A 144,179-nucleotide genomic window follows, 5' to 3' on the forward strand; every position below is an offset into this window, starting at 1 on the left:
TTCGATGATGTCAATGCCTTTATTCGTTACGTAATTAAAACGCCCAGTCAGATGTATTTCACACTTACCTAACACAACTCACCCAATTTCGCAAACTGGACGTTGAATGTACACTCTCATGAATATTGATTGGCAACATTTTCCAATATGTCAGCGCTCTAATCGGAAACAATAGAACAATATACCCTGCAGAGCGTTGGCTCAGAGCAATACAGCCAGTCGTATTTGCATATCAATACGCTGGCGAAGTTACGTAATAATCGGATTAACTACCATAGCAATAGGTGAAAACAATTTTTGAATATACCGCGCTGCACTGATACTTTCACGCGGTACCTCTGCATTGAACCATATCATGCTGATCACTTGCACCTGTAAGATTAGTATCATTGAAAAGACCAGTATTGTGTTCAATCTATAACTGCAGACATACACAGGCGATTAGTTCAACCTGCTTGTAGTGCAGCGCGATATGTTCAAAATTGTTTTCACCTATTGCTATGGTAGTTAATCCGATTTATTACGTAACTTCGCCAGCGTATAGGGCCTACCGAGGAAAGTGGGTTTGATGAGAGAAGATAATCTTCTCTGGTTCGATGCACCCAAGGTGAATCAATGTGTGCTCGCTATATCTTTAGATATATTTGTCTCAGCATAGCGCCACCATGAGCTTTTACATGTAGTCTTGGTTCAGACTCTATATATTAGACTTTATTTCAACACGGAAAGCCCAATTCAACAAAAGTTGTTCTTCCTTGGGGCCGTGCATAAACAAACATACATGTACAAAATAACAAATAATTACAAAAGCTTATTATCTAGACTTAAACATATTACAAACTCAAAAGTATTAATTGTCAAGTCAAACTGATACTTATGGTTACATACATACCATGCTTACAGACATGGCTTTATGATTTTTTAAGATTATTCTTGAAAGTATACAATGTTGGAGAGTTTTGGATATTATTTTCTAGTTCATTCCAGCTTACAGCACCTCTATATGACAGACTGCGCTTTTTGTACTCTGTTCTTGGCAGGGGAATAGTTACATTGCTTTGGCTTTAACGAAAATTATAGGTATTGTTTACGTGACTGAAAATATGACTCAAATAAGGAGGTGCAAGATGATTTAAGATTTTGTAGGTTAAAATTAAACAATTTGAGTTTTGTCTGTCAATTAATGGTTTCCAATTAAGTTCAGCACGGACATCTATGCTAGGTGTGTCCCATTGTGCACCACAGATAGTTCTTGCAGCCCTGTTTTGAATAACTTGAAGTTTCTTTGAAACAGTAACACCACAATTTCCCCATACAACATTACAATAATCTAAGTGTGGCAGAACAATAGCATTATACACAGTACATAAAATATCCTTAGGGAGACTATTTGCCCTGCATTGTTTGAGCATGAACATACCTTTTAGACTTTTTTTACGTACATTATTGATTTGCTCATTCCAAGTTAATGTGTCATCAATAATTACACCCAGATGTTTACATTTATTAACTTTCTTTATAGTTACACCATTTATGTTGATAGATAATTCATTAACACTGTTCTTAATTGTATTGAGTCTTTGTCTAGATCCTATTAGCATAAATTCAGTTTTATCAGTATTCAGACTAAGTTTATTACTTTGTAATCAATTATTTATAATTTTTAAATCATTATTAATACATTCCGTGATATCATTTGACGAGTTAGAGGCATAGTACAACACAGTATCATCTGCATATTAACTTTACAATGAGAAACATAATGTGGTAAATCATTTATATAAATGAGAAAAGCAAGTGGTCCGTCAATTGAGCCCTGGGGCATTCCACATACAGTTTCTTTAAAGTCTGAGAGAGCCCCATTTACAGATGTACATTGGGTGCGACCAGAAAGATAACTAGTAAAAACCACTTAATACAATATTCACCTACTTTATACATTTTAAGCTTACTCAAGAAGATATTATGGTCTACGGTGTCAAATGCTTTCTTCAGGTCCAGCAGACATAATCCAATTAAATTACCTTTATCAATTTCATTATACCAGTCCTCCGTGATGTTTATAAGAGAAGAAGAAGTGGCGTGAGATGGCCGGAAACCAGATTGGTTTATATTAATTAAACAATTTACATTTACGTACTCGTACAGTTGATCAAACACGGCCCTTTCAATAATTTTAGAGATAACAACTAGAATTGAGATAGGTCTATAATTGCTAGGATCATTGGGATCACCAGCTTTAAATACTGGAATCACCTTTGCACGTTTCCAGCATGTAGGAAAAGTACATGATGCAAAAGAATTATTTATTAAATAAGTTACAATTGGTGTGATTAATGGTGATGCTATTTTCAGTAGTCGAGCTGGAATGTTATCTAAACCAGTAGCTTTATCATTTGCTAACTTATTGAGTTGATTGAATACATAGTCATTTGATACATTTACAAATTCAAAATGTGACTGATCAGTTTGCTGCTTTTCATTGACTTCATAATTACAAAAGTTATTTTTAGCAATCTTACTTGCAAGTTTAGGGCCTATATTGGCAAAAAAATTGTTCAATTCATTTGCTTTATCCTTAGGTTCAGTTAGTGCCAGGCCATTTTCAGAGTTAATAACAGATATGTTTGTATTTTTACCTTTAGATGGAACAATATGCCGTAGATGTTCCCAGCTTTTTTTAATATTATTCTTGTGTGCATCAAAACCTTGTTTAAGAAACTCTTTCTTTTTATCTTTTATAAGTTTATTAGTTTTGTTTCTAATTTTACGGAAATTTTCCCAGCATTTGTTATCATTACTTGATTTAATAGCAATTTGTTTAAGTTTGTCACGTTTACGCATCATATTTAGCACATCATCGGTGATCCATGGAGAACACTTTTTACGAATTCTATGCTTTTTAAAAGGTGCATGCCTGTCAATTACTTCAAGAAATAATTTTTCAAATAGTTCAGCTGAAGTGTTAACATTACCAGTATTAAATACACTATCCCAGTTTGTTTGACACAAATCATTTAAGAAGTCAGTTTCATTGAATTTCTTGTAAGAACGAGATGTTCTGAAGTTATGTTTATCTGCATGCATTTTATCATCACCATCATTTTCATTTGTTGGTTCATTACATATCCTGTGTTTTTTACCCCATATTGCATATGATATTGAATGGTCACTTAAACCAACATGAATTACTCCAGAATCACATATCTTAGAAGGATTTGTACAATATATAACATCAATGAGTGTTTCACTATTCTTGGTTATCCTGGTTGGTTCCTTAATTAGCTGTACAAGGTTCATATTACTACAAATTTCTTTGAGTCTATTTGTATAACAATGAGGAGTGCTTGTTAATAGATCACAATTTAGATCACCCATAAGTATAATCTTTACCTTCTGACTCAACTACTTGAAGAAGATGATTAAGATGATTGAATAGATCAATAGCTGACCCAGGCACTCTATACCATATTCTATTACCCCCACGACCCATTATTCAAAATCGCGCACTGTGATTTGTTGAAACGCGTCACGTGACAGACCATTAATTAGCGATAAAGTGTCAAGGGCAACGAACTTGATGTTCTTCTATCATCACAGCGCACAGCAGAGCGCACAGCACACCTGCTTATGTAGGGGAGAATGGAATGTCAGGGGTGTGTTATTGTATGTGCATACCTGCTTATAGGGGAGAATGGAATGTTAGGTTGTGTTATTGGAATGTGCATACGCTTTGGCTACGCGTATGTGCTCCACCTTGAGGTAAACAACTTGAAATATTTGGGCAAAAAATTTGATATTTTCTTTTTAATTCACACTATTTTGTGGTAATAGAATAGAAATAAAGGGTGCAGCATTATCCTTTACACGCAAATAATGTGTCCTCGGCAGTAAAACGTTTAAATAATGGGTTCGGCTGCGCCTCACCCATTATTTACGTTTTACTGCCTCGACACATTATTTTCGTGTAAAGGATCATGCATTACCCTTTATTTCTTAAATATAACTATAATGGGTTTCCTTTTAAGAGGCATCAGTTCAAGTTGATTTGAAACTAAATCATCTCTTACTTTGTGAATACAGTTTTTGTTTACATAAAAAGCTACACCACCACGCCTATTATTAACATAATTTCAATTTAGTACTCTATCATGTCTATACAAAAAATAATTATCAATATCTATAATGTTATCTGATATATGTTCATTTAAGAAAGTTTCACCAAGTCCCATTACATCAATGGGATTATCATTAAGTATATGCTTTAGCTCATCAATATTACCAGTAAGACTGCAATGTTTAGGTTTGCTAAAACAATATTTTTTTCATGTGTATTAAGAACTTTGTAGGGATTCAAATTATTCAAGTGATTAATATCATTACTGTTGTTGTCTTTACTGATTTGGTTTGAATTGTCACTTGATATATTCAAACTATTGTTGCTTTCAATACCCATACAAGCTTCACTAATATCATTTAAAACATAATCAGTATAACTGTCATTGCTATTTTCAACACTATTTTCATTTAAAAGGTGGATGCTATTTGTTAATTCATTGATCACTTTGTCATCATTATCATTAGGATCAACATCATTGTCATTCTTTACGTTAACATGAACATTATTTCTCACAATCGTATTTTAATTTTTGACTCTACTAATTTCTTCTTTACTGATTTGGTTTGAATTTTCACTTGATATATTCAAACTATTGTTGCTTTCAATTCTAATACAAGCTTCACTAATATCATTTATGGTATGATTTATATTTTCATTATTAATATCATTAACATTATGTATGCTTTCATCCAAGACAGGCAAGTTATTTTTAACATGAATATTTTCGTGTGAAGTAGAACAATCAATGTTTTCATCGATACTAGAATTAATTACGCTTACAATTACAGTATCTTTATCTTTTTCCTTACAATACTTGTTTCTATAGTCACATGTTGTAGTTCTAGAAAGCACAGTTTTGGAAAAGGAGTCATCTTGATCAATATCATATTCCTTATTAAAAGTTAACTCCTTGAAATTCCTTTTGACAAAGCAAGTGTCACTACAATCAATACATTTCACATAACAATAGGGGCATATAATGCCTTGGTCATCATCAAGATGAGTAGAAATATTTAAAGACCTTATTACTTGACTCCCTGTATGTCTTGTTTGTGAGGGAAAACATTTGTAGAAATAGCTATGCGAAGGTTACGAACAAGTCCATAATTGTTCAGGTGTACATTGTCCCAATACAGATCGTCTCTTAGGATTTTTCCATCTAAGACAGTTGGCGGATTGTCCACAAACGATACCCGTCTGCTTGATTGGGCATTTCTATAGAAGATTCTGTTCAGTTGTTGAGATGTTTTATTTATGCGGCTATCACAAACATACTACGAACGACGAGCGTTAGGACCGACACAAACTGGCTGTGTAGGAGGCTAGTTTGATGTGAACGGCATTATCACGTTCTATCGCATAATGCCGTAATCCGTATCCCGTATGGCGTTTGCAGTGAACGCCTCTTCGCAATCTCTCTACTATGCGAATTCCTGTGAAATGTGAAATAACAGCCATAGAGTATCAACTGTATTTAACTGGAATAGGGAGTAGTGCCTCCGTGGTTTTACAAGGCTCACTCAGTCATTTAATTACGCGCTGCAACAGATCGAGTTTGGTGTAGCTTGGTGTTGATCGACACCTTTTCAATTTAAATGTCGGTATAAAACATTCCCTTCAGTAATTTTTGGTATCAGAATTTTACCTTCCCTTATTATTAATAGAAATCGTAGTAAATTTACCAGTTGCTGAAGTATCTTGGTTTTCTCACTGATACTAATGCCGGTATACAAAAGACTCTCCCGTATTAGGTATTGGTAAATCGTTTGCTGAATCATACGCTGTTTGTTAGTATTTTGGCTGATTATCTAATACCCTTATACAAGTGTCTACCCCTTGTAAAGATGCAAGATTTAAGATAAATAGCGCCCTCATTGCGCAACTTTTCTTTAAAATGACTCAGTTTTATATGCCATCAAACAACCGTGATTTCCGTGTCTGTTTTTATGTTTTTCGTTATGTGTACGTAATTCTAATATTATTGTTTGCTTTCTTATTATAGATGTGCAATAATTTTATATCAGTCAATATTTATTCGTGTATATATAAAGGCATTTTCCACCAGTAAAATATTAACAAATGGAACTGCAGCACATCTTTTGGATCATTGCGTTGATCTGCAGAGTGCAGAGTGAGACTGAAAAGCAGCTATGTGAGGCAGCTTGTGAAGATTGCTTCGCTAATCGTGATTCATTAAAGCGGATGGGGTGCTTGGAGAAGTGTATTCGACAAGATGTACAACAGTTTACCTGTCCGGGTAATATTTTTTGTTATAATAAGAAAAGTATCTCTTAGGGTAGGGTAAGGTTTTGGTTCAACATGGTTGAAGGGTTTATAGTCCCCCCCCCACACAAAGAGTCTCTAATCTGGGCCAAATGTCGTTTAATATAAGACGGAAAAGGGTAGAGGTCACTCATTGAAATATATAGTTTAGAGCAAAATTATTAGTACTGACCTGTCAATACCAATTATTTTCCATTTTTGTTTAACTACGACTCGTATGAATATTATTAATATTGAATGTTCAGAACCAGAAAGCCGTAAGTCACTATGACCAGCTCTCACAAAATGAGCATAAAGTTGAGTATAAAATTGTGTTACGCTTAATGGACTGTATCTTTTATAGTACCCTAGCGACTTTATGCTCATTTTGTGGGAGCAGGTGATTGTGAGTTGATGCTTTCTGGTTCCCAACCCTCGATATAATCATATTGCTTTTAGACCTAACAATGTATGTACCTTCAACTTTCATAGGCATTTTAGATCTTATGAATGGGATATATCTTATTGAAAGTAGACATTGCAAAAACGACTGTTTTAGAGAGATTTAATTTTGTTTAAAGAATATTTTTTATTGTTTCTTTAGTTTTTGTTTTGTCATAAACTGATGTATCTCCAAAAACATCGAAATGCCAGTTACAATGTAGAACCTTGTTCTACTGTAACGACATAACCTGCCCAACATTCTTAGTTTGTCATGACCACTGTTGCCCACCTCTTTTTTCTTTTCTATTTTTGCACAATGTCGCACATCTCCAGTCTGCGCTTTATTGTCTTAATAATTCAATTTTTTTCGTTTGTGTTTCATTGATCTAAGGGAGCCAATCTTTCCTTAATGTTGTAAACACACCTTCTCCAGCTCTTGAAAGAGATATTGAGGATTTCTTCACAAGTAGATCGGATATGTTCTCGGCAAAAGATGTCGCAGGTTTAGCGGCTACCTTTACTGCAAAGTCATTGATTGTCATTAACGGTCAGATACCTGTCATTGGACGAGCTGGTAAATACAACCAAAATCTGATGCAGAATTAAAAAGTTTAAAAGTTTTAATCTGACGTCGCTGTCAATCAAACTCCCTACGACCCTTGATTGGATAGTAATACGTAAAAGGGAGTTGCAGTGATTCATCGGAGAAAAGGAATTGCAGTAAATGCGAAAAGTTAGGTACTTTTACAAAGCAAAAAATAACTGTTCTAGGCATCGTTGAAATGGTGCCTTCAGGAAAGAAAGTTTCCTATTTCTAAAACTTAACGTTTTAGACAGTTTGTATGCTTGAAAATTCAAGATTAACCATGAGGCACCCTAAGCACGCTGTTTAACCGCCGCTTTCAGAAACTTATTTATCACGGCAACTCGCAAACAAATCGTTTCCGAGTTTGATTGGTGACGTCAGACGCAAACTAGTATTTTTAATTCTGTCTCAGATTATAAGCGACTGATTAGTCTGAATGAATCTAACTAACTATAACTATTAAACTAACTTACTAACTTACTATTTCATCACTTAAACATAAAAGATTCTTGGTATCGGGCTTTTGTTATTCAGTAAGTGTGCTTCCGGTAATATTTTGCTTACCGCCTGGCACATTAACTTGACACGGCGACAAAAACTACTATTTGCCAAGAGTTAGTAAAAGCAGGGAAAGATCTAGGTTTTAAAGAGGGAGGACCGCTCATCGCTTATATGCACAAATTGTACAAATGTGAATCAACTGGCCATTGTCAGGGAGCCCGAGTGCGGGGGCCATGGAAATCGGTAAATTGTGCAAAAATTGGAGAGTGAGGCTGAATTTACAACAAAAAAAATTTCAGAGGAGGTGGTCGCCCTTGAGTGTAAATGCAATTTTGAGAAATAGAGTAATGAAGATTTATTAAATACTGGTGTTATTACTTTGTAAATTAAGCATGTGGACTAGTTCGTGTAAAATGGATTTGGTTGCAATCCCAGCAAACACAAAAACGTTTTAAAAACGTTTTAAATAAGTTATATTTTGGGTTTTGGTTTAGGTAAAGACGTTTTAATAACATTAAAATGTCGGGTTATATAAAGATCATGAAATCGTTTTAAAACGTTTTGTATGAAAACACACTACAACAATATTTTTAAAATGTTTTCGAAATGTCATTGTAAACTATTTTTGCAAACATTTTGGCCATATATTTTGTCAACACTAAAAATAACATTATGTTAAAATATTTGCACCCAGCAAACACAGAAATGCTCTTAAAATGTTTTTTTTACAAAACGTTTTTATAACATTTAAATGTCGGGCTATATAAAGGTCGTGAAAACATTTGAAAAACGTTATTGTAAATATTTTGGGCAAACCTTTTTTGCAAAATATTTTTTCAACCCCAAAATAACATTCTGTTTAGATTGATTTGTACCAAGTTTTCAAAAATGTTTTGGGAATGTTATTAAAACGTTTTTATACCCTTTATATAAAACATAATTTAAATGTTTTCTGTAAAACATTTGTGTTTGCTGTGCAGTAAATTACCAACAAATGTTATTTAATGTTATGAAAACGTTTTATAACATTAATGTACCCTTTATATAACCCGACATTTAAACGTTTTCTGACAACCTTTTATAACCTTTTGCGAATGATGTCGAAAACGTTTTGTGTTTGCTGGGATAATTAGTTTTAAATTAACCCACGACTTTCCATAACTTGACTATTGGTTTATGAGAAAACTTCGGATTTTATTTCAGATATTGTGATGGGGTTAAGGGCTGGGGTATGAACGTTTGGACAGTATTTATTTTGGGACATTAGAGCATATCAGACATATCAAATTGCATTCTGAATACGAAGAATGTCATTCTGATATCAAATAATTTTGATTCTTTGAAATTCGCAATTTAATACACATTTTATGGCAAATCATTAAAATTGATATTTTTGATATTTAACAGTACTTGAAGTAAACTTTATAAATCTGATGATTTATACTTAAAGTGTATGTAGGTGGGATGAAAAGCCGACGATTCAATTGAAAATTTTGACCTTTCGTATTGAAGATATTGGATTTTTTCCCAAAACACCCAAAAAAAATAGGTCTTTTGGGAAAAAAATCCATATCTTCAATATGAAAGGTCAAAATTTTCAATTGACCGTCGGCTTTTCCTCCCTGCTACATACACTTTAAGAATATATCATTAGATTTATATAATTTACTTCGAGGACTGTTATATATCAAAATTTGAAAAATATCAAATTTTTATAATTTGTCATAAAATTTGTATTATATTGTGATTTTAAAAATGAAAATTATTTGATATCAGAAAGACATGCTTCGTATTCAGAATGCAATTCGATAGGTCTGAGGTGCTCTCATGTCCCATAAAAAATACTGTCGAAACGCAATAAACGCTAATTTTGGATCCCTTAAGTGTGGTAAGAGGCTGTTAATCGGGCCACCTATTTAATATGATGTGTATACTCAGTGTACAGTGTATTCGTTCCTTGTGTTTCAGACAGAGCAAAAAAACTGGCTGATTTCTTTGATGCAAATCCCGATGTCGACCATGTGCACTATACTCCCGTTGCATTCAGTGAAGAAAACGGAATCATCTGGGTCAACGGTATGCAGTCTAACTTTGATAAGCAAGGAAATAGGATCTGTTCATACGGGTGAGTTGATGAAGGGGAAAGTGTTCTTAATGGATCCTTTGGCATCTAGTGCAATTGGTTTTTCTTCTCTTGCAATCAGCTGCAGGCGTGAATGGCAACATTTCGGTGTCATAAGTATAACATGGTTTTAATCACGTGATTGACATGACAGCTTCACGTGGAAATATTATAAACATCCTCGTCCAAATTGTTTGTATTTCCTTTTTTTCATTGGCACATCGATTGTATGGTCAGTTGTTTATCCAAGATCCATGTTTTTATAAAGTGACCTTCAGCTTCTCCATACTCATGCAGCTAGCTGCGTATGAATGGCCAAATGGACCAAAAAACGTGTAAGATTATACGTGTAACCTTACACGTGTAAGATGCATCTTTTGCGTTATGTAAGATAGCATGTTATACGTATTAGAATCTAGCGGGTTGCTTAAATTGACGAATCATATAATAACCCATAATAACCCCAAACAACCTTTCATCTTACGCGTATTCATCTTCGACCAATGAAATCTCACCATAGCATTTCTTTTTACGCGTAAGAATTGCCTATTGGGGATGGACGGTATTCCGATTTGACTGGTATGACGAGTGTCGAATAATCTCTGCCTCGATATCGATCTGCACCGTGGTAGTTTATGCAAACGTGGTTATTTTACTATCACATTTTGAAATTTAACTGATATGAGTATTAATTGACTCCAGATAACTGAAAAAAGTAGCCAAAAAGTGAGATGAATCGGGATGTGACCATGACGGACCAACAGTCGGAACAATTCCAGACAGAGATTCGTCATCAGGACATTGTAGCACTAATTAAGAAAATGCCTCGCTTACGATTTTGGTGACGAGCTCTCATTATCCTCGGTACGCCGCCAATAATATCATGTATAGTCCATCACTAAAATCCAAATCTTACACGTATAAGAAGTCGTGGGTTTTACAAATCACAAAACGTCTTTACATATTATTGGTTGAAGTTTGTTACGCGTGAGATGATTGGTTGTTTGTGATTTCTTACTCTGTTATTCGTCAATCCGCATCATTCTTACACGTATAAGATGCAATCTTACGCGTTTTTTGGACCACTTGGCCATTCATATCTGCGCGATATAACACCGTTAGCTTGCCATGTGCGTGAATCCGGGGGGCAGAGAGGCTTAAGCGAGATAGAGATCGTTGTTACTGAAGCTAATGGTGGAAGGGGGTTACGATCGTATGTAGGCATACATATCCCTATCCCTACTCCCTGACTCGATCCCCACAAATCTTCCCAGAATTCTCCGAAAGTTTCCACCTTATAGTGTGCAGTGGACACTGACGCACCACAAAATTTACCCACTCCTGGCTAAATCGGCATTTTTTAGGACAGGGAAGAGAAGCATGGAGGTGGAGGGGAAAACGAGAAAACAGGAAAAGATTGAAGAAGCAGTGGGCAGAAGTGAAAGTTGAATTTTCTGGGTCCGAACCATCGGCATTATTGATTCCGTACGACACCAACCAATAGTGAGTCCTGGTGAAGTTAGAGCTACATCTGACGAAAGCTTGACCATTTTCACACAGTTACTGGCTGCACCAGTACTAGTTTTCACACATTGATCGGCTGCACCGGTAATGTAATCCCGTCGTGAAATCTACTTACCTGATCAGCCATTAATTTAGCACTGAAATATTTGATACTCGTCTTAATCTTGATACAATATCTTATATCTTTGTACAAGTTCAATATAATATGAAACTGACCGTACTTTTGCTCTGTATTTTAACAGGTTTATGAGTCTCCTTACACGCACCGGTGGAAAGCTTCAAGAATTCACCTTAGTCTTCTTTCAATAAGTATGTTAAGGGATTTGGAACTAAAGGTGTTGATTCCCCTCCCGATTTTCAGATAAAATTATTTAGGTCATAAAATAAATAACGGTTAGAATGAAAGCCCCTCGTGTCTTAAAGATTTTGATACAATATCATATACCTTTATTCAAATACAATATAATGTGAAACTGACCATACTTGTGCTCTTTATTTTAACAGGTTTATGAGTCTCCTTACACGCGTTGGTGGAAAGCTTCAAGAATTCACCTTAGCCTTCTTTCATAAAATTCAATAAGTATGTTAAGGGATGTGGAACTTAGGTGACGATCTCGCTCCTAATTTTCTGATCAAATCAGTTAGTTTTTAAAATGTAAACATCTCAACAAATAAGGGTTAGAAAGCCACTTTTATGGACAGAATATTTATTACTCTATTATTATAATATAGGACTGATATAATTCCAACATTTGCTGTGATGGTCCAAGTTCATACCCATATTAGGCTCGAGCTCTTTTTCACATTTCCTCTAATTGGATATTTAGATTTCGACGATTGCCTGTAAAAAGGTGACATGTTTCTGAAACTCGTTTTGCTTGTAATGTTAATACCTATTGAGGCTATTGTGCATGATTTTAATTCATAAGCTCTTTTACCTGACCAATTTCAGCATCTTTTACTCACCATAAAGGTTGCTTGCGTAAATCTCGATATTTTTAACAGTGTCGGTCAAAACGATTTTAAAAAATCTAGTGATGCTCTTAAATAAAATTTATCTTTAAAATATCTATTGCAAAAACAAGTTTAACTCCATTCGAAGAGAATAATTATTACATTACAAGTTGACACTCGTTGCAATTTTTTATTCGTGAAGAACCTTATTATCACTGCGAGAACCCCATTGAGACTTCAAAGGTTCTTCAAGCGCACATGGTTCGTGAACCAACCCTATATCATTTTGAAGAACTCTTTTTCTAAGAGTGTATCTGTAATGTTTGAATTCTTCTACACACTCGCTATGAAGTGATCAATGCAATTTTGGCCAAAGCTCACTGCCATTCGCAAGATGCTGTGAACTACCAAATCGCAATAGTTTAAAATAGTTGCTACCTTAAGTCTTTCGTATTGGGTAACAACAGTTTTTGTACGGATGTTTTAACTCCAAATTGTGAGTTCCAGACTTCATGGACTTGCTAGACAGGGAACATTGAAGTACCCGAAAACGTGACACATCACGTGTTATATTTGTGACCCCTTCCTACAAAACTCGGTACATATCCAAATTGTACTGTTTTTAAAATATTCAAGCTTTGAAATGGTCACAATTTTTGTTTTTGTTTTTGACCATGTACATTGGTCAAGTGTCCTTTCGATATTTAGTATTAAATGAAATTATGAGATATACACATGATACTAAAATAATCATCTTCTTCTGAAATAAACTGACCTAATTTTATAGTACACATCATTTAGAGGTCTTTACCTCAATATTAGGTCTGCCGAAATGTTCCAGGTCACTACTTTTGACAAGATTCCGATTTTAATTAACATATATATATTGTGGACTCGGATATGCTTGCTATTGTGGAAACAATAATGTGGAGTAATTTCGGACGACGCTGTATTTCATTACTAAAGACTTGAACCGGACCAGTATAATTATGTCTTTTTTTCAGAATATAATTGGCTTCAATAAACTGACAAATGCACTACTGTATTAGATTGGAAATGGAATGTGTGAAGTCATTGTGTGTAGGCCCTATATAGTTAAAAATGTGTTCACAACAAACGAATACAATATAGGTAAAATATATGAAATAATGAACTATCACTATATTGAAAATTAAGAAGATAAAAAGCCGCTTTGCGGCTGGTTACTTACATTACACAAACCCTCCTTTAATGCACAATATGTTTTTTGACGTAGCCTTAAAGGGGGTCTCCGGTAATCACAACATTATGCCTTATTTGTAAGAAAAATATTTATCAAGCATGAATCACGTGGTTTGATTTAAAACAAACTCATAGTGACCATAAAAACGAATAAAAACATCCGTATCTCAACAAGCGATATTCAAAATTCCCGGGCGCTGAAATTGTCGAGTGCAATGACGTCCCAGTAATACAATGAAGGCTGACGACAATTGAGCACAAACAATCATTACGTCATTGCACTTAGACAATTTCGGGGCGGGAATTTTGAATATTGCGTGTTGAGAGGCGACTGTTTTTATTCGTTTTTATGGTCAATATGAGTTTGTTTAAAATAATACCACGTGATTGATGCTTGATAATTATTTTTCTAACATATGAGGCATAATGTTATGATTGCCGGAGACCCCCTTTAAACCTAGGTTGTAGCACGGTATGTTATATAGTTGATTCAAGTACGATACAATCGCGTAAACATCAGAATTTTGAAAACAATTGAGGGTGTCCTCCTCGCAAATGTTACAATATGGCTTGAAGCCTAATAACAAAAAGTCATGGTGTTGATATAACCAATCGGCACTCAAATCGTCACCCAAAGTCGACACGTGGCATTCGGGTGCACAATTGATATTTTCTAGATAATTCCGCTGATTCCACTGTAGCATTCGTTGTCAATTGATCAGTATAGTGATTTCAAGTTACTAAATATATATATATCTGTCAAGTTGAACTTTGAAGAAGATGAACATATAAAGAATATGACAATGGAATTTGACGTTTCTGTTGTTTTCATCATCACCATAACATTAATAGGTGAGTGTACTTTTTTATTCAAGTTTTTTTTTATGGACAACTTAAATGTGCTATATCTATGATAACATTCTTCTTAACCATTATTACTCATGTTACCTAGTATTGTTTGGTTATACGCTACACTATCTCCGACTGCACTTATTTACATACCTCAAATGCTATATTGGTACCAATGGATAGCCACAGAAAAACTCTGCCCAGTGATACCAAAAAAAGACCAACATTATCCAAAAGACGTCACTATCACAGTATAGTTCCCCAAGCAAGGGAAATATTCGCTATATGCACAAAATAATGAAATATGGGCCAAAAACAATTGATTTGGGCTAAAAAACAAACGTTTTACCAGATATTTAGCTAAAAATGAAAGAAGATCACTAAACTCATAATTTTTTTGTAAGAGCAGAACTAAATATTAGTGCATTTCCTCTGTCCCCGAATTTTGATCATCAATATGGTTTCGCATTGTCCTAAGATTAGCAAAAGTCACTTTGGTCGCATATTTGAGCATTTTAACGCATTGTCCTAAGATTAGCAAAAGTCACTTTGGTCGCATATTTGAGCATTTTAACGCATTGTCCTAAGATCAGCAAAAGTCACTTTGATCGCATATTTGTTCATTTTAACGCATTGTCCTAAGATTAGCAAAAGTCACTTTGGTCGCATATTTGAGCATTTTGACGCATTGTCCTAAGATTAGCAAAAGTCACCTTGGTCGCATATTTGATCATTTTAACGCATTTACCTAAGATTAGCAAAAGTCACTTTGGTCGTATATTTGAGCATTTTAACGCATTGTCCTAAGATAGGAAAAGTCACTTTGGTCGCATATTTGATCATTTTAACGGATTTACCTAAGATTAGCAAAAGTCACTTTGGTCGCATATTTGAGCATTTTAACGCATTGTCCTAAGATTAGCAAAAGTCACTTTGGTCGCATATTTGAGCATTTTAACGCATTGTCCTAAGATTAGCAAAAGTCACTTTGGTCGCATATTTGAGCATTTTAACGCATTGTCCTAAGATTAGCAAAAGTCACTTTGGTCGCATATTTGAGCATTTTAACGCATTGTCCTAAGATTAGCAAAAGTCACTTTGTTCGCATATTTGAGCATTTTAACGCATTGTCCTAAGATTAGCAAAAGTCACTTTGGTCGCATAGTTGAGCATTTTAACGCATTGTCTTAAGATTGTGTATGTGTTATTAAAATGTAACTATTATACACCACAAGTGTCTGATCTCCAATGTCACCAATGTCAGAGTGCAATAAAAGTAACGCAGCTGTTATAAATGCACCTACGTATAGCTTCAAAACTAATCATTGTTTTCGCAATATTTCAGTATAGAAAGAAGGAGGATTTATTCACGCGCATTTTAACACTCCATTTGTAAAATGTTGTTCAAGATCAACAACACATTAGTGCATTTCAAGTAAAATAGCTGCAACCTTTAAATTCGGGTATTGTTCTTTCAAAACAATGCTGTGTTGTTAATATTGAACAAAATTGGACAAGTAGGGTATTAAAATGCGCGTAAATAAATCATTAGTTCTGAAGCTATAGGCGTATTTATAACAGCTGCGTTACTTCTTGTGTGGACTTTATAATGTATTCAACCGTCAAAGGAAAATGGCTGAGCTCAATATGTGGAGTAAAGCCTACCGCAGAACAGGGTAAGTTCAAAATCTATCGGAAACGTTTTTTCCCAAAAAGCACATAGATTTATATACAGTTAAAAATATTTTCGTTACCAATGGCAAGTGTGCGGTCATCTATGAAAAGAAACTTTAGTGTACGTTTATAGGACCTCGTAGAAATTTTGTTGGTTGCCTTTAAAAGTTGGGTTATAAAACATTTTTAGAAACATTTTTTATCAAAAATACAATGGCTATATTTGCAATGTTGAGATTTTGTTGCAAAATATTTTTTTTTTTTACATTTGGCAAGAAAATCAACGTTTTAAGAAGTTTGGGCAAATTGCAAAAACAATCAATTACAAACGTCATATGGCAATATTTTAAGAAGTCTTAAATTTATTAAGTGTATTTAGCTTTTATAAAACTCTTTGTAGGCAATCTTGGCGTGTCCTTTTGAAAATATTGCAAAAAGCTTTGTTTGTGTGTGTTTTTGACGGGATGGTCGACAGTGCAGAACCGGCTTTGGCGTAGAATGTATTAGTTCGTACTTTGTTAATTACCTCGACACATGAAGAAATAAATGAACGCCCTTAATGGTATTTTTAATGACAGAATTTTGCGCTGGTAACACTTAAAGTAGATGTAGCGTAAATTTTGATAGCACCGCCAAGTGTTAAGTATCCATTAATATTATTAACATGATAAACAGGTTTAATTAATTAACATGGTCATGAATAGAATAGTTTCATTATCTTCCTCTGTGTTGAAAATATAGAGCTTGAATGCTTTCGATGGATTATTAACTGTCATACTTATAATGAGGTACAAGTTAAATCTGTCGGCGACGAGATGCCTAATTTCTTTCTGAAACCATAATGGACCGCAATATATTACTCAACCGCATAGTCCTAGGCAAGGTTCATTATTGTTAGGGTTAGGGTCTTAGGATTTTGGTCTTAGAGGTAACGTTATGGTAATGGTAATGGTTAGGGTTAGGGTTAGGGTTAGGGTTAGGGTTAGGGTTAGGATTAGGGTTAGGGTTATGGTTAAGGTTAGGGTAAGGGTTAGGGTTAGGGTTAGGGTTAGGGGTAAGGGTTAGGGTTGGGGTTAAGGTTCAGGGTCAGGGTTAGGGGTTAGGATTAGGGTAGGGTGAGGCAAGGTTCATTATTGATCGTTCATCAGTGGCGTAGCCAGGATTTTGGAACCACAGGGGCACAACTTGTAAATGTACCGACGAAAATATTTTTGGCCGACGGAAGTTGTGATTTGTTGACACAATTTTTTTTTGCATGGTTTGGAAAAGTGAAGAGCAAAAAACAAAAGAAAAAAAAGGATATTAGGCGGTACCAACATAAAAACACACACATTTTTATGTATAATTCACAATTTTTCATCATTTTCTTACAATTCTCCCCTTTTTTCTGTCACCCTGGGTAAAAAATAGTCTATTGTTAACCCAATTTATTGTTCACCAACGCCTTCCGTCTACCGACGCCCTTACATGAACCGACGGCCATGACATGGGGCACCGGCCCCCTGCCACCACCCCCACTGGCTACGCCACTGTCGTTCATTGAATATACAACTGTAAGAGACAAAACAGGCGAAAATAGTAACTTTTCGCACAGGATTTGCAATTTAAAGAGAATTGACCATTGCTCATTGAAATGAATGTAGTATATGAACAATGTAAGTGTGCTCTTACATTTAATGACATAAAAATTGAAAAATATGGTAAGTATCACTTGAGGTTTTGACTTTTAAAACCTACATTTTAGTCAAAAATTGTGCGTGAATAGGTTGTTTTCAACAGATTTACCACATTTGCCTTGCTATAAACATTGAATTGCGTCATCTGTTGACGTAATGAAAAAAAGTAGAGGGACGTGTTAGCTTTCGTCCGATAAAAAAATTCTGATTGGATGAAGGGAACACTTTTAAGTGTTCCCTTCATCCTTAAAAGGTTTTTGACAAAAACCAATCATAGATGCCTATTTTCCACTAGTCTCCAGCTAGAAGTCCACACAGCTCTTATGATGCTATGTACTCAACCGTGTAGAGTAAACACAGACTGTGTTCTCTACAAGGTGCTGCTGCTTGGACGAAATTGTGTGCTCAGGTGTATCGAGGTGGAAACTGTGCATAGATGTGTTTATAAGAGAATCGTTTTGTAGGCAAACCTTTCCATATGAGACATATTGGACATTCTACTAAAACAGACTCTATACTTAAAACTGAGTTGACTCTGTCTGTCTGTCTGTCTTTTTATTCGTGTTACCTGGTATAAGAATACCAACAGCTGTATGATGACCACGTATTATTCCGATGTCACAGCCTCCGTCCTACTTTCACGTCTGGATAAGAAGAGGCAGGAACGGTGGCTAGAGACAACGGAATCCACATACTTTACACAAGTTGGAAAGCATGGACCAGCAAACTCAATTGCTGCACAGATTGTACCAAATGGTCGTTTTTGGAATCCAGACTGCGGCTTCTCATGTCAGGTTAACAAAGATGTTTTAGAGCTATGGAAATTCAGCATAGGTAGGACATGAACACCACAACTGCCTTCGCCATTGAAGAGATGACAGAGGAACTCATGAAAATGGGCCAGGCAGCATCCAATCAGAGTTCCTCTTATAGACGAATCCAACGAGCCAAGTCATGGTCAGAATTTGGTCGGCCATCTTTGGGTAGCCGCTAGCACCAACCTGGTGTTTTGAGCGCCCCATTGTGCAAATAAAAGCCGCCTAACACCTAGAGAAGATGCAAGGACGAGGAGGGTTAATAGAATAATATACACAATATAGAGATAATTCCGCAGGTAATCCAGTCGCATCTATTCATACATAGTCCTTTTGTTCGCAAGTACATCCATTTGTAGCGTTTGATATGGTGTAGTTAATCCGATTATTATGTCACTTCAACAGCGAATAGACCATGTAGAAGCTGTGTGTTTTGCCGAAGGGAACTATTGGGCCTATTGTGTTGTAAACTTTAATAATTCTTTTGTATACATGTGTTTTCGCGGAAGGTGTAAAACGGGTGATGGAATGCAGTTTAAAATGTCCGCCAAGGCCGAATCATTTCACATTTTGGGTGCATTGTAGCCGACGGCTACCCAACTTAAGGCTGCTAGTCAGGTGTAGGAATGCGTGGATTTGGATTCGTCTATACACATGTGAAATTGCTACTGAATGAATCATCCAATGGTTTATATAAATTTCACATATCTGGCTTAGAGCAAAGGTTATCTCCCAGTAACAAACTTCTTCAATTCGCCATGTGGCCGGGGAATGTTCTCCTCAATTATATCAGCCATGGTCTTGCCAATCATCAATTATTGCTCCCTGTCTGGATGCCCACACGAACGAAAAAAAAATGCCCTTGTACGCGTTCAGAGGACATCCACATGGGGGGTATTCTCCACTAGAACCTTCGCGAGGAGGAGTGCAATGTTTATATGTAGCTTCTAGACCTCAGTTATTGGTCTCCAAGGTGCCAAAAATAATATAGTCCATTGCGCTTGTGTCACATTAAAATGTCTCCTTAAAGTTGACTGATGCAATTCTACTGTACGCCTGCTTTAAATAAAACCATTTCGATTCATAGGCATCCTGATCACTTTATTTTCACCATCTCAAAATCTCATACGTTCAGTCCATTCACTGTAATCCTTGTTCCCTATATTTTATTTTGTCGTGGAGATAAGGTCGAGAGGAAGGCATTATCTTAAATATATGGGGTGTGTTTATCCTGCTTGTTATTTTTCTGCCTCCGCAGGAGGTAGTTTGCTTTGAAATTGACACCTAAAATGCCGCACATTGCGCGGCATGTAGGCCGATTGTACAAATTTATATCCTGACAAGTACTCTAATTTCCGCCCAATATTGATAGCCCAATATATATCCCCACCTCTCTGCGCCATACATAAATTCGCCTATCGCCATTTCCGAATGTTCAAAAAGGTAATCACGCTTCCTCAGCATGTGCAATAAATTAGCATTAAAATTAATCTTATTCTATAGGGATTCTAGAAACACCTAGCACGTGGCGCCAATGGCGCTCTTGCGTGGGTCTATCAAGTTAATGAATTATGCATTAGAATATTTTCAAACTCATATGTTGTATAATTGAAGACCGATTTAAAAAAGACTAGCTTGCGTATGCCGTTCTGTAAACCAGACCAGAAATGCCATACTGCGCAGGTCAGCAACCAATCACGGCGCGCCTTTGTCATGACGTCAGACGCAAACTAGTCTTTTTTTAATTCGGTCTTTAATTATAGGTTTTAGCCTCAGCGCTCATCAGCAGCTTTATCGTAGTTGGAAAACCGTTATGCTGTGGCAATGGGAATACACATCAAACAAGGTTTAATTTCATGATTACATGAAACCTGATTATCAATGCAAAAACTTTGGCTGGAGAAGTTGAAGCTGACGTTCACGGCGACACTTTGGATGTGATAATTTGACATCATGGATTGTTTTGTGCAAAATTAGAGGTATTTTTGTGCCGCGTCGAGTCAGCAGACCGACTGGTATGCATGCTAGGCTCGACTAGGCCACAATCATGATCATGATGCATTTGAACTGCAATGTATGGTATGATACGCCTAGCCGCGCCTATGGCCGGCTTCATTGCTATTCAAATACATGTACTAAAGTATTGCAATTTTATTGCGTTGATATAATTCGGAATAATTCGTTTTAAAGTATTTGCTTCCACAATTCCCATGCGTGGTTGGTCATGTATCAGTTTTTTATGTTCTACTGAGTACTGTTGCAATATTTTTGCATGCATACCCATGACCGTTTCAAGACTTTGACTGAGAAATTTGCTTTTTGTTTGTTAAGATAAAAATAAAAATAAAATGCAAGAATCATCTTTCCCCACACAATACTTCTTACAAACAAGGTGTTGATATTGGCCCTTTCGATGCAAGACAAAGCACAAATGAAGGAAACACAACAAAACAATAATGTTTTTGATTTTTTATTCAATTACACATACAAAAGAGTAATGGCCTATAAAAAGACCCCCCTAAATATAATAATATTAATATTATTTTAGTCCTGAATACAAAATATAATAAACAAGCATAAAAAATCTGATACGCAAATTTGTTACTCTGAAACGTTACAATCGTAATTTTCAGTCAAAAAAAATCCACGAGAAATGACTCTTGATACAACTTGGGCATATATTAAAAAAAACCGAAACGGCTGCCTGCATCTGGAACTCTTCATATCTGAAAGTTTGAAGGTCTTATTTCATACATCAGAATTATCTGCAAGATTACAAGATGTCTTTAGGTGACCGTGGCCCTATTGGCTAATGCACAAATTTAGATTTGCTTTCTATTTAAATAATATGTTAAAGCTTTATGCCCTGTAGATTACATTCGGTTCTTGAGATATGGCCTGTCAAAATGGCGCGAAACCAAAATAAAAATTGGCAACAACTTTATTTTTATTTTCTATATTTTGACAAGTCCAGTTGCCAAATGATTTTCTAATTACATGCATGAATTTGCAAAGTAAAGATTTCAGATACAATTAAAAGAGCTATAGTACTGAGGCATGGTACATGAGTAGAACACACACTGTACTACAAAATTACGGTTGCGTTTTGGCAAATTTCAATTTGCATAATTAATTAGGGCCACTTATTAGAAAAGTTGATTAGGGCACTAATTAATTATGCAAATGGAAATTTGCATGGAAAAAGGCATCCATGGGTTTTATATCTTATTTTGTAGCCGATCTGAACATTTTACTTTGTACAATTCTTGCATATATAATTAGAAAATAAGGCCTACCTGACAACATTGCATAACAAAAATAAAAGAAATTTGTTGCCAACTTCTTGGTTTCGCGCCATTTTGACAGGCCATATATTTTGGTAACCGAATATCCGATTAAAATAAAATTTTCAGTCTTGTAATCAGGAGAGAATGGATTAGGGCCACTTATTAGTGGACTCACATATTTCAATCAGACAAAAATCTATATCCAATAGCGTTACCTTAAAGCTAGCATTATAAGTGTCTCCTAATAACAAAAGGTGCCCACTGGTATCTTGGAGGCATTGTCTTTTTTAAAGACATTTCTTGTTAATCTTTGTAATTGTTATGTGTATTTATAGCGCAATACTTTTTACGTTTTATGACGTTTTCTGTTGGCCTTGGCAGCCTTTGCTTGCAGGTCTAATTTTACTGGGTTTTTTTAATTGAAATAAACAAATACATATGTCACTGACCTGACGAGATAGCTGCGCGCAGGGGTTTCTGAGGCGATGTTTTATTTTCCCTTGCTAAAGATACTACTGCATGGTACTCACCTTTTATACAATAATTGGTTCACTATTTTGTCAAAATATATTAACAGCTCATCTACCTGTGGTGCAGACTACCGTTTGTATTCTTGAAAAAAGACCAGATCCTTCTAGAGGCGGTGTCTTGAGATGGTCTCTTCCGTATAAGGAACTATGTTTTTGCCAAGGTGTGGTAGCACCTAAACATGCAAAAACGTGTCTAAGAAGGCAAGAGGAATATGAAGATGGTGTCTTGTGGTTTGTAGATGACCCATACTTGTTAATTATGAGACAACATTGGGAGAAGGACATGCTTGATGAACTTATGAACCGCACAACATATTGTGGTAAGATACTATTCTTTGTTATTGTTATTAGTATAATAATAATTGTTATTATTATCCTCGTCATCATTATCATCATCATCATCATCATCATCATCATCATCATCATCATCATCATCATCATCATCATCATCATCATCATCATCATCATCATCATCATCATCATCACCATCATTGAAATCATCATTACGTTTACTTTGTGTGGCATGCAACAGTAAAGATCCATTGTATCATCGTATTTATCCAGACATACGCCAAGCACAAGTAACGGTTTCATGTCCGGCAAACCAAAATATGGACACAGATCTCGGGAAAGCCACCGCCATGGTTGTGTACCAGAATCCCACTGCTGCAGATCAATCTGGTGCTGAAGTGAGCGTAGTGTGCTACCCACCATCTGAATCAGAGTTTCCTATTGGACAAACAACAGTCACGTGCGTAGCAGGAGACCACAGCGAAAACAGCGTAACATGCGACTTTCAAGTTGATATAAAAGGCAAGTCGGTCTAACAAAGTTATTTTAAATAATGTGAGTGATAAGATGGAAGGGACATTTTCCTTAAAGGTGCAACCTAGGACATTATAATGAATGTTTGTTTGCAGATTCGGTCGTTGACAAAAGTATCGTCAAGTTTGCATTCTCGGGCGACCTGTCGGCAGCCCGAAATTACTGTCAAAAACCTCTCAAAACTGTCAAACGTTTTTTGACAGGCTGCGTCAAAAACCTGAATTGTCGGAATTCTGGAATTTTGATCAATCCAAGTTATTTACAGGCTGTTTCAGAAACATAGAATTGTCAAAATTCCAGAATTTCGACAACTCCAAGATTCTTATGCAACAAGGCTCTGACAGGAGCTTGAACAACCAAGCAAATTCATCAAAACTGCTTTGGCGGATCGTGAAGAGGTAGAACCGTGTATTTTTGTTAAGCATGGAATTTATCTTGTCATCATCATCATCATCATCATCATCATCATCATCATCATCATCATCATCATCATCATCATCATTATTATTATTATTATTATTATTATTATTATTATTATTATTATTATTATTATTATTATTATTATTATTATTATTATTATTATTATTATTATTATTATTTTCATGGGCTCTTCGTTGATCATAGTAAATTTAAATTTTTTTACTGCTTATTTTTAATCAAAAATGCATTTGATAAATAAAATAAGTGAATAACAAATATAAAATGTCCTTGATAGTGTCCAAATTTAAGGTTTCTTCTAAAAAAGTGATTGAACCAAGCAAACCCAGTCGGTCGCTGAGGGCAACCAAACATAATTTTTTGGCCTTATTCAACGTTACAACTTACAGGTGCCTCAACTATTGAGCCTACTACAACCGAAGATGCTGGAAGTTCCACTAACAATGGAGCAAGTACCCCAGATCAACCGCCAATGGATCAACCACACCTGGACCGATCACCCCTGGGCCGACCACACCTGGATCAACCACCCCTGTATTGACCACCCCTGAATCGACCACCCCGGTGCCGACCAGTCCTGTACCGACCAGTCCTGGAACGACCACCCCTGGACCGACTACCCCTGGACCGACCACTCCTGGATCAACCAATGGTATGTTGACCTTTTAAGTCACCAGTAACGGCCCTCGTGTGATATAGTGTTCAATAACTGGTTCAAATTGCTACAAACCCCAATATGCAACTGGAAACAGTCAGATGTGATGCACACCGACATCGCCTGGCTAATAATATTATTACTTGGTACACAAGAGATACTAAAATCAATACCCGGGATCCATACACGTGAATGTCCTATGCACGATTTTGATATTCAGACAAAAAACTTTGGATACCGGGTAGAAAATGATGAATATTTCCCGTAAATGTTTTCGTATAAAGAAACCAGATGTGGCTCCTTGCACTTGAACATACGTGTTGAACAGATATGATAGTCGTTAGCTCACGTATTGAAATAGAAGCTTGCGCCTTGAACTCAAAAATTGACAATAATTCCGAGATTTCATGTGCCGAACACCAAGCACTACTATATAGCGCACTGTATAGGTCAATCGTAGGTAGTCTAAAAGCAGTGACCTATGGCGGCCATGCTATAACACACACACAGCGAAGTCAGCCACCTTGCTATTGTCAGTAGCCTTAGTCAGATGTCCTTCGGCCCATTATACTATTAAACAGGTCGGAATAAAATGGTCATGCGTGGCGGTGGATTCACCCTACCATGGCGATTTCTGCCATGAAGATATCGGGGCGATGACACTGTGTGATGGGTTAAAGCCATTATTATAACATTTGCTGAGGAGAACTCCCTCAAATTTTTTTTTTAATTCTGCTTTTTACACGATTGTAATGTACTTTAGTCAATAAAGACTTAAGGTGATGTAGTTTTGTCAAAATCCGAGATTTTGAATAAAACGATGGAACCGGCGTTTTATTATTACGATGGAAATATTAGTCGAACACGTATGCACAGTACGTACACCGCGTGCGGGATACACATACATACACCCCGAGGATCGTACCGTATTACAACCGCGGGAGTAACATGCATGGGCGCTAGTAGTAAATTCCAATTTTCTATGCTTTGCCTCACTTGTTCGGCTCAAAACTAAAAGGGGACATATCTGACAGTAAAAGCTAACATTTTATGGAAAATAAATACTAATCTATTTTTACAGAAATGTTATAATATGGCTTTAATTGCCAGTCAAATGAAACCACTAGTGTAGGGGTGAAACGACACCAGAAATGCTTTTTTTTTTAATTGTGCAAAAAGCAGAATGAACTAATTTCACAGTCGAAAGAGGGTGTCTATGAACTTCAATAACTTTAAAACTTGACGGGAAGCATCATAATTCGGAAGAAAGTGTAGAAAATGCAAAACCAGTTAAAACGATAACAATATAATAATCGGTCAAGTGCAAGAGCTGATATTCAGTACAGTGATATTTGATGCAAATCACTTATACGCATGCGTAGGTGGAATTACTGGAACAATATGCTGGAAATTTATGAAGATTACGGAATGAGAAATTTAATATTTTTTAATGGCTAATCTCTCTGCGTACTACTACATTTTGTAAGGTGTAAATATGATAATAGCGGATTAATGTTAATCATGGTTTAGGTATTTTCTAGGGAAATTCGCTTTTTAATGTTTTCGCTTAGGAATACACTATAAATAGACTAAAATGTCCATCTCTCAAAAGGGTGTTGTATGAGCTGCAAGTTGTGTCCCAGACGGCAACACTCTGCATACTTTAAATCCTAGATTAGTTCTATTTTGGAAATTATGTGCTTATTTAAGCATCAAGCAGCAAGTTCGCGCAAAAGCTGGCAACCAAATTAATTTATTTAATTAGGGTATGCTGAATTCAAAACTTTTGTCTGCCAAGCTATATTGGAACCCCATTACCCAAAAAGACACCTAAACCCCCTACATGATCATACAGGTGGTAAAAATTAAACATGCTCCAAATTCACTAACAAAACATGTCAAATTATTTGTCTGGGTCTAAGGGTCACAAAAATGTAACATATATATTTGTGCGTAGGACATATAGTTATCAAGTTAAGAGGCTCAACAGGTCCAAGGTCAATTACATGTTATACAGGGGTGGAAACTAAAGTTGCTCCAATTTTTGTAAAAAGGATGCAAACTGTTCATCGAGTCTAAGGGATTCAGGAAAAGTTATAGAATAGTTTTTACTATCTGCGATGTCAAGTTCAGAATATAGATGATTGATAATACAATTTCCATTGAATCCTATGGAATTCTACATATCTTTTAACTCTTTGCTGTGTAGCTTGCTAACTAGACATCTCAGATAGTGCAAACTATTCTGTTCCTGATACCTCTACGCTAGGCGAACAATTTGCTTCAACTTGACTTTTGACCCATACACAACAAGCAAATCGACCTTTTGTGCCCCATGACATCTTAACGATAGGTCGTACCACGCACAAAAATAACATTTCTGGGATCCAGTCCGCGGGGCCAGACGCGTAAATTGACATATTTGAAAGTGCTTTTGGAATAGAATTAATTTTACCCCCAATTTGGGGGTCTTTTTCAATATATTTCAATATATTCCTTGGCAGACAAGTTCCACATTAATAAAAATAAGCTTGTTGCCAACTTTTACGCAAACTTGCCGCTAGGAACGTGATTTTTCAAAAATATAACCAGTCTAACCGAGAACATAACAAGGCAAGGCCTGCTTCCATGCATCATGCCACACATGCAGTGTATGTAGGTTCTCCACTATACTCCCAAAAACGACACCAATGCCCGCCAATAAAACACTTTTTAATACATAAGCTTGCGTTGTGTTGGTATTTATTTGCACCGGCCACAGCGAATCGTGAGCTCAATGAGAGCAGGCACAATTATTATAAATAATTGTGAATCTTTTTTTTCTTACTCTCCTTGTACAAACAAATGCAGTGGGATCCTAGACTAATACAATGGGGAAGCCTAAAGCCTAAAAGAAAACAATCGCGGTAGGAGCGGGCTACGAAAACTCTTAAAAAAACTCCTTTTTAATTTTTTTGGAGAAAAATTGAGAACGTACGATGACCCCTGGCTTTCTACCTCATGTCAACCTGATGATTGAATTCTTTCCTCCCCGAACAATCAGTCAAATACCCACCCTGGATAACCGACAGAGGCAAAACATTTTAAAATACACATTAAAAAAAGCGTGTGTGCTGCGTGTTGCTACCAACCAGTACGACAGCAAGTTCGTGTATACGGGTTGGTGACCACGGGTTACGTAACACAATGTTAAAATTTTAGCCGGCAAACGCTTTTTATCAAAATAGCTCCAGAAATGGAAGACACGGGTCGTATATTGCTCCATCTATGTACCCTGACTACATATAAGATATCAAACATTTGTGTAAAACAACAAATAACGTGTAAAAGTTGAATTAAATGGAAAAAAAGAAGCTTGAACATGTCCAAAGTAACTCGGAAAATGAGAAAAATTGCATGTCACGAACACAAAAATGTTCATATCATCAAGCAAGAAAAAGCGCCGGAATCAAAATGGGTGTCATGTTATAGAATAACTAAAGTTAGCTTGCCTGAAAATTTCGTGATTTTTGGTTGGGGTATATTTCTAGTCGTATATTGAACATGTTGAAATGTTTATCTTTGTGCGTGACTACTGTCACGCCATATATTGTACGGCCGATGTTTTTCCTGCAAAGAAACTTTCATTGTCAATTGTCCATTGTTGGTTATTTAACTTGAAAATAATACTACCAACGTTCAAACAATTTTAAAAGTCAGCATAAAGGTTTGTGTTACATTATTTGGACGGTGTTAATTCATTCCAGAAATAGAATCACGAGTGAGCCACTGAGTGGGTATAACATTGCTATTATTGTCACCGAATTAATCATGTCTCTGGTATGGCTTAGTGGTAAATACATGTGTTTGGAAGTTCGATCTTGGTTTGAAGCCCGCAAGCACCTCTCTTTGATTTCTGATTTGATTTTAACTCATATTTTAAAATCCTAGTTCTCATATTTTTATTAAAGCCATAATATACGATTTCTGGCAAATTTGAAGTGTTGTTATTCCAAAAATTATAACAATATTTATAATATTAGTAAATAACTGTCATGTCAGGAAGGTTTCACGTTACATTTGAAGCAGAAGTAGTGAGATAAAAATGAAAGAAAACACTTAATATCTTGACCGCTTAACTGTGGTGTTCTATGGGGGATTAGTCTCAAGAAATCAAAGTTAGTTGCTCTATCTAGACAACGAACTTGGCTGATTCCAATTAGGTGTAATCCGAGGTGTAAGTTGGACATTGTGTAAAAATGACAAATATGCCAAAATATTAGGTTTGAAATTCGTGCATCTCATGATTTGATATGTATGCATAAAAGCTCATAAAATATGTTGCCGATAGGGCAGGGGTCTAGTCCAATTAAAAAATCGTGAAAATCGGTGTTTTACAAAAACTTTTAAAAATTACTCAAGTTATTTGATTATTTCATATTGAAAGCTACTGAACTTAAATGCATTTTTTTAAAAAGATATGAACTCGAATGTAGGATAAGCCTTAAACATGAACAAGAAATAAATCGTGAAAAAAGTGGGCCTTCAAGCTGACATTCATTTAGGCCTATATTATTAAAGACAAAGGGAGAGGAAAAAGAAAAGAAAAACGAACTGAAATTCCACATCATCGATAAGATAACATGGGAATCGAACTCTCAACCTTCCGCACTGCGTACCTTCGCTCTGTCCACTAAGCCATCACAACTTGTTCGGGCAAAGGGTATTCTTTTGCTATCTTATTTCTCGTTCAACATGTTCAAGGATCTCACTCAACAACAATCCTTTCAAAACTGCTTGTACTTCAGTTAAATGAGATGATACTACCTTCTTTGACGACTATAATATTTTTAATTGCTATATTAATCAATATAACATGTATATATAGACAGCGCCGGCTGGGATCCATTTCGTGAAGCATCGTGACACTTGCAACGTGCGCTTACGACACGAAGACTCAAAGAACGCAACTTTTCAACCTACGACTAGGTTGTTCCACCGCTCATTTTCGCTGAAATTTTAATACAAGCTGTGGTTAATTAATGTTTATCATAACAGAAAAGCATTAGACCGGCGTTTCCTCAAAGCTGTAGATATAAGCAATTTAGTGATCGTGACATGCATTTTCTCTCATTTTTTAGGCTACTTCGCGCACAAAAAGCATTCATTTTTTCCACAATAATTAAACTTTTACACGTTATTCTCTGCCTTATACGCATGTTTCATATCTTATCTATGGGCTCAATATAGAAATGAAGGAAGAAACGACTCGTGTATTACATTTTTTTGATGTTTTCTGAAAAACCGTATTTGCCACCTGATTTTCAACATTGCGTTACGTAACAGCAGAGGTCACGCCGGTAAAAATTACCGGAAGTGAGCTAAGTTGCTGTCGTACTGCAACCTGAAGTGACTACCAAGCAATAACACGCCCCGGCGCACACCCAAGCCATTCATTATGACGTAACGTGAAGAAAATAAATATATGCTAATTCGCCGAGGGCGCTCAAACGCACATTTATTGAGCTAACCAACGCACTGAATGGTCTATTGTTCTATTGTGTCCGATTTGAGCGCTGACATATTGGAAAATGTTGCCAATCAATATTCATGAGAGTGTACATTCAACGTCCAATTTTCGAAATTGGGTGACTTGTGCTTGGCAGGTGTAAAATACATCTGACTGGGCGTTTTAAATACGTAACGCATGAAAGGCATTGGCATCATCGAATGGCTGCCTATAGTGCTATTAGTGTTAGGCCTATGTGTGTGTGTGGGGGAGGGGCTGTGTTTAGTTTCTATAATAATTATTATAAGGCCTACATTTATTTGTCATTCATTTCTTTTCCTTTCTCTGTACTTGCTAAAGTATCACTCCCTCTTCTTATCTCCCTTCCCTTCTCCATCCCTCTTACGTTTTGTCCACTCTCATTCCTATCATTTTCCTTACCTTTCTATTTATTTTCGTCTATTTATTTATTTCTCTTTATTTCTTCCTCTTTCTCTCTTCCTCCAGTCCCTCTCATTCTTCATATCCCTCCTCCAACCTCCCCCTCCCAAGACCTCTCACAGAAGAGCTGCCCCCCCTTCAGTACGCCATTGATTATGACATTCTCCTTCTTAAAATAAAATAAAATAAAATCTCAATTTGTAAAACAACTTTTATATAGGCCTATACCGGTATACTTATTATATGTTACATGCATACGTAGCTCCCGGGAACGTAGCTATTTAATACCATTATTGTACTATGGCAGCCTTGATGTGTAATCATTCAGCAGGCGCATTCAATTTATTTAAATGAAGCACCTAATGTCAGTTGGGTGACAACGAACTATGCATTAGCGGCTAATGTGTGCCTTTTGTGCTTACGGCTACTCAATCACACCCTTGGGTTTATGTATAACAATAGGTACTTTTCGTTCCATTAAGCGCTTTCACGCGACTTGCATTTGATCACTTATTGACAGTATAGCCTGCTAGGTAAAGCGTTAATACACTGTCGGGTCAGCTTACGGATTTAATGGCGGAAGCCCTTTGTCCCAAACAAAAGGTACCTTTCGATGAATAGCTTGTCAGATTTCAAATCGGCACAAGGTTTCAATGCGTTACGTAATCTATTACTTTTCCTTTCTATATAAGCTCCTTGGAGCTAACGCTGTTACGTAATGAAGTGTGTGAAAGACAAAGAGCGTAGGATAGTCGCTGATTGAAACCACTGACTATGGCTGTTTGCCCTCACCAAGATGTAGTCCGACGTGTAGGACCTTTTTTTCTTATTTCCCAGACAATATTCACCTCAGACTATGACCACTATCTCATATCTATGGCGCAAGAAAGACGAATCGCGAAAGTCCAGTGACCACGCCGCCCTTTTTTTCGGGCGGCGTGGTCACTGGACTTTCGCGGTCAATACTTCTTGAGCAATCAGAGCCTGAGCAGTGATAGTTGGTAACTGAGAAAAAAACCAGGTCCTATTCGTCGGACTACCAAGATGGTAGAAGGTCAGTGAGTACATTACCATTCACCTATTCGTGGTATTGATTCTTTGCACTCCATGCATTTGCATGTCTTCTGGAGGAAGATTTGAACTAATTTTTTTACGCCGCCTTCGGAAGCGATTTTTTTTTTCAATTTTAATTCTAATTTTTGTTTTTTTCCCCTCACCAATATGGCGGCCAAGTAGGTTCACTTTTTCGGTCGCCGCCCGCTATCCATGTATTGATCTTTTTCCCTCTATCCCACAATGCACTATTCCAGGGGGGTATGACGTAGTTCATCAACCTCATAGATCGTGTGGATCCGATGGTCTTTGCCAGGCCTTTGCAATTATTTTGTCTTAATATGGGCATACTGATTCCATATAAGCGGATTATCGTAAAGGCCATCGATGTTACTAATTATGCAATTATTAAATACACAAGTGATGCAGTTACGGAGCGATGCAGAACATCTGTGTAAGAGATTCTGTTTACGTCTTATTTTCATCTCCGAAAAAAAAGTGAAACGGACGCCGACAAAATATCAGTGCGTGTCCCGTCATTAGTTTTTCACCATTAGGTCTATAAAATGTATAGAAAGTTAGGTTTCAATAGCAGGAAACTTTTTTTTTTGGCGACGACACCATGTTCATAAGGCATAGAAATGTTGTTAGTGATAAAAGGTATTAGTGATCGCGCGCCATTATCGTGATGATTGGGGATTCCTTTTTTGTGATGAAGGCACCAGCCGAAATGTCCGTATTCCAGAATGTAATGAACATAACTCTGTACTCCCCCGGGGAGATGATGTATTTCGCGACACTCATATCCCCTGGAATAGTGCATGATGGGAAAGAGTTAAAAAGGTCTATAGAGGTCAGTGCCCCTCCTATATATTTGAGATTCAATTAATCGACTTTACCGATAATGCCAATATTGGATTTGAAATACTATTCTATTTCTATTTTGCTCATAATAGATGCATCCTGTTCTTTACCACTTGGAATGGAGAATGGTCAAATTCCTAACTCACGAATCAGTAGCGCGAAAATGGGAGACTGGGATCTCCACAAGGCTCTTGAGGGCAGACTAAACAACGGCGATTATTGGGATACCGATACAACTTACAGCTCCTGGATGCAGGTGTACCTTGGGTTGACAGCGAAAGCTGTTGGTCTCATAACACAAGGAAATGGTCAGAACTGGGTGATTAGCTATTATGTGCAGACACAAAGTTTTGGAGGGGAACTACTGTATATTACGCATGATTCCAACGACTCCAGGAAGGTACTTAGTATTATGTAATTCATTATTATAAATATAACGTTATTTACGGGAGTACCTTTAATGCTGATACACTCAAAATGTAATTAGTTGAACTTACATAAATTCAATTCAAGTAATTCAATTCTATTGATTAATCTGAACAAGCGTTGCATACAAATCCCTGCATTTATGTTGAAGGTCACACACAAAAACCAGAACTTGTAAGAATATTGTAGGTACTTTCCAGATGGACTAGGAAAATTGGGCTAGCCGAAGTTATGTATGTGCAAGTAATTTGTAGGAATTGTAGGATTTTGAGTTGAAATAACCCTTTTGACCCCTACGTGACCTTTGACCGCATGAGTTTCACGTGACATGTATGGTCATGGTCAGTGATGGTTGTGACCAAGTTAAGAAGGCGCAACACTAATTCAGCGTCCCATAGAAACACGTGTGAATTCGGCCTACTTCAAGCGCCATTTTTGGCGTCCCTGCAATACTTGCCAAAATCAATTTGGTATCAAATTAAAGCTCTGTTTCTGGAAATTCCAAAACTTTTGTCGGCATATATCGATGACCGTTGACTTTTTTCGCTATTTCGTGATGCAAAAAATAAGGGCAAAAAATATACTAAACTCACCACTCACATTTCAAAATTGGAAGTTGTCCTAATCCGCCATAAAACATTGCTTTTAAGATAAAATATCCGTTTCTTCTGCATGTTATCATTGAAGACACTTGTCGAATTCATATGAGCTAATATTAAATGATTTAAAGTAAACATGTCGGTAGATATGGTCGCTACAATTTTATATTCGTAATGGACTATATTAGCCGAATTTCGTTCATACAGAAAATGCGTATTGGTTTAGTGTTGTGCCCCCTTAAGGGTGGTCTTAACCTTGGAATTATGGAATTTTTTGGGCCTCATAAGTGGTAAATTGTTAGTCTAAATGATATAATATTTTTAGAATGGCAAAGACTTGACAAATTCATCTGTGAGGTCAAATTTCGGCAAAGAATGCTAATTTTCTCAGAAAATAAAAAAAAAAGCCATTTTTGGCCCAAATTTTTTCGGACAACGTTACAAAAAAATTGTTGGGAAGAACATTTGTATTTAATTTTCAAAAACTAGATAAAAATATCTAGGACCCGTTTCTTATTTTCTTTGGGAAATTTGTACAATGGTCAAAAAATGCTCGATTTTCAACAACAAAATCATAAAAAAGCCTAATTTTCACCCAAATTTCAAATATTTTTGGTTTTGGTTCAAATTCAAAAAAAAAATGTTTAAAAAAATCCTAGATTTTTCTATCTAGTTTTTAAAAATTGATAACAATTCTAGAAAGGGGGTCAAAATGTCCAATATTTTTTTAAACAAAAGATGTAATAAAATATATACGAAGTTTAAAAAATTCAAATAAACACATAATTCTGGTTCACTATGACGATACCTAAATCCTCAAGCAATATCAACAAAAGCAACCAAACTAAAATTGCCATATCAGAAAAAGGTGTTTTTCTCAGAATTGTACTTTATACTTTATATTTTGTGGATTTACCCTTAGGGGGGCGCCAAATTGACCAATTCAGCATCGATTCTGCGCCCCTCCAAGCGATGAAAGTCAAAATTTTCAAGCGCTTCTCGCGCATTTCAGCACAAAATCAATTTAGAGAACATTTTAAGACCGATATTCAACTTCTAGTAACCAAAATTAATTAGTGGTAGGCCTTATTTGTCCAAAATTTCGCGCAGGGCGCTACAAACCCTAGTTACGCCACTGCGTATGCTATAATGACCCACCATGGTCGAAAGTGGTGTGGCATCTTTGGTGATGCGGTTATGCAATGCAGACTGGTCTGAATATATAATTAGCAACATGTGCAGTCCTTTACAAGCGCACAACACTTTCATTAGCTTAGATTCTTGTAAAAGATTGTGGTCAAAGTCATCATAGAAAAGTGTTATCAAAGCCTTAGACCCAGCATGATTTATACTTTTCAAATTCCAAAGTTCAATTTGAAACCCCATTTCTTTTCAATTTTGGTCTTTTCCCGCGATATTTTTCATAAAAAGCCGTAGAACGTCGGGTACCATAAACTTTTTTGAATCAATCCATTTAGTGCAATGGGGATGAATGTCATAATAATTAGATGCGCTGTGATAGTATTTATTCGACAATCTTCATCAGGAGGTATTGTCCAGCAAAATAGGTATATTTGCCAGTAATTCGTGTTAAAACCCCATTGTTGAAACATTACGTTATTATAAAAATGTGAAGCTGAACTAAGGTTTTCAGAATGTATAGGCCCAGCTTATGTACATACATTCCTTGCATATTTATTTATTTATTTATTTAAATCCAAGTAAGGTACATCATCCACAGTAAAGTGCTCAACCAAGAAGGCAGCTGGATATTAGCATATTCTGACGAGTGTAGGTCGGCTTCGGCTGGCCTGCATGAAACAATTTATTTATTTTATTTATTAAGGTATAAAACAATCCAGAAGGCAGGTCACAGACCTGATACGCCTGGGTAACAATTAAAAACATGTATAAAAACAACATACAAAGCAACAACAAAATGCATACAGTTTAGCATAACATTCAAAGGCAAAAATCACAGATTATTAAGACGCTGAACAACTTGAGGAATGGTAGATTGCATGTACCTGGTTCGCTTACAGCGAGGAGGATCAATCTGCTGGGCATACCTAAGATTCCTACCGTGCCGATCACCTTTGGATTTAGGCAGCATTTGAGAATGTTTAGCAGACGCTTGCCAACCTTGGCCAAATCGCACCAACAGCTGATCTCTCCTCTCACATAAGGAAACCAAACCTAGTTTCTCCAAAGCAGCCCGATAAGATGTGTAGCTCTGGCCCAGGATGATACGACACGCCCGCTTCTGGACGAGCTCCATCTGCTCAGACTGTGCTCTGGAGATAGTAGTATGCCATAAAGGGCTGGCATATTCCATGATAGGAATTTGATAAACGGAAGATAAATCATCCCACGAAGCATTGAAGCGTCTCAAAACATAAAGCATATACATTCGTCTAGAGGCGCGAGATATCATTGAATTGACTTGAGTAGTCCAACTAAGATCACTTTCTAAGGTGATACCAAGAAGTTTCATATTCTGAGTGACATCTAAAACAGATCTATTGAGAGTCAAAGGATTGAAGGAATCCTCCCTTTTCAAAAAACTGATGTGCATAATATGACATTTGGAAGGTTTTGGTAGTAAATAATGTTGGAAGGTTTTTTAATAAATCACCAAGTCTATTTTAAATGTATTTATTTATTTATTTATTTATTTATTTATTTATTTATTTATTTATTTATTTATTTATTTATTTATTTATTTATTTATTTAATTTATTTATTTATTTATTTATTTATTTATTTATTTATTAGAAAGAAAAAGAAGATCCTGTCATGGCTGTGTAAGAAGAAGAAGAAATTGTTAAAATACAATACTCCAGCTGAAGTTCGGCTGAACTAATACATTTTTCTTTTAAAGAAAATGGAGCTCAGACAAACTGGCATTATAATGAAGGAGAGAAAAAATCAGAACCGTTCGGATTCGAACCAGCGTGCACTAACGATTACATGTCGTTGGCTCACCACCACACGCCATAACAGCTCATGGCGGATCAGCCGGCGAATTGAACATGTAACGATTTTATTCTCTCGTAAATATCGCACGGCCAATGTAAATTAATTATAATTAGAGAGGGCGGCCTATCTGCTGTGTCATAGCATGACATCAGTCAATATGAGACATTAAATATTAAATGCGAGGATTCAGAGGATACATGCCTGAGAAAATATATATTTACGAGAGAATAAAATCGTTACATGTTCAATTCGCCGGCTGATCCGCCATGAGCTGTTATGGCGTGTGGTGGTACGTGAGCCAACGACATGTAATCGTTAGTGCAAGCTGGTTCGAATCCGAACGGTTCTGATTTTTTCTCTCCTTCATTATAATGCCAGTTTGTCTGAGCTCCATTTTCTTTAATTATTATATATTTTCTCAGGCATGTATCCTCTGGATCCTCGCATTTAATATTTAATGTCTCATATTGACTGATGTCATGCTATGACACAGCAGATAGGCCGCCCTCTCTAATTACATTTTTCTTTTCATAGCTTTTTCCAGGCAACACCGACGGGAACGGATCTTTTACAAACATATTTGACAGCCCAATTGAGACTATTCTGATTCGTGTAGAGCCTTATGAGTGTAATGGTGTATGCCAGTTACGTTTGGAAATATTGGGTTGTAACAGTTCTCTAGCGCTATCAAAAGGTATTTCTAAAGATGAAGGTATTGTGGTAGTATCAAATATAATATTCTAACAAAATTGAACTTGTCAAGCGTTGCCAAAAATCAAACTAAAGGCCCGGTCACACTATGACGGGACAATAACCAACGAAAGGTGACGAACGTGAAACTCACAAAATGTTGACGGCAAAGCGACGACAAAAAGAGGAAAAACAAGATTCGCCGACGAGTGGGAACGACCTTCAGCGACAACACGACGGCAAGGGACGAAGGCTGCGACAGGAAACGGAGACTAGCGACCAAAACCGGACGTTGTCTGGGCGGCGAGTGACGATGTCTCGATGGAGCCCGACAACAAGCAACGAGGTCAGACGGCTGGCAGCGGATTTGCTTGCGGCAAGGAACGGCAGCTGACAGCGGCCGACATCAAAGCCTGTGTGTGTGCGGGTCGTATAGTGCATTTAAGCGTTCCCACTCTTCACAGCGTTCTGGTTATCCACTCAAAAATATCAATATCAATAATAACCAAAAATAATTATTAGCATCAATATCAACAATAATCAAAAATATTAAAATCAATATCAATAATAATAAAATATCAATATCAATAATAATCAAAAATATTAAAATCAACATATCAATAATGATCAAAATATAATCATCAATATCAAAAATAATAAAATATCAATATCAATAATAATCAAAATATTAACATCAATATCAATAACAATAAAAATATTAATATCTTTTATTAATATTGATATTTCTTTTATATGAAATTCAAAATTGCATCGTGCCGGACAGTCTATTGAAATCGAACTGACGTCAAAAAATGTAAAAAAATGGCACAAAAAGTTTTAAATCGTGGACCATCGTTTAAAAATCGTAACCCATCGCAGACCACCGTTTCAATGCCGCAGGTACTCGCAAAAGACCCGCCATCAACGGTCAACATCCGTCACCCTCCGGACAAAATTCGCAAGTCACTGCCGCACCAAGATCGTTACAATTTCGTTACTTGCCACAATGTGTCGTCAGGGTTCGAGATGTGAAGTCACTTGCCGTTGTTTTTTCGTCAATGGTCGTTGACAACGACTACCAACGAAATTGTGACGACCTCAAAACGACTAAAGACGGCTTCGCATGGTATGGAGACGTCAAAGAAATGAAGGTTGCGGTCTCCAACGAATCTGAACGGAATCACAACTACTTATTTTGCCGTCACAAAATTTTCAACATGTTGAAAATTTGCCGACGAACGCGACGAATAATTTCGGCCGTCTGCGGTCGCTAAAGGCCTGGTCACACTGTGACGAATAGGGGTGAACGGCAAGCGACATAAGCTGCGAATTGCAATTTTGAATTTACCGCCACTCACCGTGTGCTGCCGTTAGTTGTCGCTGACGAATCCGTTAGCGACCGCAGTCGGCCACAATTATTCGTCGCGTTCGTCGGCAAATTTTCAACATGTTGAAAATTTTGTGACGGCAAAAGAACAGTTGTGATTCCGTTCAGATTTCGTTGGAGACCGCAACCCTCATTTCTTTGACGTTTCCATACCGTGCGAAGCCGTGTCTAGTCGTTTTGAGGTCGTCACAATTTCGTTGGTAGTCGTTGGTAAACGTCACTTCGATTTCAATAGACTACCCGGCACGATGCAATTTTAAAGTTCATATAAGACAATAATATCAATAATAATCAAAAATATTAATATTTCTGATTATTATTGATATTATTATTGATATTGATGTTTATTTTTTTTTGGATTATTATTGATTTTCATATTTTGATTCCTATTGATATTTATATTAATTTTTTTGATTATTTTTGATATGTGTAATATTTTTATTATTATTGATATTGATATTAACATCTTTGATTATAATAGGCCTAATTGATATTGATATTAATATCTTTGATTATAATAATTGATATTGATGTTAATATTTTTGATTATTATTGATATAAATATTAAAAGTTTAGATTATTATTTATATTGATTTTACTATTTTTGATTATTATTGATATTTATATTGGTTTTTTATATTATTATTGATATGTGTAATATTTTTGATTATTATTGATAAAGATATTAATAGCTTTGATTATTATTGATATGTGTAATATTTTTGATTATTATTGATATCGATATTAATAGTTTTGATTATTATTGATATAGATATTAATAGTTTAGATTATTATTGATATTGCTTTTACTATTTTTGATTATTATTGATATTTATATAATTTTTTATTATTATTATTGATATGTGTAATATTTTTGATTACTATTGATATTGATGTTTATACTTTTGATTATTATTGAAATAGATATTAATAGTTTGGATTATTATTGATATTGATTTTACTCTTTTTGATTATTGTTGAGATTGATGTTAATATTTTTGATTATTATTGATATTGATATTTTTGAATGATATTTTTGGATGATCAGAACGTTGTGAAGAGTGGGAACGCCAAAGGGGACTATACGACCCGCACACACACGTACATTGATGTCGGCTGCTGAGTCACGTCAACATCACCGCAATCCACCGTCAGCTGTCGTTTCTTGCCGCAAGCAAATCCGCTGCCAGCCGTCTGACCTCGTTGCTTGTTGTCGGGCTCCGTCGAGACTTCGTCACTCATCGCTCAGACAACGTCCGGATTTGGTCGCTAGTCTCCGTTTCCTGCCGCAGCCTTTCGTCCCTTGCCGTCGAGTTGTCGCTAAATGCCGTCAACATTTTGTGATTTTCACGTTCGTCACCTTTCGTTGCTTATCGTCCGTCATAGTGTGACCGGGCCTTAAAGTCCCGGTCACACTATGACGAATAGGGGTGAACGGCAAGCGACGTTAAGCTGCGAATTGCAATTTTGAATTTACCGTCACTCACCGTGTGCTGCCGTTAGTTGTCGCTGACGAATCCGTTAGCGACCGCAGAAGGCCGCAATTATTCGTCGCGTTCGTCGGCAAGTTTTCAACATGTTGAAAATTTTGTGACGGCAAAAGAATCAGTTGTGATTCCGTTCAGATTTCGTTGGAGACCGCAACCCTCATTTCTTTGACGTTTCCATACCGTGCGAAGCCGTGTCTAGTCGTTTTGAGGTCGTCGTTGGTAGTCGTTGGTAAACGTCAATTCGATTTCAATAGACTACCCGGCACGATGCAATATTTTAAAGTAATAATCAAAAATATTAATATTTCTGATTATTATTGATATTGTTATTGATATTGATGTTAATATTTTTGATTATTATTGATACTGATATTAACATTTTTTATTATTATTAATATTGATGATAATATTTTTGATCATTATTGGTATATTGATATTGATATAATAGTTTGGATTATTATTAATATTGATTTTCATATTTTGATTCCTATTGATATTTATATTAATTTTTTGATTATTTTTGATATGTGTAATATTTCTTAATATTATTGATATATATATTTTTTTGGATTATAATAGGCCTAATTGATATTGATATTAATATCTTTAATTATAATAATTGATATTGATGTTAATATTTTTGATTATTATTGATATAGATATTAATAGTTTAGATTATTATTGATATTGCTTTTACTATTTTTGATTATTATTGATATTTATATAATTTTTTATTATTATTATTGATATGTGTAATATTTTTGATTACTATTGATATTGATGTTGATATTTTGATTATTATTGAAATAGATATTAATAGTTTGGATTATTATTGATATTGATTTTACTATTTTTGATTATTGTTGATATTGATGTTAATATTTTGGATTATTATTGATATTGATATTTTTGAGTGGATGATCAGAACGTTGTGAAGAGTGGGAACGCCAAAGGGGACTATACGACCCGCACACACACAGGCTTTGATGTCGGCTGCTGAGTCACGTCATCATCACCGCAATACACCGTCAGCTGCCGTTCCTTGCCGCAAGCAAATCCGCTGCCAGCCGTCTGACCTCGTTGCTTGTTGTCGGGCTCCGTCGAGACTTCGTCACTCATCGCCCAGACAACGTCCGGATTTGGTCACTAGTCTCCGTTTCCTGCCGCAGCCTTTCGTCCCTTGTCGTCGTGTTGTCGCTAAAGATTGTTCCCACTCGTCACCGAATCTCGTTTTTCCTCTTTTTGTCGTCGCTTTGCCGTCAACATTTTGTGATTTTCACGTTCGTCACCTTTCGTTGCTTATCGTCCGTCATAGTGTGACCAGGCCTTAACGGATTCGTCAGCGACAACTAACGGCAACACACGATGAGTGATGGTAAATTCAAAATTCGCAGCTTAACGTCGCTTGCCGTTCACCCCTATTCGTCACAATGTGACCGGTCCTTAACTGCATTGTATTCATTCTCGCATTTTTCGTTATAGCGACACAACGAGCAATAATTTGATCAGCGAACCACCATTGTCTTAAATTTATATAGTTATAATAAATATTGAAAAATTTAAGGGAATGATGGCTCCCATTAAGGCCTATTGACCTAGGTTACGCAGCATACTAGATAGTGAAAAATATTCTGTATTCGAATTGTTATATCGACACAAAATTGTTAACACCTCTATTGTCTAAATCGGAGCACTTTATGTTTTGGCCCTCATAGAGCAACAAACTGTGACCTTTTTGGTAACTCAAGAACGGTGCATCGTAGATAGGTCAAACTCTATTTATTTATTTGCCTTATATATTTAGTTATATTTATTGTTAACTTATCTTTTGTTAAAGGGGTGATCCAATACAACATGGGGACGAATAGCTTTAGCCCAGTCTCTCTACTATAGTGCTAACCTGCTAATAGTAAGCACTGATCAACATGTCTGAAAGGGCAAACAAACCTTTTATTTTTTTAGCCTATCTATATTTAATTTTTTCCCATTAGATTGCGTGATACCTTCTGGAATGGAGCATGTAACGGGTGAAATAGACCGCCATGTCACAGACCATTATGGCGGACGACTAAACGGAGTGGGTGCGTGGGAATTATACAAAATACCTATATCCACGGAGTTGATGCAGGTCAGTGAGTGGGGGAAAATCAACCTTTGAGCTTCTAACTTACAGGAATACCCTCCGCATAATTGTAACGTATACGTACAAATCCTAGCCTTAACCGTAGACTTAATGTAGCCCTACCCGTAGGGCTATTTGTAGAGGTCACGCGTCAATGGGAAAGAGCACTGTGTATTGTGTATAGGAAAACGGACAGTAACTGCAGTATGTGCCGGTCGGGAATTGTGTTTATTTGTTGTCATGTTTAATTGTAACACTTTGGGTTGGTAAACTGTTCACTCTTTCTTATTAAATATATTCAGTTTCCTCTTGTAGCGAGCAATCGTTCCCCATTGTGTTTATTTGTTCTTGTGCAGGATGCGTATCCCCATTACCTACTTTACTTATATTATACTGGGGAAACGATTAAGCATCAGTAATGATCTCCTTCACTTGTGTACTTGCGTAATATTTGTTTGTGTGTATTGTATACCACGACTGCTAACATTAGACCCAGTTTTAACCACCGTTTATCAGTGGGAGCTGGTAGCCAAATGGATAAGGCGTCCGTCTAGAGATCGGAAGGTCGTGGGTTCGATTCCCATGCCGGCAAATTCCCTTGGTTTTTTTTTCAAGTTGGGTTGTATGCCGGTCGGGAATTGTGTTTATTTGTTGTCATGTTTAATTGTAACACTTTGGGTTGGTAAACTGTTCACTCTTTCTTATTAAATATATTCAGTTTCCTCTTGTAGCGAGCAATCGTTCCCCATTGTGTTTATTTGTTCTTGTGCAGGATGCGTATCCCCATTACCTACTTTACTTATATTATACTGGGGAAACGATTAAGCATCAGTAATGATCTCCTTCACTTGTGTACTTGCGTAATATTTGTTTGTGTGTATTGTATACCACGACTGCTAACATTAGACCCAGTTTTAACCACCGTTTATCAGTGGGAGCTGGTAGCCTAATGGATAAGGCGTCCGTCTAGAGATCGGAAGGTCGTGGGTTCGATTCCCATGCCGGCAAATTCCCTTGCTTTTTTTTCAAGTTGGGTTGTATGCCGGTCGGGAATTGTGTTTATTTGTTGTCATGTTTAATTGTAACACTTTGGGTTGGTAAACTGTTCACTCTTTCTTATTAAATATATTCAGTTTCCTCTTGTAGCGAGCAATCGTTCCCCATTGTGTTTATTTGTTCTTGTGCAGGATGCGTATCCCCATTACCTACTTTACTTATATTATACTGGAGAAACGATTAAGCATCAGTAATGATCTCCTTCACTTGTGTACTTGCGTAATATTTGTTTGTGTGTATTGTATACCACGACTGCTAACATTAGACCCAGTTTTAACCACCGTTTATCAGTGGGAGCTGGTAGCCTAATGGATAAGGCGTCCGTCTAGAGATCGGAAGGTCGTGGGTTTGATTCCCATGCCGGCAAATTCCCTTGCTTTTTTTTCAAGTTGGGTTGTATGCCGGTCGGAAATTGTGTTTATTTGTTGTCATGTTTAATTGTAACACTTTGGGTTGGTAAACTGTTCACTCTTTCTTACTAAATATATTCAGTTTCCTCTTGTAGCGAGCAATCGTTCCCCATTGTGTTTATTTGTTCTTGTGCAGGATGCGTATCCCCATTACCTACTTTACTTATATTACACTGGGGAAACGATTAAGCATCAGTAATGATCTCCTTCACTTGTGTACTTGCGTAATATTTGTTTGTGTGTATTGTATACCACGACTGCTAACATTAGACCCAGTTTTAACCACCGTTTATCAGTGGGAGCTGGTAGCCTAATGGATAAGGCGTCCGTCTAGAGATCGGAAGGTCGTGGGTTCGATTCCCATGCCGGCAAATTCCCTTGCTTTTTTTTTCAAGTTGGGTTGTATGCCGGTCGGGAATTTTTTTTATTTGTTGTCATGTTTAATTGTAACACTTTGGGTTGGTAAACTGTTCACTATTTCTTATTAAATATATTCAGTTTCCTCTTGTAGCGAGCAATCGTTCCCCAATGTGTTTATTTGTTCTTGTGCAGGATGCGTATGCCCATTACCTACTTAACTAAGATTTGTAGCCCTTTTTATACCTTTTAGCCCATTTTTGACCATTTTTGTCAAAGTTCCTTGAATTGCCCCACCCTTTTGTCCACCCGCTGAAAAAGTGCTGGCTACGCCACTGCCCGTACTTAGGTACCACCAGGGCCGCCGAAAGCCATTACGGGCCCGGGGTATAACAAAGACACCCTTTGATTAACAATGACGTTTAGGATATCATAAGTTGGAGACAGCAGTCATTACACTTTGTGCGGACACCAGTTCAAAACTAGTCTGTAGATTATTTTCTACAAATCAACACTTTTCTGCACGAATCTACAGTTAAGGGTACATTCCGTACAGAGAAGTGTGGATTCGTACAAAACATATCACCTGCAGTTTATTGAACAGAATTACGGCTATATTTTGAATTAAGTGTTATGAAAAAAAACCATCATCACGAACAAAATGAACAGCATTTAGTCAATCATGAAAAAACTAAAAACTATAAAAAACATTAATCAATCAAAAACACATTGAATCCGATATTTTATTTGTATTAAGCCCTTAACTTAAAGTTTTCCATAATAATACAATACTCCGCAAACAAAATTATATTCTTTTTACTAAAGTATTTTTATGTAAAATAACAACGCTCCCGGCATTAACACTAACCCAATTCAGTACGACGGCAACTTCATGACCTCTTTTGTTCGATAGAAATTTGTTACGCGTTGGTGAGCACGGTTTTACGTAACACAATGTTGAAAATTTGCCAGATAACGTGTTTTATCAAAACGTTTACTGATTAAATTACATACCTTGACCACGGATAAGATACCAAACATTTTGTGTAAAGCAACGTGTAAATAACGTGTAAAAGTTGAATTATATGGAAAATAAAGAAGCTTGAACATGCCCAAAGTAGCCAGGAAAATGAGTATTGCATGTCACGATCACCAAAATGGTTATATCTACAATTAATGATCAAACTCCGGTCGTATGCTTTTCTGTAAGGCTGCGTTCGCATAGAAGTATACTATTCGGGTATACGGTGCACGTTTTGCAGGTGCACGCGTATAGCTTAAAATCGAGCAGGGCAATTTCATTGTACCGGGTCACATAAGGCTACGATCGCATAGAAGTATACCATTCGGGTATACGATGCACGTTTTGCAGATGCACGCGTATAGCTTAAATCGAGCAAGGTAATTTCATAGTACCGGGTCACATAAGAGCTATTCGAAAAGGCCGTATACCTGCGTATAGTATAGTATAGTGGGAATCGTGCGTGTTCGATTTTAGTGCAACGTATACCGTCCTAATTTTAAAACCTAAACCATATGTGGGCAAATTAATTTTTTTAATAGATGCACTATCTAATTCTGCACATTATGACACCTCATTGAATGCAATGTGACCTCAAGAAGTAAAGTTACAAGCACTTGATAAGACGAAGAAAATGGGTAAACTGACATACTCGCCATTCGCTATACGAAATACGCTCATTCGATCAGGCTGAGTTCACATTATTATACTCCTATATGAACTCAGCCTGATCGAATGAGCGTATTTCGTATAGCGAATACCGTATACAGTATACTTCTATGTGAACTCAGCCTAATGATAAACATTAGACACCGGGGTTTGCTCACAGTTGTAGATTATAACCATTTTGGTGATCGTAACATGCAGTTTTCCTCATTTTTTGGCTACTACGTACATTCATTTTGACCACAATAGTTCAACTTTTACACGTTACTGTTTGTTTAAACTCATGTTTCATATCTTATCTATGGGCTCCATACGAAAATTAAAAAGCGAGAAATAACTCGTGTATTCCATTTGTTTGAGTATTTTCCAAAATACCGTCTTTGCCGTCTTATTTTTAACATTTTGTTACGTAATAGCAGAGGTCACGCCGGTAAAAATTACCGGAAGTGAGGGACGTTGCCGTCGTACTGAACCAGGTCTCATCTTTAAACCCCTTCACGTGCATGCATTCCACGTGATACGATGACGCAATCAGCCTAAGTCATATACCCAGGGAATCGCTGGCCGGGCCAGCGTAACCACCGCGGCTACAGGTCGGTGATCTTCTGCGTGGCATGCGAGGGGTCCGAGGTTCGAATCCCGGGGATTCCAAGTGACTTCTTTGTTCATCATGTCTCATTTTTCGTTTCTTTTTTTCCCTCCGATAGCTAAAGACCATAGGTACTGTTAGGGAAACAGTTTTCTGTATCTCTTAGATTTTAACTTGTTCGTGCCAAATTTTGAATTTTAAGGCCAACTGCACCATTATACTTTCATTTGTGTCATAATCTATTATTCTCGGCCATGATCTGGAACGTGTTGGAAGGTTGACCAATGATGACATGTTCAACACCAGCCTAATGACCGTTGAGAAGTAAATCTTCCTTTTCCCCTCTTTGGCCCATGATGAAAATGAAAAATTGGCGCCATTGAGATAGGCTACTCCAATATAAAGAGAATCACTACCGTCCTTGACCCCTTAGAATACTCAAGAAAATGAAGATGGTGCTTGATGTTCATGGCAAGAGACATTGGAACTAAACTAGCCCTACCAGAGTTTGCGTTTTTATGCGAATTCCCGTCGTTCCCTACTAGTGACATGGGCCTCTAAGCTTAGATGAGCGACAGTCTACTATTGACTCCATGAGTAACCTGCGGGATCCCGGCACACCAACACGAACTGTTGGGCCTCCTTATTGTCGCCTCTCTACTTTAAAACCTCTCGTAATATCTACCTATAATGTCCGTACTGTTAACCAACAAGGTGAAATCCATCAGCTATTCATGAGCTGCACTGATGCAGGTATTGACATCTACCCCCAACCTAGCCCAACTGATGAATTTCGATGAGACGATAGGAACTAGGTTTTAATATTCAGTTCTGCTACAAAGAAAATGCACGGAGGAATGGGGCTGGTCGTGTCTAAGCACATTCACAGATGTCTTCAGAGTGTTGAAGCTGTTTCCAAAAGGTTACTAATCCATTGTAACCCTCAGCTAAGCATATCACTGTTGTACAGGGTGAGTCAAAAAAAAGTGCAATAGAGAAAAGAATCCATTTTTATTTAAGAACCAAGTTGAATCTTTTAGGTTTTAAAACATTTTTCAAATAACATGTTCATCATTGATTTTGATTTAGCGATACTCAATTTTAGTGTTTGTCCAAGAGACATCTAAAATTTGAATGTCAGCCCACTCTGTGTAATGTAGATTTGGAACAACTGCCATTTTCTTAACCTCATTGGCATTGAAATAAAATGGAGCACCCAAAGTGTTATTGTCCTTGGTCTTGTTTAAATAGAAGAAACATTATTTGTTGTTATTTTGATTTTCCCTTTACTTTAAAGATGTATCAAAACATTTAAATTTGTAGGCGGGTTTTTCAAATGTCGAAATGAAATGCGCGCAGATTGAAGTGGAGTGAATTACACAATTTCCAGTAAGTTTTAGTAAGACATATTGGGGATAAAAAACTGGAGTTGGAGTCGAGTGAGGTATATGAAGCACTTAAAGCAATGTTAAAAAGTTTGTTTGAACAGAAAAAAAGAAAGAAATTAAAGTAACGCAAAAATCAACCTTATTTAAATTAAAGTCAGTTTCAGAGCTGGTGCCTTTGTCGTGCATTGTATGCTCTCATTCAAAATACATGGTACCTCGTGGACAAATAATGAAATTGGGTATCGCAGCAAAAGGACCCATAAAAATTAAACGGTAGTAGCGAGTCACTTCATTTTTTTCACAGAAGGTGACTATTGGGTGTGGCATTTATAACACGTTTCAATAATGGGAAAGTTCAACTTGGTTCTTACATAAATATCGATTCTTTGCTCTATTGCAATTTTTTTTACTCACCCTGTATTTGCACCAATTGAGTGTTCAACATCTCCTGACAAGGAGGAGTTCTATTCATCTCTATCTGACTACCTGGACGGTATAAAAGGCACTACATTCATATCATCCTAGTATCCTTGGGTCATTGTCCCATACTACTACCATGATTCAACCAATGAAAATGGTGAGCGTCTGGTTAACACTTGCCAGGAATACAATCTCAGACCGGCCCAAATGAAATTCCCCCAACCCAGGAACCGTCTCTAGACTTGGAGGCATCCAGCTGGATCAGACCATGCACAGTTCGATCACATTCTAATAAACAGTAAGTGGGTAAATTCTCTCCGCAACTGCAGACCATACAACTCAGTAGAAGTGGGCTCCGATCATCGTATACCAGTCTGCGAACAAGCAAAGAAAAACCTTGCAAGATACTAAAATTCAACTAGAAGAAATTGCAAGACCCTGATACAAAGGAGGAGTTTTAGCTGGAAAGCAAAAGACATGCGAACTGCCAGGTTGGGTATCAGACAGAGCAATTAGACATAAACGGTGGAAGAGATGAGGGCTAAAAACAGTACTCCATTTCCAAGTCTTGTCATGGAAAGAAAGATGGAGGAACTTGAACACCAGCCTTAAAAACTCTTTTAAATCTGATGAAGCTGGCCGATGAGATGGGGAATTACACCACCGCCTGAAAAATCATTCACTCGCTTTCTTGAATTGCCCGAGGAATGGAAGGAATATTTTAGTTCACTTTTTATAAACAACGACAGTGACAGTAGACGACGCACTAGCAGCCATGAAGACCAACAATGGACTGTGCTATAACTTTCGAAGCACTTCAGGGAGAAGGGGATAGCATGATTGATATGATTCTTCTGTATGGAAGTATTCTAAACGCTGACACCACCGCGTCAATGGGTTACAAATGTATTCATTCCTCTACCAAAGAATGTCGATTTTTCTTTCATGCCGTGGTATTTCACTTATGTCTATTGCTGCAAAGTGTACATCAAGATTCTTCTGAACAGGATTCGACCTCACATCGATCCTTACTAAGAGAAACCCATGCTGGCTTTAGATCAGGACGCAGTTACGCTAACTATTACACATATTGAGGTGAGTCATAGAAGGTTTCAAGGAGTACACCTTATAATCCCTTGACAGTCACTTTTGTGACTCCATCGAGTCGACTCCATCAACTGGTCAGTCATGTTTTCAGTGCTGCGGCAATACGGAATACCAAAGGTTGTGGTCATTGCCATTAAGGTGCTCTACAAGGACTCCAACAGCGCCGTCATGGTAGATGGAAGTATTTTCGGGCCTTTCCAAGTAATAACTGGAGTGCTTTAGAGTAATGTGTTCGCGCCATTCCTGTTCATTGTCCTGGTAGACTACCTTCTGAAGAAATCCACTTCTGGATTGTTACGTACCCCCGTCGGACAAGGAGGTATACTGCTAGGATGCTAAATTACCTGGTTTTGCTGATGATATTGCCCTGATGGAATCCTACATAGCCCGGGCCCAGTTACAGCTTACTACTAGGACTGCTACTGCAACAGCAGCTACTAGGTCTTGTCATTAGTGCACATACAAGACAGAAAATATGACTGCAAACTGTAGCACTCAGCCAACACTTAAAGTCTATGGTATGTAGTACCATCAACCATGTCACATAATTCAAGTGGGTTCCAAGGTGGGCTCTAGTGTTTGAGACCCAAAAATAATAAATAAATAAAAGGTATCAGCGTGCGAGTCATGGGTAATCAATAAGGATGTGTTGTCTTTGAAAAATATTCCTATAGAATCATGTTAAGGGGGTACTACATCCATTGCATTTTTTTTGCGTTTTTTTTTACATTTTGTGAAGAAATGAGAAAAAAATTGGACAAAGTGGTATGCAAAATGAAGGGGCAAATCTTCTCGTTCTATTGGTGGCATCGGTATCAATGTAGCTTACATGCTTTTAAAGGTAGAACCAAAAGGTGGTACATCACTGATGTAGTAAATTCACTTCATTTTGGAAAGCTTACTATCAACGGATTTCGTTAAAATTTTGGATATGTGTTGCTAACACATTAGAGAAATAATGTTGATATGTAAAATGGGAATAAGTGGTTCCTGATTTCTTTTATGACTTCATGAACTTGGTGCTCCACACCTATCAAAAACGAACTGTTTAAAATGCTTCTATTTTCAATGTTGAGCTCTATTTTGTATTTTTAACTTGCGACATTATTTCACTGAAACTTAATTAAACCATAGGTAACAGGTTACCACAACCATACTACAGCAATGTTGAACAAAATTGTATTTCCTGTCACCTATACCACCATATTAGGTAGTTTTTCGTAAGCTACATTTTTGTGATTTTGGTAACTATTTTATATTTATTTGTCCAATCCATTTCAACTAGGCAATCTATATTGTACTCACCATTTACATCCCAAGGTATTTAAATATATCCACCTCACACCTTTTCAATATATATCCAGTAAAAGACAAAATATCAAAATTGATGCCTCATTATGATATCACATGTATTCAAAATGGATGCCTGAATTTGACCTGAACCAAGTGACCTATAACCTGACCTATGATGACCTATAGCATTTTTAAATCTCTTTTCCTAACAACACATTATAGAAGGTATATAGTATTAAATTGGCTATTTCATCCATTGTGGCAGAGCTTATTTAATTTATTCAGTGTTATTTAGCATGCATCGCTGAATAAATTTTCTATAGATAGTATAACAAAGGATTTAATGTATTATATTCATGTACTCTACTTGAATAGAATAAATTATGGTTTGTTATGAAACACACATCTGAGTTACTAAGATACAGTAAACAAAAAATATATAGGGCCAAAATGATTTACTAAAATGGTTTAAAAGCACTTTGTATGCAGAGATATTTTATAAGTTCAGGACATGAGGTGATGAACTTATTTATGTACTTCATAAATTTGCAACAAAAATAGAAGAGGGGTACTGATGAAAATCATATGCTATATATATATTATACCCCCTTAAACATCAAGCGTGCGGATCGGATTCCAAATGAAGCACTTTACAATCTGACCAACACTAACCCACTGGTTGCCAGAGTCAAGATTCATCAACTCAAATTTCTTGGCCATATACTTACAGACGACGTGCCTATGAAAGATGCTCTTTATATTCCACCAAATGGGAAGAAGAAACCGGGACGGCAGCGCACACTGTACTTGCAGTAAGTCCATCACCTCCTGGGAGATACTGAAGGGATGCTGCAGCCAAATAAAATTGTTTCGGTAGCCCAAGCCCGCAACAGTTGGACTCCCAGACCAACTGATGATAATGATGAAGTAAAGTATAAGTAAAGTAGTACTTTAATTTTTGCTACTTTGTATTTCGTTCGCAGGTGACCTTTACCAACCCAATGTTTATATCAGGTATCATTTTGCAATGTAGACCACAGGGAACTCTTGAGATAAACTGTCTCACCAGTATTTTGATTAAACTTGGCAACGACACCAAGTCAATGCAATATATTAATGATAATGACACGCCTAGGGTAAGTAACTCAACCGTATTTACTTATTAGGTATCTGCACCTTATGGCATATAATAGCAAATTAAGCAACTCAACCGTATTTAACTATTAAAAGTATTAGGTATCTGCACCGCACATACATTAGAGAGATTGCGAAATTTACGTGAAACGTGACACGGGAACGCGAACGGCAAGCTACATTAGTCGAAAATCGGTTATTATGCCCTCTAGAGGGTGAAATCTATTGTGAATTGGTCAATCATGGAATTACCGTATGGCGATTACGTTGCGGTTGGTAGCAAAAAATGACGTTCCAATATGACAAAAAAATGCATTATAAAATGCAGAAAAATGTTATATTTATCATGTTATGAAGCGAATCAAAGTATCCTAATAGAACAAGTAGAGTCCGACATGTAATAAAATCCATTTTGGGGGTTAAAATTTGATCTCGTATAGACAAGAAGAAGTGAACAAATTTCGATTTTTTTTCGACGCGAATTCGAACGGGCAGATTGCCTATTCATTTGTGTGTGGAAAATGCCGTCCAAAAATCAGCTTGCGAAGAGGCGTTTTAGGCAGGATTGTGTCGTGTTACGGCATAAATGCGGTATATTTGTCTGTTTGGGACGGGGAACAGAAGTTCGTGCAACGCTATTTTTCGCCTTGCTTTTTCGTTGTGCATTAAACAGCTGTCAAAGTGTTTTGCTTATGGATACTATTCAGCAAACTCCAAAATGTTTTTAAAACATGATAATGCATGTCTTTTTGGTTTTAGTTAAAACATTTTGATAACATATCGATGTATGTTTATATAAAAATCATGAAAACTCGTGTTATACTGAAAAAATAATACAACAACATTTTAAGCCAAAATTCGAAATGCTATAGTAAAATATCATTTGGCAAACATATTTAAGTGTCTATTGTGTTAGAACGTTTATCAGCAAGTTTTGAACAAAAGGTTTTTGGAATGTTATTAAAACTTTTAATGCCCTTGACCTTCACATACCCTTTAACCCGACATTTAACGTTTTCTGTAATATATTTGTGTTTGCTGGGTAGTAATCGAACTAGGCATATTAGATTATCTATTTTCATTTTGCTTTAGAAAGTAAACAGGGTATTATTTATATGATAATGGAATTTGTTTCTTGTTATTCGAATAATATACACCAAGACTTCCTAGGCATCCAACACCAAACTCTGTTTAGATTATTTAGACAAATAGCATACACGTGTGAACATAGGCCTATACTCATTTTCCAATAGCCCGCAAAACTCAAATATCGCTTATCTGGACTGAATGCTTAGAGCATTATAGATACAGCCAGTCGTATTTGCATATCAATACCGAGGAAAGTAGTGCGATGAAAGAAGATAATCTTCTCTGGTTCGATGCACCCAAAGTGAATGAATGGGTGCTTCCTATTTCCTTTAGATTATTTGTCTCAGCATAGCGCCATCATGATTGCAATTGCGTTTACACGTAGTCTTGGTTCAGACTCTATGCGGCTATCACGAACAAACTAGGAACGACGAGCGTTAGGACCGACACAAACTGGTTGTGTAGGAGGCTAGTTTGGATGTGAACGGGACTATGACGTTCTACCGCAAAATGCAGAAACCCGTAACCCGTATGGCGTTTGCAGTGAACGCCTCTTCGCAATCTCTCTAATAGCGAATTTTCAGCGACGCACAGTTAAGACAGTGCAATCAGAACACTAGCCAGCGACTTCGCCGTTCAATAAAGCTTGGAGACCTCTCAATTAGTGAGCCCGTAAAATCGTTCACTTAGTGAAGAAGTCACACAAAATGTATTATCAACTTTTCCAAGAAATAATCGTGTTTTTTATCTTAAAAGTAAGCTACAGACTTGATAATTTTAGAAAAGTAGAACAAACGTACACGTACACTTTATACTGTCTTAAATCCTATCATCCTCTTTTATGACATTTTTCAGTACATATCCAAGAAAAAAGCTTATTCCCAAAAAAAACAGTTGAATCCGTTTTTGCGTTTGCGAGTTATGCATGATTATGCGTATTGCACTGCTCCATAGGCCACTGTTGTAATTTCGTTCTGGCAGGTGTACCAGAACGAAATTCAAATTTGACGATATTTTTGCTAAACGAATTAATCTTCAAGAAATATTTGGTACATAAACATTATGTAGCCAGAGGTTTCCAGTGGTATAAAAATTTCAACTTTTTTGGAAATAAGTGGGGGATGAGGCTGTGGATCACGAAATGCCCTTTTAACATTTAAAAATTACATTAAGCTTTCGATACCGGTATATGATGTATATATTACTACATTTTTCGATTTTTACAGTCACGACTTTCAAATCGAGCAAAATACGGACACAGTCATATTAAACCTTTCCGTTATGATTCCGATTCAGATTACATGGCCAAATTACATGAAATATTACATTTGCATTGTTTGCATTAAGGGCTGGGGTATGAACGTTTGGACAGTATTTATTTTGGGACATCAGAGCACATCAGACATATCGAATTGCATTCTGAATACGAAGAATGTCATTCTGATATCAAATAATTTTGATTTTTGAAAGTCGCAATTTAATACACATTTTATGGCAAATCATAAAAATATTGATATAGCAAAAATTGATATTTTTGATATTTAACAGTACTTGAAGTAAACTTTATAAATCTGATGATTTATACTTAAAGTGTATGTAGGTGGGATAAAAAGCCGACGATCAATTGAAAATTTTGACCTTTCGTATTGAAGATATAAATTTTTTTCCCAAAACAAAAAAAAAATTAGGTCTTTTTGGGAAAAAAATCAATATCTTCAATATGAAAGGTCAAAATTTTCAATTGACCGTCGGCTTTTCCTCTCTGCTACATACACTTTAAGAATATATCATTAGATTTACATAATTTACTTCGAGGACTGTTATATATCAAAAATTTGAAAAATATCAAATTTGTATAATTTGTCATAAAATTTGTATTATATTGTGATTTTAAAAAATGAAAATTATTTGATATCAGAAAGACATGCTTCGTATTCAGAATGCAATTCGATAGGTCCGAGGTGCTCTCATGTCCCATAAAAAATACTGTCGAAACGCAATAAACGCTCATTTTAGATCCCTTAAAAGACATAAAAAAAACATACAAAATATACATAAAATAACAATAAAATTGCTCAAAGAATTTAATTGCACTTGTTGAGGCAAAATCTCACACTCGCACTCATATAGCTCACACCCACCTACATCTCCACACGCACCAAATATACACCCCTAACCACACAGTGTCATCGCCCCGATATCTTCATGGCAGAAATCGCCATGGTAGGTTGAATCCACCGCCACGCATAGCCATTTTGTATCGATCTGTTTAATAGTTTTGAGTCGCATGGGCCGAAGGACATCTGACTAAGGCTACTGACAATAGCCCCGATTAGCCCGGTTACTGACCTCGCTGTGTGTTAGTCTATCATGGTACACCATAGGTCATATGCTTTTAGCCTACCTGCACGATTGGCCTGTACACTTGACTCAAGACGCACGGTTGTTTTTCAAGACGCAAGCTAACGACTATCATATCTGTTCAAAATATATATTCAAGTGCAAGGAACCGCATCTGGTTTCTTTATACGATATCATTTACGGGAGATATTCATCATTTTCAACCCGGTATCCAAAGATTTATCGTCTGAATATCAATCGTGCATAGCACATCCACGTGTATCGATCCCGTGTATTTATTTCAGTGTCTTGCTGTCTAGTGTAATTATTAACCGGGCGATGTCGGTGTGAACCAGACTATCAGCCCTCAACAAACACACCCCCACACACATCACAGATAAGAGGCACTAAAATAATTTATTGGACCAAATTTCTGTTCGATCGAGACAATTTGACCAACCTATACATGCAAAATCATTTACGTGAGAAATGGATGTTTTCGTAACACGCCATTTCACTTCCGGTAGTTTTATTTCTGCACATCCCACCATAGATTGATCAAAGGTCAATTAACACGTTTATGCACAAGGGCGCATTAACGTTAAGCGCAGCATGCCATAGGCGGGGGAAGCGCGGGGGGGGGGAGGTCGTGGGTCATTACAGTGCCGCCGAAAGCCATTACGGGCACGTGGGTAAAATGAACGCACGGGCCCCTTTGATCCGAGCGATGATGGTGATAGTGTAGGACTTCATAGGTGTGTCAGTATGTGTGGGGAAGGAGGAAACAGCAGTGGCGTAAATTTCTTTGTGACATGGGGGAGGGAGGTTGGTGTAAAATGATTGAACACATGTTCAAAGTAGCGTGTTTAGCTGCCAATAATCCAATATGAACATTGAAGGAGACAAATGCGCGCGAAGCTCGCACAAATTTGAAATTTGAAAGTGACATGTTGTTCCCAGATTAAGTTTCTCTCAACAACTTCCGTGCAAAGTGCAGAAAATGTGCCGATTTCAATGCCAAGTTGAAGCTAAAATGATCATGTATGAGCCATTGAATTGGACAAATGCGCGCAAAGCAATTGCAATTCGAAAGTAACGGCTTTTGCTCCAAGATTGAAGTTATTGGAACAATTGCCAATTTTTAGCTAAATGATCAAATAATAATGAACATTGGAGGGCAAAATGCGCGCAAAGCGAGCAAAAATTTGCAATTGTTGTTCCCACGATTAAGCTGCTTTCCCCTGATTTCTCGAAGTCTTCATTATATCGAGGATGATCATTGTGGCAAAAGCAGACAGTAACATAATTCATGTAAAATATTTATTAGAAAGTGTGTGTCAAAGGCTATCTGCTATTGTTAATGCACGTCGAGCCGTACGGGCCGTAAAAGAGCAAAGAAAACAGACTCTGTATTAAACCAGTAAAGGCAAACAAAACCGTAACCGAAAGAGACCGTAGTGGGCCCGTAAAAAACTAAAGAAAAGATACCACGGGCCCGTAAAGGAAGAAAAGAGACCTTAGTGAGCATGTATAAGAAAAGCCTAATAAGCACAAAAAGGACCTCGGATCAAGGAGGGCCCGTAAAAAGAAGAGATACCTAATGGACAAGAAAAGATACCTTAGTTGGCCCGTATAATAAAGCAAAGAAAAGATGCCAAAGTATATTATCTTTACTTTTACGGGCCCCTGAGGTCCTTTTTTTTTTTGCTTTACAGGCCCGTAGTAAAGTATGTTTTGTTAACTTTTTACGGGCCCCTAGGACCCCGAGCCCGGGGGTAACGCACCCCCTTTACCCCCCTTGTCGGCGGCACTGGGTCATTAGGTAAGAAGAGAATATGGGAAGAAAAAATAAGGCAATAATTAATTGCCTTCTGCATCTTCCTTTTTAGCATGAAAAACATCAGGTTTTTAGCCCAAATAGGGACAAATTGTGCGCACTTGCCATAAAATAGCAAAACACACCTTCATTTGGTGCTTAAATAGTCGCGAGCGCAAATGAACAAAGTATGCTCGTCCCAGCCCCACCCCACCCCAACCTAAATTGTAATGCTTCCGCCGCAACTGCCATTTTCAAAATCCTATAAATGAGACAAATGAACAAACGGTGAATCATATTTCAGAACCTCTAAATAGTTTGAGACATAAGAATCGTGTTACTATTACTAATAAGTGACTTAGTCAGTCTGTTTTCTATATTTTGTCCATCAATTTAATCATTTCAGAGGCCATTTTGAGAGAAAATCGATTTATCCATCTTTCGCTGATGTTGATTTAGGCCTAATAGTAGGCATATCACCTCAAAAATAATCGCAGCAGAAACACGTTATTTAATGTTCCTACATTATTGAGCTTTATTAAAGCATCAAAAATCAAAAAACAGAATTGAAATCGGTCAATGCATTGTGATGTAGTGTCGATTTAAAGATGCTCGTAGATGGAATGAAATCCTGCCACAAATGGCTGTAATGACAAAATTGCTTATTTCGAGATTTTGAAGGTATATTTGGACGCTTGCTTGAAAAAGCAGCGTTAATTTAAATATCACATGTTAAATGCCTATCTTTCCTGACTTCGTTACAGAAAACAAAATCTATCATTGAATAATCATAATAAATTAACCAAATATACTATTTTAGCAATTTCGGCCGATCTGCAGACAAATTAAATCTCAAAAATGACTAAGTTCAGCTAATTAATATGCAAAATTGATGCCAATAGAAAACCGTACATGATATAAAGGTGCGGGTTTTTTGCACACATATGTATACAACGTTCTTTCAATTGATAACAAAAAATACACAAAAAGTAATTAATTATGCAAATTAGGTAATTACAGCTAATTATGTATTTATGATATTATTATGCAAATTAGGCATGAGTAATTTTAGGTTTTTTCAATATTTAATGAACGTCTGTTCATTCATCATAATTTTTTAAGTATGATCCTGTTATGAGGTTGAATAAATGAACTGCAGTTAAATATTTAAAAACAATACAAAAAAAATAAAAAGTTTGACATTTTGACGGTGTCTAGAATATAATTTTCATTTTACTGTAAACATGGTATGTGTCACCATTACTCAAAGCCAAGTCCGAAAAGTAAAAATTAAAATTCAGTTGCAATGAGACTTTAAATTAACATTTTGTCATCTGGATTAACATGGGGGGACAATCGGTAAAGTGAACAGCAATTTTACTGTACCGCGTATACAAAAATAGTATGGTTTTGGACACACACAATGGCTTAGAGCTATTGTGGTTTGGAAAATTACTCCCTAAAAAAACATTGATTAATGTTTTGCTTCAACTGGTTTTAGGGAAGTGTTTCATTTGTTGTCGACGGAATTAGTTTACATGCTAAGAAAGATTAGTATTTGAGCTAAATGGTGGTAGTTCCTTTACTTCAATAGGCCTATATTTACTGATTTATGAGCGATCTTCAAAAATCCTTAAAAACAGGCAGTAGCTCTTAAACAAAACAATTTTAATTTTTGAGGACCCGATGTTAGCCTCGGAAAGGCTTCACACATCACATATTAAACATTTAAACAATTTGGATAAATCGTCGGCCGCATCACATACTGACGTATTCGACATTTTTAACATTTTTGAGAAAATTGGTAAATTAGTTTGTTATGTTCTACTCTATATATTCACCAAAAACCATGCCTCAAAGTGGCTTAATTACTAAGATATTAATTAATTTAATTTTGACGTATTTACAAAACCTTGAAATGTCTGTATCACATAACGACGTATTTGCCGATCACCTACACTGCGCAAGCCCAGTATATCGTATCTGCAATTTGAAGAATTTGCCGTTTCACATACTGACGTATTTGCGCGACGTATTTGCGCGACTTTGTCACAACACGATAAAATCGCTGTTTTGTCCTTTTCACATACTGACGTATTTGCGCAACTGTTTCACATACTGACGTATTTGCGCGACGTATTTGTCATTTGAACAGCGAAATTGTCATTAGTCCTTTTCACATAGTGACGTATTTTATTTAATATTGTTTTTTTGCAGAATAAGTTATGCTCTGATAGTAATAAGTGAATTATATTGAAAATATAGTATATTCGCGTTACTGCTAATCTGGTTTTAATCGCCAATAATGTTTTAATCAAGATTATGAAGCAAATGAAAATCTCTAAATTTTCAAGTTCAATTTTCTCGAAATGCGTATTTTGCAAATACGTCAGTATGTGATGCGGCCGACGAAATGAAGCATAATGAAATTCATTTATCGACATGGATGTTTTCTAAAATTGGCCAAATTTGAAGCGCGCCCTTTTCAATTCACTGTTATGCTTGCATGCACAGTGTAGCAGAATTATTGTGCAGCCACTGTGACATACCTACTAATAGGAATGTTTGCCGCAAAAATATCCACGTTGCATTTTTTTTAACTTTTCAGCTGATTTGATTGCCTACATACACAGAGTTTTGGAAATAGATCTGAAATCACCAGCAGGTCAGTTGCTGAAGAAGTCTGGTGGTTCCAGACACACCGTAGCAAAGTTAAATTATGTTCCAGCATTAGATCTATTTCCAAAACAACTACCATGGCTACTTGATGACTAAGAACATTCACTCATTAATCTATAACACAGCCACAAGGATAATGTATAAGGAAATTAATAAGATTCATGTATATATCCACCGTGACAATATATCTAAAAATTAGTTATTGATCTAGCATCGAAACTATTTAAACCTTTGTACTTATCTCAATGTCATGTTTGCAATGAGGTCCATGAGCAAAAAAATGGAAAACCACTGGTATGGTATAGAGTGGATAAGAGTGGGGCTGTGGGTTTGAAGACTCAAGTCATTTTCAAATATTATAGAGATTGCGATTTCCAAACGTAGGTATCGGACGTACGTTGATCTATTCACAACCACTCTCTTGTACCGAAGCGAGGTCACGTATATAGACAGTATTGAAGATTTTCCACGTGCGAAATAAACGTAGATACATCGTTGAAAATTCACAAAATTTGTCCATTTTACAATATGTTAAAGACAGTCAATGATAATAAACATACGAAGGAAAGTCTAATTACTATTATGATCCTTTTTGTTTGTAACAAATCATTATAATAAAGGTACAGCGATGTGTTGAAAATCGACTAAATTTATACGCGATGTCCATACGCAGAGATTGACCATTGAAATGTGTGTGATACTTTGCGTATAAAAGCTGACATTTCCCATTTTGGATTCCAACGTAGTGTAAAACGCAGATGCTACGTTGAAATATGCTGATTTTACCTCATGTCGAAGTTATATATCACATCATTTATTGAGCGCTATATCAAAAATTACCACAGCGCTGTACAATAGCAAATAACATGGTTAAAAACACAATAATATAAAATTATACAGCAAAAATAAATATCACTTACATGTAAAACAATAATTATTAAAAAGCAACACGATAAATCATCAAAAGACCCTATTAACATGATTAAAATACAAGAAGTACAATTTTTAAAACCCCAAAGCAAATATATTTATATAATGATAAAATAAATGCAACGCGCCCAATTTTCAGGACGAAAAAGTCTCATTTTGAAAGCAAAGTCATGATATATGGATGTAGTGATCTTTAATGTACCAAAATATATACAATTAAGTTTAAGCAGCATGTTAAGTCAAAATGTTAGTCAAAATCAAAAGCGAGCTGTTTTAATTAGGCAGAGACTCAGTAGCCTGCCCTTACTATTATTTTTTTCAATCACTATGCCCTCTATCGACCTAGATTAGATTAGATCAGATATTATAGTCTTTATTCCAGTCGACTTGTTCTCCTTCGTAACGAATGAGCACAATCCAGTTTGGAACTTAGACTAGCAATATTTAACACCGTATTAACGTACGTAAAAACCTACGTGAAAACGTACGGTCCACGTGCTGCGTTTGGAACATCGCAATCTCTCTAGTGAAACTATGACCCCTTCCAAAGAAGCCGCCCGATCTCGGAAATTTGGAAAACGATGATTGAAGATCAAAGACCGAAGGTGGAAGATCGAAAGTCGACATCGTCATTTTTGTCATTCCTTACATTAAACACAATACCTATATCATTGTAGAACTATATAGTATAAAACACCCCTTTCTCCTTACTCTGTTTCAGATATTTCACGTTAACCACCAGGCGATATATGCATACGACATTATATCATTTGAAAGCGTCATAGCAGCTAAATTGATTGGAATACAACCTCTCACCAGTTCGTTACACACGGGAATTAGAATGAGATTTGAAATATTGACTTGCGAAGACGCTGACGGCACTTTAACATTACCTAATTTCAGTAAGTTGCATGTTATTAAATGATTCGTACTATTGATACCTGTTTTAGCTACAGTGACAACTGCATATTATCTTTGGTATGTTTTTTACCAGTATATGATCAGTTTAATTGCTATATTGCGTCTCTTCCCATTTTGAGAGTGCCATAAGTGCATGTCATGTGAAAAATCAGAAACATTTCAGCCATCGCCCTTCATCAGGTGACAGTTATCAGTCTTGTATCTTGTTATACCTGATGGAAACCATTAGATGTATTTTTCATTTTCATCTCTCTCGATCTGTCTCTCCTTCCTCCCTCTCCTCTTTGGAATTTTTTTAAAGGGGGGACAATTTTGTGAGAAGTGGACATTCTTCCCAAAATTTGGACCTCTGCGACCAAAAAAGCATGAAAAAACCCGATTTTTTGAAAGACTTATGGTGAGGTGACTTTTTTATACTTTTGCAGGTTTGCAGTTTTGGGTACGGCTCCCCCCCCCCCCTTGCGTACGGGCCTGCCTATCCCTATCTCTCCACCTCTATCCTCTCTCTCTCTCTAGACTAGTTTGCGTCTCATGTCAGGGCAAAGGCACGGCGTGACTGGTTGCTGACCTGCGCAGTACGGCATTTTGATCTACTTGACAGGACGTCAGACGCAAATTAGTCTTTTTAATTCGGTCTTTATAGCAACATTAGAGAGCTTGCGATTTCGAAACGTACGTTTCAAACGCCCGTGCATCTATTCAAAATACCGTCATGAGAGTGATTTTTAATATACTGCGCCAAAAAAGTACCCTTACAGTTTGAAAAATAATCACAATTTCCAAACTGAACAATATTGGGGTAAATTTGTTTTTTTTTAATAGATGCACTATCTAATTCCGCACATTATGACACCACATTGAATCCAATGTGACTTCAAGAAGCAAAGTTACAAGCATTTGATTAGACATCTGGTTTGAGAGTGGTGAATGGCTAATTTATGCGTTTGCCTTTAATTTAAAACAAAAGCAACGAAAGAAAACTGAAACAAAAGAACTAACAAATAAAGTGAAAGTTATGAAAAGTACAGAGAAGCAAAAACTGAAATAAAAACTGCTTTAAATAACGCTTCAATTAAGAAACCGCGTTGTCTCTTTGTTTGGCTTGTTGGATTCTTTTTTTGCGCCTTGTATAGGCCAGTTTGTCACTTTTAAAACTGGACCTTCGTCTATTCAATTGCTTGTAACTTTACTTCTTGAGATCACATTGGATTCAATGTGGTGTCATAATGTGCAGGATTAAATAGTGCATCTATTAAAAAAACAAATTTACCCCAATATTGTTCAGTTTTAAAATTGTGATTATTTTTCCAACTGTAAGGATACTTTATTGGCGCAGTATAGATGCATGGGCGTTTGAAACGTACGTTTCGAAATCGCAAGCTCTCTATTAACTTTATCACCGCCTGCTTTTATCGCCGTAACCATGATTTGCACGGAAGTAACTAAGAGCCATGCGATTCGCTTTGTAACTCACGAAGTCAAGATTTTGTGATCACGAATCGCGACTTCTTGTGTTCGTGACTTAGCCGGTTTTATATAAAAATAAAAAAATAGTTAAGACAATACAGGATCTCAAGAACTCATGAAATCTGTCTAATTTTCACGGGGTCAGTACTTTAATTGTAAGTCCATCCACTTTTGTCATCTCGAGTCAGTCGAGAGATCCTATTTTCGTGACTTAAAGTCAGGAACTCGCGAACTCACTAACTCAAGCTCTCGCGCACGAGTTCTTGAGTCATGAACTCGCGCGCGAGATCCTGAGTTCTTAAAAATAAGAAAACAAGATCCTTGTTGGTGACTTAGCGCTTGTGTTACAAGCGGTATAATGATAACCATGCTTTACGGGATCTCTCAGTTGGTAAGCGACACCGTACCAGACTTATTAGTATCGAGTATCACCCAACCCTAAAAATGATGTATCAAACAGGTTTACCAGATGAATGTTGATAACACAGTTATGAATACACTCTTGTAATCCTTATTACTAACAATTAATACTTTCTGGGTTGAGTTTATGTCCCCGGTATATATCTACGCCTCTGGAAATGAGGGAACGGGAAATGCGACAGATTCGGGTTGCATTTTCAGCCATTTAGTGTAGACTCGGGGTACATTTTCAGCCATATTTGGTTTAAGAAATTGCGTTTCAAAACAAGTCGAAGAAGTGACAATTTTTTATCGTCTTTTAGCAAAATTTGCGAAAATTTTCCAAAAATTGGTACAGTTTTGAGTCAGTTTTTTTGGGTCAAATTTAGGTAGTTTTTTGGAGTCCCAGGCGCACATCTAAACGCAAAGTCAAACCAAAGTTGAGAACCCCTCCCCGGGAAGCTAGACTCAATGGCTAAAGCATTATTTATTCCCTGAACAGACGCAAAACCGTTTTCCATCGTTGCGCCCGCTGGAGGATATGTAACTCGTGAAACAGACGGCACTATTGCCATCACTATAAGAAGGACTTGTTTACCGGACTGTACAAGCGCAGGAATAGTTGGTGAGTTTAAAATAATATAACAATAATTTATAGTATTATAAAACTTGCCTTCAAATAATTCGTCGCTACTAACAGCTTGTTTAAATTGTCGTCATCGGTAGGCTAAATATTCAATGTGTTTGGCCGAATTCGTAAGAAGCAGTGAGCACATTAAAATAGTAACTCACCATTTTGAAAGACACAACATTTCACGCTATAAAATTAGATAAAAAATAACGATAGATATTTTTGTGATCACGAACCCAACAATGGCTTTCAGCGAGCCATTTGCTACACTGATAAAAGTTTTAACAGCGGTGATTAACGGATGAAGCAAGTTGCTTAAAAATAATCAAGCCACTTATTTATAATTCTTAAACAATATTCTCAGTAACTGGCTGTACAGTTCACACGTTGATCAGCCTTAATTAAACTTTAAAACATCGTTTTGACAATGTGAGCTCTTCTGACTCCAAAGTAATTTTCATGTAAATATACGTAAATAGTTACAATGCTTTACAATACGTAAATAGTCAAACCATTACATTTCCAGGGAATGATGAGTAAAAATAATTATTTCCCCGCTCAATAGGCAGGAAAAACTACTGTTTTTTCCTACCAAAACCATACTTGACATGTATGTTACTTTGGATGAAAGAAGTAAAATAAGCACAGGGGCCACCTCAATATTTTCCTTAAATCCAAGATGGCGGCCAAAATCCCAACAATCCACTAAATTCCTAAAAACGCATGTTTACAGTCTTAGTATGTTATGGAACTTATATTCAGATATCAGTTAACATATGTGCACAACAAACAAATAGGTAATTCTCTAAATGGTCTCACCGTTAACCCAATGACCCAACTCAATATGACTAGATGTTAAATATATTAAATGACACACTGATTCCATGTGTCGTTATGGTCATAGAATACAACTACTAAATCTTCAAAGCTGCGTGCATGTTCATTGAACCATGACGATCAAAATAAATCCGGAGGTCTCAACAAAAGTGTACTTGAGTCCAAGATGGCGCCCAAATTCGCGAACGGGTCTTTCCATGCGAAGTTTAAAACAGAATGGGTGTACACCCGTCCTCTGGGATGTTGTTCTACCATTGGTCCTGGGTATCTTTTGTGACCCCCTTGGCGAAGTCATAAGAAAAAGTCAAATCCCCCTTATTGCTGCAACTTTCGTGACCTTGAGCATGTTGAACTGAATTTGGTCAATAGCAGGCCACTTTACAAAGTACCCTTTTTAAAGGGCAAAATCTCAGCAACTAAATCAGCTACGACCTTTTTATTACACATGGTTAATAACCAGCTAGTCATAAATGAGCAACAGCAAATTATTTACTTAATATGCTAATATTTCCATGCTATTCAAGGGTCTATTAATGCTCAAAATGTGTTAACTACCTGACAAAGTTTACGATTCAGTCAAAAAACTAAACATCTGTAGCCTCCCTATAAAATGCCAATTTGATCCGGCCACAGAAGTCTTTGACGGACCGGTACATGAGGTACACAAAACATATAGAATTGTGTTTTTTCTCATCTAACATTGACCCTCTATAAAATTGAAACTAAATGTAAATATCCATTTTATGACTAGCTGGTTATTAACCCTGTGTAATAAGAAGGTCCTGGCTGATTTAGTTGCTGAGAATTTGCCCTTTAAAAAGGGTACTTTGTAAAGTGCCCTGCTGTTGACCAAATTCAGTTCAACATGCTCAAAGTCACGAAATTTGTGCAAAAAATGGTATTTGACTGTTCTCATGACCTTACCGGGGGGCTCAAAAGGTACCCACGACTAATGGTAGTACAACATCCTAGAGGTGGGGGTACATTCATTCCGTTTTAAATTAGCAGGGAATGACTCGTTGGCGAATTTGGGTGCCACCAGATACTGTTTTCCTGGTCCCTGACAGTCTAGGCCTTCTTACAGTACAAGGCTCCAGACCCTTGAGATTCCCACCATTCTTTATCGCTTTCTGACTTTCTGACTATATCAAGCTGAATACTCTTTCCTCCAGACAAGCAGTCAACGCAGATTTCCGGCATTTCCATCGCAGCCGAACTGACGCTTTCCATAATTCCCCAGGTTATGGTCCACCGTACCAAATGATGTCTCCAGTGAAATTGTCTTTAGTTTGTTTTCTTTTTCGCGCAAAATGCGTAGTTGTATGTACCTTTATCAGTAATTTGTTGTATGTGCGGTTTTTTAATCGCTTTTTTACATAATGTCTTTCTTTTTCGTTAACGGGGTTATCGGAGACCCACTTCAAAGTGATTTAGTTCGCTATTAGGGAATCCACCAGGGACCCCGTTGACTATTTGTATTTGTATTTATTTTATTTTTTTGGCTTTTTTCTGCTATTGTATATATGTTTGCCTGGAATATCAATAAATCAAATCAAATCAAATCAAATCTTTGACTCAAGTACACTTTTCTTGTGGCCTCTGAATTATTTTGATCATCATGCTTTAATAAACATACAAACAGCCTGGAAGTTTTAGTACTTGTATACTATGACCATAACGACGCATGGACTCAGTGTGTTTTTTATCATATTTTTCACATCTAGCCACATTGAGTCAACTATGAGTCCATTTATTGAATTACCTTTTGTTTGTTGTGCGCATATGTTAACCGATATCTAGCTAATGCCAATGCATGTGTGCAAGTGGCATCACCCATCTATGTTGTTTGTGGTAGAAAAAGCATTTTGAAGGTATTTCGTCTTGGGCCGGAAGTGACTACTTAATGACCTTTGACCCCAAATCTGTGAAAACGCTAGAGACACTGGCTAATGGCAATGCATGTGAGCACCTTGCGTCACCCTGCCTTCGTCAATAGATGTCTGTATACACATCTCAAAAAAAGTAACTACCCCCCCCTAAATATTTGCCATTATTCAATTACAAATTTGTAAAATGCGCTGGAAGCAGAATTTATTTCTGCGCATTTTGACACCTCATTTTGTAGCAATTGTCTAAATATTGACGTCACCGCGTACATTTAAATCAATGTAACCCAAGATTTGAAAGTTGCAGTAAATCCTATTGATTTGTATTCAGTATAATGGAAGGAAATCTGTGTAATGATATCTGAGTGTTTTTGTATTGTTGTATTCTAAAGTGCAACTTTCAATTCTGGCCCTAACGACATGTTTTATTGTTTTCTGGGCTATCGTATCAAATGAGGTGTCAAAAAGCGCAGAAATAAATTCTGCTTCCAACGCATTTTACAGATTTGTAATACAATAGCCCTTTTTTGAATAAGGGGGTTAGGTACTTTTTTTAGATGTTTAGTTCCATAACATAATAGTATAAGAATTAAAAAAGGATAGAATAAAATAAAATAGAAACATTATTAATATTAGATTATACGTATTATTATTTCATACTAGTTGTGAACACAGCAGATTATACAGCGACAGCTCCTGGTGACTACACTCCTCTTCAGGGCGAAGCCGTAAATTTTGCAACTGCCGATACTGATGCTACGGTTAGCCTGAGTATCGTTGACGACTATGATATAGATCCGGACGAGCGTCTGGTGGTGTACCTTGCAATTAGTGTAACTGGAGAAACCTATCATGTCTCGTTTACATACATCACTATAATAGACGATGATAATCTAATTTAAGCATGTCTCAGTCATGTGGCCGTACATTATTTCTACGCACTATTCACACAAGCATTATACTTTGATCAGCTCGTAATCGGCGGGCCTTATAACATCGCGGATTAATATCAATTATTTTATTTCGAGAATTTTCTTGTGACATCTGGCCAGAAGTATCAGAAATTATTAATTCAAGCTCTATACTTTGTCTACTTTATTTAACATGCTGCACAATATACACCAGACAGGTCAACTATATCACTCTAAACGTGGGTCTACTTTTTGGCGTAGTGGTAAAAGCCTCACAATTCCCGCCGATTATGAGCTGATCAAAGTATAGAATTCAAAACACCACACATCGAAAATTGAGCCTTTTCCTTTATTTGTTCATTAGTCAGAATGATTTGACCCGTCCGTAATGTATTGTTATTGCGATGCATTGGAATTGGAACTGAATTTAAATTGATTTAGGTTATTTTTGCATTGAATTGGAATTAAATTAAAGTTATTTTAGTTGATCAATAATTGAATTGAAATTGAATCAAAATTACTTTGAGTGTTGACAAATGGAATTGGAATCGCATCGAAATGATTTTGAGAAACAGAGAATCGAATCAAATCAAATGGAAACAGTATTTTAGTTTATTTCGATTCCAATTTAATTCAGTAGGTTACATAGTTGCAACTTGCAGACTTGTCACATTTTTTACCAAGGTCACGCACTAAAATATGACTGAAATGAATGTGTAATCATGTAATTACAAAAGTATTATTAATATGTGTAACCATAGCCAACATTGTCTGTCCTATGTGTCATGTCTGCACTTTGTCTGCACATTAAATATGTCCTGATACATCTTTAAATTGTCTTTCGTCCTGATTGTTTAACTTATTGTAAAGGGTGGCCAAAAAATATGTTCGAGCCCTGCTCTGCAGACTTGTCACACTAAAATATGACTGCACATTAAATATGTCCTGATACATCTTTTGATTGTCTTTCGTCCTGATTGTTTAACTTCTTGTAAAGGGTGGCCAAAAAATTGTTCGAGCCCTGCTCTGTTTAAGTCTCCTACCATATAATGTTGCTTTACTTAATGTATAAGTTATTTAATGGTGAAATAAACTAAATTGAACTGAACTGATTATTTGATTTTGTACACGAGTAAACTTGAATAAGTTTTACTTTGCACACAGTTCAACAGGAATTGTCTCAATCGCAAAAAAGCGAAGTACATTAACATCACAATGGTGGATTAATTGTAACTTAGGCAAAGTATAAGGTATTGAAGTTAACATGTGTAAAAACATAGTTCTTCAATTTTTCTTTAGAATATTAATCAATGTCGTGTAAACATGCAATAAGTTTCAATTGGACATTAGAGTTCACTTTATTGATATAGTGACAAAGGTCAATGCTGTTAAAGAAGCTTGAAACTGAAATGTTGTTTTTATTTATTTGTCTGTGTAGTATTTCTAATTGCAACCCACTAGTCTCCACTGCATTAGATTTCACAACAATTAAAAATAAGCACTGAATTGGAATTGGAATTTAATTAAACTAAAATGCTTGCTGAATCGAACAAAATAGATTAAAATTTAATTTTGATGCACTGAATTGGAATTGAATCGAAATGATTTGAAACAAAAATATTGAATTTGAATCGAATCAATAAAAATATAGGAAGAGAGAATCTAATTGGAATTGAGTAAAAAACAGTATGAAGTGGAGAATTGATTACCTAGCTGGGGGGTTTACACCCCCAGCTAGTAATGTCAGTAATGTCAGTAATGAAAGGATCTATGCACTTAGCCTCTTATCAACTATGTCAAGTCACGACAACTGTGATTCCTGGGACATATCCTGAGGATGAAGGAAGATGAACTATGTAGAAGATATGCCCTCTACACCCCAATACACGGTAAGAGAAGATCTGGAAGGCAAAAAACATCCTACTTGTCTTATGTTGAGGGACATCGACAACTTTGTACTGCCAAATGCTATCACGGCTTTAGCTTCATATCGTAATACATTGAGAAACTTTGCAGTCGCCTCGCCTGCTTCGCAGCCGAATGAAATTTTTTTTAAATGAATGAAAATGAATACATAGATTTAGAGATATTATCTCATATACTGGCATATACAGGCAAAAGGCTTGGACGAAGCATTACTAAAAATATTGTTGAAGTCTACATTCGATTCAAATTCAACACATGGTCATAATACATACATCTGTTAACTCTATTGCATGCATCTCTTTTTATATCTTATTAAATTAAACACAGTAGCTGTTTATTACCTTTCATATGATTATGTCGAACTTATATTTGCATTGACAATTAATATTAATTACATTTGCTTTTTAATTAATCTTAATTCTTAAAATTGGATATTAATCAGTTATATTGTCATTTCATTGCCTGTGATGCTTTGAATTTCAGGATCTGTTTTAACCAACTAGTTATTATTGTATAGTAAGTAAATATTTCCTAGGTACTATAAATGATAAACATTAATTTTCACCAGGTTCGCCGTCGCAAATAATAAAGGAGACAAGGAGGAAAAGTGATCCCGCCCGGGAATCGAACCCAGGACCTCATTATTTGCGACGGCGAACCTGGTGAAAATTAATGTTTATTTATATAATTCCCGTCGATCATGCCACTGTTTTTCCGTACTATAAATGATGTTCGATATATTCTGCTTCCCTCTTTTTTCAATCATATTCTTTTTTCATTTCTTCTTTTACTTCCTCTCCTTCAACCACGTGTCAAGGTAAATCGCAATGTCATTGATCTCACATGCATTTCAATGGACAATCATTACGAATGAACAGCGCGTACGCATGAAGTAAAATTTGCGAACCTCCCTGTTGCTTTATTGTAATGATTTCTTACAAACAAAAAGAATCATAAGAATGGTCAGACTTTCCTTCGTACTACGTTCATTATCCAATATCCTTGACTGGACTACCGTCTGCTTGCATCAAAGTCTTTCATCGGATTGATAGATCGAGACTGGAAAATATGGCTTGGTATCGATACCTTCATGAATATCGGTCACGTATGTTGTGTGAGGCATATAGACCTTTTTCCCTCTTTCCCATCATGCACTATTCCAGGGGGGTATGAGTGTCGCAAAATACATCATCTCCCCGGGGAGTACAGAGTTATGTTCATCACATTCTGGAATACGGACATTTCGACTGGTGCCTTCATCACAAAAAAGGAATCCCCGATAATGATGATAATGGCGCCACGGTCACTAATACCTTTCGGGGGCAAAAAACAACATTTCTATGCCTTATGGACATGGTGTATTCACCAAAAAAAGTTTCCTGTTATTGAAACCTAACTTTGCATACATTTTATAGACCTAATGGTGAAAAACTGATGACGGGACACGCAGTGATATTTTACCGGCGTCCGTTTCACTTTTTTTCGGAGTTGAAAATAAAACGAACACAAAATCTCTTACACAGATGTTCTGCATCGCTCCGTAACTGCATCACTCGTGTATTCAATAATTGCATAATTAGTAACATCGATGGCCTTTACGATAATCCGCATATATGGAATCAGTATGCCCATATTAAGACAAAATAATTGCAAAGGCCTGGCAAAGACCATCGGATGCACACGCTCTATGAGGTTGATGAACTACGTCATACCCCCCTGGAATAGTGCATTGTGGGATAGAGGGAAAAAGGTCTATACCATAGACTGCGATGTAATGATATTGGTAGACTGACTGATGATTCTCCAGTGTTTCTAGATGTCAACAACATCTAGAAACACTGGAGAATCATCGGTCAGTATACCAACCACACCACTCTTCGCCATACATACATTCTCCAAGCCACATTTCCCTAACATGATATGAAATTTAAAAAATTAAAAAAAATTAAATTTATTTTTGCATATTGACATAACACCAGCGCCTTAGACCGCTCGTCCGTAAAGGCTTGATGGTGTCATGATGAAAATTTAAAAATATAATCGCAACTTCATTACTTCAACATACCACGTGACAACCAAAGACAGAAAACGTACCATATTTTGGAATTTGATTTGTTTAAAAACATTAATGTGTATTAATAGCGCTCAATTGTTGATAACTGCGTGTTCTATATACAATAAATGAGCCTACGCACAATAGTTTTTTCATACATTATATCGATTTTGACTCGCACGTGCTCGCCGTATACTAAAAGTATGTCGGTGTGGCGTGGCCTACCATTTTCTTGTAGCTTCTTGTATACACGTCGATGTTTTCATCATTTATACAATAAATCAAACAGTAATCATTGGTTGGGTCTAATGTCATTCTTACATGGAATTTTCAAGGTTTTTTCTATCGTCATTCTCGCTAAATTAAAAAAATATTTTGGCGTATATAAAATTGAAATAAAATTCTCTGCCTCATAAACGACATCAAATGTGCCATAATTGAGTATCACGAATCGTTATATATGATGTGCAGTTAATATTCATATTTTCTTTTATACAGAGGATGCTTCAGTTTTGACAGGAAAACTATTTTCTTGAAAACCCGCTCACTCGGTTATTTCAAAACGGTAACCACGCTTCCCTAGAATGTGCAATAAATTAGCATTAAATTTTTCTTATTCTAACAGCAAGCGTTTCTAAAATGCAGTATGGCGAAATGTGGTGTATATACCAACAGAATTACACCGCTGATGACGGAGAATGGTTTCTCATCTCTGAAATATTCGGTTCAAAAAGTGAGTGTTGTTGACCAGTTTTAAAACATACATTTGAAGTGTCAAATAATTGTTCACCGCATTCTATGGCAATAGATCTCCATTTTACACAGATATTCTCTAACTACGGCAGACATTTCAGTTTTCAGCAAATGCGCATCGAACGTTCAGCCAATGAGCGCGCTCTTTAATTCCTGGCAAGCTGTCTGTCTTTTAGGAATTACACGTATTGTTTGTGGTACGTTCCGGGACTCCATATCTCATGGGAGTTGACTGTTGCACTTGAAATCTAGCTCTTGCAAATATCAGGTAGGTTAATTTTTAATTTACTACCAGTACTATTAAAAGTTTTTACGGTACGGTAGATATTCGTTAATTTCATGCCAAAGGGTCATGACCACATATGCATGTTTGGTATCATAACATTTCTAAAGGAATTATCTTCATACTGTGCAATTTTTGTAACAACACTATTAACCAAACGCAAGTTATAGCAAATTCACAATGTTAAGTTATTTTTGGGACACCCTGTTGTACGAACGATCAGTACACCCGAATGTGATTAATTAAAATGATGGTACTGTTACTTTTGTATTATATTGTTTTCAGCAACTATCATACAACAATGAGAACCATATGCCCAAATTTGATGGGTATATTATTCACAAATTATACAGTGATTTTGATAGATGTGTCGGTATACAATATTCCCTCCAGTTTTTTTTATTATTTTTATTTTTTATCAGAATTTCGTAGTGAATTTAGCAGCATTAGCAGCTACACTAATGTTTTCTCACTGATACTAATGCCGGTGTACAAACAGTGCCGCCGACAACAGGTTGGGGGTAAGGGGGTCCATTACCCCCAGGCCCGTAAAGAGTAAAGAAAACATACTTTACTACGGGCCTGTAAAGCAAAGAAAAGGGGTCCGTAAAAAAGTAAAGAAAAGATATTTTAAATAATTGTAATTAAGTTGATAGTGTACATAACAGATGCCTTATTTTACATAAGTCACCAGCAAGAAGCTCACACAGCTCTTTTGATGCTATGTACTCAACCGTGTAGTGTAAACACAGACTGTGTAGAGACAAGGCATTGCTAGGCTAACTGTGCTTGGACAAATGTGTGTGCTCAGGTGTTTTGAGGTGGAAACTGTGCGTAGATGCGTTTATAAGATAATCGTTTTGTAGCCAAACGTTTCGATATGCGTTTAGACGAGAGTCTGAATTTTCCCCTATGTGTCTTGACCCTTACTGGTCTTCAAACCACTTCCTAATTTTGGGGCTTCGCTATTTGTCAATAGCAGCAAAGATGCTTCCCTACTTAAATGCAGCAGGTCATTACAAATATGGCCCGCAATTATTGACATTATACTGGAACAGAGCTACAATAAGAATGTCAAGAAAACAAGAGGTTTAGATGAAATAACAACGAATATTGCTGCTTGAACCAGATGGATATACCCCAAGGCCACGAATACAGCTGTCTCTTTGTAGGTAAAGAGTACGGTGCATCTAGAGGACACACATCAAGAAGGAGGTCACGCTAGCGTTGAAAGAAATTCTGATGAAGTTTTGAAGGTGATCGTTGTGATTCAAACAAGCCCTTTTCAAATCAAATCTCATCAACACAGCAAAGCTAGCCTGACAGAACCAGAACGTCTAAGTGAATCAAGACAAAATCAGCACAACCTATGACATTCAGGAACAGATCTGTGCACCAGGGCCACTTGGGTTTTTTCGGTGTCTTCAAATATGTGTCATACAAAGCCGGCTTGCAATAGTTTCTTTGTGACTTGTGTTCTGCGGAGGAGTTAGCAGTATCAAATTTGTATCTAGGAGACAGCTTTAAGGCAGAAACCACAACTGTCATGATCAACAAGGAGTCTGTCACTCCGATACCTGGACTCAGGACGATCGAGGCAGATACTATACTCATCCTGCATGCCGCATATAAAGTGTACATGAAGATAAGCGTTTTGTTATCCATGCCAATGACACAGGTGTATTTGTTCTCTTCATCCTTTATGACTCCTCGGTGTCACAAAATATAGATAAGAACAGACAGAGATATATAGATACTTTTCATGACAAAGCTACTGCATGGCCATTTCGATGCCAATCTCTACCTTTCCTCTAGTTTGTTCTACTAACCAGTAAGAAGGTACGGTTCTCCACCAGCAAGGCTCTCGATATAAAATCCCTACAATAATTTTCTGAAACTGCTACCTCTTCTGATATTGAAGTTCATCTTAGCAAACAAGGCAGCTGTGTATGTCAAAAAGACCGAAGTAGATGTTTTCAGAGGTCACAAGTTTCTGAATAACCGGTCCACTCTCTTGAAACTTCTTTTGCCTTCAAGCTCCATCTGAAACACGCAGCATTGGCAACCATCATATGTAGACATGTCGACTCATATTCACAAGCCAACAATAAAACTTCTGACCTAGTGCAGCTATAATGGTTCGATCTGTACCTGTACCTAAGGATGTTGCTGTGTCAAGAAAAACGTACCGTGCTTTTGCACGACTCTTGGCACAGCCTGATGATCTGAGTAGTAATGGGAGAGATATAGTGATGGCGAGAACTAATTATAAGAATTCAACATTACATTAAGGCTATTATGCTATGTTTGCCGGAGTTCAGCAGCACTGTTATGAACAATAATATTCTGACATTATTATACATCTGTAAAGCTAATAATGCATAATATAGGTACACCAAAATATATGCCTTAAGTTCGGTATATGCCAAATATACAAGTACAATGTATTACAATTTCTGTACTTATATCCACCATTTTGGAGGCGATATGGCAGTCATATTTGTGGCCATTTTGGATTGTTGGTAAAGCCAACCACGCTATGTAATATCTGATTACTCCAATCGATTCTTTGACCCCAGAAACCTGGGCATAACCACCAAAATCTCAACTATTTGTACATTGTGGGCTGAGATATGGTAAAAATAGATTTGAATGGCTGACCGCTACGAATACAGTAAAGATAATCGAGGACTTGGGAAACCTCTTCGCAGAAGATGGTACTGATCTGTTTACCTTAGACACCAATGCCATAATGTCAGATGAAGTTGTGCACGCTGTACAGACAGTCAAGGAACTTCGTGATACCCAACACCATGATTTTGTACAGGAACGTCTTGCAGACACAACCAAACCCTTCCATGACTCGGGCCCACAGGTCGAGCAAAAAGGCATCCTCCAAGTCCATATATAAAATGGGACAGATACAAGCCTGACAACCTCAAATCAAATCAACGCAAGGCAATGTCGTGGTAATGGCCAAGCCCTTTGTGTTCCTGACAACACAAGAATCCCAAGAAACTGGAAAAGCTTTCTTCGTGTGGATACCATTAAGCATGTTAAGACTTTTCCGGTTTCTCGCTTCTGCTATAGCAACAGTCTTGGTACCAGAAGGTAAATTGCTCCTGACAGCCAAACCCACCATCAGAAGTACCTGAACTTCAACAATGCAATCATGAAGAGGCCGACTACAGGATGATGATGCATGCTATGCATGCCCTTCATGGAGACTTCGAGAAAGCAATGATACTTGCCTTAGATACAAATGTCCTTGTATTAGTCATAGTAACAGCTAGGGCACACGGTATTGCCAATCAGCCAGGCACATAGTCATCGGGCCTTTTATTCGTGCATGGTGTTTCTGGATGTGATACCATCACATTGTCTAGCGAGATTGGTAAGAAGACTACCTGAAAAGTATAGAAATCGTTGCCACAACTAAAGCAGTCTTCAAACGCATATACCACGCGCCTATGCTATTCACTGAGACTACGAGAAGCAACGATACTTGCCTCAGATACAGATGTCCTTGTATTAGCCATAGAAACAGCAATTATTTGTCCCGGATGTGAACTGTGGCTGGCATTTGGACATGGATCCAACTTCAGGTACATATCGGTACACGGTATTGCCGATCTGCTAGGCACATATTGGTCATGGGGGCGCTCGCCGGCCTTCTATTCATGCATGCTCTTCTTCTGGATGTGATACCATATCATTGTTTAGCGGGATTGGTAAGAAGACTGCCCTTAAAAATACAGAGACCGTTGCCACAACTAAAACCAGTCTTTAAACTCCTATCTGAAGCTCCACAAACAATACCGATATGGATGAGCTAGAAATGTATGCTGTTCTCCTATATAAGAGAACATCCTCCCTGACTTAAGTGAACGAGCAAGAAGCTTAATGGAACGTCAGGTTGAGAACATTCCTCCAACTAGGTCTGCACTTGTCCAGCATGTCAAGCGAGCTGTATTCCATGCTTGTTTCATTTGGGACAACCACTAACTTCAAATCCAGTAATTCACTCTCTTTCAAACTGGGGCTGGGTAAATGAAGACAACACAACACAATGGGCTCCCATTTGGACAACACTTCCAGAAGCATCCAAAGCATGTAGTGAACTGGTCAAATGTGACTGCACGAGGAACTATCATGGAAGATGTAAATACTATAATGCAAATCTGAAATCTTCTGCGCTGGTCAGTGAGAACAATAATTACGTTATAACTCTAATACAATAACAATACCAGCTAATTCCAACCGTCTTATAACAGAAAATTTCAGTATTAAGGTTGTAATGAAAATGGAAATGTACATAATTATAATTGAATCATTTCAACATATTTCAATGCACAGATTTTGATAACATACTAACAATTTCAAACACATACCAAACTAGTTTGGAAAGGCAACCAATTTGAAATTCAAGAGTACAAGTTCACTGAAATAGCTCTACTATACTACTTAATAGTGGTATTTGGTACCCTTGATAGGACTACCGACGGTTACCAAGCACCATTTTACTTGTGATTCTCACAGATAACAAAGGATACTATTGTATTCAAATGGCGGCCATTTTGAAATCAGATATGTCTGCAATCGAATTATAAGATCGCATTTATCATGATTATAATAATATCAATAATTTATATGGGACCCACGGATATTACCACCAATCTTAGCATCCTGTGATCTTCACAGGCCAAGATATTCAACATACTATGTTGAAATGGCGGCCATTTTGAAATCCAAGCTGGTCCCTTAAGGTAACAGTTTTCATATTTAAAAATACTTTTAATGGGAACCTTGGCATTACAAATATAGGTATAACCACCAATTTTAGCATCATGTGACCTTCACAGGCTGAGATATTGAATATTCTATATCTTTCAAGGGCGGCCATTTTGAAATCCAAGATGGCGGCCAAACGGATACTCGTATCATTTGTATCCGTAGATTTTTGAAATCAGCATACTTCAGAACCCCGAAGTACCAATTTCTGTGATTTCTGCCAGAAGTGAACATCTATTTCACATATCCGCCTCACTACATGTCAAATCTGGTAATAGATAAACTTAGCCCATAGGTGTCATTAAATCAAAGAGGGGTGTTAAGTAGGCCCTCTTACATCCACATATATTGCGACCAATATGTGACCCGGCAGCACAAATGAGCCGTAAATTCCCTAAATTGTATTCTGAGTTACGGTGTAAAATGTGTACGAAGGTCGTATTCATCGGTAACTTAAGCTGGCCCGACATCTGTCTCATTTTGATAGTCAAAAACTAATCAATAATCCTATTGTTGAAGTGGATAATAAGCTTCTACCTTAGATGGCTATAGAACTTTTAATAGCTCTGGTCTTTGGTTGCTTTGGCTAAATCCTGTTCAAGTGGTGGGTTACCAGGCATTTTATTTTGTACAGGTATGCATAACCAACAATTAACAATGAGAGAACTGTCTTAAACCTCATTGACTTGGGGATGATTTGAAATGACCGCCAATTATGACTGTTTGATATTTATTGCCAGCAATGTGGAAAAAGAGACACAAGTAAAAACGTAAAAAGCTATAATTTTGTTGAAGGAGCAAAGTTTAACAAACCATAACCCCGCTTCTGGATATCGTTTGAAGTCAAATTATATACCATTTTTAAGTTTATGATGTTTATTTTTTAAACACGAAATAAAACAAAATTGACCGGGGGAAATTTACGGCTCATTCGCCGTGGACGGTCACATATTATATTTTGATTGACTCTGAAGCACAAATCTTTTAATAATAAGGTTGTCATATAATTGTTCACCTCAATCATTTAATATTCTATGGAAATCTCCATTTTACACTGAAACTAGGGCAAACATAATCGGCAAATGCGCATCGAAAGTTCACCCAATGAGCGCGCTATTTAATTCTTGGCAAGCTGCCTGTCGTTTAGGTATAACATGTGGGGTTTGCGGTACGTTCAGAGACTCGCTATCTCACACTCACAGTAGTTGACTGTTGCACTTGAAATCTAGCTCTTGCAAATATCAGGTAGGTTAATTTTTAATGTCCTACTATTAAATTTTGGCTTGTTTTTCACTTTATTGGAGAACGTGATTCACCATGAAGACTCTGTATGCTGGTCTCATAGACATAGAACTGTATTTTACTGAATATTGAGTGGTGCCTCCGTGGTTATACAAGGCTCACTCAGTCATTTTATTACGCGCTACAACCGATCGGTTGATATGATAATGCAACTGTTAAAAATCTTGGAATGACATTTGATTTTAGATATGTCGATCGCATGTCAATATTAGACTTACTTTTCATATCCGTAACTTAAAAGTGGATATTAAACGTCGTTCACAGCTGGGCATTAGGTAGACTGAAAAATACCAGCTGGTCTGACCATGACATCACCAGATATCTTAAAGTAAGGTTCTCCCCTATGGGTCAGAATCCTGGAGTTATATGAAATCATATCGTCACGGACTTGATGATTTTGAAATGAGATGCCTTCGGGCATGCTGAAGTTTCATTCCTTGACAAAATCTGCAACAACTCCGTCAGTCAGAGCCTCAACATTACAAGCCCTGTCAATAGTGTTATGTATGCCGGAGAAAGTTTGATATAGGTTGGGCTTGTATTCAGAATGCCTCCACGTCGGCCCCACTAAGCTCATACACAAACAATTTTAGCAAAAATGACCACCAGGTCGTCCATCAATCAGATGGGAGTAACCACGCCGGAAGCAAAGATGCAAATAACGGACAGGGACAGAACTGAATAGAGGAGGCTTACTCGACACGACGTCCTGCCCGTCTAAATCAAAGTCAAGATACTTCTTAAGGGAAGGGGTATGAACGTTTGGACAGTATTTATTGTGGGACATTAGAGGACATCAGACATATCGAATTGCATTCTGAATACGAAGAATGGCCTTCTGATATCAAATAATTTTGATTTTTGAAATTCGCAATGTAATACACATTTTATGGCAAATCATTAAAATTGATATATTTGATATTTAACAGTACTCGAAGTAAACTTTATAAATCTGATGATTTCTACCTAAAGTGTATGTAGGTGGGATGAAAAGCCGACGATCAATTGAAAATTTTGACCTTTCGTATTGAAGATATGGACTTTTTTCCTAAAACACGAACAAAAATTAGGTCTTTTGGGGAAAAAATCCATATCTTCAATATGAAAGGTCAAAATTTTCAATTTATCGTCGGCTTTTCCTCCCAGCTACATACACTTTAAGAATATATCATTAGATTTATATAATTTACTTCGAGGACTGTTATATATCAAAAATTTGAAAAATATCACATTTTAATAATTTGTCATAAAATTTGTATTATATCGTGAATTTCATAAAATGAAAATTATTTGATATCAGAAAGACATTCTTCGTATTCAGAATGCAATTCGATAGGTCTGATGTGCTCTCATGTCCCACAAAAAAAATGCTGTCGAAACGCTCATTCCAGTTCCCTTAATTAACTTAAATTAATCGCATGAGTGCATATAGATCAGGATCTATTCCAACTTACTTTTCACTGGGAGAACAAATTCTTCACGGGTGTACTTTATATTGATATTACCATACATGTTTTTATTGTTTATAAAGTATTAAAATCTTTCTGATACACTGCATAATGAGGCGTATATTCTACAATAACGTTTCCAATAAACGATTTGATTGTGTTTGTAATACAAATGCATATTTTGTTACAGAAAACAAAACTCTGAATATTTAATTTGTGATTAGTACAACCCAGGCTCAGTCGTTAATGATTACTTGAAAGTGCTTTAAACGTACATATTGTTTGAAAACATGCAGCAATTTATTCTGAATTTGGTAAATTCGCAATATAATACAAGTTGTTATTAAAATTTTAACAGCCTTCGAAGTCCAAAAACTAATTTGCTTTGGCAAACGAGTATACGCACACGATTGGGAAGAATTCGCGTGCACCTTGTTTTACTACAAAAGATCAGTATGGTTGTTTTTGTCTGTTTGGTTTACCATTAATCTGAGGGACAAAATACTACCAGCTACCTTCGCCTAGTATAAATACATATTTATAAATACGCACGTGATCAAATCCTCATTCTATTGAAAAGGATATGAATTCTTTAGATAAGCATCATCATATTTTTAAATATAAAGTATATCATCAATTGAATAGCAAAATTATTACACATGGAGGATTCCACATTTGTTATCAAAAACAACATTTTGAAAGTATTAGCCAACGGAAAAAAATATTTATCGACGAAAACGTTTACAATACAATCACAAAGTTGAATAAAAATATACAATTTGCTGCACAGTCGCGAAGGTGGTCACGTGGGTATGTAGAAGTACGTATTTATAAATATAGTCGAAGCATACTGTCTACTGTATTTACATCCATGTTATAAAACGGTATTAGTATGTGTACAGTAATACAACGTATGTACAATTAAAACCACAACAAAGGGAAAACTATTTACCCATTTGCACGGGTAAATGTACTAAATCATAATTATGTTCGCATATCTATATTGTTATCTATTTGGTTCTTGGATAGCTATAATTAATATGGGCATCATGTACTATTTTGCTCTCCTATCTTTATTGTTGTCTATTTTATTCTTGGATAGCTATAAATTATTAATGTAGATTCACCGCCTGACGTTGTTAGATGTAATACATCCCAATGTAATCCGAATTTACAGTTGGGCTCGATGCAGTGAGCTTTTTTGAGCTTCTATATTAGGTTGCATTTATCATTGAGGTATAGGACGTTTTTGGTGAAGAGCAGATAAGGGAACTATTTAATTATAGCTCTATATGTTCATATTGCAAAATGTGAAAAATATTTTTTTTAAATAGCACCGGTAGTTTTAAAGAAAAACTTTATTAGTCTTTTATTATCACAAATGGAGGTTATAGCGCCCACAACTGTCACACTCTCTATAGATAGAACTCGATGTAAACACCAAAAAAACGATACTATTATAAGAACTTTTGTTTCTTTTTCGATTAATTATTTGATGTAGAGCCAACATCTGGAATGCTCCCCTCCCTGACCAACGTGGAAGAGAAAGATGAGGGAGGGGGGTAATGAATTAGATTAAATCTTATATTTTTAAGGGGGTACTACACCCCTGGCCAATTTGTGTGCCTATTTTTGCATTTTTCTCAAAAATTATAGCGCATTGGTGACAAGTAAGATATGTATATTATAGGGGCAAGGACTACAACTACTGCACTGAAAATTCAGCAACTCGAAGGCAAGTAGTTATTGATTTATTGATCAAATATTGGTTTTCCCTCATTTTTGACTGTAACTCCACAACTGCTGTCTCTGTTGAAATAGAAAATGTCTTTTTCCCCACCACAAGTATGGCCATTAGTAGGTCATAGTAGCATTATTTTGATTTATCTCCGTAGATGCCATGTTGATTTTTAAACTAAAGACAACTCTCCCTCCTTTTATAAAGACAACTTCAATGTCATCGCCGTTTCTTTTCCAGAGAAATTAAGACACAACACTGCGCAAGGAACGAAAATAAGCGAATTGCAGAACCAACCTTAAATCAAGACAAAATTGTAGCGTTGCTTGTAGGATCAACGAGAGGTACGTATCAAATTCAAGAATAAAGGAATCATAATGACAGCGGCGTAGCACGCGGGTGGATTGGGTGGACGTCTGGACGAAGTCCATGTGCCCCGAAGGATCAGGGCGCCGAGCATAAGTGAACCAGGGCTGATAAAGGAGATGTTAAAAGGGCGCACTGCTCCTTGTTCATGGGCCCCCGATGCTAATTGCTACTCCCCTGCATGATTATGAAAGGAAATGCCCGGAAAGGTGTACTCGAATCTTGTTATGATTCAAACGGATAATACGTCCAAATTTGAAAATTTGATGCTAGCATAAACAGCATATCGTTTGCAACTTCGTCACTTGATAAAATAAATATAAGGCAGCCCAATGCTCCCCTTCCACCGGGCCTTCACGTAACCACCACCCGGTCCATAATCTTCTCATTCGTGATAAAAGTCAACCTACTCCGTCATCTTCCATATCGCAGTAGCGGCATGGGTATCAATCCCTGGGGGACATGTCCCCTCCATATTTTGTGATGGGAGGACACAATACCCCTCCCCCCCCACACACACACACGTTTCGGCAAATACTTTCTTGGTCTACGTAGGCTTTCTGTAAAAATACAGGCAATATTCGTATTATGCCTTTATTTTGGCTCAAATAATATGAAATTTAAATTTGTTTCACGCTCCGCTTGCACTACATCATCTATGCATTCACACTCACATTGATGGGTGCTAAAATAGCCTGATGCAATCATGTCTACAGTAGAATTCACCACGACCTTTGAAGGACTTAAACCCATTAAAAGCTATTAAACCAAGATAACACTCATTGAAAACAGCTCAACTATGTTACATCAGATCTTCTCTGGTTAAATCCACACTATACATGTTTATGTTTTACCTGTGCAATGAGCAATGAGCTGGTATTATAGTTTCAGTTGGGTGAACGATTATAAAGCAATCGAAAGGTAACAATATATGTGGGCCTTTGTTCACGAAATGAGAGAATAGTGTGCATATGTGACTGGACACCTCGAATCAGCCGTAAAGTCGGCCCCCGGTCAATTTTGTTTTATTTAATGTTTAGAAAATATATATATATTAAAATGGTATATCATTTGACTTCAAACGAAGCGGAGTTATGGTTTGTTGAACTCTGTTCCTTCAACAAATTTGTACTTTTTATCGGTTCTACATGTGTCTCTTTTTCCACATTTCTGGTAATAAATATCAAACAGTCATAATTGGCGGTCATTTCAAATCATCCCCAAGTCAACGAGGTTCAGGAATATCCTCTCATTGATAATTGTTGATTATACATACCTAGACAAAATACAATGCTTTGTTATCCACCACTTGAACAGGATTTAGCCAAAGCAAACAAAGACAAGAACTATTCTATAGAAATAGGTAGAAGCTTATTATCCTCTTCAGCAACAGGATTATTGATTGGTTTAAACAGTGTTTGATAAGACCGAATTGAAATAGCTATGAATACGACCTGCACGCACATTTTACACTGTAACTCAGAATACAATTTGCCCAGTTTACGGCTCATTCGTAGTGTCCATTCACATATTGTTAACCAGCATTCTTGAAAATGAGAAACATATTGGCTGTGGACCGTAACAGGATTTGGAAATAATTTCTTCATATTTTTGGTGTTATCTGTCGTTTACATATCCTTCCTAAAACACCAAAGTGCGAATATTTCCAAACACCTAAATTAGCTAAAAATTTAGGACATGTTACAAAACTATATTTTCTAGAATTTCCGAAGAGTACTTTAAATATTGGCCGGTTATATTTCACACAGTGACGTTAACTAGGCAATGTACTATTACCTATAACATACTAAAACACCAAAGTGCGAATATTTCCAAACATCTAAATTAGCTAAAAATTTAGGACATGTTACAAAACTATATTTTCTAGAATTTCAGAAGAGTACAGTGACGTTAACGAGGCAATTGCCTATACTTCTAACATACACTATTTGTAGAGGTCACGCGTCAATGGTGAGAGCACTGTATATTGTGTATAGGAAAACGGACTGTAAATGCAGTATGGTCTAACAAGTTTTGTGTGAAATATACGTGTAGTTGTGCCTGGAAGTAGGATTGAAGAAAGCGAACAAGACGCAGATACCCGTTGAGAAGCTGACTAAAATATTAAATCAGCAGGTACTAAATAGTTCCTTCTTAAAGTTCTTTCTTTAACCACCACCCCCCCACCTCACACACACACACCCCACACACCCACCACCACCAACTCAAAGGAAAGAATAAGTTCTGTTTGAATATCTACGCATTTGGTAAACACCTTAATTTCGGTATAAAATAGTGTAAAAATGCACATTTTGCATTGCATTAACGCATTGCTAATGCCGATATATAAAATACTCTCCAGTAAAAGTATTAGCTAAAATTGTCAATTGATATCGTTTGCAAAATCACCCGCAGTTGATACCAATGTCGATAAGTAACCCGCCCGCCCGTCATGTTTGGTATAATTTGACGAAATATGTTATCATTAGTAGAAGTCATTGTAAGATTATACCACTTGATTCAGAACAGATAATCATTGATATTTGTTGATAATGTACATAATACCAGGCAACGCACTGAAGGGTCTATTGTTCTATTGTTTCCGATTTGAGCGCTGACATATTGGAAAAAGTTGCCAATCAATCTTCATTAAGTCGTGCGATCAACACCTACAGCTGTTCAATTGGGCGACTTTATTGTCAGGTGCTTTTATTAATACATTGGGCGTATCGAGCTGCATCGGTTGATCCGCAATTATATTTAATATAGTATTATAGGCCTACAAGTATGATTTGCTTTGCTTTGTTGATTGATTCAGAAATAGTATGGCTATATGCTTCAGCAAATATATCTATATAGATTTGAGGTCCAGGGTAGACTCCTATATACGCGATGCTCATGTAAAATACTATGGTAGGCCTATACATAATAAAACACGATGTGGACCGCGGCTAATGTCTTTAAAAATACTACAGTGGGAGTGATATCATAATTACTTCAAATCCTTATATGTAGACCTATTGGCAAACAATGTAGACAACTTACTTGTGTAGATTCTTATATCCGCCATACAGAGCGCACACTTTGCCTATGCTGCTGAACTGTCCGTAGCGAAATGGTAGCGCAAAGCGTGTTCACTGAATATAATCAAATGAGCGCCCAAACCAATTTGGGCGCTGCAATAGGTTTTTATTGTAGGTGAACCTCTGTTTTGTGTGCATGCGACAACTCACGCACACCCTTGGGATGGACTAGTACAAAAGGTACCTCTCGTACGTATAGGCGCTTTTACGTGACTTTCGTTTCATCACTTATTGACAGTAGCCTGCCTATTATACCGTTAATACGCTGGTCAGGTCAGTTACCGATTTAATGGCGGAAGCCCTTTATCTCGAACAAAAGGTACCTCTCGATGAATAGCGTGTCGGGAACTCCAATTGGCACAAAGGAACAATAAGCGTTACATAATCTATTTCTTCTCCTTCCTATATAAACTCCTTGATACCAGGGACCTTGTATGGAGGGACTGGAAACGCCTTCATTCCATAGTACCATACGAGTTGCTGGTTTACAAATTATCCTCAGTTGAGCAAGCATGAATAATACGTTGATCAATAGACCCTAGTACGTATCCAAGGACAGTTACAACACTGCTCTTGGCTTGTCTTGTACATTGCGAAATGAGCCTACATGTTTGCTAGTATAATGACAGACTCTAGAAATGCCAACATAAATCTTCAAAGAACATCATCTTAAGAATTATTTCAGTATCGAAATCAGTAGGAATACCAAGCGTACGGTGTACACATTCCAGAAAAAATATAATTTTGTTTGTTCTTGCATTCTGTATCTCCAGAAAATTATCACATTTTGTCTCTAAAATCCTATGTAAATGATTCTCGATGCTACACAGAAATTATTTTCGACAAAGGATAGACATTTTACACAATTTGTCATAACTTAAAAAGATATTGGAATACTTTGATGTGTTTTTGATATTTTGTAGAGCAACATGAGTAAATAATTAAATTCAAACATCGCGCCCTCGGCGCAACTCGCATACAATCGAAGGTCGTGAAAGATAATCTGATAACAATAGCTTGACAATAGCTATCAATAATCCCGTTTCCAGTCCCTTTATACACGGTCCCTGATAATACCAATGCCGATCATATGAAAATGTTTGACAACAAAAACGATTCTATTATAAATGCATCTACGCATAGTTCCCACCTCTATACACCCGAGTGCGTATACAGATATTTCCAAACACAGCGAGTCTATCCTCTACGCAGTCTGTGGTTACACTACATGGTTGAGAGCATAGCATCATAAGAGATGTGTGAGATCTAGTGGAAAATAGGCATCTGTGATTGGTTTTTGTCAAAACCTCAAGTATTCCCTTCATCCAATCAGAAATGTTTTTATACCCTAAAAACTCTTTTTTTTTCATTAGTCAACAGATAACACAATTCAATGATTATAGCAAGGCGAATGTGGTAAATCTGTTGAAAACAACCTATCCCAGCACAATATTTGACCAAAATGTAGGTTTTAAAAGTCCTAATCAATGGAAAACGCGGCGCTAGTTCTCTTGTTCGAGAACGCTGGTGTACAAATCAATTCAATAGGGCGTCCAATGGAGCAATCTGCAAATTTTCAATTTGCATCTTGCTTGATATTTTGGATAATTGTGTCTTTACTTCTTGACCGATGTCAGCCAATGAGGTCATAAATCCGAGCTAAAAGATAGAGCTATAATGGGCTGCTAATATGTCTAATATGTCAGTCTATGTCCAAATGGGTCTAATATGTCATTGTTTAGGATTCACAGGAGTGATAATAACCGGTACCTTAATTCATTTAATACTTAATTTGACGAATTTGTAAATGTGTTTTTCAAACTCGTTTCATGTGAAATTTAAATACATTATCATGAGCATTATTACTTTCAGAAAAATTACTACTTGTTGAAGAACTTTCAGTTTGTAAGCTTCATTAAGTTTTCAACGCTACACACCAGGTGATGATCATTATGATTTGTGAATATATTTTTCAAATTATTGTTTCATGTGAAATTAAAATACATTATTATGATTATTACTTTCAAAGAAATATAACTTGTTGGCGAACTTTCTCTATTAAGGTGGTACGAAAGGCAAAATCAAGTTGCTCTGATTGAGATTAAAATAGACTTGTTGCAGAGAGATATGCAAAATAATCTTAATTCCAAAATTTGAGCCAAATCGGACAAACGGTTTTTGAGATATTGCTGTTGAAAGATTCTTTGTATTCTATTGTTTTTGCCAATATATTGATGAAGTTAATGAGGAAAATTGGCAAAATGTGCTCATTAATATTAATTTTGCCAATATTTTCCCAATATTTTATGAATAAACCTTCATACCTGAAACTTTGCCAATGTGTCTCTATGACCTAAACCTTTAACATGTGATTTTCCCGCCCATCTAATTTGCATATTTGCATAATTAATTAGCTTTAAGTATAATGCTAATTAATTATGCAAATATGCAAATTAGATGGGCGGGAAAATCACATGTTAATGTTTTAGGCCATAGAAACACATTGGCAAAGTTTCATGTCAAAATCATATAAAATAAAAGTAGTATGAAGGTTTATTCATAAGATATTGGTATAATATTGGCAAACATGAATATTCATGAGCACAATAGAATACAAAGAAACTAAAAACATGTATATCTTGACAACCATATGTCCGATTTCCTTCAAACAAAAACTATTTTGCTCAGTGTATTTAGCTTAACTTATTCAATCTATTCAAATGGTTCTAAATTCAGTTTCTGTTTTCCAGAAACATCGTTTCGAACCCCCTTAACATACAATAACGAGCCATCTCTGTTTGATCATGTCGACCACCACCTGACTCCAACACAGAAATATCGAAATTTCGAACCACACAGCGGTAACATCGGACGATATTGATAGATTGATAGATCTTTTATTGAGACTTTCATTCAATAGCAGGTGATAATCGTTATGATTTGCTATTACTGTGTTTTTCAAACCATTATTTCACATTCTATTACCCCCACGACCCATTATTCAAAATCGCGTACTGTGATTTGTTGAAACGCGTCACGTAAAAGACCATTAATTAGCAATAAAGTGGCCAGGGCAACGAACTTTATGTTCTTCTCGCATTAAATAATGGGTTCGACTGCGGCTCACCCATTATTTACGTTTTTACTGCCTCGGCCATATTATTTGCGTGTAAAGGATAATGCATTACCCTTTATTTCTTAATTACATGACAAACTAAGTCTGATGTAAAATAATGATGCTTGAACTTAGTGCTACCTCAGATGAGGTTGTACCACAGCAATATACGCCATAATGAAAAGGTTCTAAAAGTGTTGTAAGAATGAAATAAAACTATGCTACTTTATGCATAGGCTAGGAAAGCCTGACTACATTTTAGAAATAGCCGAGTAGGGGTATTATAATCAAATATTTTTACGAAAATAATGTAGTATCGGATGTATAAAGAATTATATGAATATTAACTTACATCATATACAACGATTGGCGATACCCAATCGCGTAACAATTGATCTGGTTTAGAATTTTTGGAATTTAGTGAAAATGAAGCCTAAAAAGAATACTGAATATCTATAAAAGAAATGTCCATAGGTCCCCACTAAAGATTACTGTTTCGTTTTTATGGGTATATAATCTTTTAATTTCTGAAATAAACTTTGGGGCCTTATGCATACTTTTTGCGTAAAGATGGAAAAACCCATATGGCATCTCCAAATGATTCATCAACAAAAATGCGAGCTTAGATAAAGAGATAATCTTTGGTCCCAGAGGTGGATTTAAGGAAATGTGTCCGTTCAGTCCGTGCTTTCAATAGTGTAGCCCGGTGCCCTTCCAGCGAATTTTGAAAAATATTGAGGGCGTCCTTCTCAGCAAATGTTACAATATAGCTTTAATAATTGCTTACGTTACAAGAAGAAAGTTCATCAACATATGAAATTTTTCGGAAAGTGTTAATCATAATAATGCAATTAATTTTCAATTCCACATGAATTCATATATCAAAACTATCATCTCCTAGTGGTATATTCTGACACGAAGTTAACGAGGCTTCCAAAAAGAAAGTAATAATCATGATAATGTATTTTCAATTCCACGTGAAATTATAATTTAAAATTCATAAATCACAACGATCATCACCTGCTATGTTGCAACACAAAGTTAATGGGCTTATAAAAAGAAAGTTTCAATTAATGTACTGCTGTATTTCAATTTTACACGGAACGATGCAATTTGAGAAAGACTGTTGCAATCATACTAATTGCTGCACGTGCACAAATTGATCCGCACACCACTACGTTTCGAATTCTTTTCTCGCTTCGTTCTTTGTGTTTCTAATGGTAAAAACTACATGGTTAATGTTAAACCTGGAAAACACGATTGGAAAATGCTAGCAGATATCTGAGCTTTGTGGAAAATTCCTTGTTTCTTCGTGTTACAATTATGAGAATACCACAAGCCGGAAATTTGCTCAAATCGTGCTCTGTCTACGGACACATAACGTTTTGACCTCAATTTTTCCTTAGGGTTAAAGGTTAAGGATCATAATTATGTTAGAATTATATGGTTGAGGCTTAGGTTTATAATTTAGAGTTTCGGATTAGTGTTTATAGGCAGTTCCATAGGCTTATAACTTACCATTAAGAGTTTCTGGGATCAGTAAACCCGGCGGTGCGTAGCGTTATAGGGGCATGGACCCCAATCGAAGTTGATATTTTTAAAATTGCCGCAAAAGAGGCGGTGCCCCCACCCATTTAATGGAATGACTCGCACAATACCACTATGATATTTACCTCAGTGCTGTCAATGTTTCTTTTAGATTTGGGTTCTTATTACCTGAGGACAAGATATTATCTTTGGGGCCCTGAAAATGTTAGTTATATTTGGGTTATTGGGCCCCTGTAAATCTTATCTACATAAGGGTTCCTAGGGTCATATAATTTACCTTTGGACCTCTGGGGCTCAAGTGTTTCACTGCACAAAGACCTAGAGAGTAAGGCCCTGTCGGCCACTTTCTGTTCTACTTTTTCGTTCACCAGAAACAAATTTGTTGGATCTTTGGATCAACCGTCGATGCTGTTTCGATGCTTGTCATTGATGAACTATGAACTATCAATAATCAGAATTAATGCTAAATCTATATTGGTCAATATCCTTACAGGCACAAATTACTATTTTATCACAATTAAAAGTAGTAAATTAGTTGGTCGATCGAAAGTTCGCACAAATTTGTTTCTATATGTAAATCTGATACTTTTGTTTGTTTTCTTATTATAGATGTACAATAAGTTTATATCATTTAATATTTATTCGTGCAGTTGTGTACCTTTCATGACTATTGGCGACGGATCTTCTCATTCAAACAGAGCACAGTAAAATATTAACAAATGGAACTCCAGCACATCTTTTGGATCATTGCGTTGATCTGCAGAGTGCAGAGTGAGACTGAAAAGCAGCTATGTGAGGCAGCTTGTGATGATTGCTTCGCTAATCAGGATTCGTTAAAACGGATGGGGTGCATGGAGAAGTGTATTCGACAAGGTGTACAACAGTTTACCTGTCCAGGTAATCCTTGTTTTTTGGTTATAATAATAAAAACATCTTTCAGGTTAAGGTTTTGGTTTAATACGGTTGCCGAGCTAACAGGTTCCCAACAATTCACGAGTCCCTAATCTGGATCTAATATCGTTTGCTATATAGCCGTAAAAGTGGTGGAAGTCACTCACTGAAATATATAGTTCAGTGCGTCCTAGAATGATTAGTACCGACTTGTCAATACCCATTATTTTCCATTTATTTAAAATTATGAATATAATTAATGTGTTGTTCATATTCCTTTTAGATCCAACTTGTACGTACCTTCAACTTTCATAGGAATTGCAGATAATAAGGATAAGGCATCTCTTATTGACAGTAGACCATGTTGCAAAAACGACTTGTTTAGAAGACTTTAATTTTGTTTTTTGTACACTTATATATATCTGCAAAAACATCGAACCTTAATACTCTAACAACGACACAATCTGCCGAACATTCTTTATCACAACTATTGTTGCACACCTCATTTGTCACATAAAATCTAAGATCCCTAATCTACACTTGAGTGTCTTAATAATTATTATTCTTGTTTTGTGTTATTCATTGATTCCTATCAAAGGGAGCCAGTCTTTCCTTAATGTTGTAAACACGCCTTCTCCAGCACTTGAAAGAGATGTTGAGGATTTCTTCACAAGTAGATCGGATATGTTCTCGGCCAAAGATGTCGCAGGTGTAGCGGCTACTTTTACTGCAAAGTCCTTGCTAGTCATTAACGATCAGATACCTGTCATTGGACGAGCTGGTAAATACAACTACAGGGAGGTCAAAAAAGAACTTTACCCAATTTGAAAGGTTAATTTCTCGAAGTTTAGAGCAGCTATTCTCAAAAGTGTTATATAGTCTAAATATATCTTTCTAAGAACATGTGGTGAAAAAAAGCAGAGGAAAAGAAGATTAAGTAAGAAAATGGCAGCAGTTTTACGTAAGAGGGTCCAAAATTACTTTGTCCACACGTGATATAATGGGATTACCAACAATAGTGCGTTAGGTATGCATTATTGGTAAACACCCTTGGCTCAAAATTATTTTACATGCATGAAAGCGCATGAATGAATACAATCTAAGATCTTAATCCTCACTAGTCATACGCTAAAACCGCACCTTACACACCTAAATCAGACTCCATTCGGGGGAACTAAACAACCTGCTGGGCATTGTTGACATGGTGCTATCAGGAAAGAAAGTTTCCTTGGCCTATTATAAGACCTAACTTTTGAGACGGTTTGTATGTTTGCCGCGAACAGAAACTCAATCATCGAAACAACTCGTTTCTGAGTTTGTTTGTTAACCGTCAGACGCAAAAACTAGTATTCGCTATAACAATAACTATTAAAGTAACCTAATAACTTATCAGTAAACAATTAAGTTTCTTGGTATCGGACTTTAGTTAGTGTAAGCAGAGGAGGATCCCGATCCCGCTTCAATCGCCCAAATTTTAGAGCAAATGTGCCATTTTGAGGGAACACGTATGAAATAGGGCGTTGAATAGATTGATTAAATATTGGTATAATTATTTTTTTAATTAAATAGACTAATTCCTGTTACATGGATTCGGTTGCAATTAGTGTTGGATTACCCCAGGATATTTCCATAAATATTAACGATTGGGTTGTGAGAAAACTATGGATTTTCTTCAGATGCCGAAATCTTCATTTTGATAGGGTAAAGTGGGGGCATGAGGCTGTTAATCGGGCCACTTACTTTTAATATCATGTGTATACTCAGTGTACTCATTCCTTGTGTCTCAGACAGAGCAAAAAAACTGAGTGACTTCTTTGATGCAAATCCCGATGTCGACCATGTGCACTATACTCCCGTTGCATACAGTGAGGGAAACGGTATCATCTGGGTCAATGGTGTTCAGGCTAACTATAATAGGCAAGGCAATGAGATCTCTTCATTCGGGTGAGTAGGGCTAAAATTGTCAGCTCATTGATAAAGGGAAAATGGTGCTTCCTTAATGATTCCTTTTTTATATCTAGTGCAATTTGTTTTTTTCATCTGCAATCGCCTGAAGGCTTGAATGGCATCCTTTCGGTGTCATAACGTGGTTTTGATCTGTCGGTCGCAACACATAATATTGGCGTACGTAGGGTCTACATGACAAATGCAAAATACCTTTCCGAGAAAAATGCGTTTGAAGGATATGCTATTAATGACAGGAACTGCAATCCTTTCCCTAAGTGGACCAATTCGAAGTTGAAATTGAAGTTTATGGTTTAAACTAGTAAGTTTAAAAGGAATAACTATAGGAAACCTTTACGTCACTATATGAAACGGAGCATATCGGATATAGGACAATATTAGATTGTGACGGAATTGTTAACATAGGTCAATGTATTAATTTAATGTACTTGATGCGCTTGATATTTAAAAGCGTTGGGACAAAAGTGACCAAAATCACCCTACGTCACTGCGTATTGTGACTGACGAATCATGTAACTGACTTGCCATCTACACGTGGAGATGCTATAAATATCTTCGATCAAAGATCCTAATTGTACCGAGTGAGATTCAGCTTCATTTGGTTGATGGGTTAATGATGTGATTCAAACACGCGTCGTTTCACTGTGTTAACTTGACATATGCAGCTAGACTACCTTGTTAGTACTTAAATCCATTATCATAACATTTCCATAAGAAATAGAATTGTATTTATTTGGTATAAATTGTTAGTGTTTTCTGTCATATATGTCCTCTTTTGATTTGAGCTCAAACAGACGAGACAATAGAAATAGAATAGCTAAATACCAGCGCATATGTCGCCAGTGCGAGCCATTCATTCGAACGTGAGTCTTGTCGGTTCTTTTGATATGTCACGACTGCCCGTACGCCATGTACGTACTGTGTTATGCACATCGTGTACGCGTTCGACTAATATTCCAAAACGACGGTTCCTGTGTTTTATTCAAAATCTCGAATTTTGACAAAACTACAGCACCTCAATTGTCTTGATTTTTGCAGGCTATGCTAGTTTACTAAAGTACATAACATTCGTGCAAAAACAGATTTTTGACAAATTTGGAGGCGTCCTCGGGAGGGGTCACTACCGTATGTGTGCCTAGCCCGTCCCTACTCCCACAAATCCTCCCATAATTCAATCACCACCCTATAGTGTGCAGCGAGCAGCGACTCGCCAAAAAATCCACACACCCCGGCGAAATCGGCGGATTTCAGGAAAGGAAGAGAAGCATGGAGGTGAGGAAAAACAGGAAAATAGGAGAAGATGAAAGGTGCAGAATAAATTGGGACAAATAAAGTGAAGGGGAAAAAAGTGCAGAAGTTGAATTTCCGGGATCCGCACCATCAGCATTAATTACAAAAATCTAGTATATTACTATACAAGTACAATAATAAACACAGCCAAATTAAAAAGTCGCCACCCGTTCCATCCCCATTTAATCAGAGTCTAATGAGTTTATGGGAAAATAATCTCTATAATTATTTTCTATACACTTTCGAAGGTTGATACCAAATATTTTGATAATCATCATTTTAATCATCGTGAGCATAGACCACTTGGCATGTGATGTCATTGCCCGGCAGTATGCGCGCGCATTATGGCAATTTCCATTGTTCTTTGCCCTGCAGTGTGCGTACGCATCGTAGTTTGCTAAGGGCACATGCATTTTAAATCGCCCGCCACATTTCATATAGTACAAGAAAGCTATTGAACAGTGTAGCGGCTCGTTCAAGCATATCGACAGACGAGTCCCTCGCCTTTGTTGATAAACACTGATGTCAAGTGGTCTATAGGAACCGTTGTTTGGAAATTCGTGCAATTTTAGAAATGACAAATTACGAATTGACCACACAAAAGGCAATGCATGGTATCAGCTTATTATGTGGCCGGAAGCAACCCGTACAGGAATCATTGTACACTTGCATGCGCACATTAAAAGGGCGAGGTATTTGATTTGCATTTTAACATGCATGGGTAAACCTTTAATGACAATGGAATTATACCTCTCAGACACGTGTAGATGTTGAGAAGAGGTGGTTTATAGTCGATTAACCTGCCGACCTATTCAGACGACGTAATTCTTGGCACTCACGGTTCCTATTGATATCAACATTTTGGTATCAACCTTCGAAGGAAAGTGTATAGAAATTATTATGAATTATTTTGCCATAAACTCATCAGACTCTGATTAAATGGGGATGGAACTAGTGGCGACTTTTTAATTTGTCTGTGTTTATATGAAACTGACCGTATTTATTCACTTTATTTTAACAGGTTTATGAGTCTTCTTACACGCACCGGTGGGAAGCTTCAAGAATTCACCTTAGTCTTCTTTCAATAAGTATGTTAACGGATTTGGAACTAAAGGTGTCGATTCCCCTCTCAATTTTCAGATAAAATAATTTAGTTCTTAAACAACTCAACAAATAAGGGTTAGAAAGCCACTTTTATGGACAGAATGATTATTACTATACTATATCATTATAATATACTGATACAAACATTTGTTGTGAAGGACTAACTTCATATCCATTTTAGGCTCGCGCTCTGTTTTACTGAGCGCGTCGAAATGGATATTTAGGTTTCGTCAATTGCCTGTAAAAACTGTGTTTCTGAAAATCGATTTCGCTTGTAATGTAGATACTTATTGTGGATCTTGCTAATTGTGATTCTAACTTATAAGCTTTTTAAAGGGTTAAAATGGAATCCACTTTTTAAGGGCATAATAGTTATTACTAGTACTTGATCATTATAATAGGTCTGCCACAATTTAAACCATTGTTGTGATGTTCCCAGTTTATATCCATTTAGGCCTCCGCTTTGTTTTACAGATGGCCTACTCGAATTGTATATTGTCCTGTGTCATAACCTGGGTACCTTTGAGTTACATAGTAAAAAAATGAAATGTTTGAAACATTTTACCTACACGTCTCATTTGAAGTGGTTCATCTTCCTGAGCATTTTGACACTTTTTTTTTTATGGAAATCGGTTAAAAAATGAGAGAGTGCGGGCAAAAACAATCACAAAGTAGGTGGGATTTAACCCCACCTCTTTTTTCCACATTTACAATCATTCTGAGCAAGTGAGTATTAGTTATTTAAATGACCTTCTGTATTTATTTACTTGGTTTAGATGTCTGGGAGTTCATTTAGACATTTTTTTACTAGATTCGAATTTTTAATGGGGGTTTTAGATCAAATTTACGATACGAATCCCTCCTAATCCTCCTCCTCCTAATCCTCAACCACCCTTGGCACATTTCATGCCAAACGTCATAAGAAAATAATTAGAAATTATTTTAAAACAGGATAAAAACATGAGTAATATAGAATAAATTAGCCTCAATTTAAGACCTAATTGAATCTTCTAAGAGAAGGAATACTCAAGCGACACTGTTTTGAAGTCCAAGCTGCACATTAAAATGTAACAAACCCACCTTTTTGGGTACCCCAGTATATGACACAGGATCATATATAGGTTTCGATGATTGCGTGTAAAAAGCTTGTTTTTGAAAAATTACGTTTCTGAAAGTTAATTTCGTTTTTAATGTAGATACGTATTGCGGATCTTGATGTTATTTTAATTTATATGTTATTTTTTTCAACGTCTTTATGCCCTATCATTTGTTATAATGCACCAACTGTGACATCTTTTGAGTTATAGAGGTTGTGCATGAAATTATTGATTGGCTCCAAACAAAGGATTTGAACCGGTGTCCTTCACCGAAATCATGGCAGTCCATTCAATCAAATATTGTCATCAACCTATTTGATCGTAGTGTATTTGTTATGCGTGTGAGACGACCTCTCGCGGTAGATTTCAAACATGCTTTTGTTGAATGCATTTGAGTAGACCGCCATTATTGTGAATTAGTAAAAGGATCAAAGACAAATGGTGGCATCACTGATCAATATGCATGATTACAATGTTCAAACATTAGGAAGTCATGGTCAGGATTTGGTCGGACATCTTTGGGTAGCCGCTAGCAACAACCTGGTGTTTTGAGCGTCCAATTGTGCAAATAAAAGCCGCCTAACACCTAGAGAAGATGCAAGGACGAGGATGGTTAATAGAATAATAGCTAATAATATATATAATGGAGATAATTCCGCAGGTAATCCCGTCGCATCTATTCATACATAGTCCTTTTGTTAGCAAGTACATCAATGCATAGATACCGCGTGTAGTTAATCCGATTATTATGTCACTTCAACAGCGAATAGACCACGTAGAAGCTTGTAAACTTTAATCATTCTTTTGTCTACCTGTATTTTCGCGGAGGTGTAAAACGGGTGATGGAATGCAGTTTAAAATTTCCGCCAAGGCCGAATCATTTCACATTTTGGGTGCATTGTAGCCGACGGCTACCCAACTAAAGGCTGCTAGACAGGTGTAGGAATGCGTGGATTTGGATTCCTCTATAGTGTGCCGTAAATTATGATGAAAATATGTCCTAATTTAGAACAATAGTTTACATATTTCCTCATAGACTACATAATTACCACTTATGTATTATCTAGTTCATAGACCAATTATTGAAAATCTAATTTGGTTTGGGTAAAAAACATGCTACATGTTGCTGAAAATTATTGATTGAATTACGTAATGTTACTATGTCAACGGGTCACGCGCTTGAGTAATGATCCACGATCGAAACAATCGCCACACAAAGTATATGGCGCTCGAAGGCATACAAATTTGCGTGATCCGGTAACCAAGAGAATTACGTAAGCACTTCGATGCTGAATTTTCTTGCACTATAATAAGCACTCCTTTAGAATCTTAATTACTACAATGTCCAGATGATTTTACTTATTCGGGTCACAAATATTATCCAGTTACACTTTTGTAGACTTGAACACGTGGCAATATATTCTTTGGTTGATGACACACTCAACTTCACCATTCACTCCTATCTTCACTGGAAAGTGAAACAGTTTCCTTGTCTGAATGACTTGCGACAGATCTGCTTTATCCAATGAACACACACGAATGGCATGATGGTATGATAAACTTTTTGGATTATCTTGGTGAGTTAGTAACGTCAACGCGTGTGTAGGGGTTGTACACCAGCTCTTTGAAGCGAACACTCTCGATTTGAAGTTGAATTACATTTCCACTGACGTCACAAATTTGCCATGATGAAAAAGATTATAGTTCTTTGTTAGAACCGTTCCTGACTCGTATAAGCCCTAGTTTGCCAAAAAAGTTTTCATAGTGGCTCAATATTTTTCAATTTGTGTGCTTACCGAAATTATCCAAATGCACGGTTGTTTTTGTTCTTATTACTTAAAAGGCTCATTCAGTGATCCCAGTGAAAGTGTAGAAAATTAAAATTGTTGGTAAATTACCTAAAATTAAAGGATAGGTCATTAGGTATTTTAGGGAAAACATTGGTATTAACAAAGTTAAAGTCCCATTCAAATACATATACTAATTATCATATTACATGTTAAATGACTTATTTTTGTCTTTAATACACGGCTTTTGGCTTAACCACTAGCACACGTCTATTACACTAACAAAGGTACCTAAATTTGAATTTTAATGATTCTGATGATCCTCTGGATGAGAAAATCACTGAATAAGCCTGTAATATTTAAACATTACGGATTTTATTATGGTGCTGCATTATACAATTAGGTGTCTAGAAAGTTTTAACATTCATCAAGTCATTACTATTACAATATATGTGTGTGATTACATTGTGATTCATCGCTCAAGAAATTGTTTGTAACTCTTCTTAAATTGTTTTATATAATTATATTATCGTGTTAACAAAATTGCTATTTCATTAATTATTTTGCGGACATTAAAGATTACATGAGTTCCGTTTTGTTTTAAATATACTGTGACTGTCCTATTCAAAAATTGTTTTCCCCTATTATTACAACTCTACTTCTACAGCAAATAGTTTGATCAGCTCCTAATCGGCGGGCCTTGTGGCATCGCGGGTTAATATCAATATAATTTATTTCGAGAACTGTCTTGTGACATATCACAAGAAGCATCTTAATTTATTAAGGTGGCTGTGTACTCTCAGACATGCATGTAGTAAAAGTGCAATAACTTTGTAATTATTCGCGCAAAACATATAAAAGTATACATTTTTATGAAGGCAAGACATCAATAAATATTAATATAAATACAGATTTGGGGTAAAACAACAATTTTGAAGAAAATCACAAAAAGTGAGTTTTTGGCAATATTTGTTAGGTACATCATAACAAAAAACACTCTTTCCAAAATATTTTATTTTGTTTTTAGCTCAATCTTGAGGCTCCATTCCAAAAACGTTTTTTTATTTTTTTGATATTGGCCTTATTTTTTTTTTTTTTTACCATATAAGGCATCAAAATGAACTTTTTAAAATTCAAAAACGCCTATTTGCACAAAATGATGCCCAAAATCGGAAATAGACCAAAATATAAAAAAATGAGAAAACCGTTTCTTGAGTCGATCATGCTTTTTACGATGATCATATTTGCTTACCTATAGATGCTGTATTTATTGAGTTATCGTGTACCTAAATCGTCATTTTACCGAGAAAATGAACATTGAAATAATGGCCGTTGAAGTTTAAAGTGGTCACATTTTGCACTTTCATCGAATCTCACAGGAGAATGCGACAGTTTCGTTTTTGTAACTTATATTACGTGAACATCGGGTAAATCCACAGCCCCTTGAGAAGTTTGAGCGAAATCCATTCATAACTTGATATTTAAATCGGGGGAAAGAACTTGAAAAAACCCACATTTTATCAGCTAAAACGGAGCCATTTGACCACTAGGTTTTTGTGAAATCAGTGCTTCCGTGGTGTTTCCATAAGATGCGCCGCGCATGCAGATAAGCGTCGCGTATGCGTCGCGTATTTGTGCGTTAACAAATTTCGCGATACGCAACGCGATGAGTTGTTGCGCGCGTGTACCTTGCTGGTACAACAAAGATTTTCTTTCCTTTTCAATTTCAAACACGAGTGGAATAGTGAAATAAAATCCTTAAAATATTGCAGTTGGAGTTTACAAATCTGGATTTTCATTCCTTGTATTTATAAAAAACATAACAAGGTACAAACATATCATAAAAACTCAATTTTGAGAAAGAAACAATGGCTAGAGTACACAGCCGCGTTAATTAAAGTCCTATATTGTGCTTACTTTCTTTAAAAAGCAGAATATAAACCACCACTATATCAATCTTAATGTGGGTCTACCTTTTGGCGTAATGGTAAAAGTCTGACTATTCCCACCGAATTGATCATACTGTAACCATTAAAAAGCAAAATGTAGACCAGGAAAGTTAACTATAGCAATCTTAATGTGGGTCTACCTTTTGGCGTAATGGTAAAAGTCTGACTATTCCCACCGAATTGATCATACTGTAACCATTAAAAAGCAAAATGTAGACCAGGAAAGTTAACTATAGCAATCTTAATGTGGGTCTACCTTTTGGCGTAATGGTAAAAGTCTGACTATTCCCACCGAATTGATCATACTGTAACCATTAAAAAGCAAAATGTAGACCAGGAAAGTTAACTATAGCAATCTTAATGTGGGTCTACCTTTTGGCGTAGTGGTAAAAGTCTGACTATTCCCACCGAATTGATCATACTGTAACCATTAAAAAGCAAAATGTAGACCAGGAAAGTTAACTATAGCAATCTTAATGTGGGTCTACCTTTTGGCGTAGTGGTAAAAGTCTGACTATTCCCACCGAATTGATCATACTGTAACCATTAAAAAGCAAAATGTAGACCAGGAAAGTTAACTATAGCAATCTTAATTTGGGTCTACCTTTTGGCGTAGTGGTAAAAGTCTGACTATTCCCACCGAATTGATCATACTGTAACCATGAAGGCTGTTTGTAAGAGGAAATATTACCATCTTTCAAAAACAAAAGCAAGTAGACATAGCTGTGGTATAAGACCACAAACACAGCCGTGTTGTGACCCCTTAATGACCTTTAACCCCAAAATATATGAAAACCCAGTAGACATTGGCTAATGTAAATGCATGTGTGCACGTGGCATCACTCTGCTATGTTATTTGTGGCAGAAGGGGCTTTTTGACGGTTTTTCGTCTCAGACCGGAACTGACCCCATAATGACCTTCAACCCCAAATAAACAGGTGAATGAACATGAAAAGAGAGTATCTGTATCGCATGGCTATAACGTGCGGAGCAAACATCACATTAGTATACTCGAGGAATGTAATATGACAAATATGTTTAGTTCTTAATCAATGACAGATATGTTTAGTTTTTAATCATGTTCACAAATCAACCATGTTTTAAGAAAGTGTTTAATTCCTAAAGGAATTTTTCCAATGAATATAATAAGTAAGGAGTGGAGCACTCATGTGTAAAAGTTGTAAGCATAGGTATTAATGAAAATGTAGATTAAGGGTTTGTGTGTTTGTCTGCAACTCGGGCCTGTGCATTAATCGCCAATATTTGCAGATAAGGGTATCTTTTCAGCTTAATCCGCGCTAACGTTAGTTTCAGTTGATCTGGTTAAAAGTAGAATCAATAATGATAAAAGAAGAGCAATAATCCATCAATGAAACTGTGTAATCAAGCCCTACAGCAGTTTTAAATCTGAACATAGAATTTCTCAAAATAAAGGAAAATATGCTTTATTGGAATGCCAATATATTGTAATGTCTTATAATCAGGGACAAGTGATTTGCGCGGCAAAAATAGCCAATTGCGCGGAGATTGCGCGGAACCCTTTTTCAGTGCAAATCATGTATCCCTGCCCATAGGAAAAAAATAGCCAATTGCGCGGAGATTGCGCGGAAAAAAGTTCCGCGCAAATCACTTGTCCCTGCTTATAATACATTATTGTACAACCACCGCTCAAACTCTAGGTAATTGTTTTGTGGATAGTGTCTGCCTTTCGTCTATTTCGTTCAAAACATTCATTTAGAGGCATACCTTGCTACAGTTTCACGCAGCATTTCATTAGAAAATCTTGTTTTCTATTTCTTTCCTGAAGTTGCTAATGTTGGAGGAGCTAGACAGACCTTCTCAACTGGCGGCGCGCGCGCCACTTGTGGCGCTTGAAGTCAGTTGAAGTGGCGCACGAAGTGGCGCGCGGTAATTTTAATAATTTTTGCACATAAATCTTGAACAAAAAAGGTGTGAAAATACCCAATCTGGGCCTTTAAAAAACCTTAAAATCAATGAGCTAAAGCATCACTGCCCCTTAACTGCTGTGCATACGCGCTACATTGCTTGACATGTTGGCACTTCATGATCATTTAATTTTCCAGTTGGTACTTCAAATAAACTAGTTGAGAAGGCCTCAGCTAGAAGGTGCTCGCATATATTAAGGAAAGTGACAGTAGTGATTGATAAAGATCAGTATAATGCTTAGTGAAATAAAGACACATTGCTGTTTTAACTTAACTAATGAAATTCCACCTCGCACATTATTGTACTCCAAAGATTTACCAAAAGGGCCCGCCTTTAAACCCTATTGTACATCATTCAGGCTCCACTATGTACGCAACGTCTAGGAAGTTATTTAGCATCCTTGCAGGAGTAGGAGGAGGTAGGAGGAGGAGGAGGAGAAGGAGGAGGAGGAGGAGAAGGCGGAAGAGGAGGAGGAGGGTAGGAGGAGAGGTGAAGGAAGAGGAGGAGAAGGAGGATGAATTTATCTTAAATGATGAAGTCCGTTCTTCACTAATTGATATGACACTGGACTTTAATAAAAACACCAGTCCAGTGTCATATCAATTAGTGAAGAACGGGACTTCATCATTTAAGATAAATTCATCCTTACGAATCCCTCCTAATCCTCCTCCTCCTAATCCTCAACCACCCTTGGCACATTTCATGCCAAACGTCATAAGAAAATAATTAGAAATTATTTTAAAACAGGATCAAAACATGAGTAATATAGAATAAATTAGCCTCAATTTAAGACCTAATTGAATCTTCTAAGAGAAGGAATACTCAAGCGACACTGTTTTGAAGTCCAAGCTGCACATCAAAATGTAACAAACCCACCTTTTTGGGTACCCCAGTATATGACACAGGATCATATATAGGTTTCGATGATTGCGTGTAAAAAGCTTGTTTTTGAAAAATTACGTTTCTGAAAGTTAATTTCGTTTTTAATGTAGATACGTATTGCGGATCTTGATGTTCGTTATTTTAATTTATATGTTATTTTTTTCAACGTCTTTATGCCCTATCATTTGTTATAATGCACCAACTGTGACATCTTTTGAGTTATAGCGGTTGTGCATGAAATTATTGATTGGCTCCAAACAAAGGATTTGAACCGGTGTCCTTCACCGAAATCATGGCAGTCCATTCAATCAAATATTGTCATCAACCTATTTGATCGTAGTGTATTTGTTATGCGTGTGAGACGACCTCTCGCGGTAGATTTCAAACATGCTTTTGTTGAATGCATTTGAGTAGACCGCCATTATTGTGAATTAGTAAAAGGATCAAAGACAAATGGTGGCATCACTGATCAATATGCATGATTACAATGTTCAAACACCCCTTACTGTAAATAGATTATCCCATCAAAAGTTTCAAGTCATTAGGAAGTCATGGTCAGGATTTGGTCGGACATCTTTGGGTAGCCGCTAGCAGCAACCTGGTGTTTTGAGCGTCCAATTGTGCAAATAAAAGCCGCCTAACACCTAGAGAAGATGCAAGGACGAGGAGGGTTAATAGAATAATAGCTAATAATATATATAATGGAGATAATTCCGCAGGTAATCCCGTCGCATCTATTCATACATAGTCCTTTTGTTAGCAAGTACATCAATGCATAGATACCGCGTGTAGTTAATCCGATTATTATGTCACTTCAACAGCGAATAGACCACGTAGAAGCTTGTAAACTTTAATCATTCTTTTGTCTACCTGTATTTTCGCGGAGGTGTAAAACGGGTGATGGAATGCAGTTTAAAATTTCCGCCAAGGCCGAATCATTTCACATTTTGGGTGCATTGTAGCCGACGGCTACCCAACTAAAGGTTGCTAGTCAGGTGTAGGAATGCGTGGATTTGGATTCCTCTATAGTGTGCCGTAAAGTATGATGAAAATATGTCCTAATTTAGAACAATAGTTTACATATTTAATCTAATTTGGTTTGGGTAAAAAACATGCTACATGTTGCTGAAAATTATTGATTGAATTACGTAATGTTACTATGTCAACGGGTCACGCGCTTGAGTAATGATCCACGATCGAAACAATCGCCACACAAAGTATATGGCGCTCGACGGCATACAAATTAGCGTGATCCGGTAACCAAGAGAATTACGTAAGCACTTCGATGCTGAATTTTCTTGCACTACAAGGTGTCCCAGAATGATTTATACCGTGTTTGAACAAAATATCAAAAATATATAGTCAACAGTGTATCTAATCTTAATACGTGCAATACAATGCCACACATGTCTCCTACTTATTCTGTGACTTTCATGGAAATAGCTTGATTCGTTTTTGCATGACATTGCTATTACTGAAAATGGACGAAAACCGTATGTGTGTAATTTACTGTGCATTGGCATCATAACACACCCTTCATTAGTTAACGTAATAAGCTAGGCGTCCAAGATATTACAGAAGTTCTAAAATTAGTTTTGACAACCACATATTTCAGCTTCCGGGATAGACCATGTACGAAGGATTGTCAGGATTATCATTCTTTTTTGAATCCTAGGTAACGGTAGGTTTTTAGATCACACACATGCTTACAACTTTTATAGGTGAGTGCCCAAGGGTGATGGGCAAATACCATGACAATGCCATGACTTAAGTCAAATAATTTTAAAGAATATAATTATAATATATTGGTTTTAAACGTTTTGAAATCGACAGCAAAAACATTGTCAAGAAAGTGTCAGCGTGATGAAAACCATTTATCATTTTTAATGAAAGAGTTCTTCCACATTTGACGGACTTTAGCGTTGAATCCGAACGAGATGAAGATATGAACACCTTGAAGTGAGTTGATAATCACGGCAAACCACCACAGGATCTCATTATTGACGCCACTAGCAACAAACATTAGTATCCATACAAGTCCAAGCACAGAGGTTACCTACAAAATCCAACAATTGGAAGAATACATTCAGGTTTAAACAAATATTGCTTAATCCTTTAAACAGTGCTTTTTAACCTATGTTAGAAGGGAGACCTATTTAACCAACACAGAGTTAAGAAAGTTTAAATAGTTTAAATATTCTTTAATCGGCGAATTAGAGTAATGTCAGGCTCACGAAAATATTCTCTCGCGAGTTTGGTTGTGCGCCATGGTGCGACTGACATTGTGATAAGATCGCGCTCTGAAGTTCGGAAAATAACAAACTCGGTCAAAAGGTATAAGTGTAATAAGTATAATTTGGGCATAAGTGCGCAGTCTCGGTGCAACCGGAATCTAGTTGGAAGCTGTAACACCTTTTCCCACTTAGTCTTCTTCATCGTCAACCCAGACAGTTGCCGATTGAGGGCAACAGTCTAGTTCATATATGAATTCAGCTTTGGGCTTACCTTGAATAGCAGAAGCACATCCTGCCATTTTCCGTCGCCCTTCTTTTTGGACTGCATAACATTCGAACGTTGTCGTCTTCGATGTAAACTGATCACAGCAATGGATGCAATGACGGCATTGGTTAAGATTACGAAAGCAATGGGTAAACCAAAGGTAAGCAGATTAATGGTTCCATCTTGAATCCAACACACAGTATTACCGCCATATATCACAATACTTGTACAATTGCACAAATGTAAAGCAACCGTGACCAAAACAATCACCATCGGAACGCCCCAGGCTAACATGTTACCTACTACGCTAAACAAAAGACGTTCAACGGAGCTTCCAGTTGTGTCAATGACGAATTGTTGTAATAAGATTACAGCCAAAACTGTTGACCAGGCAAAGGATACTAGCCAAAAATAATGGGTAACAATGGCAATACAAACACAGGGGGTATCGGACCAAGCAATTTTATCCAAAAGAAATGTGAGTACCTGAGCCACAAACAAAGTAGCGGAAAGACACATAATTCCTTTTCCGTACGTATTCCGAAGTTTCTTGAATCTGATGTACGTCAAGAAGGTACCCCAAAGACATAACAGTGAAAGACAAGTGGTCGACAAACTAACTGCATCCAACACATTGGCAAAAAAACCGCCTTTCCTACTCCATTTAATTTTCTCTTTGATGATAACTTCACTACACACCAACGCTTGACCATCTGGTTGAATCACGAAATCCTTGCTGGTAATTGTTTGATTTCGGTACATTAAGGCCGATTCGTTGGCGATTGCATATTCGTACGGTGATAAAGCTACCAATTGACAGTCCGGTGTGTGAATTTCAAATGTACGGTCGCATAACATCAACATATCCATCCTTTGAATTGTGCTAGTTTTGCCGTCCCGTTTATAATTTGTGTGATACATGACAATATCTGGCACTATGTAAGTGTTACCTTTCAGATAAATGTTCTTGTATATTGGATGAGTTATCCTAATAAAATTCGAAGGAGGACCAGTGTGCCAGCGATCACTACAGTTGTAGTTGTACATTTCCTGATAACAAGAAATTAGGATCTCGACGTCTGATATTTCGCAAATCCTGCTTGAGTTTTTTGCCAATGAATCTAATGCTTCAAAGAGGACCCGGCTTTGATTGGTGCCAAATCGTAGAGCTATCCACAACATTTCTCCATCGTTGGATGTTTGATGCATGTATTCTACGTACGTTTTTACGATCAAGTTGTTTTGAAGTATTTCATCAACACACTTTAGAGAATGCTTAAAACCTTTGAAGAAAAAAAAGCTATCGTGTATATCACATATCCAATTGCTGAAAATATCCTCGCCCGATGTGGCGTTGTTAAGGACGCATTTATCATTCTGAATGGCATATCCTGGAATGCAGGTTAGTGGTCGGCATGTGAGAGAAACAAGATCTTGAATTTCTCCTACTGCGCATGGCTGTAGGTAAATATCCTGCTGCTTTGCTTCCAAGGAGCCCCGGAATTGGAATAAACCACCTATTCCACTAACGGAACCAGTCAACCTGTTTTCCCACCCTTCACAAAATATGCTATATTTATTATAGCCATTGCATGTAGCACAGAATGGGTTTTTGAACCAGACTGTATCATCACCATACAGACCATCTATACCGACACAAAAGAAAAAGTCGTATCTCGCACAAAGAGCTAATACCGTTTCATTTGCGTAATCTTTTGGACATTCATGTACACGTTGACTGCAAAATCGAAGTTGTCTACCAACGGAAATACTTCCCAACGGCAATTTTTCCAAAGAACGTTTTGTGCAAATAAAATCATCATTACGCGTCAATGTAGTCCAGGGGTTGATATCTGTCGATGTGTGGTCATGACAAAGAGCACAAAATATATTGAAGAAGTTGATTCCAGTTTCTTCATAAACATGCATACTGAATCGGGCATCATCGCATCGTGATCTTATGAACTCGTCTTCCCAATATGGAGGGCAGCGAGTGACCAAATAAACACTACTCTCCACAGAGGGCGCAGAAACACATTGATACTCGTCAATAGACTCTTCTGTGTTAGTCATGTTGCTGGGGTAACTTGAGGTATTTCTGATTACACAAGCAAATTCGTAATCTATGCAGCAATCGCCAAAATATGGACACATTTTGTCACATCGACAAGAAAACATTTCTTCGTGATCGCATCTCTCGACGCATGATTCTAAATATTCTATAGATTCTCTACCTGCGATCCTAGCCCCGTATTGGTCCACAAATTGTTCATTCAGAGAACCTATATCTGAAAATTAAATTAAGACAGTAGTTGGATATATTTTGCCTTTCAGCTCATTAATTAGCAGGGTGTAATGTTACCAGTATATAATACCGAATTTTTTAATTAGTTTTAAATAATTCATTGGTACCAGCACTGGTGGCATCCATGACTGCTTGTAGACCGGAAGTCTGGAAAGGTGACCTCCACGCTGTATGTGATCTTCCTGTACGTACTTTTGAATAGAACGACAATAAGTGTGGCCGCTTTTTAGACCAAAATGATTTGAGTAAGTTCTTCCAAGTTTGTAAGAGCAGAAAAATCCTTTCCGTCGAAAGATTTTTGCCGTCGGTAAATATTTTTTTTAATTAAGTTATTCATAGCATATTTAAAAAAGACCCCAACTGTATGATAAACTAGCTAGGTAAGTTGTAAGTAACTTTCATGAATATTCTCAAAAAAGTGCCTATACCATCCCAGCAAACACAAACGTTTTCGACATCATACGCAAAAGATTATAAAAGGTTGTCAGAAAACGTTTAAATGTCGGGTTATATAAAGGGTACATTAATGGTATATGATGTTTTCATAACATTAAAAAACATTTGTTGATAATCTACTGCCCAGCAAACACAAATGTTTTACAGAAAACGTTTAAATAACGGGTTATATAAAGGGCATAAAAACGTTTTAATAACATTCCAAAACATTTTTGCAAAACTTGATACAAAACATTCTGTACAGAATGTTATTTTGGGGTTGAAAAATTATTTTCCCCAAAATATTTGCAATAACGTTTTAAAAACGTTTTCATTACCTTTATATAACCCGACATTTAAATGTTATTAAAACATTTTGAAAAAAATATTTTAAGAACATTTCTGTGTTTGCTGGGTGCAAACATTTTAACATAATACAATAACAATTTGAAAACATTTTAAAAATATTGCTGTAGTGTGTTTTCATACAAAACGTTTTAAAACGTTTTCATGACCTTTATATAACCCGACATTTTAATGTTATTAAAACGTTTTACCTAAACCAAAACCCAAAATATAACTTATTTAAAACGTTTTAAAAATGTTTTTTGTGTTTGCTGGGATAGTCTGTGTATGGTCCATCACCAATCACATGGTAGGCTTTTTAATGATGCCGCCCGTGGCCAGGCAGCGATCAGAATCTTGGTCAAAAATCAAGTTACCTCCAACACGGAATAAAGCAATTCCTATCGAAGTAACTTCCGGGGTAACTTGATGCTGCCCAAGATTCAGCTTTCTGCCGTGGCCAGTTGATTCGAATTAATTCGAATGTTACTACATCTCATCCACACAGCATTCAAATCGTCATCTGATAGCCTATTGATGGCTTTAACTGCCAAAATTCTGTGAGAAAATCCTTCAAGAAATGTTTCCACTTAAAAATGTATAGTTGAGAATTTGTATAATATTTGGCCTACAATTGTGCAGGAAAAGACACTTTACTAACTTTTTCAGTGTACGAGGGTCATTCAAAAAGTTCTACCTCCATCCTCATATCTCAGCTTCTGCCTATAGTAGTCCTCTCAAATTTTCCATGATTATAACCTTGTTTTTCTTTGTTTTTGACGTAGTAAGAATTAGATCTGTGTTACTTGGTAAATGAACACCATGAAACTAATTTGAAAGGAGTAAGTGGTTGTGTTTTATTTTTACGTTTCAGCTATAAGACCGAAATCAAAATTCATTTCATACAGATGTTTCTAAAGGAGATTCTCGTGTTCTAAAAGACCACCAGGCAGAAATCTGAAAAAGGTATCAATATACATGTTGCTTTTATTTCTAGGTGACATTCCAATGTATAAACATCCCGAGTTTGAAGAAGCTACCATTTACAGAACCAAAGTAATTAGAGCGGAGGTAGAACTTATTGAATGACCCTCGTATTAATCAGATTACATGAAATAAATACTGTACCTTTTTTGCAATAAACATGCAGCTCGACCAATCCAAGTGAAGAACAATTAGTAACATTAAGCACGGAGTTGATTTCTACTGGGGGCCCATATCGACGTCCTTGAACTGTGCCAAATACTACCTCTGTTGTACTTGTAGTATTTGGTTCGGCATCATAACTGCGCTGTCTGTTACAACCTTCAATATCCAATCCTTCGATTTTATGATCGTCATAATCATAAACAGCATTGTTATCGTGATCCTTCGTGACGCATACACTCCGCCACTTGTCTTCACGTATACGAACTTCGATCACGAAAATAAAAAATGTTTTGCCTACTATACGCCAATCAGTGATTTCACTTTGAAGTACAGGTACGTTTTCTGCAATACAATACCACAAAAACATACAAATTACATCATACAGTTCGATCAAACTTTGAAGTGCAGGTACATTTGCAGCAAAAAAATGCTACAAAACATACAAATCTCATCATATACACTTCGATCAAACAAAAAAATTAAAGACACAATCAATTCCTCCGGTTCGTCTTCTTCTTACGTATGTGCAACATACACCAAAGTGCAAAGTACTGGGTTGCAGAATTGTACAGATAAAACAATCTCTCAGGTATAGCTATGTGGACGCTTTAGCAATGACCTCTAAGGTATGTCAGTGCTGGAGGACTCGGGAGTCGGATTCGAGTCCAGACTCGGACTCGAAAGCTAAGGACTCGGACTCGGACCCCAAGGACTCGAGGACTCGGCTTCGAGTACTCCTCGAGTCCGGCAAATTTGGGTCTTTTTAAGTCTTTTATTTTCGTCCATTTTAATCATCTTTGAATAGTGAAAAATACAAAGTATATCCTGGCCTTTGTCTGAAATCATTTATTAGCAATTACAATAAACTTATTCTTTAATGATCACATTACATGATTAATTTAAAGTACTTTTGCATGCAAGTAAATTCAAGTTGAATAAAAAATAGTAAGAAAATATGATCGTCCCTCGACCCATATAAATTTGAATGCTTCTGCAGCCACTGCATACAGTCAGAACCAAGATCCAGTGACGTCCGTAGGTTTTCAATAGAGGGGTGGGGACACAGGCTTCGATTCTCCCGACTGCTCAAAAACTTTAGACTCGCTTTGCTCGCCGTAATTAGTAACCCCGTGATTTCCCCCGACTGCACTTTAATTTCGTATCGTATTATTTTACAATAGAATCCATACCTGTTTATTTCCTATAGACCACTTGACATCACTGTTTATCAACAAAGGCGAGGGACTCGTCTATCGATATGCTCGAATGAGCCGCTACACTGTTCAATGGCTTTCCTGTACTATATGAAATGTGGCGGGCGATTTAAAATGCACGTGCCCTTAGCAGACTACGATGCGTACGCACACTGCAGGGCAACGAACAATGGAAATTGCCATAATGCGCGCGCATACTGCCGGGCAATGACGTCACATGCCAAGTGGTCTATAAACTATTCGTTTTGATGATATATATACTATTCATTTTGATTAGCTATGCCATTCATTTTGATTAGGTATTCTTATCAAAATGAATAGTTTTCGTTTTATTTTAACAAGTAACTATTATAATTGACAAGATCTCCAACTCATATTTGACAAGAATACCCACTTCATTTAAGCTACTCAAATTTAATAAGTTTGGTCATTTTTTGACAAGAACCTATTCATTTTCTTTTTAAATGACAAGGCAATTTTATCAAATTTGATGAGTTTCTTGTCAATTTGATGAGACAATCCAATTAATTTTGAAGAGAAATCTGTTATGTTCCCATCTGAATAGTTTACCTTGTTAAATTTCTATTCAAAAACGAGTCTGCTTTAAGAGTACGGGTCATTTCCCCGGCTTACTGACAAAAATGGGGGCTGTGCCCTCCCCCTTTGTATGAGGCTAGATACACGAGTTTATTACCATTATTATTTCCTCTTACTTAATAAAATAAAAAGAAATTTACTAGAATTAAAATTCTACAACGGTTTAGCTGGGGTTCGAAACCAAAATCTATGGATTCATAGTCCACTGTTAACACCACTGTGCTATGAGTCGTTGTGCCAGAAAGGTGTTTGTTTATCATACTTATTGATAACGGAATATAAAAGTGCATACACACAATATACTATTACTAGTATATTAGTACTAATAAATACGTATATAATCTCCTAATCCTAACCTTAACCCTAGTGCAATGACGTCCCAGTAAAACAATGAAGGCTGACGACAATTGAGCACAAATAACCATGACGTCATTGCACTTAGACAATTTCGGTCCGAGAATTTTGAATATCGCGAGTTGAGAGCCGGCTGTTTTAATTCGTTTTTATGGTCAATATGAGTTTGTTTTAAATAAAACCATGTGATTCGTGCTGATAATTATTTTTCTAACATATAAGGCATAATGTTATGGTTGCCGGAGAAATGACATTTCAGACCTTTACCTACAATTTTGGTGGCACATGAGTCGAAATAATTGGGAACCCCTGAACATGGACAGGTGTTTATATTTTTAAGCGTTCGTATTGTTGAAGATATGTATAATTTAGCTAGACACAACTAATTAACGGAAAATGTTGATGACACGATGGTGTTTACAGGTTTGGTTATAATTTGTGACCCAACCTCTCTGCCCGACTTTTCTCTTTCCCGACTTCCTAATATTGTGAGAATCTAATATATCTTATAAAATAAGTCGGTTAGTTGGTTAAGGGCTGGGGTATGAACGTTTGGACAGTATTTATTGCATTCTGAATACGAAGAATGTCATTCTGATATCAAATAATTTTGATTTTTGAAATTCGCAATTTAATACACATTTTATGGCAAATTATTAAAATTGATATTTTGATATTTAACAGTACTTGAAGTAAACTTTATAAATCTGATGATTTATACTTAAAGTGTATGTAGGTGGGATGAAAAGCCGACGATCAATTGAAAATTTTGACCTTTTGTATTGAAGATATGGATTTTTTCCCCAAAACACCAAAAAATTAGGTCTTTTGGGAAAAAAATCCATATCTTCAATATGAAAGGTCAAAATTATCAATTGACCGTCGGCTTTTCCTCCCTGCTACATACACTTTAGGAATATGTCATTAGATTTATATAATTTACTTCGAGGACTGTTATATATCAAAAATTTGAAAAATATCAAATTTTTATAATTTGTCATAAAATTTGTATTATATTGTGATTTTCAAAAATTAAAATTATTTGATATCAGAAAGACATGCTTCGTATTCAGAATGCAATTCGATAGGTCTGAGGTGCTCTCATGTCCCACAAAAATACTGTCGAAACGCAATAAACGCTCATTTTAGATCCCTTAATGGAAGCAGATTTGTCTGTAATGTTTCGTGAATATTTCTTATGTCAGCGAAGCTGTATTTGAACCTCGTGACCCTACAAATGGACCCTCAAAAACCAAACAGGATCATACAGGGGTAAAAATTAAACATGCTCCAAATTCACTAAAAAGCATATCAAATTATTTGCCCAGGTCTAAGGATCACAAAAATGTAACATACACTCATAGAAATGACTTGTTCGCCTTGTTGGACAACTCAAAAATAGTGGAAAAGTTGCCAAAACAAAATTCATTTTAGTTAAAAAATGCTGAAAAAGCTCAAAAAGTTTCGTCAACTAATCAACTTTGTTGGCATTACTTAAAAAGTTGATGTAAGTCGTTGCGTCAACCTTTTTAAGTAATACCAACTTCTGAATTCAAGTTCAGGGAACTTAGAAAAATAAACACGGTTCAAAGAACCAATTAGTTGAGTTATTGTAACTCAACATGTAAGTTGATGTAACTCGTTCATATTAAGTTACTGGTACTTTGAGTTATTCCAATTTGGTACTTTGTTACTTAATTCACGTAATTGGATCATTTTCTGCACAATTAGCAGTATTCAAATATTTATTTTTGTAATCAGTGCAAAATTTTGTATACTATAGCACACCTCTAGAAAATTATGCTAACCTAGGCTAGTTTCATTTTCTGAGTTGTAACAACTCAATAAAGTAAGTGCAAATGAGTGATATCGAGTCAGCGTTACTCAAAATTGTACGCGTTGGCATTACTCGGAAAGTTGACGCAACGACTTACATCAACTTACTGAGTAATGCCAACGAACAATAAGTGTATGTGCGTGTATGATATATAATTGCCAAATTGTGAGGTTCAGCAGGCCCAAGGTCAATTTACAGGGTGTACAGGGTGTACAATTAAAGTTGCTCCGATTTTCGTAAACTTAGGAGGCAAACTCTTCCAGCAGAAGATAGATGATAAGTAAATACAAAGGCCATTTCATCCTTTTTATCCTATTGAATCCTACATACCTTTTAACTCTTTGCTGTGCAGCATACTAACTAGACATCGCAAATAGTGCAAACTATTATTTTTCTGAAAACTCTACACTAGACGAACAATTTTCCCCTTACGAAAGAGCAACTTTGACTTTTGACCCGTTCACAACAACCAAATCGACCTTCGACCTTGTATGTGTCCCATAGCAAGTATTTATGACATAATTATGTTACTTGTACAAAACTTCTTTTTAAAGAGCTACTCAGATACCATGTCATTCGTCGGGCCCCCTTTTTACGATACCCTCTATGCACGCACACCTGAATAATTGCTTTATGATTCTCACACGCTGTTGTACCTTTTGCGCAAACAACTCCCGCATGAAGTGTGTTGCATTCGCACTCTTTCGGCATCTCCTGAGTGCACTGAACAAAGTTCCAGGTGTTAGAGATGCATTTCCGTAGTCGAATTATGTTTCTGGTACTAGTAGCGGATATATTTCCGATTGTATCATTTGAAGAAACGCTAGCGACAGCCAAGGCCGTAGCGTATCCAAAATACTTGCAAATAATCTTGGCTTCGTACTTCAGGCTAAATGACGTAGGACAGATTCTTCCCCAGTCAGAAACACCGTCGTAAACTTCAACTATAGCTTGTTTGGTTGGATCGCCAATAAGTCTCATCACTACATTATCAACTGTAGAGAATACAAATTACTTTACAATTTTAATAAATAACTCCTTTTTAAATATGCAAATTTATCCACTCACTATCTAGACCTACAAAATTAATTTGTATTTAAAGAGATCGAAGTTGTAATATAATGCATTCTGCAGCTATTTAAGGGCAGTGTAAGGCGGCACATTCGTCACGCCCGAGTTTGCGATTGCCTGATACTTATAAAACACTACTTTTTTACTTGAAACTGATCAAATGTAACTTTTAATATTTTTCTATTTTTCTTATTTTACAAATCAATTATATCAAGTTTCACTAAAGCAACTTGGAGAAAAAAATTAGTCCAGAATCCGAGAATGATTACGCTCGCGCGATTGACATCGCGTGACTTTTTGTTGGCGAAACTTGCGTTTAAGTCCATTGCAGTCAATTCACTTTCGTTGTACTGTTTTAACGCCAGCAAATGTGTAAATACAACAACGATATGCTACTAATTTGCATTTTGGCGCACTAAAAGCAGCAATTAATACCATGCACCATAAAATACGGTTACGCAAGCGTGAAAGTCTTTTAAACGTTTTAAAATATAAGGACGTTTTTTGCATAATTTTGACACTTTTGAATTTTGAAAACTACGATTTTCTCAGAGTTGTGACAGATAACTGGAAAATATGCAAGCAAATGGTAAACCTAACTAAACTAAAAAGTTTTATGATGCTTTCACCAAAACATGGGGTAAAGAAGTTTACTTTTGTGACTGAACGTTACTGTAAGAACGTTAACTGAACGTTACTGTAAGAACGGTCCCAAAAATACATATAATGAAAGAGAGAGATAAAAGACTAGTTTGCGTGTGACGTCATCTGTCAATCAAACTCAAGTGTCGTGATGATATGAGTTGCTGAACACGGCGATAAAACCGGACGCCTTATTGTTAATTTTGCACCTTCAAACATGCAAACCATCTCAAAAGTTAGGTCTTAGTGGGAAACTTTCTTTCGCGAAGGCACCATGTCAACAATGCCTAGAAAAGTTGCTTTTTGCCTTAAAGTACGTATTTTTACGCCATTTACTGCTATTCCTTTTCTCCGATCGGCACTAGATAAATCGATCTTCCTTTTACGCGCTATTAACCAATCAAGGATCGTAGAGAATTTGATTGACAGTGACGTCAGATGCAAACTAGTCTTTTTATCTCTGTCTTTAATTACAGTTTCATATACTTAGTACGTTGGACATAAACTTACGCAAAAATTAACTCGAAAAAGGTCCATGTTCGGCAAAATGTATCATTTTACAAAGTATGAAGTGAACACAAATTACAATTGTTTTTGGAAATAAAATTTTGTTGAAAATCACCACAAATGATCCTTGGCTCTACGTCCAATAATTCTCCAGATCCGTCGACAAAATGGAATTCCGATTAAAATAGTAAAAGTGGTAACTCTATTATCTCCGAGTATTCAGAAATGTTACCCTCCCCAACACAATAATTTTCCCTCTAAATCTACCCTTGTTAAATTTTGATCACGCATTTTGGTATAGCTCATGATGTTAAATATCTCTGATAGCAGTGGTAATTCCCCCCCATCCCTTCCACCTTCCCACATGGTACCACAACCAACTAGTGCACCAATGACATGCATACCTGGTAAACAGCGAAGACTGATAATGCTCTTTTGATTACAGGTCCGTCTTGGCGCTATAGATTTCGGCTGATTAGTTCCGATTATATATATTAGTCCATCGCCACCACCAAATATCTTAGTTTCATGCAGGTACCAGGTTAGCATTGTTTTATATCCAAGTTCTTTACAAATTTCTATGGCCATGAGTCGATCAAAACTATCACTGCACACAGATCCCCACTCTCCATCAGGGAACTTGAATTCAAGACGACCTTCAGCCTCCGTAGCACCATTAACCAAACGCCATATATGGACGATTTCATTTGCTAGGTGGAACAAAAAAAACCGGTTAATTTAAAGGTGGTACACTGAGGCATGTCACTAAAATAGTTTGATTTGAACTAATGCTCCAGTGGTATTATATTATAATAAAAAAGGAAAACCAGGTATCAAAATTATTCTTTCAGATGCCAAATTGTTTAATTTGATAATTACCGCATAAAAATCGAAATTATGAGGGATTGGGTAGGCTGAATCCACTAGTTCTTCAACAGCCACGCATAGCCATTTTGTTCCGACCTGTTTAATAGTTTTGAGACCATTGGCCGAGGGACTAAGGCTATTGACAATAGCCTGGGTCACTGACCTGGTACGTTATCTGCTTTATAGACTACCTCTTTTGTTGTTCTGCACATATAAAATCCGATTTTTTTTTGTCAGTTTTTGATTTCAAAACGCACGGTTGTTTGTCAATACGAACGCTTACGACTATCATGTTCTTTCAACACATATATTCAATTGCAGGCCGTACAATTGGCTTCTTTAGAAACCAAAAGTGACGGGAGATATTCATCATTTTCTACCCCGGTGTCCAAAGATTTATCGTCTGAAAATCAATACACGTGTATCGGCGTGCATAGCAGAATACACGTGTATTGATTTAGTTTCCCTGCCTGTACAATATAATTATTTACCAGGCGTTATCGCTGTGCTCTACACCCCCCCCACCTTCCTGGTGCTGACACCTAACTCCATTACCTGGTTGGCAAGCAATGCTCAATGCCCCATGGGAACAATCTGGAAAAGACTGTTGGTATGTAAATGATTCAAATGAAAAAATCGAATCCCAAAGAATAGGAGCTTAATAATTTACGGTCAAGTACGCATACAGGTAAGGATGTGGTCCTTGGAATCCCAGGTGCCTGCATAATCCATCAACCTCAATGTAGGAAAGTTGTTGGGGTCCACAGATTGATCCCCATTGCCTGTCGTTGCGTCTTTGTTCCAACACACCCCGAAAATTATTGGTGGTCGTTCCGTTGCTTGTAAGTCTTAAGTGCCAGTTATCATTTCCTAAAACGTTAACATCAAATAATTTTCATTTTTTCAGTAAATATCAGAAGAAAACCATAATTTTTTAAATCCCGGTGTTAGGCGTGAAATGTAGTCTTCCAGTGTAAGATTTTCGATTTTAACAGACCTGAACTTGGCCCGTGAGCATTGTTGCCGGTCAACTTATTTAGCTTTTCAAAGTAATGCCGTTCGCTACTGAAAGATATTTCCCAGCTATCTAAATCTCCGCATACGGGGTCATATGGTTATATCAGAATTTTCATTTTGATTGCATCATTTTCTTCACTCCGATTTTGCAAAATCAACTCGTGAATATACTTTCCCGTGGATTGAGGATTCTGTATCCCACAATAGACAGGTACTAGCAACTGAAAAAATTAAATAGATTGCTAAACAATGTGGTTAAAAGCTGGATATAGGTTTAGATACAGTATACAGGTGTACAGGAATTATTACTTGTCTGGATCACAACGATTTGAGACTAGTTTCGGGCAAATCGGAGCATTTTTTTAATTTGAATACTATGCAAAAGGTCATTGACCTTTGATCTATTTGATGTCATAATCCCTGAACAGCATGATGGAAGCAACTTTAACATTTTACATCTGTATGACCTTTGACATAAGCATTTCTATACACTTATACAGTGTATGTAAACCTATAAACAGCTTTTAACCACAATGTTTAGCAATTTTCTATAGGGACAGGCTATGGAGTCGGCTACCTGTCTACAATAGAGATATCGATTTATTTCTGCTGGCTGTATTCGAAATAAAGTACTCAGCGGCCATTTTGGCAGTCGGAAGTGAATTCGGAGAAAACTATAATATATAGACTTGTACGATATATCTAGAGTTATGAAAAATCTTTCTTTAGCAAACTAGATTAGTTTGAAACGTGAAAATGATAAACCCAAAAAAGCTCACGGGCCATGTCCAGGTCAGTAAAAATCAAAAATCTTATACTTAAACACACAATTTCATGCCTTTTTTAAAGTACATCCAAGCACTATGGTTTTATCTAACATTACTAAAAAATTACAATTGTTTGTTATTTGACCAAGAAAATTAATTTCGAAGCAAAAAGGTGTATCTCAGAATTATGTTTCAACATGTATCGATCGACGTCCAGCGCGACTATGCATAACAACAAAGGGCGGTCAGTAGCGTTCTGAGTGTATTAGCATGTGTCCTATGACCCATTGTGTTATTCTTTCATATTCATATGGTATATGTAGCACTTTACACCACCATGTATGGTAGTTCATGAATATTGATATTGTGTGTGAGCACTTTGTGGGGAGAAATACTTTTCTTTGGAACTATATACGTCGTAAATCAGTTATAAAAGCTTATAAAAGAAGTAATTTTTTATTTAGGGCTCAAATTGGGAATACCAGAGATCAAAAAATTAATGATTCTACATGTAGTGGCACTTTCTTAAAGGAAGTCTCCGGCAATCACAACATTATTCCTTATATGTTAGAAAAATAATTATCAAGCATGAATCACATGGTTTTATTTAAAACAAACTCATAGTGACCATAAAAACGAATAAAAACATCCGTTTCTCAACACGCGATATTCAAAATTCCCAGGCGCCGAGTGCAATTACTGTAAAACGTTTTGTGTTTGCTGGGAAGTCTAACTAGGATTTTGCCCTGTTTTTGCCCTCATACAATGAAGGCTGACGACAATTGAACACAAATAACCATTACGTCATTGCACTTAGACAATTTCGGCGCGGGAATTTTGAATATCGCGTGTTGAGAGCCGACTGTTTTTATTCGTTTTATGGTCAATATGAATTTGTTTTAAATAAAACAATGTGATTCGTGCTTGATAATTATTTTTCTAACATATAAAGCATAATGTTATGATTGCCGGAGTCCCCCTTTAAGTCTTACCTGAACTACACTCTAAACCAACATCTCTTTTGTGATCGCAAAATGTGGATTCACCCCAATCACTGACAACACAATCGAGTATTGAATTCAACGATTCACTAACACAGTTGAATAGCTCTAGATTTATCGGGTAAGGTGAATCAATCGGAGGTAACTCAATTAATCGCACAACGGTCTTGAATCCCAGTAGTTGGCACACTTTCTCAGCTGTTTGGAATTCAAGGTCATGTGAACAGATGGTTCCCCATGTTCCCTCATTGTGTTCGTGAAATCGGACTTCTAGTCTTCCCGAGCTATTGTCATATCCCTCACCTATGTTGACACCATTGTTCAATCGGAGCTCTATCATTTCAGTATGGAAAAATTATATTATGATATTGACGCATCATGTTAGTGCATCAGAATAGCAGCGTAATAAATGATGAAAACAATTAAAGGGTGGGATGGGATGTGGCGTAGAAAATCCGCATCGTAAGCTAAAATAGTTGTTTATTTTAGTAAAGTTTCACAAGTACACTAGTGGTTTCATCAGATTGGCAACTCATCACATTAGACTGTTTCCATTAAAGGGCAACATGAACCATATATAGAGGGTGTGATAAGTTGGTCAAAGATGTAGTTGAATGCGTAGGCCCCTTCGACCTTGTTTAGAGTGTCATGTTCTTTTCTGCGGATCCAAATGGCTGTTTGAGCCACACGATCAATGACTTAAAGACTCCCTCCCCCCATTGATGTAGTGATATGTAGAGGCCATATTATGATGGCAGATTTGTGATTGTCTGTTCCTTTAGCCCATAAAAGTAAACAATCTAATGTGATATCATAGTTGTCAGTCAGATGAGACCACTAGTGTATTGGTGAAACGTCATAATGTGAGTGTAACATCTGTATTTTATGTTGCAATTAATCAAAAATAAGCAAGTTTTAACATAGATTTTTGTTTCTATATCAAATTATTAATCTTTTTCTGCTTTTTTGTGGTAATTTTAATTCTATAAAATGTACATTTGTGTGCAAATTGAGGCGCTATTTACGTATATTTTAAATTCAAATCAGCCAAATAATATGAGTTATAACTTACACTTCATAATAAAAAAAACCTTTTTTGACAATTCCCTTGTCATTTGTTAATCTGTTTGCTGATGTTCTAATACCATTTTACAAGTGTCTAACCCTCGTAAAGATGCAACAAGATTTTAGATAAATAGCGCCATCACTGTTCAACTTTTCTTTAAAATAACTCAGTTTTACATGCCATCAAACAATCATGAGCAGCTATTGCTGATATGACACTCTTATATTCAACCCTCGATTATCTTGATTATGTATATTTTGATTGACAATCTTGATGAATTTACTGTTATACATGTGCGACTACTTAACATGGATTACCTGGTTTCTCTTGGCATTCTACTGAAGCTGTACCATTGGAGCAATTATATTGCAGTTCAATTGGGCACTCATATATGTTTCCTTCTAACCCTTGGCAATTAATCCGGTACGGCAACATCCTCGGTATGTCATCTTTAAAAGATTGTATTTTGGAGCGACCTGTCAAAAACCCTAACTGTCGGCAGGCAACATCGGCATTTATGTCATTCCAGAAGTCTCCACAGATTGGCATCCATCTTTTTTGGTTCCAAAATTGGATTTGTTCCTTCGTTTTATTCACAAATCGTAAGGCATTGGGTTCTTTTCAAAGTAACGTAAAATTATCAATATTTATCGATTAATTTCTATGACACTCTAAACCCTGTGGGATAGATAGGGCCATGTTTTACTAATTAACGTGTTATATTTTCTCGTTTAAAACAATAAATAGTATTTCTCATCCATGAGAAATCATCAGTCCCACAGGGTTTAAAGATTCATAGAAATGAGGACTTTTTCAAATCTCATTGTTTTGTTCAAGTCCCATCTTTGAGTCCCGTTTTTGAAACGATTCTCATATATAAATTTCCACTGGTGATGAATGCCGGAATTCCATTTACTACAGGGTGAGTCAAAAAAAGTGCAATAGAGCAAAGAATCGATATTTATGCAAGAACCAAGTCAAACTTTCCCATTATTGAAATTTTTTATAAATGCCACACTCAAAAGTCACCTTCTGTGACAATATGAAGTGAATCGCGACTACCGTTTAATTTTTATAAGTCCTTTTACTGCGATACCCAATTTCGTTATTTGTCCACGAGATACCATGTATTTTGAATGAGAGCTGACAATCAAAGGTAAAGGCATTAGCTCTGAAACTGACATCAGCTTAAAAAAGGTTGATTTTGCGTTATTTTAATTTTTTTTTCTTTTCAAACAAACTTTTTAACATTAATTTAAGTCCTTCATACCTCACTCGACTCCAACTCCAGTTTTTTAATCCCAATATATCCAACTTACTTGATATTTTGTAATTCACTCCACTTAAATTTGCGCGCATTTTATTTTGACATTTGAAAAAAAACGCCTACGAATTGGTATGTTTTTGATTGAGAATAAACATCTTTAAAGTAAAGGTAAAATGAAAATAACAACAAATAATGTTTCTTTACCTTAAAAAAGACCAAGGGCAATAACACTTTGGGTGCTCCATTTAATTTCAATGCCAATGAGGTTAAGAAAATGGCAGTTGTTCCAAATCTACCTTAGACAGAGTGCGCTGACATTCAAATTTTAGATGTCTCTTGGACAAACATTAAAATTGGGTATCGCTATAAAATGTGTCATAAAAACAAAACGGTAAATGCTAATTCCTTTATTTCTTCACACAAGGTTGCTAATGAATATATCATATCGTCGGCCGTATCACATACTGACGTATTCGACATTTTAAACATTTTTGAGAAAATTGGTATATTAGTTTGTTATGTTCTAATCTATATATTCACCAAAAACCATGCCTCAAAGTGGCTTAATTAGTAAGATATTAATTAATTTAATTATGTCGTATTTACAAAACCTTGAAATGTCCGCATCACATAACGACGTATTTGCCGATCACCTATACTGCGCAAGCCCAGTATATCGTATCTGCAATTTGAAGAATTTGCCGTTTCACATACTGACGTATTTGCGCAACGTATTTGCGCGACTCCGTCATTTCACGGCAAAATTGCTGTTTTGTCCTTTTCACATACTGACGTATTTGCGCAACTGTTTCACATACTGACGTATTTGCGCGACGTATTTGTCATTTGAACGGTGAAATTGACATTAGTCCTTTTCACATAGTGACGTATTTTATTTAATATTGATTTTTGCAGAATGAGTTATGCTCTGATAGTGATAAGTGAATTATATTGAAAATATGGTATATTTGCATTACTGTTAACCTGGTTTTAATCGACAATAATATTTTAATCAAGATTATAAGGCAAATGAAAATCGCTAAATTTTCAAGTTCGATTTTCTCGAAATGCGTATTTTGCAAATACGTCAGTATGTGATGCGGCCGACGATATATAAAATATTTTCAAACCTAAAAGGTTCAAATCGGTTCTTTAATAAAAATGGATTCTTTTCTCTATTGCACTTTTTTTGACTCACCCTGTAAAATCCATTATAGAGGGCCCTTTCCTTCAAATTTAGAACAAACATTCACCAGGACGTGACTATAGTGCTCTAGAGTACAATCGCTCAAACGATCCCCGTGATTGCCCAAATAGGACACCTCCAACTTAGAAGAAATGAGGGAACTCTTTGCGTACGCCGATTTTCCTCATGGAGCGTAGATTTGCTAAAGTCCTTTCGGACCTGATGTCTGTGATATCATATTCTTTTTTCAGCTATGACCCTGATCACTCTATCATTAAGCCCCAGTTCTTAAACATATTAAAAGTACTAGGCATAAATGTATAGATAAATATACCAAATTATTCTAGCCATTGGTATTTATACCATAGAACTCTCACAGCCCTGATCAACTTACCTACAGGGCAAAATCCTAGTTAGACTTCCCAGCAAACACAAAACGTTTTACAGAAGACGTTTAAATGTAGGGTTAGAATTATAAAGGCTATAAAAACGTTTTAATAACATTCAAAAAACCTTTTTGAAAAAATGTCTAATTATTCGTCTGGTCCCATGCGTGAACGACCTTTAGTTAAGAAGTTATGAAGAACAAAAGGTCTAAGGTCAATTTGCTTGTGTGCGGGTCAAAACTCAAAGTTGAGGCAAATTGTTCACCTTACTTAGATGATTCAGAAAAAGAATAGTTTGCACTATCTGCGATGTCTAGTTAACATGTTACAGAGCAAAGAGTTAACAGATGTGTAGGATTCCATAAGATTCAATGGCATTTGAATTTATTTATCGTCTGACCTTCGCATCACAGATAGTAAAAACTATTCTTTTCCTGAATCCCTTGAACTTGAGGAACAGTTTGCATCCATTTTTACGAATATCGGAGCAACTTGAATTTTTCACCCCTGTACAACATGCTAATTGACCTTGGACCTGTTGAGCCTCATAACTTGGTTAAGTATATAGCCGACGCACATTTAAGTTTTATGATTATGATCCTTAGGTCCAGACGAATAATTTGACATGCTTTTTAGTAAATTTGGAGCGGTATTGGCAAACGACAATACAGCAGTAACATGTGGTTAATTTAGTGATAAATTCAAATACATAATCATAAGTGATATGTAATGGTAAAATGTTCTTACCGTCACCAATAGACCATTTCAAGGTAATGATAAAGCCTTTTGCCACCCCACAAGAGTCTGTTTGCAATCTCACTGAAAACAACCTCGTGTAAAATGGTGGCGGTAAATGATCTACGTTGCCGTGGAATTGCAATAACACACCAGCCTCGTCTGCCAGAGTTACTATATCGTAATCTCTTTCTGTATTTATATCGTCAACCGTTACGTAGATGTATCCTTCGTGTAAAACATATACATACCAAATACAATCTTCGGAGTTCGGATAATTGTTTGGGTAACCTGGAGATGAAATACGTATTGTACTCCCAACGGTAATGTTAACCTGAACTGGAGCCGGACAAGCTGTATGAGAGAAAACAGGAGAAGTAATAAAATGAGGATAGAGTTCGGAGTCCGGTCATTTTTTCCATCAAGTTTGTAAATTATCATGCATGGCAAGTCCCGATGGTAGCCACGACGTCAGTTTAGAAAGCATCGTATCAAATATTCTATCGCAGTTGAAATCTATACACCCCCTACGGAAGACATTACCTTAATCTGCCACACAGGGAGTGTGAATTGGGGCTACCTGAATGAGTGTAACCCGGGGAGTGTAGCTCTCTATTTACACCCCTTAATTGATGAGAGGTTAAGGACATGTCTTCCATAGAAAGTCCGTGAATTTATAGAGCAGTATCTTCGACGACGATAATGCCTCATGGATTCTTTATACGTTATAAATGGTCTGTTGGTCATTTCTTACCGCTTCAATGACGTTCATGTTTTGTAAATTTGTATTCCGCATTTCACGCTTTATTTTTCCTCTTCATTAATTTACTGCCCGATGAAGGGCAAGCAAGGTCTTAACTGTTCTCAATCTTATTAATGCAGTACATGATACGTTTCTGAAAGCTTGATTATCACCCTAAATAGTCTAGGAGCTAAATCTCATACGAATATTAATTAAGGAGTGAGTTCAACACCTATGTCAGCCAATATTTTTTACCATGAGGTGTTAGGATAGACCCTCTAGATCACTGCTAGAGGGTAGTGGACTCAAATTGTAGGGTACGTTTTTTGCTAGATGTCACGAAAGGTCACACAGGGGTAAAAAATTTAAAAATGCTTCGATCCTGTTGAGCGATATATCAAATTATTCGTGCATTTTAAACTGCATTCCATCACCCGTTTTACACCTTCCGCGAAAACCAGGTAGACAAAAGAATGATTTAAGTTTACAACACACAATACAGTTCCAAATAAAGCCGCCTTACACCTAGAGAAGGTCGAGGAGGGTTAATAGAATAATACAATATAGATAATTCCGCAGGTATCCCGTCGCATCTATTCATAGATGTACAAATGGATGAACAAAAGGACTATGTATGAATAGATGCGACAGGATTACCTCTATTGTATATATTATTCTATTAACCCTCCTCGTCTTTGCATCTTCTCTAGGTGATAGGCGGCTTTTATTTGCACAATCGGCGCTCAAAACACCAGGTTGGTGCTAGGGGGAAACCAAAGATGGCCGACCAAATCCTGACCAAAGGACTATGTATGAATAGATGCGACAGGATTACCTCTATTGTATATATTATTCTATTAACCCTCCTCGTCTTTGCATCTTCTCTAGGTGATAGGCGGCTTTTATTTGCACAATCGGGCGCTCAAAACACCAGGTTGGTGCTAGGGGGAAACCAAAGATGGCCGACCAAATCCTGACCATGACTTGGCTCGTTGGATTCGTCTATATGGAAAGTATATTTACGTACCGCGTTCACAATGTTTTTCATCCCAACCGTTGGGACAATGGAAATGGTCATCGCATAAATAATCTGCATTCCAGCACTGTATACCGCTAGCATCATTGCAGGAGAATTGACTACTTGGGCAGGTATCATCTGAATCATGACATAAAAAAAAAAACATTACGGTATCAAAACTTTAAAGGGAGACATAGAGATCCATCGAATACCTAACCATTTTCTATAAATTTTTGCTAAAGTTGCTAAACAAAAGTGTTGTTAAATTCTGAGAATATCTTTTAACAATATTCTTTTCGGTCCCCCCCCCTCCGAAAGATCGATTTATCTGGTGCCGATCGGAGATAAGGAACAGCAGCAAAAAAAATTACGTACTTTTACAAGGCAAAAAGCAACTTTTCTAGGCTTTGTTGACAGAGTGCCTTCGCGAAAGAAAGTTTCCTACTATTATTAAGACCTTACTTTTGAGATGGTTTGTATGAGCTTGTATGTTTATGCAAAATTAACAATAAGGCGTCCGGTTTTACCGCCGTGTTCAGCAACTCATATCATCACGACACTTGTAAACAAACCGTGCTCGAGTTTGATTGACAGATGACGTCAGACGCAAACCAGTCTTTTTATCTCTGTCTTTCATTATAGCAGGAGTAATCCAAGGCTGATTGGCACGAGATCTAGAGATCCTAACACGTGTATGTGTTTGACAAATGAGATTGCAGAATTCTTATCAACTAAAGGATAAAATCAGCTTTCTCTTACCGACTTGCGCTACCCATTCAGCTTCAAATGTAAATCCTTCCAATGCATAGGAATAATCAGTGACCAGTATAAGGACAATCACGTGACTGCTTAATGACACCGGCGAAACTCTACTGGTTAATTTGTTAATTAATTCAAGTCTATCCGTGATGTTAAAACCGGTCTTGATGAAAAGATAATCCCAGTTATCTTCTAAGGCAAACAAGAGCGTAGTTAGTCGTATTGCACCGTGTTTTGCCGCCGTGATTGTGATCTCACATTTGAGGTCATTCGGATAGTATTCTGGAAACATCGGAGAGGTAATGTTTGTAGGAGTGCCTTGCTGAAGATAATGTGTTTCGTTTTCAAAACAGTTGTTTGTATCTATTGTTGGTAAATAACAATAGGGGTGAATTTTAAAGCATACCAAAGAAATAGAGAAGGATAATCAGGACTCGCACAGAGTTGCTGCCATGTATACATTAATATACAAATATTTTTTAAATTAACATTAAAATGTGTATATATACAACAATGGTAAGAATATTCATTTTTCATGAGATGAAATATGGACTGTTCCATTGACGAAGCTTTGGGGAGTTCATATTGCATGAGTTCATATTTTTGTGAGTTCAAAGTTCACCGAATACAATTTTTTTCTCCATTAATTGAAAAAATCAATACTTGTTTTACGTAACTCATATAAAATTCCTTTTCTTCCGATTAATTTTTCAGGATATATTATCTACAACTTAGTTTGGTGTCTTGAACACCAGCACAAAAGTTGGCATGTATGTCCGACATGCTCTGATCTCACGCACTGACGGGAAACCCAAAGTTAAACAAGTTATCAACTTTTCAACAGGGGTCTATATTGTGATTAACCAAACTCCGTGCGGACTATCGTTTCTACTTTGATGCGTTTATTAGAACCTGGGAAAGAGTGTGCATAAGATCCATTTATGTTGAAATATCATACATCAATACAGTGCGCATAATAATTAAGCTACCAGTTTTTCCCCGTAGGCCTATATCCTAAACAAAGACAGATTATGTTATAAACTCCTCAACAAAAGTTTGAAAAGTTTTTTCAAGCATCTATATCTCAAATTATTTGTGAAGTGTTCATATCGTGTTGCATATCAATGGATCGCTACTTTATTTCATTTTACAATGACTCCATATTTGAAACAATCGCCCTTTTCACGCCTGAGTACATGTCTTGTGAATGTAGTGGGGTCTCAAACCGAATGTGCCAACTACAGAATATGGGAGTAGAGAGAATGGAATGGCCTGATCTCAACAAGATTGAATACTTGTGAGACCAGTTTGGTTGTGTTGTACGTGCCAGAGTAGCCAATGCAACCACATTGAATAACCTGCAACGAAACCTGGTTTAGGAATGGAATGTCATTCCACAGCAACGTGTGATAGGTTGATGAGCACAGAGCAGCATGAGGAGGAGGTGCCTGGCTGTTGTGGCTGCGTATGGTTTTTCCACCCGCTATTGAGGTTAGTGCCTAGTGTTGTTTGAGCACAGAATATTAAATGGTCAATTTGGCATATTCTGTTTGAGTCGCCACTACATTCACAAGACGTGAAAAGGATGATTGTGTCATATGTGGTGTCATTGAAAATGTAAATAACGTAGCTATCCATTGATATGAAACACATTAGGAACAAGTCACAAATAATCTGAGATATAGATGCTTGAAAAAACTTTCCAAACTTTTGTTGAGGAGTTTAATTAGAACCAGCAACCAATAGCTGCATCTTTAGCTCGTATTCTTAAAAGACCTCATTTGTTGATATCGGTCAAGTAATAAACACACGATAATCTAAAATCACAAGAAAGATGTCAATTCAAATGTTGTAGTTTGCTTCATTGTATACTCTATTGATTTATACACAAACGGCTACCTTCGACTATACATGTTTATAAATACGCACGTGACCCATGGGCACGACATACCAAGACCAACAGGCGTGACCAAATCCCGGGGAGGGACAAAATCATCGTGTCATTGACATGGATAGGAACTATTTAGATATATAAATATTATCAAATTTAAGTATTAATTGAATTGCAAAATTATTACACATGGGGGATTCCAAATTGGTAATATGTTATCAAAATCAATATTTTGAAAGTATTTGCCGACGGAAAAAATATTTATCGACGGAAACGTTTACGATAGTATCACAAAGTTAAACAAAGTAGACAATTTTACTGCACAGTCAAGTGTAATATTGTTTACCGCCTTTGCATTCAAACGTACAGGAGGAACACCACCCACCAGCCTTCCTATATACAAGCTGTTATGGCAGCGCGGAGGTGGTCACGTGCGTATTTATAAATACGTATTTATAAATATAGTCGAATCATACTGACAAAACGTTCTCGAAAAAGAGATCTAGCTCCGTGCTTTCCATTTATTAAATCATTAAAGAGTAACTATTGTTTTCGTTCCTTCCTTGGGTTTTAGATCACCGTTCATTCAATTAATATGTTTTTAGTTTTTAGATTTAACATGTGTCTTAGGATATACAGGGCTTCATTTGCTGTCCGTATTTGGTTCATTATCATGTCTTAGCAAAACAATTGGTAAGCGATATGCGTTTCAGCTTTTCAATTCTGGGTGGGTATTGTTTCCGAAAGGTTCTGAGTTCTACCCAAGTAGATCAATTTATATTTAGGCTATACTTGGCCATACCACATCTTTCAAGTTCATCCCATCCAAGCGGACATTGATTTCTTCCATCACATTTGAATATATCATCCCAGCATTGTATCGTCCATAAGAAATAGGTATCACCACACGTAAAATGGCCATCTGTACACGTCGTCAAATCTGAAAGCAAATCTGCAAGAAAGGGACTAATTTATGATGGTCAAATGGTCATGTTGCCATGCTGTGATACATCGTTTTTGCCTGGTATGTTAACTAGTGGGTACAACATTATTATGATCAATTATAATAAGTAATTGTTGGCCTTAAAGAGTGAATGGGGGTGAATGTTAGAAACTCAGTTGCCCCACCTGATACATCACTGCTGCATCAAAACACATATGTGACCGTCCACCACGAAACGCTCGTAAAGTCGACCCTGATCAATTTTGGGGTGTTTTTTTCGTGTTTCGAAAATATATATCATAAGCTTTACAATGATATATCATTTGACTTCAAACTAGATATCCAGAAGCAGAGTTATGGTTTGTAAAAACTTTGCAAAAGGGCACATTATTTTGGTGCTTTGTTATTCCTCTTTTTCCACATCGCCGGTATTAAATATCAAATGCTCACAATTGGCGGCCACTTTAAATCATCCCCAAGTCAATGAGGTTCAGGAATGTCCTCTCATTGTTAATTGTTGGTTAACCCACCACTTAAACAGGATTTGGCCAAAGCAGACAAAGACTAGAGGTATTTACGAATTCTATACATAAGTAGAAGCTTATTGTCCTCTCCAACAATAGGATTGACGATTGGTTTAAAAGGTGTTTGACTGGCACTAGCAAAAATGAGAAACATGTAGCACCAACTTGTGGTACATATGAATAGAACCTTTATGCACATTTTGCACTGTAATTCAGAATACAATTTGCCGACTTAACGAGCGGTTTGTGGTGGACGGTCACATATAGTAGTCAACGGAATCGCTGTAATAAAAAATTTCCCAAGAGACTTTGACACGATAAAGGTCCGTGCACTTGGCTTATAATTGAAGGCCTGGGCGCAAGAAGACCGTAAGTCCACTTGGGCTCTCAACATGTATTCATTAAAGTTACGTATAGTGTCTTAGGGTTTTATAATGTTTAATTCATGTTCCAGGGTGAAAACATAATGAAAGGTTGTGAAAGATTTGTTTTGGCCCCTGAGCATGTATAAAACATTACCAAACTATACGAAACTATACGCGACTTTAGTGTATACATGTTGAGGGGCCAAATGGACTTACGGTCTTCTTGTGCTCAGGTCTTCAATTACAACCTTATAAGAGAAAACAATATCTCTACTCTTAGAAGTAGGCATAAAATGAGCCCCTGTTAAAACCGGTTTACGCTTACCACCTTCAGGAATCCATTCCACCTGCAAAGCGTATCCTTGCTCTGTCGTATAACTATCACTAGTGGTACGCAGTAGAAAGTATGAACTACTCATGTACGCAGGGGTAGCCGTTCCTGTGAAATTGTCAATAGAAACAAACGATGAAATAAAGTAATAGTAAGTTAGTCGTGTTCATAAGCCTCGTAAAATCTTTTTTTCACTATTCCTAATTAAATAGTTTAAATTCAACATTTCGCTATTTTTTGCTCTACTGGAACGTTTCCTCTATCAGTAGACTTCGGTTGTATATATAAATGCGCTTTTATAAATGCGCACGTGACCAGATGGCCAGCGCCATATTTGCATTACATCACTGTCAATCACTGAAATGGCGACCATTGAAGGAGTGGCTACAGTTGTGACCTTGTTTCGTGGCTAGCACTGGCAAGGAACTGGGGTCCCACAGGGCTCCATTCTTGGCCCCTACTTTTTAATGTCCATGTTCTTGATCTTCCCTGTTTTGTTTCATCGTCTCTTCCACAGTATGCCGACGACACGGTTCTTTATAGACCTATCACATCTCCCCAGGATGAAGATATTCTTCAGAATGACTTAGATGCAATCAGGACGTGGAGTACCATCAATAGGCTTCCCCTTAATGCTGCTAAATGTGTGGTAATGCACATTACCAGATCCCATCGTCCTCTTTCCGTTAGATATCAGATGGGTGATATCCCTCTTGAAACCGTTTCTACACATAAGCACCTTCTAACCTTGAGTGGGTCCCCATGTTGATACTATCACTAGTAAGGCCCAACGTTTGCTTGGATTCATCCAAGGAACGGTTGGATCCAATGATCCGGATACCATGAAGAAGCTTTTCTTTGCTCTGGTGAGACCTATCCTGGAGTACTGTGCTCCAGTTTGGGCTCCTAACAGGGAGGGTCACAAAATAAGCTGGAAGGGGTCCAGAGAAGGTTCACCAGATACTGTTTTCCTGGTCCCTGGCAGTCTAGGCCTTCCTACAGTACAAGGCTCCAGACCCTTGAGATTCCCACCATTCTTTCTCGCTTTGATTATCTACGCATTATGTTTGCTGTTGGATGTCTGTGGAATAAATACAGTATTAGCTGGGCTGACTATATCAAGCTGAATACTCTTTCCTCCAGACAAGCAGTCAACATAGATTTCCGGCATTTCCATCGCAGCCGAACTGACGCTTTCCATAATTCCCTCTTTGTCGCATTTTTTTATATATATAATATCTTTCTTTTTCGTCAACGGGGTTATCGGAGACCCACTTCAAAGTGATTTAGTTCGCTATTAGGGAATCCGCCAGGGACCCCGTTGACTAGTGTATTTGTGTTTATTGTTTTATAGCCTTTTTCTGCTATTGTATGTATGTTTGCCTGGATTATCAATAAATCAAATCAAATCAATAAAATCAATAAAAAAATAGAATAAAAAGGTAATGCGGAAAATCGAGACTTTAATTGCTATGTACGCAGTCTTGTGACACAATCTATTTTAGCCAAATATACAAAAGTAATACCTGTTAATCTGTTCACTTCCACTGATCGTATGATATCTAGGCCGGCATTGACAATGAGAAAATCATAACTGTCTTCCATCTCAAAGTAAAGTACAGATATGCGTATTCCTCCGTTGTCCATTGCTGATATTGCCACTAAGCAGTCGATATCATTAGGGTACATTTGTGGGTACAGAGGTGTCGTTAGGTTGACAATATCCGATGATCTTAAAACAAGGTTTTCCTCGCCACAGGTGACTAGAATTTCTTGGAAATTAAATAAAGGAAACATTATAATCGGTAAACATACATAACACAGTAAGGTAAAGGTAAAGGAGACGATCCTGTATAAACAATGATCGGAGTGCACATCTCTCTTTCACTGGCTATTGGGCCAGACTCATCAATGTAATGTTGCTATAGGGGGATCGCTACACATTCTCCATAGCGAGTCTGTTACCTTCCCAGCATTTAAGAATGCCGGTACCCATTTATACACCTGGGTGGAGAGGAGTAATCGTGATAAAGTGCCTACTCAAGGGCACAACACGATTGTGTCGCCGGGGCTCGAACCCGCAACCTTCCGATTATGAGTCGGAGCCCGTTCCGCTCGGCCACATAACACAGTACATCGATAATATCCGATAGTTAATATCATGGAATGCAGGTTCTGTGGTTAGCCTCCACTACGTATAAGTATTTTGGCCACACTACCATGGAACCACCTTTATCAGGCTGGGGGAGTTTTGTGTACATGACTCTTTTAGAAATTTACTTTGCATTTTCATGTTATATGTGTCGACATTCACAAAAAGTTTGGGTAAGAAATCCGGATCATATAGTTCAGTTCAGTTCAGTTCATTTTATTTTCATTTCAACACACATAAATAATATAATACAGAGAAAGCATTTCGTAATAAATTACATACAAAATGCAATGCAAAATAATATACAGTTGAGATACTAATATTAATCTTACAAAATAATACTTTAATAATGGGGTGTGAGAGATGTGAATACCCCAGAAAAGCGTGTAGGGTTGTGGCACCCATTTAATGGTTGCAGAACAAGTCTGTAGCATAATTACAATATTCAAAATAAGTAAGATTACCTGGTTATGAACGTATATTTGATAAAAAATAATGTTTAATGTTTCAGCAAATATCAGATAAAACGTAAACGAAAAAGAAACGTAGAAACCAGCAATGAATTAAGCTGCAAATTAACGATGGTGTCCAAAATGACCACCAATTAGGACATTAAAACACACTATAGCAATATACAAATGATCTAATAATGAACAATATCAATATAAATAATATTTCTAATGAGCATAAATAACTATGTGCCCATTTTGTTTCATTTATATCTTTTCAATTCAAGATGACATCCAAAATTGCCCACAGAATAGCCTATTTCCATTGAAATACAATATACTAGGCAACATGAAAATGACATTAAGTATTATCAATGGAATGAATGTTTCTAATCAAAAGAAATAAATTGGCACACAATGTATTAGTCCAGCCGAACTGCACCCAAGAGCCTAGCATGTATGCAAGATTGTTAGGTTAAAAGCATTGCATGTCATTTTGTATAATCATGATAATTATGATGACTTATAAATTGCATGTTGGAAAATTATTACTACAGCACATCTGTATACTTAAGCCTTCAATTGTATATGAGGGGCACAAAATAAACTATATATACTGCGCCAATAAAGTATCCTTACACTTGGAAAAATAATCACAATTTCAAAACTGAACAATATTGGGGTAAATTTGTTTTTTTAATAGATGCCCTATCTAATCTTGCACATTATGACACCACATTGAATCCAATGTGACTTCAAGAAGCAAAGTTACAAGCATTTGATAAGACGAAGGTCCAGTTTTAAAAGTGGCAAACTGGCCTATTCAAAATTCCACAGACTAGACATATGGTTTGAGAGTGGCGAATGGCTAATTTATTTTTTGGTTTTAATTAAGAACAAAAGGACCAAAAGAAATCTGAAAAAAAAGAACTGACAAATAAAATGAAAGTTATGTCAAGTACAGAGAAGCAAAAACTGAAATAAAAACTGCTTTAAATAACGCTTCATTGAAGAAGCTGTGTTGTCTCTTTGTTTCGCTTGTTGGAATCTTTTTGCGCCTTGTATAGGCCAGTTTGTCACTTTTAAAACTGTACCTTCGTCTATTCAATTACCTGTAACTTTACTTATTGAGGTCACATTGGATTCAATGTGGTGTCATAATGTGTATACTTAAGCCTTCAATAATTGTATATGAGGGGCACAAAATAAACTATACTGCGCCAATAAAGTATCCTTACACTTGGAAAAATAATCACAATTATTTCAAAACTGAACAATATTGGGGTAAATTTGTTTTTTTAATAGATGCCCTATCTAATCTTGCACATTATGACACCACATTGAATCCAATGTGACTTCAAGAAGCAAAGTTACAAGCATTTGATTAGACAAAGGTCCAGTTTTAAAAGTGGCAAACTAGCCTATTCAAAATTCCACAGACTAGACATCTGGTTTGAGAGTGGCGAATGGCTAATTTATGCGTTTGGCTTTAATTAAGAACAAAAGGACCAAAAGAAAACTGAAAAAAAAAGAACTGACAAATAAAATGAAAGTTATGACAAGTACAGAGAACCAAAAACTTAAATAAAAACTGCTTTAAATAACGCTTCATTGAAGAAGCTGTGTTGTCTCTTTGTTTGGCTTGTTGGAATCTTTTTGCGCCTTGTATAGGCCAGTTTGTCACTTTTAAAACTGTACTTTCGTCTATTCAATTACCTGTAACTTTACTTCTTGAGGTGTCATAATGTGCCGGATTAGATAGTGCATCTATTAAAAAAACAAATTTACCCCAATATTGTTCAATTTTGAAATCATGATTATTTTTCCAAGTGTAAGGATACTTTATTGGCGCAGTATATTTCAGCTAAGCATTTATTCCTGACCATTACATACCACATTCAAGTTCATCGTGTCCAGACGGACAGTGGTTTCTTTCGTCACATTTGAATATATCATCCCAGCATTGTATCGTCCTTAAATTGATATCATCACATGCAAAATGGCCATCTGGACACGTCATCAAGTCTGAGAGCAAATCTAAGAAAAAAGGGACTCATCAAGGATCAAAGATCAGGTGGTAAAATTTGCCCTGGTGTGATGCATCATTTTTGCCCGGTAGGCCTATGTTAAGATGGATGGGTATAATGTATGATCCAAAAAATGACCAGGATAACTCATTTTTTGCAAACTATAGTCCCGGGGACTATAGTCGTAGACTATACAAGCGACTAGAACCTAAGACCCTATGTTGGGATGTTGGGGTCAAGTGTCCGAAAGGTCGCTGACCCCTAGCTTGGGTCGCCAGTATGTTGATGAAAGTCTAAGTGTCGACTGAAAATTCCAGGTACGCAAATGTTTGCACACATTTGAAATATTTAAAAAAAAACATGAACACGTTTTTGAACCGTTTTTGATGTATTTGGGCTCAATCTAAAAGTGATTTAAAAGGATTGGTCTTTGATGGATCGCATTTTTTTTCGTTGTTTTAAATTATGCCAGTCATTCATCGCACTACAAAAAATACTCCAAAACCTCTTTGCTTTCTTTAAATACTTTTAAATATGATGATGTGAATCCTCCGCACGGTTGTTTGATGTGATCATTTATTAATTTTTCTAACAAAACATATATTTTTCAATTCTAGACCTGCACAATACCAACAACTACCATATTATATTAAATATACACGTATAATTTTGGCTATTTTTAACATAGATTTTTCTATCTTTTCAAATTTTTCATCCTTTTATGCCTTTTTGTGTGCAAAATTTTATTTGCATATTTGTGTGCAAATTGAGGGCGCTATTTACATATATTTTAAGTTTAATTTAGCCCAATAATATGAGTTATTCCTTTCATTTTATGATAAAAGAAAATTCCCTTGCCATTTCTTACTCATTCTTCTGGTGTTTTAATGTAATTATACAAGTGTTTACACCTTGTAAAGATGGAAACAAGATTTAAGATAAATAGCGCCATCAGTGTTCAACTTTGCTTTAAAATGAATACAGTTCTACATGCCATCAAACATTCCTGTCCGGGCCCTCTACACTGAACGTAAAAACCGGTTTGTGCTTACCACTTTCAGGAATCCATTCAACCTGTAGCACATATCCTTGCTTTGTTTGACTGCTGCTGCTATCACTAGTGGTATGCAATAGAAAGAAGTGACTAATGATATATGCAGGGGTATCGGTTCCTGTGATATAGTCAATAGAAACAAACGCTTAAGTTAGTTGTGTCTATTAGGTTCGTGCAATCTGTCTTTCACCTCAGAGAGGTTTCGATTTCCAAACGCCGTGATCGTACGCCCGTCTATCTATTCACTGCATAAGTGGGGACCAAAAAACAAAGTGGGGACATGGCCAAGTTCCCACAATTACGGTAGGCCAGAAAATGCCGTTTTAAAGAGTGTGGACTATTAGGTAGGAGGTCCCCACGTATCTCGTCGTTTTACGTGTAGAGAGAAGAGAGAGAGAGTAGCTGTAGGGTGTAGGGTGTTGGGGCGATTAGAGAGTTTTTAAAAAGTGAGGACTCCCAAAAATGACCCCCATTATGGGTGTCAAAAGCACCATGTCCCCAGTGTGTGTGAGAGAGAAAGATTAGATTATTATTATCACATGCACCTGTTAATTGGTTCACTACTTCATTTTGTGTGGTATCATGTAAGGTTTTGACCACGAGTAAATCATATCTATTTTCCATATCAAACAAAAGCACAGATAGACGTATTCCTCCGTTGTCCTTTGCCGATATTGCCACGAAACAGTCTAGGCCATTAGGGTACTTGTTTGGGTACAGAGGCGTCGTTAGGTTAACAATATCCCAAGATCGTAAAACAATAGCTTCATCACCACAGTATTCTGATTGATTGGAAAATAATAAAATAATATAGGCAAATTTAAGAGGAGAATTATACAATATACACTGGGCATGGGTGGCATCAGAGCCGGCCCATTAGGTTTCACTACCTGAAGAGAATTGGTCGAAAATTGAAATCCCTCCAAGATTTGAGTTGACCAGATCACCATTATAGCAAGAGGCAGTATATAACATAAATGGGTCAATGAGTAAAATGACCTTGTGTGGTATTCGAGTTCCCAGGACGTGAGTTTGGCCTGCGGTAATTTGTGGTTAAATGTTAATCGCTCACTACTATTATTACCATCGATTTGGTTGAAAAAGAAGGTGACACATGATCAATTCTCTTTAGTTAGTGAAACCTAATGCAATATGAGGGTATCATAATCTCATAATAATAAACTTCGTTTATTCTGTAAGCTTGAGTACAGCATCTCACGCTTGAGTACAGAATCGTATGTCCTCAGTGTCTTTTTCCGCGAGAAAACGGGAAGCTATTAAATCATGTTTCACCGTTGTTCACCCTTAAACAACCCGGGTGCAGCGCGCCTGCGTGGTTAACTTCGCTCGGGCAGCTTTCACTAAATTATTGGCCTTGTTGGTGTTCCAAAATGTTCCATCCCATTTGAGTACACTCTCAAAACGAACATACAGTCTCCAATAACCCTCTCAATTTCTTCAATTTGAACTGATTCCTGTTTAGGAAACGGATATCAACGTTTGCATAGTATTTTTTGTGGGACACGAGATCACATCAAACATATCGAATTGCATCGTGAATACGGGGAATGTCCTTCGGATATAAAATAACTTGGATTTCTATTTAAATTTGCAAGACATAAACTTATTAGGTCAGGGGATGTACATCTTCATTACGAAAGGTCAAGCTTTATGATGGACGGCTTTTCCACTCAGCTATATACACTTTAAATCACATTCTTAGATTTATAAAGTTTACTTCGAGGACTGCGCCAGTATCATTAAAAATAAAACAAAATTTCGATTTTAAATAATTTGCAATAAAATGTGTATCAAATCGCGATCAAGACAAGCGGTAGGTTATTTATGATAAGAAAAGAGGTACAGCTAGAATGTTCCTCATTTCATAACATATAATTATAATGAACCACTAGTTATTTTTTGAGAAAAATGCAAAATCAGTCGTAAAATTTATCAGGGGAATGTAGTACCACCTAAACACCTTTCCGAACTTCACAAAAAAATATTTGAGACAAAGATTATAAGACCTGAGCGCGAGAAGACCGTAAGTCCACTTGGCCCCTCAACATGTATACACTAAAGTTCCGTATAGTTTCGTATAGTTTGGTAATTTTTTATACATGTTCAGGGGCCAAAACAAATCTTTCACAACCTTTCATAATGCTTTCACCCTGGAACATGTATTTTAATTATAAAACCCTAAGAAAATATACGTCACAATTCCTGACCATGATTACATACCACAATTATCTTCGTCTCTTCGAAACGGACATTGTTTTCTTCCATCACATTTGAATATATTATCCCAGCATTGTATAGTCTGTCGGTAATGGCTATTACACGGGAAATAACCATCTGGACACGTTGTCAAGTCTGAAATGAAATCTGCAAGAAAGGGACTTTTAAAGGATCAATGGTCAAATAATTTAGTAAAATTTGTGCAATGCATAATCTTTGGCCGGTATGTAAAGTTAGGTAGCTACGGTATACCAAACGTATATTTTTATTCCAAAACACCGCGATAATTTATATACACGCTTAATTTTTAAATGCCAATATCCTCCCTCCCCCAAATGGAGGTATTTCTTGGCCTTCAGTAGTGTTATTTCAATGCATTGGAATAGGAATTGAATTGAGTTTGATTTTGGCAATTTTTATTTGGTTTTTCATTTCAAAATGTTTTTATTCTTTCATTTCAATTCAATGCATTGAATCAAAATGTGTTTTTCGTTCATTCCAATTCAATTCATTGAATCGAAAATGCATGCAACATGTATTTTGATTCTGCCATTTCACCTGTATTGTCAGCTTATCAGTTAGAATAACTCCCTGAACAGCTTTTAGCCAAATTTCCGGTAAAATGTATCAGTGTTGGTAATAAGAATTGAATATGAATTGAATTCAAATGCTGTGAATTGGAATTGAAATTGGTTAGTAGTTAATTTCAAAGCATTGAATTAGAATTGAATCAAAATGATTTAAACCAGAGAAGAATTGAATTGAAATTGCATCAAAATGATTTTATAAAATAAGAATCTGAATTGAATCATGTGAATTGAAATTCCGAATCGAAATAACACTAGTCTTCAGCTGCGTAAAATAAGACACGAAGAAAGAGGCGATAAATGGAAACTCATGTGCCCACCTGATACGTCACTGCTATAACGTAATACATCATTGTAGTCCAAGTCAACGCAATTGCTGTTATCAAAATCATACTCAAGAGATGTTGATACGATAAAGACCTACTATTATACCGTAGCTTACTCGGAAGTTACGCCGGTTTGAAATAAAATTATACCCGTAAAAGAAAAAAATACACTCGCTCTCTCAATACATTGAGATAGACCCTGTTAAAACTGGATTGTTCTGCTTACCATCTTCAGGTATCCATTCAACCTGGAAAGAATATCCCTTCTTTTTCATACTTCCATTACTTCTGGTACGTAATAGAAAGAAGTAACTACTGATAAATGCTGGGGCATCCATTCCTGTTCATGGTCAATAGAAATACACACTACGTTAGACTAGTGGTATTTTTCAATTTATATTTTGTTCTTTAACCTCTAATAATGATTTTGCATCGTTATTAAATAATAATAATAATAATATTAATAATAATAATAATAATATTAATAATAATAATAATAATAATAATAATAATAATAATAATAATAATAATAATAATAATAATAATAATAATAATAATAATAATAATAATTAAATAATTAAATAATGATAATATTACAAGTAACATGTACCAGTTAATCGGTTGACTACATCCAATCGTTTGACATCCAACCCGGCTTTGACAATGATAAAATCATTATTTTCTTCCATCTCAAAGTAAAGCACAGATAGGCGTATTCCTCCGTTGTCCATTGCCGATATTTCCACCAAGCAGTCGAGATCATTAGGATACATGTTTGGGTACAGAGGCGTCGATAGGTTGACAATATCCGATGATCTTAAAACAATGTTTTCATCGCCACAATAGTCTACAGTTATTGAAAGATAAACTAAGCAATTTAAAATACACATGGATGACATGAGTAGCAGCCAATATAAGTATAATATCAAATGATAATGAACCATGGAATGTTAACCCCCTGGACACTTCTGGTCATCTAACAGCATTTCTGATTGGTTGATAACTAGAAATGCTAATTTCAATTGCCAATTATGACTAGGCTTTAAACTATTTATGGTCAAGCTTGCATTTGCAGATGATCTTATTGATACCCTTCTTGATTGGTTCAAAATTGGATACAATATTAATTTTGGCCTATAGGCATGCTGATTATTCTGTCAGCTTGAGTACAGCATCACTAGCTTGAGTACAATATCTCATGTTCACAATATCGTTTCATAATAATTATATTGGTTATGTTCACATGCTTTTTTATCAGTCGTCTTAGGGTATTTAAATAAAGGCACTTAATTTAATGCCCATGTGACCAGATGGTCGCTGACATTACGGATTCGTCTGGAAAAGTGACTTTTGGCACAGCGGGTGGTCTTTCTATGTATTTCACTTGGAAACGCGTGATTTATGTCCAAATTTTCTAACAAATTTGTCATTTTTTATTACAACTTTGTAGTATTATTTCAGCAATTTGGATGATATTTGTCTGAAAAATCTCTTAGCATTGTAGCACATGTACTGATCACTTGATTGTCTTGGTATGGCGGCGACCATGGGTCACGTGGGAATTACATTTAGTGCCTTTTATTAAATAGCCCATGGTGACTGTTTACGACTGTTCTATATACCACAACAGAGAACCACGCATTCCAAGCATGCATCATTCGGGTACCTGTAGAAACTAGCGCCGATTGGCCAAAAAGAAGTTTTCATTATCAATTGGACCAATCAGCAACATTGGTAGAATAATTTCACCACACACAAAAATTGTGGTGAATTAATTATTTGCAAAACTCCATTCTGATTGGTGATTAAAGTGAAGATATCATGTAATTGACCAATCAGAGGCAATGTATGATCGGCAGGTAGTACTCAGGGGGTTAAGACAAGTGCTTGCAATATGAATCATTTGCTTTCCATCATATTTTAGTATAGCCAGGCTCCACACCGCCCTACGCCACACACAAATTCGTATAGCCACATTTCCCTAAAATGACATTTTCAAAAAAGGCAGAGGAGGATCTCGAACTCATGCCGCGCGTGCGCGCACCTTGCCGCTATCATGGCTATCGAAATAAATCGTCAGTAGAGTACTAAATTACCAATGCGCTAGACCACTCGCCCACTTATTGTTAAGTAGCAGTCTTGAAATTTGAAGCTACCTCACACCCCCACTCCCTCGTCGTTACGACATTTCGACTCAAATTTAAATGACAGAATATAGCTGTCACTATAGCTTATACAAACCACATCCAACTTCGTCATCACCGCCCTTGCATTGAATATTTCCATCGCACAGATATGTAAGGGGATCCCAACACTGAGTCGTAAAATTGTTCTCAACGCATGTAAAAAGATCACTTGAACAAGTCATATCTGAAAACAAATGTGGAAAAACTTAACATGCTCAAATTATTGTTCATAAATAAAAACGCAACTCAACATTGACTCCGTTTTTGATTATAATCCATTTGCCCGGTCCATTTGGCTGAAAGCGAAAGTGTAATAGAGAGAGGTTGCGATTTCCAAACGCCGTAATTGTACGCCCGTCTATCTATTCAAAATCACTCTCCTATAATGGAGCGAGGTCGGGTATTTATTCAGTATTGGAGATTTTGCACGTACGAAATGAACGTGGAGGCAACGTTGAAAACACACATGATTAGTCCATTTAACAATTATATATATTAAAAAGAAAGTCAAGGATAATGAACATACGAAGGAACCGCTAACTATTAATATGATTCCTTTTGTTTGTTAGAAATCATTTATAATAAATCAACAGTAATATTCATATTTGGGAAGCACTGAAACACGCTCAATGTTAGGGCCTGTTTTAAAATCAAACGAGGCCGAATTAACGGTGTTCATGTAGTATAAATGTAGCATTTAAGACAAACGACGCCTAAATCTAACCCTAACCCCGATCCTAACCCTAACCTCTAACCCCTAACCTCTAACCCGAATTACGTAAGGGGCTCATACTTATTGCACAACCCCTAATATAGAGACCATAAGGAGACCGCTAAGAAACCTGTTTGTCGCCTACTCCCTTTTAACCGAATCTTGGTCACAAGCATTTGGGCCTCAAGAGGGCCGAACGCCATGTGCAAAATAGTTGGTTGAGTATACAAATCGTACGATACATATTTAAAACGCACGTTTAAACGCACATAGAATTGTGGAACATCGCAATCTCTATATTGTATAAAGATCTCTCGCGATGAAAGGCTTCACGACTAAAGAACAAATGAATTTCACATATGTCACAACCAAGCATACATGACATACTCTTACGTCGGATTCCACTTACAACCTTACGTAACTGTTTATTACATACTGCGGCAAACGTTTAGATCACAATTTTGATACCGCCCATCACTAGGTCATGGTAAATGGTCAACATGGTCAATGGACATCCAAGAAATCTTAGCGCCTAAAATCGTGCGTGAATAGGCTAAGATGATTGCCTTTCCGTGATTTCTGGCCCTTTGATTCGTGTACCGCGACATTCTTGGTCATCCATATAATACTTTCACAATGCCAGGCTTCAGCCACATGTAAAGTATCCTAATGACAACACTTGTTCAATTCACTTTTTTTGTAAATCCCATAAGACTTTGGGAGTACACCCGAGATGTCGTCATTTGACGTCACGCCGCCTTGTAATTCGCAGTAACGATGTTCGCTAAGCGATGTGCGCATCGGTCTGACGCGTAATGACTTCAAATGACGACATGTCAGGTGTACTCGCAAAGGCTTATGGGATTTACCAAAAAGGTCAATTAAAACAGGCATTGTCATTTGGTTATAGCCGCTTAATAACTCAAGGCCAAAACACCCTTTTCCCAAATTCACTTCAGAATGCACAACAAAACACACTGATTATTTAAGTTAAGTTGAAAATGTAAACTTAAAAGACTACCTACCAACTTTCGGGATCCATTCCGCCCTTATGACGAACCCTGTTTGTAGATTTCTTTTTGAACTATCCGTTTTAACATTCAACTTAAACACATAACTCTCCATGTACACTGGTACCTCCATTAGGGAAAGACGGGATACTTCTGAAACGTCGGTTATACTAGAACCAACTTCAATAATGAGAAAATCGCCGTCGTCGAATTGAAAGACGAGTGGTGTAAGACGTATGCCACCGTTATCATTTGCCGTTATGTTGATAAAACAGTCGAGATTATTTTCATAAGGATCGGGATATCCTGGCGTCGTGAAGTTGAATGCATCTCCTGGCTCCAGAGTGTACCACGTATCGTTGCAGTTATCTCCTTATTTGGAATAATAAAATTAGAAAATTAATGCTCTTTTTAATAATCGGCTGTCAACAATAATTGGATTCGTGCGATATGCAATACCGTAAAACCCCGTCTACAAGCATATAGAATGCTTCTGATGAAAGCTACATTAATCCAGGCGCCATTATGGAGTTTGAGCAAATAAATTACGGATCCAAGCATATACAAACAAGTATTATTTTAAGACCAATCTATTGTATTGGTATATTTACGCTTGCTTCGAATTAATTTACCTTTCATAAAAAAACACTATATATGCTTGTAGACGGGGTTTTACGGTATTGATATAATATCAAATAGATACAAACTCTATCAAAATGATGGTCTTTCGAAAAGTCTGCCTCTTCTATTGTCAAACATTTTGCCCAACGTTATGGAACTATATGCACCACTGCCAATTATGGGGCACATTTCAACCAACACCGTTGGACACATGTTTTTGCTCAAATATTGGGCATAGGGACAGGCGATTTGCGCGGAAAAAGTAGCAAATTGTGCGGAATTTTTTTTTCAGTGCAAATCATGTATCCCT

At 36.6% G+C, this 144,179-nt stretch overlaps 4 protein-coding genes across 11 annotated transcripts in view; 3 read left to right on the plus strand and 1 right to left on the minus strand.

Moving 5' to 3' along the window:
- Positions 1 to 3,493, minus strand: part of LOC140169215 (uncharacterized) — a 13,141-nt gene extending 9,648 nt beyond the window's left edge. Inside the window, exon 1 of the mRNA XM_072192472.1 lies at positions 3,394 to 3,493. Coding sequence (XP_072048573.1) covers positions 3,394 to 3,493 — 100 coding nt within the window. The remainder of the gene's footprint in view (positions 1 to 3,393) is intronic.
- Positions 1 to 13,410, plus strand: part of LOC140169749 (uncharacterized) — a 20,647-nt gene extending 7,237 nt beyond the window's left edge. The window contains exons 2-6 of one of the 3 annotated variants that reach the window (XM_072193051.1): positions 6,186 to 6,377; positions 7,218 to 7,400; positions 9,882 to 10,038; positions 11,802 to 11,868; positions 12,064 to 13,410. In XM_072193051.1, the coding sequence (XP_072049152.1) occupies positions 6,200 to 6,377; positions 7,218 to 7,400; positions 9,882 to 10,038; positions 11,802 to 11,868 (585 nt within the window). In that variant the 5' untranslated portion in view covers positions 6,186 to 6,199 and the 3' untranslated portion in view covers positions 12,064 to 13,410. Of the gene's footprint in view, positions 1 to 6,185; positions 6,378 to 7,217; positions 7,401 to 9,881; positions 10,039 to 11,801; positions 11,924 to 12,063 lie in introns of those variants that run through there. The other 2 variants (XM_072193049.1, XM_072193050.1) reach the window with 2 other exon arrangements.
- Positions 13,411 to 24,222: 10,812 nt separating this feature from the next.
- LOC140168939 (lactadherin-like) lies at positions 24,223 to 67,887 on the plus strand. The gene is made up of 8 exons (XM_072192250.1): positions 24,223 to 24,480; positions 32,422 to 32,729; positions 36,868 to 37,027; positions 41,892 to 42,028; positions 51,313 to 51,465; positions 61,039 to 61,219; positions 63,607 to 63,729; positions 67,122 to 67,887. Exons 2-8 carry the CDS (start codon positions 32,448 to 32,450, stop codon positions 67,358 to 67,360), a joined length of 1,275 nt encoding a protein of 424 aa, XP_072048351.1. The 5' UTR covers positions 24,223 to 24,480; positions 32,422 to 32,447; the 3' UTR covers positions 67,361 to 67,887.
- A 4,342-nt stretch (positions 67,888 to 72,229) lies between these two features.
- LOC140169751 (uncharacterized) lies at positions 72,230 to 98,514 on the plus strand. Of its 6 annotated transcripts, none has more exons than XM_072193054.1 (6): positions 72,233 to 72,369; positions 81,904 to 82,007; positions 90,474 to 90,672; positions 91,265 to 91,447; positions 92,454 to 92,610; positions 94,943 to 98,514. In XM_072193054.1, exons 3-6 carry the CDS (start codon positions 90,495 to 90,497, stop codon positions 95,007 to 95,009), a joined length of 585 nt encoding a protein of 194 aa, XP_072049155.1. In that variant the 5' UTR covers positions 72,233 to 72,369; positions 81,904 to 82,007; positions 90,474 to 90,494; the 3' UTR covers positions 95,010 to 98,514. The 6 variants fall into 6 exon arrangements, with proteins under 6 accessions (XP_072049158.1, XP_072049155.1, XP_072049153.1 ...); XM_072193052.1 differs by lacking the exon at positions 72,233 to 72,369 and adding an exon at positions 78,306 to 78,420; XM_072193055.1 differs by lacking the exon at positions 72,233 to 72,369 and adding an exon at positions 81,641 to 81,660.
- Positions 98,515 to 144,179: the final 45,665 nt, after the last annotated feature.

Source organism: Amphiura filiformis, chromosome 14, assembly GCF_039555335.1.
Source record: "Amphiura filiformis chromosome 14, Afil_fr2py, whole genome shotgun sequence".
NCBI lineage: Eukaryota > Metazoa > Echinodermata > Ophiuroidea > Amphilepidida > Amphiuridae > Amphiura > Amphiura filiformis.

Bases quoted from the DNA above. Each gene is read 5' to 3' on its own strand.
- LOC140168939 (XM_072192250.1), top strand. From the start codon at position 32,448: ATGGAGAATGGTCAAATTCCTAACTCACGAATCAGTAGCGCGAAAATG. The intron at 32,730-36,867 runs GTACTTAGTATT...TTCTTTTCATAG, and splicing joins ATTCCAACGACTCCAGGAAG to CTTTTTCCAGGCAACACCGA. The intron at 51,466-61,038 runs GTAAGTAACTCA...ACTCTGTTTCAG, and splicing joins ATGATAATGACACGCCTAGG to ATATTTCACGTTAACCACCA.
- LOC140169751 (XM_072193057.1), top strand. From the start codon at position 90,495: ATGGAACTCCAGCACATCTTTTGGATCATTGCGTTGATCTGCAGAGTG. The intron at 91,448-92,453 runs GTAAATACAACT...CTTGTGTCTCAG, and splicing joins ACCTGTCATTGGACGAGCTG to ACAGAGCAAAAAAACTGAGT. The intron at 92,611-94,942 runs GTGAGTAGGGCT...TTATTTTAACAG, and splicing joins AATGAGATCTCTTCATTCGG to GTTTATGAGTCTTCTTACAC.